This window comes from Carcharodon carcharias, chromosome 6 (assembly GCF_017639515.1).
Source record: "Carcharodon carcharias isolate sCarCar2 chromosome 6, sCarCar2.pri, whole genome shotgun sequence".
In the NCBI taxonomy this organism is placed as follows: domain Eukaryota; kingdom Metazoa; phylum Chordata; class Chondrichthyes; order Lamniformes; family Lamnidae; genus Carcharodon; species Carcharodon carcharias.
In genome coordinates, this window is record NC_054472.1 from 114,010,544 (window position 1) to 114,154,722 (window position 144,179).

Genomic DNA, 144,179 nt, shown 5'->3' on the forward strand with positions numbered 1-144,179 from the left:
CCATCTATCTGCTGCCCTTGTCTTTCTATGTGGTAGTGGTCGTAGATTTGGAAGGTGCTGTCAAAGGAGCTTTGGTGAGTTCCTGCAGTGCATCTTGTGGATGGTACACACTGCTGCTACTGTACATCGGTGGTGGAGGGAGTGAATGTTTGTGGGTGTGGCGCCAGTCAAGCGGACTGGTTTGTCCTGGACGGTGTCCAGCTTCTTCAGTGTTGTAGAAGCTGCACCCATCCAGGCAAGTGGGGAGTATTCCATTACACTCCTGGCTTGTGCCTTGTAGTTGGTGGACAGGCTTTGGAGAGTCAGGAGGGGAGTTACTCGTCGCACAATTCCTAGCCTCTGACCTGCTCTTGTAGCCACAGTATTTACATGGCTAATCTAGTTCATTGTCTGGCCAATGGTAACCCCCCAGGATGTTGATAGTGGGGGATTCAGAGATGGTAATGCCATTACACATCAAGGGGCGATGGTTGGATTCACTCGTGTTGGAGATGGGCATTGCCTGACACTTATGTGGTGCAAATATCACTTGCCACTTGTCAGACCAAGCCTGGATATTGTCCAGGTCTTGCTGCATTTGGACATGGACTGCTTCAGTATCTGAGGAGTCACGAATGGTGCTGAACATTGCGCAATCATCAGCGAACATCCCCACTTCTGACCTTATGATGGAAGGAAGGTCATTGATGAAGCAGCTGAAGATGGCTTGGCTCAGGACATTACCCTGAGGAACTCCTGCAGTGATGTCCTGGAGCTGAGCTGACTGACCTCCAACAACCACAACCATCTTCCTTTGTGCTAGGTATGACTCCAACCAGTGGAGAGTTTTCCCCTGTTTCCCATTTACTCCAGTTTTGCTAGGGCTCCTTGATGCCACACTCGGTCAAATGTTACCTTGATGTCAAGGGCATTCACTTTCACCTCACCTCAGGAGTTCAGCTCTTTTATCCATGTTTGAACCAAGGCTGTAACGAGGTCAGGAGCTGAGTGGCCCTGGCGGAACCCAAACTGGGCATCAGTGAGCAGGTTATTGCTGAGCATATGCCGCTTGATAGCACTGTTGATGACCCCTTCCATTACTTTACTGATGATTGAAAGTAGACTGATGGGGTGGTATTTGGCCGGATTGGATTTGTCCTGCTTTTTGTGTACAGGACATACTTGGGCAATTTTCCACATAGCCTGGTAGATGCCAGTGTTTTACCTCTGCTGGAACAGCTTGGCTAGGGACACGGCAAGTTCTGGAGCACAAGTCTTCAGTAGTATTGCTGCAATGTTGAGAGGGCCCATTGTCTTTGTAGTATCCAGTGCCTTCAGCCGTTTCTTGATATCACGTGGAGTGAATTGAATTAGCTGAAGACTAGCATCTCTGATGCTGGGGACCTCCAGGGCAGGCCAAGGTTGATCATGTACTTGGCACTTCTGGCTGAGGATTGTTGCAAATGCTTCAGCCTTATCTTTTGCACTCCACAGGCTCCTCCAACATTAAGGATGAGCTGTTTAATTGTCCACCGCCATTCACAACTGGATGTGGCAGGACTGCAGAGCTTCAACCTGATCCGTTGTTTGTGGAATCACTTTTCTCTGTCTATCACTTGCTGCTTATGCTGTTTGGCACGCAAGTAGTCCTGTTTTATAGCTTCACCAGGTTGACCCCTCATTTTTAGATATGCCTGGTGCTTCTCCTGGCATGCCCTCCTGCACTCTTCATTGAACCAGGGTTGATCCCCTGGCTTGATGGTAATAGTCGAGTGGGGGATATACCAGGCCATGAGATTATAGATTGTGTTTGAGTACAGTTCTGCTGCTCCTGATGGCCCGCAGCACCTCATGGATGCCCAGTCTTGAGTTGCTAGATCTTTTCAAAATCTATCCCATTTGGCATGGTGGTGGCGCCACACAACACGATGGAGGATATCCTCAATGTGAAGGCGGGACTTCTTCTCCACAATGACTGTGCAGTGGTCACTCCTACCAATACTGTCATGGACAAATGCATCTGCAGCAAGCAGATTGGTGAGAACGAGCTTTTTCCCTTTTGTTGGTTCCCTCACCACCTGCTGCAGACCCAGTCTAGTCATTAAGGACTCGGCCAGCTCGGTCAGTAATGATGCAAAGAAGCACTCTTGCTGATGGACATTGAAGCACTGTTGATGACCCCTTCCATTACTTTACTGATAGATGGTATTTGGCTGGGTTGGATTTGTCCTGCCTCTTATGTACAGAACATACCTGGGCAATGCTGTGCACATTCTGTGCCCTTGCCACCCTCCAAGTTGTGGAGTATTGATTCATCAGCTGAGGGAGGGTTGCCATGTTTGACCTGTTGCCATGAGACTTCATGATGTCCGGAGTTGATGTTGAGGACTCTCAGGGAGCTCCCTCCTGACTATATACCACTGTGCCGGCACCTCTGCTGGTGGGACAGGACATACCCAGGGATGGTGATGGTGGAGTCCGGGACATTATCTGTAAGGTATGATTCCGTGAGGATGACGGTGTCAGGCTGTTGCTTAACTAGTCTGTGAGACAGCTCTCACTAGCACCTGGATGTTAGTAAGGAGGAAAGGCTGCGATTGCTGGTGTTGATGCCGGGTGGTCTGTTTTTGTGATAATGTGTAACTTGCGTTTGACCACATTAGTGAACCAGATGGATAACAATCGACGTTGGCAATCGGCAACTGGATTCTAATGAGCTCCAATAATTCCAGATTTTTATTGAATTGAAATTCCACCATCTGCCGTGACAGGATTCAAACCCGGGTCTCTGGATTACTAGTCCAGTGACAATACCACTACGCCATCACCTTCCCTGTTTTGTACTCTTGCTTTTGAGTCTCAAAGTTCTGGGTTCAAGTCCCACTTGATTTTTATTGGGTACAAGTTTCGCCATCTGCCATGGTAGGATTTGAAACCAGGTCGACAGAGCATTACCATGGGTCTGTTGAATACTAGTTCACTGACAATACCATTATGTCACAGTACCTCCTTAAACCCCTCTTTACTGTCCCTTCCACCTTTCCCTTCAATAAGTTTAAGGAGCTCATGGATTTTTCTTGCCACTAAGTAGCCATCTATTCAGCTGCCAATCCTGCTTTCTGCCCCACCTACCCCATGCTCATAAAGCCAAACCTTCTTTCAGGATCACTCCATGCTTTGGCAGTGAACTTGAGCCCCTTTTCTAGTTCGTCTCCCATCCATCCTTGTGTCTACTGAGTTCATCTCTGGGACTCAATATTCTCACTAAACTGTCGATCTTAATTTCTGATCTGACATTGTAAATGTTTCTCCCTTTTCAGTTACTACCCCTGTCCCTTTTAACCCACCATCAGCACTTCTCACAAAATCCACCTTCAACCCTTCAGTCCTTGTTCTCCATTTCCTACCTCCTTTTCCTCTTTGAAACCACTGGGAAGTGTTGTTGCCTACCAAATCCATGCTCAAGTTCCAACAACTTTTTTTCTGAATCTCTCCTCTGTCACCACTGAACAACCAGCCCTAACTAACTCTCAAGACATTCTTTGGCTGTGATGCATTACCCCTCCTTTTCTGCAGCCTCCAATAATGCCTCTATTCTGTTGTCCAGCTGAATGGTCTTTCCTCCTCCAACTTTAAAACCCTTCCCACCTGTGCAAATTTTTCACTGTCAGCTGTAGGTCATGTGGTAGCATTCTTGCCTTTGAGTCAGAAAGTTGTGGGTTCAAATCCCACTCCAGGAATCTAGGCTGATGCTCAGTGCAATACTGAAGGAATGTTGCACTGCTGTCAATGCCATCTTTTGGATGAGCTGTTAAACCAAGACCCCACCTGCCTTCGAGTGGATCCCATGACACTATTTTGAATAAGAGCTGGAGAGATATCCTTGGTGTTCTGGCCAATATTTATCCCTTAATCAACATATTCTGGTCATTATCACATTGCTGTTTGTGGGAGTTCCCTGTGTGCAAATTGACTGTCACCTTTCCTATATTACAACAATGACTAGATTTCAGAAAGCACTTCATTGGCTGTAAAGTGCTTTGGGTCATCCTGTGGTTGTGAAAGATGCTGAATGTTTTTTTTTCTCATTATTCTGGTCTCTTGTGCATTCCCCCAAGTTGACCTCATCATTGGTGGCCGAGTGCTTAGGTCAGGGTTCACATTCTGATTATGCCTCTCTGGGGCACTTCAGGACTCTTTTTTACAGTACAGGCGTAATATAAATAATTTCCTGGATGTCGGTGCGTTCATTAGGTTCTGGTACTTCATTGTTATTTTAGAAAATGTAAAAATAAATTATTTATAATAAAGCATAAAGTTCTAATGTTAGATCAGTGCTTTGGAAATACTACCATTCCACAATGTATAGAATCTCACAAAAGATACTTAATTGGGCATTCAAAGCTTTTAATTATCAGAAGGAAAAGGCCCTCAATGAAATGATGCACCATAATTAGACACCCAATTTGTGCACATCACAGTTCAGGCTACTGCAGCAAATTTTCAGCTTCGTCTATACAGAGAACAAAAATGTGCTGGAAATTTTTAGCTGGTCAGGCAGCATTTATGAAGAGAACAGATGATTGATTACCCTTCATTTATCTGTCCTATAGGGACCGAGCTACTTTCTGTGTTTCATGTACAAGGATACCCAGATCCCTCTGAATGTCAACATTTCCCAGCTTCTTAGCATTTAAAAAAAAAAGTCTGCTGAGGCCCACTTTATGGCATCTTTTTGCATGCTACCTCTTTTCGCATTATGTCTCAATGACTACGCCTGGATTCATTACATTCTGTCCCTTTATGTGTCACAGAATTGTTGTAGTGCAAAAGACGAAATTGGCCCATCGTATCTGTACTAACTCTGAATAAGCAATTCAATTCTCCCACCTTCTCCCGTTAATCCTGCATATTCATTCTTTTTCCAATAACCATCTAATTCCATTTTTGAATGCTTCAACTTGTATAAGACACTAGTTCAGCCTCAGTTGGAGTGTTGCATCCAGTTCTGGGTACTGCACTTTAGGAAGGATGTGAAGGCATTAGAGAATGCGCAGAAAAGATTCACGAGAATGGTTCCAGGGATGAGGAAGTTTGGTTATGAAAATAAATTGGAGAAATTGGGACTGTTTTCCTTTGAGAAAAGAAGGCCAAGAGAGATTTGATTAAAGGTATTCAAAATTGTGAGGGGTCTGGACAGAGTAGATATGGAGAAACTGTTCCCACTCATGAAAGGGTTGCCATCATTGAATGTATTAAGGCTGAGGTAGACAGATTTGTGTCATCTCAGGGAATCCAGGCATATGGAGAGCAGCAGGAAAGTGGAGTTGAAGCCCAAAATCAGCCATGATCATGTTGAATGGCGGAACAGGCTCGATGGGCCATGTGGCCTTTTCCTGCTCCTGTTTCTCATGTTCTTATATTTGGTCATCCTTTGCTAGTTTTTAAAACTCTTCCAACTCTCAGCTCACTATTCTTCACAGCATTATGAGACTTTTCTCTTAATCTAATACTATTCTTAATCTCTAGTCAGCAATGGATGGATCCTTTTTCCCATGGAGAATTTTTTTCTCAATGGAACGTATATTTAGTGAGGAAAGAGTCAATACAGGTGTCATGGGCCAAATGGCCGTGTTCTGTGTTATATCATTTTGTGATTCCATGGACATATCTTGGCACAGTTCTCCAAACTAAGGGAAAATTGAACCCTGAATACAGGTAATATAATCATCACATTCCAACCAACCAGAATAACCTGCCTTTAGTCAGACTCGCCTGCTTACTATTCACATTCATGGTATAATTCTAGGAAAGTTTAAGGGATAAGTTTGTTCCCAGATACATTAACCAGTTGCATTTCTTCATTCAAAGTTATTTCTTTCCCTGTTGAGTCTGCACATGCATTTTATAACCAACCAGGTGAGCTGCTTGCTCTCAGTTCATTCCCATGCTTACAAACAAGCTACTGAAGTTAGAATAAGTTAGTTGATCTTCCCCTCTCTGGGATGGGGAAGGGGTGAAGAAAATACTGCTTTACTTGTGCTTACTTTTAGCTGACATTGGGAACTTAGTGCAGGAAATCATACCGGCAAAGCTATATTTTATCACTTCATGCTCCAGTTCAATCAACAACTGTAATGATTCTTTGGTTTAGATTGCTGCAGTAGCTTAAAGGCATCAAGTATACAAAAATTCAAGTATTCACCATGTTAAACTGATGCAATATATTACAGCTCTTTTGGCAAGTATAAAATTTAAGCTTGATTTATGATAAAGTGTGTCCTCTATTCAATGCAAATTGCATCCATTATCGTTTTTTTTGAATGCTGACAATTGAATTAAGATGGTTTACAACTCTAAACCATACAGATTTAACCTGGTTCTAAGATGTTAAAGCTTCTGAAAGCTCCTTTCTGCAAATTTATTAGTGTTTATTCAGTATAGAATTGTTTCCACTGGCAGGTAAAAGAAGAATGCAGACTTCTGAATGCTCCACCAGTCCCACCACGGAATGCCAAGCCATCATCACAGAGCCCATCAATTCCTCCTCGGCAAATACGCCAACAGACACGTTCTCCCAGCCCTACGCTATCTTACTATTCTTCTGGATTGCATAACATGTAAGACATTAATACCAAGTATTATGTTAGGTGGCAGCTTGATGGTCTGACTTCAGCTTTAAGCATTGGATTTGGAAAAACTGAAAAATGTACTGGTACTTGTGAACTTATTGTGATTGTGGATCGTATAATGAAATATGGCAATCTCCCTGTTAGTGATTGTCCTGTTTGAAAGCTTTAAACTTTACAAGATAAGTAAAAGAAATCTGGAATCTTATATATTATGATCATGCAAATTTAACCATTTCCTGGCATCATTTTATTAGAAGTAGGTAATGTCCAGCATAACATACTACTGTGCAAGTTGCAGGTTTGTTTTTATGAAGACAGTGCAAATCCTCATTTTGATTCAAATATTGTCCATAATCGTGATTATATACTGTGGCCCCCTTGTTAGCCCTTTCGAAAATCCAGTGAAACATCTTGCCATCAAACTGAATTTTGAAATTGTAATTGGAGAGTTAATTATTGTCTACTCAAATTTGCATTTTATTCTTGATGCCTTGTTCCTTTTCATTTTAGCAGGACTTAATATAGAATTGCTTCCTTTAAAAGAATTTAATACAATTTTCTCTTTTTTGGTGGGGGGGGCGGAGAAATTACCACACACTATCAGTGGTTGAGTGAGTGACCTGTTCCCTCAGCTTCTCTAGTGAACACCTTCCAGTGTCACAGTGAGGTTGAGAATTTAATGTTTGGAAAATTGTTAACACAATCCTACATCCATTAAGGGTCCAGCACTGCCAAAATGCCAGCCAACCAATTGCTAATATTACGAAGCTGAAAGCCCATTTGGAAGAAATTAAGTTACAAATTGTAATTAGTATTTCCTTTTTTCAGTATATATTTGAGTATGCTAATGAAAGGACATCCCTTTATAAATATCAATTGCAATTCTAGTACAAATAAAAGCTTTTTTTGCAAATATCTACTAATGTGACTGTTACATTTTTCGAGGATTTTTTTTTAGATACTTTGGGGGTTTCCAATTCACCAACCTCTTCTAAGTGAGTCTCTACTCTGTGCCCCAGAGAGTGCTTTCCCTTGTCTAGGAATGTAGGTAACTTTGTAGCATGCCCAAGCGAAAAAGAGCCTGCTTCACTTTGTTTCAGCTGACTGGTTTATCACATACCCTTGCATTATCTATCTTGTCCTTTGAAGGCAACAGAATAATGCTGTTCTAGTCTGTGACTTAACAATGACTTAATAAATTTTTTTGGCAGCTAAAGCCTAAGTGAGCAGCGATATCAAATTCTAGATTTTGCAATAGCTTTTATGCTCAACTAGAATAAGAAGGAAATAGCACAGTTGCCACAAATGCACTAGCCTATAAGAATATTCTAGTTTTTATTCTCGCTGAATGTGAAATCTACCTAGCCAGACTATCTTTGAAGACTCCAATTTGAACCAGACAGGCCAAGAAGTACTTTCCAAAAAATGACTAGGGAAATAATTTATCTACGTTTCCCTTAAAAGATGCTTTGGTCCCTGCCTCATGTCACAAGACTTTCCAGGCTCTAATTTTGCGATTCTCCCAATCTTTCTCACACTTGATCAGTTTAAAATGATGATCCCTTGTCCTAACTGCAAACCAGAGGAAATGGGTTAGTCACTCTTTCATAATTTCTCCTTTTAAATTTCTCTGAGCCAGTGGAAATAATCCCAGTAACCTTTATCATACTGTGTAACTTTCCATCTCCAGTATTCATGTGGGCACTATGCACCCTAGCCTCAATTTCTTTCTATAATTGGACACCCAAGACCACGAACAGCATTCTAACTGTGCCAATATCATTGCTTTACACAGATTTATTACTATCTCTTTACTCTTATACATTATGCCCCTACTTTAAAAAAAATGCAAGTGCTATTGAACATTTTTATCGTTTTATCTTCCTTTATATGGTTTCAAGGAATTATGCATTTGAAACTCTAACTAATTATTTCAGTACGTTTTTGATTTTCCTTTGAGTTCATGCTTCCAATCATTGTTTTTCTGCACCAAATGCATTATTATATATTTCTCTGCATTAAATTGCTCTGCTACCGGTTTACTTATTCAGCTAATCTGTCTATCCTTCAGTCTACTACAGAGTCGTCTTTTTTGCCAATACCTTAATTTTGTATTATCAGGTGACTTTGACATTTTACACACCAAGCCCGAATCCAAGAATCTCTATTTTTCTGTCTCCTTCTCTCAGCACCTTGTCCCCTATTCCCTGTCCTGTCTCCCTCATCTGACCTGACACATTCACTTGTTCTGGCCCTCCCTCCGTATATATAAAAATGTGGGCCCTTGAGTACATCATTTTCATCCACCTCCAATCTATGCAACATAACTCATCCTTTGTTTTCTGTCTATGAAGCAATCCTTTCTATCCATGCAAAAATAAAAAAGCAGGATGCTGGAAATCTGAAATAAAACATAAAGTCGTGGAAACACAGCATGTCACTGTAAACAACAATTTTGGTCGATGACCTTTCATCAGAAGAGTTAGATATGCTAACACTACAAATTAATGTGGATAGACTGGAGAAGCTGGAGTTATTCAGTGGAACAGAGTAGGCAAAAAGTAGATTTGATAGAGGTGTTTAAAATCATGATGAGTTTAGAGTAAATGGCTGATTAAATGGGATTGGCAAAACAACCAGAAGCAGCATGAGGAAACAGGTTTTTTAATGCAATGAGTGGTTAGGATTTGGAATGCATTCTCTGACAGGGTAGTGGGTTTCAATACTAGTCTTGAAAAGGGAGTTTGGTAAAGCTTGAAGGTGAAAAACATTCAAGAAATATGTGGAAAGAATGGGGGGAGGGGGAAGTGAGTTTAACCAGATTACATTTTAATAGAGCCAGTGCAGATTTGATGGGCCTAGTTCTCCTCCTGTGCCTTACTTTTATGTGATTATATAAGGCATATAAATAGTAAAAGGGTGGTAAAAGGAAGATTAGACCTGATTAGGGATTCAAAAGGGGAGGCATGGCTGAGGTATCAAATACTTTGCATCTGCCTTTACCAAGGAAGAAGATACTACCCAAGCCATAATAAAATAGGAGGTAATTCAGACACTAGAAGGGCTTAAAATTGGAGGTGGTATTGACTGGGCTATCTGCACTTAATGTGGACAAGACACCAGGACTGGATGAGATGCATCCAAGGATACTAAGTAAAGTGAGAGTGAAAATTGCAGAGGCATTGGCCATAATTTTTCTGTCTTCTTTAGACTCAGATGGTGCCGGAGGACTGGAGAATTGCACACATCACGCCCTTGTTCAAAAAAGGATGTAAGGATAAGTCCAGCTACTACAGACCAGTCAGTTTAACTTTGATTCTGGGGAAGCTTCTAGAAACTATAATTTGGGACAGAATTAAGAGTCACATGGACAAAAGCGGGTTAATTAAGAAGAGCCAGCATGGATTTCTTAAGGGAAAATAATGTTTAACTAACTTACTGGAGTTCTTTGAAGAGATAACAGAGGGTAGATGAGAGCAGTGCTGCTGATGTGATATACTTGGACTTCCAAAAGACATCTGATACTGTGCCGTCCAATAGAATTGTGAGAAAAATTATAGCTCATGGAATAAAAGGGACAGTAGCAACATGGATACAAAATTGGCTGAATGACAGGAAGCAGAGAGTAATGGTTAATTGATGTTTTTCGGGCTGGATGAAGGTTTGTAGTGGAGTTCCACATGGGGTCTGTATTGGGACCCTTGCTTTGTCTGATATATGTTAATGATCTAGACCTTTGTGTACAGGGGACAATTTCAAAAATTGCAGACGATACAAAAATTGGAAGCATTATAAACTGAGGAGGAAAATGTAGAACTTCAAAAGGACATAGACAAGTTGGTGGAATGGGCGGATAAGTGGCAGATGAAGTTCGATGTGGAGAAGTGTGAGGTGACACGTTTTGGTGGGAAGAACATAGAGAGATAGCATAAAATAAAGGGGGGTACTATGCAGGAGCAGAGGGACCTGGGTATATATGTGCATAAGTCCTTAAAGCCGGCAGGACAGGTTGAGAGAGCATTAATAAAGCATACAGTATTCTAGGCTTTGTTAATAGGAACATGGAGTAAAGAGCAAGGAGCTTATGTTGAACTTGTATAAAACATCAGTTAGACCTCAGCTGGAGTTTTGTGTATCATTCTGGGTGATGCGTTTTAGGAAAGATCTGAAAGCATTGGAGAGAGTGTAGAAGGGGTTTATGAGAATGGTTTCACAGATAAGGAACTTTAGTTATTAAGTAAGGTTGGAGAGTTGGGACTGTTTTCCTTGGAGCAAAGAAAGCTGAAAGGAGATTTGATAGAGGTATTTAAAATCATGAAACTTGTGAAAGGTTCAAGAACAAGAGGACACAGATTTAAAGTAATTGGCAAAAGAAGCAAAATTGATATGACAACTCTTTCAAGCAGTAACTGGTTAGGGTCTGGAATGCACTGTCTGAGTGTGTGATGAAGGCAGGTTCAATTGAGGCATTCAAGAGGGAATTAGATGATTATTTGAAAATAAACAATGTGCAGGGTTATGGGGGAAGATAGGAAAATGGCATTAGATGAAGTGCTCATTCGGAGAGCTGGTGCAGATGATGAGCCAAATGGCCGCCTCCTGCATTGTTATGATTCTGTGATTATATTCCAGTGGCTGAGTTACATAGAAACATAGAAAATAAAAGCAGGAGTAGGTCGTTCGTCTCTTTGAGTCTGCTGCGCCATTCAATATGATCATGGCTGATCCTCTATCTCAACACCATACTCCCACTCTCTCCCCTTACCCTTTGATGCCTTTAGAGTCTAGAAATCTATCTATTTCCTTCTTAAATATATTCAGTGACTTGGCTTCCGCAGCCTTCAGTGGTAGAGAATTCCACAGGTTCAGCACCCTCTGAGTGAAGAAGTTCCTCCTCTCTCAGTTCTAAATGGATTACCCTATATCCTGAGATTGTGACCCCTTGTTTTAGAACCCTAGCCAGAGGAAACATCATCTCTGCATCCAGTCTGTCCAGCCCTGTCAGAGTTTTATACGTTTCAATTAGATTCCCCCTCATTCTTCTAAACTCCAGTGAATACAGGCCTACCCGGCTCAATCTCTCCTCCTACAGCAATCCTGCCATCCCAGGAATCAGTCTGGTGAACCTTTGCTGAGTTCCCTCTATGGCAAGTATATCGTTTCTTAAGTAAGGAGACCAAAACTGAACACAGTGCTCCAGGTGTGGTCTCACCAAGTACAGCGCAATAAGACATCCTTGCTCCTGTACTCGAGTCCTCTTGCAATGAAGGCCAACATACCATTTGCTGTCTTAACTGCTTGCTGCGCCTGCATATTCGCTTTCAGTGATTGGTGTACAAGGACACCCAGGTTCCTTTTGTACATCAACATTTCCCAATCTATCACCATTTAAATAATACTCTGCCATTCTGATTTTCCTACCAAAATGGATAACTTCACGTTTATTCACGTTATACTGCCATGTATTTGCCCACTCAACTTGTCTAAATCACCTTGAAGTTTCTTAACATCCTCCTAACCACTCACATTCCCACCTAGTTTTGTGTCGTCAGAAAACTTGGAAATATTACACTTTGTTCCCTCATTCAAATCATTGATATATATCGTGAATAGCTGGGACCCAAGCACTGATCCTGTGGTACCCCACTAGTCACCGCCTGCCACTCTGAAAAAGACCCATTTGTTCCTACTCTGTTTCCTGTCTGCTAACCAATTCTCAATCCATGTCAATATATTACCAGTTAGTAAAGCCAGTGTGTAAGTGAACCAGTCTGACTATACCAGACAATTTAACTTGCCTCATCAGTAAAGCTGAATTTTTAGACATTGTTTTCCCTGCATTTGTTTCATTGAACAAAATATGTCTTAGTCACCAGTATGTTTGAATTTAGGGACGTCTACTGGTTTTTTTTGTTTTTAAAATGAAATTTTACTATTACTCCTGGAGTGCTTCATTCTTATTTGCCTGCCCATTAAACTGGTAAAATTGCCTAACATTGCATTTGAACCCGAATGTTAATATTTTTCAATTTGTACATTGCTTGAATTTGCTAATTTGAAATTGGTTGTCACCTGCTTAACTTCAGTTTAGGGGAAGGGGTCTACTACAGGAGGATGATATTGGATTTTCAAGTGCCTAAAATGATTTACTTTGTTTACAGTGGTGCCACAGAGAATGATGCACCTCCATCCAGTGAGAAGCATTCCTCAGCTTCCTGTTACCCGTGTAACTGGATCAACTCTAATGCTTTGGACAGTGGAACAAAATCCCCCCTCAGAAGCCCCATATTGGACTGCCCTTCAAATCGGTCATCGTGGCCAAACCAACATTTTGGGGATGTTGACCAAGATAGTTATAATTTTGGATCTGAACACAGAAGTTATTACAGTTATCCTCGTCACAAGATACCAAGTACACCAAAGAGCATAGTGTCCGTACACTTTCAATATGGTAGCATTGAGTGTGCTGGGGGCTGTGAAGCGTTTCCAGTTAATAACTTCGCTAAACAGCAGCAATCCAAGGATGGAGGATTCCACTTTGTTCCTTCTGGATGTCCAAGATCTACCAGTTATTCCTCAGACGGCTATAGAGAAAAATATTTAGCAGGTAACACACGGCAAAGTCAGTCATGCCCCATCTTACCACCACGTGCACTAAAATTCAATGATGAGGAACTAGTTGACCTAGAAGCACTGTTTCTGTCTTCAGCTATAGATGGGGCTGAGGATGAACCTCAGATTTGTTCAACAGATCTACCTGAAGACAATTTTGGTAACAAAGATGCACCGGATACATTTTCTATTCCTTCTCCTCCTCCTCCGTTGCATCTGCAGTTATTACCACGTTCAAGTGGTGATGGGTCACCCTGGCAGCCACCATCTGACCTTTGTGGACTTTCAATAGAAGAGGTGTCAAAGTGCCTGCAATTTATTGGTCTCCCTGAAGAGATTATGTCACTATTTGCGACTGAAAAAATAGATGGAAATTTACTTGTACAACTGACAGAAGAGATCCTGTCTGAAGACTTTAAGCTTAGCAAACTTCAAATTAAGAAGCTCTTGCAGTTCATTGGTGGCTGGCGACCTAAGATGTAGTGCTAAGATTCAAATGGCGTCGAAGCAGAGTATCTGACCTCAACATCTATTGTTTTGCACTAAATAGTCATAATTTTTTTGGACTGTATCAAATCAGTGCTATGGCTATGAATGGTTTGCTTGTAAAGATACAAAATAATGTTTTTGTATGTTGATAAAACTGACATCCTGTGGAGAAAAATTATTGCTGGGAGAGTGTACCTTGTGCTCTACTCAGCTATCATCAACTGCTTGAATTATCAAAAGAATGATAGTAATTTGGTTGTTCCTCAAGTTTCTTAAATTGCAAGTGATTTGCAAGACACGATGATCCTCTGTACAAAGTGCTGGATTCCTGATCAAAAAGTCTGCTAGGTTTGTTTCAGATTGTTGACATACAGAATTGTGGTTTAACTACTGTTTTGGGTCTAGCCTACTGCTTAGCCACTGTAGTCATTTTCTTGATAATTAATGTATAAATTGATGGTGACACTTGTTTTTATTATAGAACTTTGGTGTTTTTGCTGGGCCGCATGCAGGTGCAGATTTATAATACCTAAGTTTTTTGAAGTTGATCTTGGAATGAGTACACTGAACAAGTTGAATTTACATCAGATGCAACCATTTAATATAATAAACCCATTTGAGACTAATTTAAAAGGCCTGAAGGGAGTCTTAAAGTTTACTGTTTTTGTCTGAAATTCTCTCTCTTTTTAAGCTTTTTTCTATTTCAATTCTGACTAATTTGAGTGTAGAAATCTCCTGATATTAAGTTGATGAACAGACTTGTTGAAAATGTTTTCCCAACAAAAGGATGTAAAGAGCTTTTTGCGCTACCATTCATCCCTCAATGTGGCAATATTTATTAACTAAATCCATGTTCAGTTTTACGCTCTAAAATTGATAATCCATAGTAGTCTGGAAATATTTTGTTGAGTTATCTCTGGAAATAATGTTATTCAAGTGGACTGTGAGTTGCATTCTTTGGGAATTACATAAAGTCAGTGTATCCTTACTATGCAATATGCGGAGCAAGACCCATAAGTTGTCAGTTCATGATGTTGATGAAGAAATTTGAGTTTCTTCGCTACCTTGTGCTCTTACCAGCAATTCTTAAAACCATAAAATAGCAGGATAATAACTGTAGCAATAAGAAAAGAAAGACTTGCAATTATACAGCTCCTGTCAATTGTTCAGGATGTCCCAAAGCACTTATCAATCAATGAACTACTTTTGAAATGTAGTTATTATTGTCATGTAGGTAACTTGCTTTCCTACAAGCATACCTTATTGAATGGCAGAGCAGGCTTGAGGGCCGAATGGCCTACTGCTATTTCTTATGAACTTATGATCTTATTAGTAGTGAGATAATAATGAACAATAATATAAAAAGATACTGTGGATGCTGGAAAACTGAAGTAAAAACAGAAAATGCTGGAAATGCTTAGATCTGCTCTCTCCGCAGATGCTGCTAAACCTGTTGGGCATTCCAGCATTTTCTGTTACTAGTGAACACAATCAATTTTTTATGGTTTTGGTTGTGGTCCAAATCTAGGATAGGATACTGGGAGAACTGTTGTATTCTTCTCAAATAGTGCAATGGGATCTTTTATTTCCACTTGAGAGGGCAGATGGGGCATTGGTTTATCATCTTATCTGAAAGATGTAACATCCAACCAGTGCAGCACTCCCTCAGTACTGCACTGGAATGTCAGCCTAGTTTTTTTGTGTTCAGGTCTGAAGAGTGGGGCTTGAATCCACACCTCACTAGAGCTGTGTGTGTTTACCAATTGAGCCACAGCTGGCAGAACCTTTAAACACAATGCATGGAGAGCCAGATTTCACCCATTTGTAATGAATAATGGAGATTATAGCCTGATGTTGAGGCTCCTTGAGTGATCCTCTGCCAGTCAAGGCTTTCACTTGATCTCAACGTTCTACCTCCGTAAGAATGGCTGCCTTTTAAAGTGATTGTGAAGTGGTTTGAAATGTTTGAGAGATGTGGTAAGGCATTATATAAATACAAATCTCCACAAAAATTACATGTACTTCTTTCATGTCAAGTTGACTGTCTTTGTTTTTGAAGGTTATATTTGAAATTGAAGTTTTTCAGGTAGACTCATCTTATGTTCTCTCGCTCTCTCTCTGACAAGTGATCACAAACAGCAGACATGTAAAAACATTGTGTTTAGATATCTTCATAAGCAGATGTCAAGAAACCAGATGAATCCTTAACCACTTCACTTTATCAAACTCAACATTGCCCAGTTTGGATTAAATATGAATTCCCATTTCCAGCTTGCAGTTAGGATGTGCACAAGTTATTGAGTAAATTAAACACTTTTTCGCCAAATCATCAAAGCCTGACAGCAAGTCCAGAACTAACAATCATTTACTAACTTAAATCATAACTATCCCTACATAAACATTAAGTATGCAATTAATAGAAATAAATAGTTGCAAACAGGGTTACCCAACCATTTGAATAACTGATAATGAGCAAGAGCTATTTAATATAATAAATAACATTGTAAAGGCTATTCGGTGGTATCAGCACAAGTCAGCATTAACTGAGTTTCTGTTTATCAAATTATAGTTGAGATTTGTTTCTGAGACTGAAATAAATTGATGACATTCATTTAGAATTAAACTCATTAGGTAGTTGACAAATTAACAGAATTGTATAATCTGTTGAGAAGAGTCTGTATGCAGTTGGTTTGCATTTCCAGAGCTTATAAGAATGTGTCCTCATGAACAACATGGTTGGGCTGGTCAACTTATTCCCCTTCGGACAATCTCATTAGCTTCTGTTGTACTTAATTTTTGGCAGTAGGGTTAGTAAGGAAGATTAGAAAGGACAAAAGAGATTCTTCTAACTAAAAGCAAATCTAAGGAAATATGAGTAAATGAATCTATTTAAGTGTGTCAAGCAATCTCTTAAATATCTAATTTTCAAAGAAAAAACCCTTTGTCAAACTGTCTAACATCCATCAACTGTTTCTTTCAAACATACAAGGGTTTTTGATCTCAAGTTGCAGGTATGGATACCTTGACATGTCAAACTATACTGCACCCTCTGCCTCCCAAAATTTTTCCTTTAATCGAGGGCCATATGCACAACCTGATGAGGCATGACATATTATATCCCACCATTAAACTATTTCTGAGCATGATACTTATTAAACTCTGCACTGGTAAAGAATATTCTATTTACACAAACCTGTTCAGTTTTAGTTTAGTTTTGATTTCCTGGCATTCTGTTTAACTACTGACTCTCTTTTTGATATGTTTATACTAAAACTCCCTTCTTGAAGGCAAATAGGAATGAATAATAAATGCTGGCCTTGGCACTGACCTTCAAGTATGTCGAATAGAATTCCATTATGTTAAAACAGTGTAATCCAACATACAATCAGGCCCACCATGCCTCTATATCTGGCCCATGGAATCACTATTCAAAATACAGGTAAGTAGAAGTGACAGATCTGCAAGGAGCTGCGCCTCCAATCAGACTGTTTCTCTCCTGCCTTTCCTGCTGATAAGTCTATCAGCACAAATGCAGGAGAGAAAGTCTGAGATTGAAGGTAAGTGTCCGTGGTGCATTCTCTCCTCGCCTTTGGCCATGCTTTCTCTCTCTCACTTATCCTCCCATGCAGGCGCCAACGCCTTAAAGGTGCACAGGAGTCAAGATGGCGGAGCGGGCCAGAGAGGCCACAAAAAACAGCAGTCAGAGGAACAGTGCCTGCCTGCCCCTCCCCCCACTTGGGACAGCTGGAGTGTCAGGCAGGATGGAGTGAGGAAGCACATCTTGGAACCTTCACAGCTGTCCTGAATTCCTCCTCAGTGGTAAAATGCCCAAGCTCGCGACCCCAGGTGGGGAGTGAGTCTTTGTGCAAGAGAACGAGAACGCTGAGACTGGGAGTGAACTGGACATGGGTGCACACACCCTTCCCCTCCTCCCTCCCCAAAAGCCTATCCACAAATCAGGCCGGGAGAGGAGGAAAAACTAGGCTGAAAGGCAGCCTGCTTCCAACCCCACTTTCATATGAATTCCTCTGAGGCCAGCACTGAGTGTGTGCCACCAAAGGCAAACATGAGGTCAGTGTTTGTTAAATCCAACTCCTTAGCTTGGCCCCAGTCCCCTTCCCTGGTGACTAGGACTTGGGGGCCTAGCCCCTCTCTCTAGCTCTGCTTGGCACTTTTTAATGGTTATTTTTATTAATTACTCTCTTTCAAACTATTAAAGTATTGCTTTGACATTGATTTTTAAAAAAAATTCATGTTTAATGTTGTGCCAAACATTTCCGAAATTTGCTCATCAGCCCCTTAAGTGAGAAAAAAATTGAAATGTGGCCCCTCTCATGTAAAGGTTGGATGCTCCTGTGTTAAAATGAATGCTGTTTTCAATTGCAGCTCAGCAGCACTCTTTTGGTCAAAACCTTAACACAAGTACATAAGTTGGCTGAGGAAATACTGGGATGCACTTGTTTTCAAAGACGTGGTTACTTCTCACTATACCTGCCATCTTTGAGACTAACTACCAAGGCATTGAGCACATAGAGAATTATGGAACATGGTACCTACAAAAGCCTTTGGTGAATATTTTAATACATTCCCTCTTACCAGTTGAGTTTTCAAAGATTCTGTTTGGAAATCTACCTATTTGTGTAAGAGTAATACAGATAAAAGTGTCTGTGCTGGTTATGAAAGGAGAGCAAGTATTTGATAAATTAGCACTGTAGCTCTAGTTGAGGGATTTCAACTGAGTTGCGTGGCTAGTGATGAATGGATACAGTTTCATTTTTAGGTTTTCCCAGATACTACTTTCATGTGCATTGTCAGAGGGCCTGAAGGTGTTGCTATGGGTATCCGTATGGGTTCTGGTTGTGTCTGCCTTTTTGTGGAATACGTAAAATAATCTTTGTTCCAGTCCTACTCTGGATTCCTCCCTCACGTTTTTTTCCAGTACATTGATGACTCTATCAGTGCTTCTTCTTGGTTTTGCTCTTAACAGGAAAATTTGATCAACTTTCTTTCAAATTTCCACCCATCTATCACCTCTATAGGTCTGTCTTCAGTTGTTCCCTCCCTTCCTTCAAGTTGTCTATCTCCATTTTTGGGAATAGACTGTAAATCAATATTAATTATAAGCCCAATGACTCCTACAGTTACCTTGATTATGCTTCCTCCCATCCCATTACATTGAGTGACTCTCTTCTACCTATCATGTTTCACACCAGTGTTCCCGATATGCCTTCCTTTTTCTTAAACCAACGATTCCCCCTACTGTGCCCATTGCATTTCCTGTACTTAACCTTTGCCCTTTCTGCTCCCCCTCAGAACTACAATAAGGTTTCCCTTATCCTCACCTAACGTCTTGCCAGGCTTCACATTGAATGGATGATTTTCAGCCACCACCACCAAACTCAGCATTCCAATCCCAGCATTTCAAAGGAGTTCTTACCTCCACAACACCCTGGTCCACTCTCGCATCCCCTTCCCATGCAAGCGCAAGAGATGCAACACCTGCCCTTTTACCTCCTCTCCCATTGCCCCAGACACTCTTTTCAGGTGAACTGGCAATTTACCTGTACTTTTTCTGTTTAATATACTGTATTCTCTGCTCATGATGCAGTCAGTTGCTATCCACAGTTCCTCTTTGCATGTTCCTGTTTGCCTTACACTATTATCCCTAATGTCATATCATGTTTCCTACTTTCCACTTTATCACAGACATTCCCTTTTGCTCCTTTCTCTCCAGTATGAGAGAGAGAGTGCATACAAACATAAGAATTAGGAGCAGGAGTGTAGGCCATTCAGCCCCTTGAGCCTGCTCCACCATTCAAGAAGATCATGGCTAATTTGATTGTGGCCTCAACTCCACATTTCCACCTACCCCTGATATCCTTAGATTCTTGGCTAACAAAGGAGTCATTCTACCTCTGCCTTAAAAATATTCAATGATCCCTTCCTCCACTGCTCTCTGGGAAAGAGAGTTCCAAAGACTCATGACCTTCTGATAGAAAAACTTCTCATCTCGGTTTTAAATGGAGATATGGAACCTTTATTTTTAAACTGTGTCCTTAGCTCTAGTTTCTCCCACAAGGGGAAACACTCTTTCTGCATTCATTCAATCAAGTCCCCTCAGGATCTTACATATTTCAATAAGATCACCTCTCATTCTTCTAAACTCCAATGAATACAGGCCCAGCCAGTCCAACCTTTCCTCATTAGATAACCTCCCCCACCCCATCCCAAGAATTAGTCAAGTGGACCTTCTCTGAACTATTAACACATTCATATCCTTTCTTAAATAAGAAGACCAAAACCGTACACGCTACTTCAGATGTGGTCTCATCAATGCCTTGTAAAACTGTAGTAAAACGTACCCACTTTTATATTCTATTCCCCTTGTAATAAACAACAACATTCTATTTGCCTTCCTAATCATTTGCTGTACCTGCATAGTAATCACATAATCACATTTTTGTGATTCGTGGACCACAACACCCAGATCGCTTTATACCTCAAGAGTTCTGCAATCTCTCTCCATTTAAATAATATCCTGCTTTGTTATTCTTCCTGCCAGAAGGACAAGTTCACATTTACCCTCATTTTACTCCATCTGTCCAATTTTTGTCCACTTACTTTATCTATATCCCTTTGCAGGGTCCTTATGTCCTCTTCACAACTTACTTTCCTAATTATCTTTGTGTCAACAGCAAATTTAGCGACCATACATTCGTGCCTTCATCTAGGTCATTGATATAAATTGTTAATAGTTGAGGCCCCAGCATCGATTGCTGTGGCACTCCACTCGTCACATCTTGTTAACCTGAAAATGACCCATCTATGCCTACTCTGTTTCCTGTTAGCTAACTAATCCTTTATCTATGCTAATATGATACCCCTATACCCTGAGCTCCTGTGTACAGTTCTGGGCACCACATTATAGGAAGGATATGAACACATTGGAGAGAGTGCAGAAGAGGTTTACAAGAATGGTCCTGGGGATGAGAAAGTTCAGCTTTGAGGATATATTGGAGAAGTTGGGACTGTTCTCCTTGGAGAGAAGGCGGCTAAGAGGAGGTTTGGTAGCGATGTTCAAAATCATGAGGGGGCTGGACAGAGCAGATAGGGAGAAGCTGTTGCCACTTGTAAGAGGACACATTTAAATTGATTTGCAAAAGAAGCAAATGTGACATGAGAAAAAGCTTTCACACAACAAATAGTTAGGGTCTGGAATATACTGCCTGGAAGTGTGGTGGAGACAGGTTCAATCAAGGCATTCAAGAGGGCATTACATGATTATTTGAATGTGCAGGGGTACAGGGAAAAGGCAGGGCAATAGCGCAAGGTCATAATGCTCGTTTGGAGAGCCAGAACAGGCACAATGGGTCGAATTGCCGTTAAAATTCTGTGACTTATTTTGTGTAGTAACCTTTGATGTGGCATTTTGTCAGATACCTTCTGGAAATCTAAGTACAGCACATGCACAGATTCCCCTTTATCCACATTGCTTGTTACATCCTCAAAGAACTTCTTTCACAAAACCATGTTGACTCTGCCTGATTGCATTGAGGTTTTTCTTAATAATATATTCCAGCATTTTCATTATGACAGATGTTAAGCTTGCTGGCCTGTAGTTTCCTGCTTTCTGTCTCCCTCCTTTCTTGAATAGAGAAGTGACTTACATTATTTTCCAATCCAATGTGACCTTCACAGAATTTAGGGAATTTTGGAAAGTTAAAACCAATGCATCTACTATTTCAGCAGCCACTTCTTTTAAGACCTGAGGATGAAGTCCATCAGCACCTGGGGATATGTCAGCATTTAGTTCTAATAATTTTCTTAGCACCCTTTCCCTTGTAATTGTTTTAAGTTCCTCCCTCTCTTTCAGCTCTTGATTCAGACTTATTTCTGGGATGTTATTTGTATCCTCTGCAGTGGAAACAGATGCAAAAATCTGTTCAGTTTGTCCGCCATTTCCTAGTTTTCCATTGTTAATTCCCCATTCTTGCTCTCTATAGGACCAATGCTTACTTTATTTTTTTTTCCTTTTTATATACCTGTAGAAACGTACTATCTATTATATTTCTCTCTAGCTTTCTCTTGTATCTAATTTCTCCCTCCTTATTAATTTATTGCTATGCTTTATATTCTGCCCAATCTTCAAGCTGCCACTCAACCTTTGCTGTATTATACGCTTTTTCTTTCAATTTGATACTATCTTTAACTTCCTTGGTTAGCTACAGATGGTGAGTCCTTCCCTTAGTCCTTTCTCACTGGAATATATTTTTTGAGTATTCTGAAATACCTCCTTAAAAGTCTGCCACTGCATCTCTACTGACCTATCCATAATTTTACAGTTCACTTTAGCCAGCTCTCTCTCCATGCCGTCATAATTGTCCTATTAAAGTTTAAAACTCTAGTATTAGATTCACTCTTCTCTCCCTCAAACTGAATGTGAAATTCTATCATATTATGATCACTGCCACCTAGGAGTTGTCTTTGCTATGAGGTCATTAATCTTGTCTCATCGCACATGACCAGATCTTGTATAGCCTGCTCTCTGGTCTAGAACATGCTGTGTAAGAAACTGTCCTGAAAACACTCTATGAACTCATCATCCAGCTATCTTTGCCAATGTGATTTGTCCAATGTCTTTGTAGATTGAAATCACCCATGATTATCACTGTACATTTCTCACAAACTCCTTTTATTTCTTCCTGTATACCACATCCTACAGTGTGGTTACTTTTGGGGCCCTATAAACCACTTCCACAAGTGATTTATTATCTTTACTATTTCTCATCAGTTGCAATCCCAGCAGTAGCTATCGTTCTCTGTGGTACTGCTCTGATTGAACATCTGCCTGCCCTCTGGTATTCTTTTGGGGTGGGCAAGCAGCCAGAGGTTGTGGTCCACATTGGGACCAATGACATAAGCAGGAAAAGGGATGAGGTCTTGAAAGCAAATTTTAGAGAGTTTGGAAGAAAATTGAAAAGCAGGACCTCAAGATCAGTAATCTCAGGATTACTCCCAATGCCACATGCCAGGAGCATAAGAATAGGAAGATTGAGCAGTTCAATTTGTGGCTGTGGAAATGAAGTAAGAGGGAGGGCTTTAGATTTCTGAGGCATTCAGACTGGTTCTGGGGCAGGTGGGACGGTACAAGAAGGACGAGTTACACTTTAACAGGACTGGGTTCTCGCAGGGAGGTTTGCTAGTGCTGTTGGGCAGGGTTTAAACTAGATTGGCAGGAGGATGGGAACCGGAGAGGAGAAAAATTGGCAATGGAAGTAGAGAAGTATTAATTGATGATATATCAAAGTGTAGTATCAAGGTTAATAGAATACTTAGAGCATTTATGGGACAGTGACCACTGTATTAAAAGGTTTAGGTTGGCCATGGAGAAGGACAAGGAGCAATCCAAAGCAGGGATAATTAATTGGGGGAAAGCCAACTTCGATGGGATGGGAATGCATCTGAGTCAAGTGAGTTGGAATCAAATGTTGGCGGAAGAGACAGTGGCTGAATAATGGGCTACCTTCAAAGAGACAGTATTGAAAACAATGTGAAGGTATATTCCCTTGACGGAGGAAGGCAGGACAAATAAATCTAGAACACCCTGGATGACGAGAGAAAATAGAGGTGAAGATGAAAAGGAAGATGTACGCATTTAGAATCAGGCTGAGTTTAGAAGGACCAGAGGGGAAGTGAAAAAACTAATCAGAGAAGCAAGGAGGAAGCATGAAAAGAGACTACAGCTAATGTAAAAGGGAATCCCAAGGTTTTCTATAAGCATGTAAATAATAAAAGGGTGGTAAAAGAAAGAGTAGGGCCAATTAGGGATAAAACAGGAGACTTGCATGTGGAGGCAGGAGAAGTAGCAGAGTATTAAATTAGTACTTTGCATTTGTCTTTAAAAAGGAAGAGGATGCTACCCAGGCTGAGATGAGAAAAGGTACCTGGTACACTCGAGGAATTTACAATTGAGAAAGAGGTATTGGAAAAGCTATCTTAATTTAAAATTGATAAGGTACCAGGCCCAGATGATTTGCATCCGAGGATACTGAGGGAGGTGAGAGTGGAAATTTCAGAGGCACTGGTGATAATCTTCCAGTCTTCCTTTGACACAAGGGTGGTGCTGGAGGACTGCAGAATTGTGAATGTTACACCCTTGTTCAAAAAGGGGTGCAAGGATAATGCCAGCAACTATAGACCAATCAGTTTGATCTCAATGGTAGGGAAGCTTCTGGAAACTATTTTTTGGGGCAAAATCAATAGTTGCTTAGAAAGGTGCAGGATAATTAACGAAAGCCAGCGTTGTTCATCAAGGAAAAATCATGTTTAACCAACTTTATGGAGTTTTTTGAGGAGGTAACAGGGAAGGTTGATAAGGGCAATGCTGCTCATGTGTATATGGATTTTCAAAAGGCATTTAATACAGTGCCATGTAATAGACTTGTGAGCAAAATTCTAGCTCATGAAATAAAAAATAAAGTAGGCACTTGGATAAGAAATTGGCTGAGTGACAGGAAACAAAGTAGTGATAAATGACTTTTTCAGATTGGAGGGAGATTTGTAGCAGAGATCCCCAAGGGTCAGTGTTGGAACCCTTGCTCTTCCTGGTATATATTAATGACCTAGACTGTTGTGCAGGGCATGATTTAAAAATTTATGGATGATATGAAGATTGTAAGCTATTGTCAACTGTGATGAGGATAGTCTTGAAGTTCAAAAGACATAAATACATTAGTGGATTGGGCAGACAAATGGCAGATGAGGTTTAATGCAGAAAAGTATGAGGTGATTCATTTTGGCTGGAAGGATGTGGAGAGACAGTATAAAATAAAGGGAGAAACTCTAAAGGGGGTGCAGGAACAAAGGGACCTTAGTGTATATGTACCTAAGTCATTGAAGGTGGCAGGGCATGTTGAGAGAGATCAGTTAATAAAGCATATGGTATCCTAGGTTTTATTAATAGGGGCATTGAGTACAAGAGTAAGGAGGTCATGTTAAACTTCTATAAGACACTAGTTGGCCCTCATCTGGAGTACTGTGTCCAGTTCTGGACATCATACTTGCAGAAGGATGTGAAGGCATTGGAGAGAGTACAGAGGAGATTCACAAGAATGATTCCAAGGATAAACAACTTTAGCTATGAGGATAGTTTGGAGAGGTTGGGTCTGTTTTCCTTGGAGACAAGAAGGCTGAGGGGAGAGTTGATAGAGGTATTCAAGATCCTGAGCTGTATGGACAGGATAAATAGTGGGAAACTGTTCCCACTCAAGAGTACATCAAGAACTAGAGGGCACAGATTCAAAATAATGGGCAAAAGGAGTAGAAGTGATGTGAGAAAAAATGTTTTCACCTAGAGGGTGGTTGGAGTTTGGAATGAGCTTCCTGAAAGGAAGGTGGAGACAGGTTCGATTGAGGTATTCAAGAGGGAATTAGATTGCTATCTGAAAAGAGAGAATGTGCAAGGTTACAGCGAAAAGACGGGAGTGGGACTAGGTGGAATGCTCTTGCACGAGCCAGTGCAGACTTGATGGGTCGAATGGCCTCCTGCACTGTAAAGATCCTGTCATTCTGTTCTGGTTATGTTTCCTCCTTGCTAGGTTGCCCTGTTTTGAATTTCATGGAACTTGAAATTTGGAGAGACTTGCTTTTAGCACAGTTGTCTAATTGAAAGACAATTGCCAAATCCATTCATATATGCACCTTGACATATATTTATATTTGGGACTTGAGGTTCCAGTGGTATGCAAAAAGAAGCTCATGAAAATAAAAACCTTGGACACTCCTAATTTAAACAATCACTCTGCATGGTATGGTTGTGAAACTGTCAAAATATTGGAAATCCACAGGATATTTGTCAGCATCTGGAAAAATAAAAGCTCGGTTGGTGTGTTGGGTGGAAATCATGTTGTAGATATCCTACCAACTTGTAGAATTATAGAATGACACTGGATGGAAAGAGGTCATTTGGCTCAAAAATGCCTGTGCCAGCTCATTGGTTGGACTATCCACTTAATTCCACTCCTCTGCTCTTTCCCCATTGCCCTGTAAATGTTTTCCCCTCAAGTGTTTATGCTGCAGCGGGAGGGGGTGGTCAGATGGCCTTCTTTCATGTTTTTTTTACACACCAGTCAGTCTAAACTCAGTGGTGCATAAATTATTGCAAAACATTCATCATTTAGAAAGGCAGAGATTGATCAAGACAGCGTGAATTTGTGAAAGTGAAAGTAGGCGAACGCATTATCCATGAAAAGCATTGCATTAGGTAACTCTTCCAGATTTACAGTGTAAATTTGCAGCAGCAAGGTGAGGCTTGTGGGTCTGTGGTTACAGCAGCAGGGCGAGACTGGTGGTTTCCATGGTTACAGCAGCAGGGTGTCGCTAGTGGTTTCCGTGGTTACGGCAGCAAGGTGAAGCTGGTAGTTTCCATAATTACAGCAGCAGGGGGTGGCTGATGGTTTCCATGGCTCTGAAGAAGTCAGAATGACTCAAAATGTTAACTCTGCTTCTCTCTTCACAAATGCTGTCAGATCTGCTGAGTTTCATAGTCACAGAGGTCTACAGCACAGAAAAAGGCCCTTCGGTCCAACGTGTCTGCGCCGGTCAAACAAGTACCTAACTATTCTAGGTCCATTTTCAGCACTAGGCCCATAGCCTTGTTTGCCATGGCATCGCAAGTGCACATTTTCATACTCCTTAAATGTTATGAGGGTTTCTGCCTCTACCACCCTTTCAGGCAGTGAGTTCCAGATTCCCACCACCCTCTGGCTAAAAAACTTCTTCACATCCCCTCTAAACCTCCTGCCCCTTACTTTAAAGCTATGCCCCCTAGTTATTGATCCCTCCACCAAGGGGAAAGGTCCCTTTATGTCTAGCCTATCTATGCCCCTCATAATTTTATATACCTTAATCATGTCTCCCCTCAATCTCCTCGGCTGCAAGGAAAATAAACCCAGTCCATCCAATCTCTCCTCATAACTAAAACTCTCCAGCCCAGGCAACATCCTGGTAAATCTCCCCTGTACTCTCTCTAGTGCAATCACATCCTTCCTATAATGCGGATTTCAGAACTGCACGCAACACTCTAGCTGTGGCCTAACCAGCGTTTTATACAGTTCCAGCATAACCTCCCTGCTCTTATATTCCATGCCTCGGCTAATAAAGGCAAGTATCCCATATGCCTTCTTAACTACCTTATCTACCTGTCCCACAACCTTAGGGGACCGGTGGACATACACACCCAGGTCCCTCTGATCCTCGGTACTTCCCAGGATCCTATAATTTATCGTGTATTACCGTGCCTTGTTTGTCCTGGCCAATTGCATCACCTCACACTTATCTGGATTAAATTCCATTTGCCACTGACCAGCCCGTCTATATCCTCCTGTAATCTAAGGCTATCCTCCTCACTATCACCACCCAACCAATTTTCGTGTCATCCACGAACTTACTGATCAACCCATCTACATTCAAGTCTAAATCGTTTATATATACCATAAACAGCAAGGAACCCAACACCGATCCCTGTGGAACCCCACTGGACACAGGCATCCAGTCACAAAAACACCCTCTGCCTCCTGCCACTCAGCCATTTCTGGATCCAATTTGCCTTGGATCCCATGGGGTCTTACAGTGGTTACCAGTCTCCCATGCGGGACCTTACCAAAAGCCTTGCTGAAGTCCAAGTAGACTACGTCAAATCCATTGTCCTCCTCTATACACCTGGTTACCTCTACGGAAAATTGAATCAAATTGGTCAGACATGACCTCCCATTAACAAAACCATACTGACTGTCCTTGATTAATCCCTGCCTCTCCAAGTATGGATTAATTCGGTCCCTCAGAATTGTTTCCAATAGTTTCCCCACCACTGAGGTTAGACTGTCAGGCCTGTAGTTCCCTGGTTTATCTCTTCCTCCTTTCTTCAATAACAGTATCACATTGGCTGTCTTCCAGTCCTCTGCCACCTCTCCTGTGGCGAGAGAGGTATTAAGAATTATTGCCAGCATCCCTGCTATCTCCCCCCTTGCCTCATTCAACAACCTGGGATACATTTCATCCGGGACTGGAGATTTATCTACTTTTAAGCCTGCCAGATCACTTGTTCCCCCCTACACATTCTATACTCCTCTCAGGCCTCCTCTATTTTGAGCCCTTGGTAACTGCCATAAGCCTCCCTTTTTCTCTTTATCCAATCCTGAATATCCCTCAACATCCAGCATTCCCTGGATTTGTTGGTCCCACCCTTTGTCTTTACTGGAATATGCTGGCCCTGTGCTCTCCCTATTCCCTTCTTGAATAAGTCCCACTGCTCAGATGCAGATTTACTTAAAAGTAGCTGCTCCCAGTCCACTCTGGCCAAATCATACCTGATCTTATTAAAATTGGCCTTCCCCCAATTTAGAACTCTGATTTCTGGCCCAATCTTGTCCTTTTCCATAACAACCTTGAGTCTAACGGAGTTATGATCACTATCTGCAAAATGCTCACCTACTGATACCGCTACCACTTGCCTGGCTTCATTCCCTAAAATTAAGACCAGGACCGTCCCCCTCTCTTGTAGGACCTTCTATGTACTGCCTTAAAATGCTTTTCTGGATACATTTTAAGAATTCCGCTCCCTCTAAACCTATCACAATGACTAACCCAGTTAATGTTGGGGAAATTGAAATCCTCCACTATTACTACCCTATTATTTTTACACTTCTCTGAAATTTGCCTACGTATCTGCTCTTCTATTTCTCTCTGACTGGGGGTCTATAGTACACTCCCAGCAATATGATTGCTCTTTGTTTAAGTTCTACCCAAATGGCTTCATTTGAGGAGCCTTCTAAGATGTCATCCCTCCTTACCGCTGTAATTGATTCCTTGATCAATATTGCGATACCCTCTCCTCTTTTCCCTCCTTCACTGTCTCACCTGAAGCCCCTATATCCTGGAGTATTGAGCTGGCAATCCTGCCCCTTTCTCAGCCATGTCTCTGTGACAGCAATGACATCATACTTCCATGTGGTAATTTACAACCTCAACTCATGTGCCTTATTCAGTTTTTCAAGCATTGTCTGTTTTTATTTTAGTTTCCATGGTTACATTGGTAGGTTAGGGCTGGCAGTTTCTATGATCATGTGTGAGGCTGACAGTTTCATGATTACTGGGCTGGCTCTTTCCATGGTGACTGTGGGGTGAAGATGGTTGTTTCTATGGATACAGGGGCGGGGCGCGCGGTCTGGCTGTTTCTATGGATACAGGGGAGGGGCGGGCGGACGGACTGGCTGTTTCCAGGGTTACAGGGGCGGGCTGGCTGTTTCCAGGGCTACAGGGGCGGGCGGGTTGGCTGTTTCTATGGATACAGGGACGGGGCGGGCTAGCTGTTTCCAGGGTTACAGGGGCGGGCGGGCTGGCTGTTTCCAGGGTTACAGGGACGGGGCGGGCTAGCTGTTTCCAGGGTTACAACGGCGTTTCCAGCTCCAAACCGCCATACTTCAGTGAGAATCCGTGATGGTGCGAAGTAAGTGGCGCCAGATACAGGGCTGCGGTAGCTCGGCCTCGGACCCGGTGTCCAGCGAGCGAAAGAGCAGCAGCTTATCATTTAACAAGTAAATTCTGGCGGCCTGGCTGAGCTCCAGCTGGCCTGCTCCCCACCTCCCAGGAGTACGGGCCCGGGCCAGCATCTCCCCTCCTGGGGTAAAGCGATTGGATGACCTTCGGTGATGAACTCGGCCGCCCAGTTGTCGGTGAGGCGCTCGGTTCGGGGAATCGGCAGGAGGGTTCGGGAGAATCCCTTTCAAGCCTCTGCACAGCCAATTCCCTTGAGAGTTCGGCGAGTTAGTAGGCGGCTGAGTGCTGTCTGGGTTGGAGCAGATAGAAGAGAATGAAATCTATTATAATTGATCAATGCTCCTTCTAAGGGCAGTAAATTCATTGCTAAGTTCACAATCTCAATGTCCAGTGATACAAAACACACAGCATTAGAATACAGTTACCTCACGACACCTTCTGGCAAACAACAACTTCTGAGCTGAAGATGACCTCACAAAGTTCCTTATATTCTTAAGTGATATCAAGTGAAATCTCCTCATCATTCAGATGATAATGGTGAAATGCTCCTAAACTTTTTTTTTCTCAGTTGAGTGTCATCTAAACCAGATTTAGTTTTCTTTAGTGAAATACTAAATATTAAAAAAATCCGTTCCATGCAGCCCACTTACCTCATTGATTTTGTTGTCTGACAGTTACTGAAACTTTGATAAGGCAACGAGCAGAACATAATAACTGTGAGATATTTTCACTCGAAGAAATTTCATTACATCAGCAAGAAATAGAGAGAATTGAACACATTGACAAATGGTGTAGAGATCTGAAAATTGTCTACTTTCAAAACAATTTGATTCCTAAGATTGGTAAGTTTAATCAAATTCGATTAAAATGTATAATAGTGAATTGTAAATGTATAAACGACGTTTTATTTTTCAAAGTTAAGTAAACTTGTTACATTTTGGGAGGAAGCATGAGGAGGGCAATATAAATTAAGGGCACATTTCTAAAGGGGGTACAAGAACAGAGACCTGGGATATATATGCACAAATTGTTGAAGGTGGCAGGGCAGGTTGAGAAAGTGGTTAAAAAGGCATATGGGATTCTGGACTTTATAAATAAAGATATAGAGTTCAGAAGCAAGAAAGTTATGATGAACTTTTGTAAAACTTAAGTTTGATCTCAACTGGAATATTGTGTCCAATTCTGGTACTACACTTTAAAAAATGAAGGCTTTAGAGAAGGTGCATTAAAGATTTACGAGAACGATTCCAGGGATGAAAGGCTTCAGTTATATAGATTGGAGAAGTGGGGGTTGTTGTCTTTATAGAAAGAAGATCGAGAGGAGATTTGATCAAGGTGGATAGAGAAACTGTTCCCATTTGTAGAAGGGTCAAAAACTAAAGACTTATTTAAAGTGATTGGCAAAAGAACCAAAGTTGGCATTAAGAAATTTTTTTTTACATAGTGATGGTTTGGATCTGGAGGCAGATTCAATATTGACCTTCAGAAGAGAATAGATAAATTCGCTAAGAGACTAGCTGGGTTGCTCTTGCGTAGAGTAGGCACAGACACGACAAGCCAAATTGCCGCCTCCTGTGCTGTAGTCATTATATAGCTCTATAAACCTCTTTGAATCTCTACCTTTCTCCTTTAAGATTGTTATTAGAATTGACCTCTGACTAAGCTTTTCACTAACTGCTTTAGTATCGCCTCATGTGGCCCAATGTTTAAGTTTGGGATGTTTTATTATGCTAAAGGTGCTATCTAAATATACGTTTTTATTATTGTACAACCACAATATCTTGAATACGTCTGAACTTAGAAGATTATCAAGCCAGGTCTGGTTAGTATTTAGCTACAATTCTACCTGGCAACAGAAAATGCTGTAAGTTTTTCTTGCCACCAGAGGGTGAACATTTATGTGCAAATTTACAATTTATTTTGAGCAATTTATAATTGGTTTGAAGGAATTTAGGGAAAGCTTGCTGACTTGAGTCAATTTTTCTTTTGGTTTCTACTCTAGTTTGTCATTTTTTTTTCTATTAGTTTGTTGATTTTATTTTATCCACCAACTATGGTTATAACGCTAATGTGTAGGTATAGGATTTTGTTGATGGCCAAGACTTTCCTGCTTGTTTCATGCCAATGAAACATTCAAATTGAATTCTAAATCTTTGGATTTTGCGGCATCAAACTGAGGGAATTTTACTTAATCATTTCATTTTTCAACAAAATCAATTTTTTGCTAATGTATGTTCTACTATTTATTCATTTTTTGCCACTAGAGGGTGATCATATCTTTTATACAACACTTTCTACTAGGTTCTATTGTATGCCTACAACCTGCTTGAATCTGTGATCGGTTATAAGTAACGGCCTTGGTTATAAATTAAGTAACATTTTAATTGTGGACTAGCATTGCTAAAATTATGATGATACAGCCATTGGGCATATCTTCACAATCTTCCTTCCCCTTGGCAAATGGTGTGGAATGTCGGAAGGATAGCAGGCTGAATAACAACCCGTTGAACTGTGTTTTGAATGCTTCTTCTGTTATCAACAAGTCCTAGAGTGGGGCTTTCCAGGTCAGAGGCAGGAATACTACCGACTGAGCCACAAGATGCCATCTGACATTAAAAATATGTAATTTAAATGTTATAATTTAAAATAATAAATATTGTTCTACTCCAGTCACCATTTAAAATGTGGACTACAACTGGGCACTACTTGTCAAATAACCCAGCCTTCTAACTTGTTCCAGGGAAAGAAGAAGTTGGCCCATTAATGTGTTTGTTCACCTTATTTGAAAGGAGGCAGAATCACTGGATTAACGGAAAAATAGTAGGGTATACTTTTCCCTTACTATTGAGGTTTCATACAATACCAGCCAAAAGGTTTTTGATAAGGTGTCACACAAAAGATTAATATACAAGATAAGGCTCCTTGAATTGGGATAATATATTAGCATGTTAGAGGATTGGTTACAGGACGGGAAGGAAAGAGTAGGGATAAATGGACTGTTTTCAAGTTGGCGAACAGTGCCTAGTGGAGTGCTGCAAGGATCATTGTTTGGACCTCAGTATTTACAAGTTATATTAATGGCTTGGATGAAGAGACAGAATGTATTTAAGTTTTCTGATGATTCAAAGCTAGGTGGGAATGTAAGCTGTGAGTGTGGCATCAAGGAGCTAGAGCAAAACTGGAGTCAATGGGGAACAGGGGAAAAGCTCTCCACTAGCTAGAGCCATACCTAGCACAAAGAAAAATAAAGAAGCTGCAAAGAGATATAGACAGGTTAAGTGAGTGGGCAACAAGATGTCAAATAGACTATGATGTGGAGAAGTGTGAAGTTATTCACTTTGGTGATAAGAATAGAAAAGCAGAATATTTTTAAAAGAAATAAAACTTGTACTTAAATATTGATGTTTAGAGGCACTTGGATGTACTTGTACAAGAACCACGGAAAATTAGCATGCACCTGCAGCAAGCAGTTAGGAAAGCAAATGGCATGTTGTTCCTTATCGCAAAGGGATTGGAGGACAAAAAATAAGAAGCCTGCCTACTGTTGGACAGGGCTTTGGTGACACCACACCTGGAGTACTGTGAGCAGTTTTCGTCTCCATATCTAAGGAAAGATATGCTCGCATTGCCTATGCTAAGTAGCCAACTAATATAAATACTGTAAATGAAGCATTTTCAGACCAAGAAGGTGCTACTTAGACTTCCATACGTGTCACTGGCTGCATTTACCTTGGGGAGATGAGCAGCATGCTGACTGCCCTGCAACACTCTCCTACCATGAGACCAGTACATTACAATGAATGGGACTTGACAGAATAGACACTAGTAAGTTGTTTCCCTGGCCGGGTAATCTGGAACACAAGAGCCCAGTCTCAGGATAAGGGGTGAATTATTTGATATCGATCATCCACTTGGCACTTCTAGCTGAAGATTGTTGCAAATGCTTTAGCCTAATTTTTTGTGCTGATGTGCTGGGGTCCCCCATGATTGAGGATGGGAATATTTGTGGGGCCTCCTCCTTTAGTGGGCTGTTTAATTGTCCACCACCATTCACGACATGATATGGCAGGACTGCAGAGCTCAGACCTGATCCATTGATTGTGGAATCACTTAGCTCTGACTATCATTTGCTGCTGATACTGTTTAGCATGCAAGTATTCTTAAATTGTTGCTTCACCTGGTTAACATCTAATTTTTAGGTATGCTTGGTGCTGTTCCTGGCATGTACTCTGTTAGGAAATAGAGATAGTTTAAGTAATTTATTTTGGTATTTGTAGGTGTTAGGAATGAATTTTAGCTTTAAAGTTTAAGTTTGATTTATATTTCTGTATTTGTGTGTTAAAGGTCAAATTGAGTTTTAGTTTCACTTTAAAAAGGGGCTTGCATTTCTAATGAGGCTTTTACGACTGTTGCAGCTAAAGGTAAACAAGCAAGGGTAGGAGAATGAGCTGTTGCATGGCAACATGGGTCTATAGAGGCTGGTCCTTCTCACAGACACGCACACAAAAGCTAGAAACAGCGGTTTGTTTTGGAAGCTGTTGGAGTTCAGCTGGTTTTGAAGTAGCTGCCAGAGAAGCAGGCTAAAAGGAGCAGATAGCCAGCTCCAAGTGAAAGTTGGTTGAAAGTTGCTGCTAGAGAGAGACTGGAGCAAGAGGGGCCGATAGCCAGTCTCAAGCTCAGGAGAAAGCCCAAAAGTCCAGGGGAGTGGAAGAGGGGAATGTCCAAAGAAGATCTTCTAGTCAAAAGAAGGACAGGAGCCTGATAAAGGTCCTGTTAAGTGAAGCTAAGAGTGAGGGGCAGAGCAAGGCTCCAAGCTTCAACTTTAAACTTCAAGCTTAAAGAGATAAAAGCTTGAGAAGAGGCAAGAGGGTCCAAAGAGACAACTTGTTGCTATGGGCATGTGAAGCAGTGGTACTGCTGATGGCCGAGTCGTTGAGAGAGAGTGCGTGGAAGACAGCTTTAATGCATGTGCTGATCCAGAGGAGAGGAACATCAGAAGAAGAGTTTGAAACCCTGGAGGTGAACTCTTATGGAAGGCATCTGAGATAAGGCGTCGGTTTGGGAGAAGATTCCAAAGTGAGTTCTTGGAAAGTGGAGATTGGAAACCCTTGTGTGAAAGATGGAGTTCAGTGAGACCGATCGGCTCGTGGTGGGCCTAGCGTCTGGGGAGAATTAATGAGAGATCCATAGCATCTGATTGAGGTGGCGTCTGTCAGTTGGTTTCAGAGTGTGGTTTCTGACCTTAGGATGCCTATTGGCTTACATGGACTGTGTACTTACTGTGAACATTAGAATATACGATAGTTTTTATAACTTGTGTTATCCTTACAAACCTGTATATATCTGTAAAGGTATAGTTGTGAGTGAAGGAATATTGTAATATAGTTCATCTTTTCTTATTTAATAAATGTTTTATTCTTTTGGTAAAAGTACATCAGCTGACTTTTGGGCTTCTGTTCAGTAGCCACTCCACGTATCTAAACAAACAAATAAAAGATTAGATCTATCAAGCTGGGTTCCACCCTGGGGTCAGGCTTGTCCAGGGATACTTTCAGCTGGGATCATAACACCTCCTGCACTCTTCATTGAACCAGGGTTGACTCCCTGGCTTGATGGTAGTGGTAAAGTGAGGTATTTCTGAGCCATGAGGTTATAGATTGTGTTCGAGTATAATTCTGCTGCTGCTGATGGCTCACAGCGCCTCATGGTTGCCCAGACTTGAGTTGCTAGATATGTTTGAAATTTAACCAATTTAGCACGTGGATAGTGCCATACAACATGATGGCGGGTATCGTCAGTGTGAAGACAGGACTTCGTCTCCACAGGACTGTGCAGTGGTCACTTCTACCATATTGTCATGGACAGATGCATTTGCAGCAAGCATGTTGGTGAGGATGAGGCCAAGTATATTTTTCCTTCTTGTTGGTTCCCTCATCACCTGTTACAGACCCAGTCTAGCAGCTATGCCCTTTAGGACTCAGCCAGCTCGGTCAGTAGTGGTGCTACCGAGCCAGTCTTGGTGATGAACATTGAAGCCCCCCACTCAGAGTACATTCTGCACCCTTGCCACCCTCAGCGCTTCCCCCATGTTGCTCAACATGGAAGAGTACTGATTGATTAGCTGAGGGGGCACAGTATGAGGTAATCAGCAAGAGGCTTCATTGCCCATGTTTGACTTGATGCCATGAGACTTCATGGGGGCCAGAATCAATGTTGAGTACTCCCAGGGAACTCCCTCCTGACTGTATAGCACTGTGCCATCACCTCTGCTGCGTCTGTCCTGCTGGTGGGACAGGACATATCCAGGGGTGGTGATGGGTGGTGCCTGGGACATTGTCTGTAAGGTGTGATTCCGTGAGTATGACTATGTCAGGCTGTTGCTTGACTAGCCTGTGAGACAACTCTCCTAATCTTGAAACAAGCCCCCAGATGTTAGTAAGGAGGACTTTGCAGTGTCGACAGGGCTGAGTTTGCTGTTGTCGTTTCCGGTGCTTAGGCCAATGCTGGGTGGTCCGTTCGATTTCATTCCTTATTGACTTGTTTTTCATGGTTTGACTGAGTGGCTTACTAGCCCATTTCAGAGGGCATTGGAAGAGTCAACCACATTGCAGTGGTGCCTGGAGTCACGTGTAAGTCAGACCAGGTGAGGACAGATTTCCTTCCCTCAAGGACATTAGTGAACTAGATGGGTTTTTACAACAATCGAAAATGGTTTAATGGCCATCATTAGACTCTTAATCCAGATATCTTATTGAATTCAAATTTCACCATCTGCCATGGTGGGATTCAAACGCGGGTTCCCAGAGCATTACCCTGGGTCTCTAGATTACCAGTCCAATGACAATACCACTACGCCATTGCTATTGGAAATATATCGCCATATTCCTTCACTGTTACTCGGTCAAAATCCTGGAACTCCCTCCCTAACAACACTGTTTGTATACCTACATCACAGGGACTGCAATGGGTTCAAGAAGGCAGTTCACCACCATCTCCTCTAGGCAAATAGGTATGAGCAACAAATGCAGGACAAGCCAGCGATGCACACATCCCATGAATGGGAAAGAAAACTCATAACACAATAAAGATTATTTGTAATTCTCTCCTGCATTTAGTGTAAATAGATTATTTGTTAAATATTTACAATTTGGAATTATATTTGTATATTATGGATTTCACCAAGGCTCCTTCGATAGCACCTTCCAAACCCACAACCTCTACCCATCTAGAAGGACAAGGGCAGCAGAAAGATGGGAACACCACCACCTGGAAGTTCCCCTCCAAGTCACTCACCATCCTGACTTGGAAATATATCGTCGTTCCTTTACTGTCACTGGGGCAAAATCCTGGAAATCCCTAACAACACTGTGGGTATACCTATATTGCAGCAGTTCAAAAAGACAGTTCACCACCACCCTTTTAAGGGCAATTAGGGATGGGCAATAAATGCTGGCCCAGCCAGCGAAGCCCACACCCCATGATTGAATAAAAGAATTCCCCAAAATATGCTTTATTTATAAAATTAATAAAAGTACATTACATGATAGTTCAAAGTTGACTTTACATAAAGCGCAAGTAAGATCTGTCTTTTCCAATACAGTATGTGGCACTCTGGGGTACCTCACTGCACTATATTTACAATATTCATTCCATGCCAAACATACAGTCTGAGGGCATTACACAGTTTCCATCCCTTCAGTGTAGTATGTTGGGAGGGGCTTAGACAGTGGCCTTTCCACATTGTGTCTTTGCGGCAGCTACCCCAACCTTTTGTAGGTCCCTTACCACGTAGTTCGGACCTTGGAATGTGTTAGTCTGCAACACTCTGTCATTGACAACTCTTTCCAGTGGAAGATCAAGTTTCAGGCAGACTAAAGAGTGCCTTTCATTGAATTGATGATCCTCCAGCAGCAATTGATATTTATGTCGGTGTATATCTCTGGGAACAGTCCATAGAGCACAGAGTCCTGCATTACACAGCTGCTCAGGGTACATCGTTTTCCGGACCTGCTTTGTAAAGGCACATTCCAACAGGAGATCGGCAACGGTTGCTTCCCCACCACAGCTGCTTCAAGAACAACATGCGGAGCAGATGAAGCTCTGGGCATGCATGAAGGGAAGGCCCTTCTTACCAACAGCCAAGCTACATCTTAGCACTTGTTTGAAAGTTCTGGCAATGAAGACATCTGCAAAATAACTTTGACAGTCTGCTCAGGGAACCACCCAACAAGATCACCATCTTCCTTTCTCTCAGGGCCTGGAGGATGTTAAAATTGTTGAAATTGGATGCATATTGCCTTGGGTCATCATGCAGATGATGCCTTCTCTCTCATATGCACTCTTCGTTGTGAAAGTGATGGCTACTTAGAACACTGCTGTATTTAGATAAAAAAATTGAAGTAATAAAGGTATGGACTAAAAAGTCCAAAGGAGCAATATCCAACGATATTTGTATCACAACAGTAGGAGGAGCGCTTCCTGCACATGCTCAGATGCAGTGTAAGTACCAGTGATTCTCTAAAGCAGGGGTGGGCAATCTACGGCCTGTGGGCCGCATCTGGCTCATTGCTCAATTTCATATGGCCCGCAGCAAGATTTCTAAAAATTTAGACCTATGTCAGTAACGCCTTCAAAATAGCATTTATCATCAAAGTTACATATTCACTTTGGATAAAAGCATCAGTTAAATTTAACAATAATAATATTTAACAATATAATATTCAAATTTAGCCATTGCATTAAAACAGCAGGTGAGTTGAGCGTTTCTGTATTCTCTCTGAAAAAAAACTAAATTAAGTTGATTTTTATGCGTGTGTGGCCCACAACTGATTTTGCCTCTGTGAATGAGCCGTGATAAGAAAAAGATTCCCTACCCCTGCTTTAAAGTGAGAAATGCTTTTAAGTGTCACTCTGCTTTCTGCCACTGATATCTTAGAACTGTTTCCTTTGCAACAAAAATTAGTGGATGGCAAAACTATTCAGAGAGCAACCATTTTAATGTTTGTTCAAATATTTTTAAATAGTTATTCATGGACTGTATGTGAGATGCCTGGAAGAGACAGGCACTGTAGGTACATTTTTCTCCAGCAATTAATTAGTGACCTTAACTGTGTAGTTTCATCATTCGTATAAATCAATAAAATAAATATTTAAGAAATAAAACCATCACCCAATGTGGGGCTTGAAACCATGATTCTGGGATTAAGCCTCCCATTATCTGCCAATTGAGCTGGCCAAGCTGTGTAGGAACTCCCTGCTCTAAACCTTTCCAATTTGTTCTCTTTTTCAAGTATTCCATATTTATTTAAAAATATATCATATAGTGGTTAAAGTTGTTATTTGTAAAATCCTGATAGCATACAAACATTCAATCCTTGAGCCTGTTCCATCATTCAGCTAGGTCATGGCTGATCTGTATCTTAACTTCATTCATCCATCTGAGCTCCATATCCTTTAATATGCTTTTTAGCAAAAATCTATCAATCTCAGATTTAAAATTATTAATTAAGCTAGCATCTAGTGCTTTTTGTAGTTTCACACTTCTACTATCCTTTTTGTGAAGAAATGTTTCCTAATTTCTCTGCTGATTGATCTGGCCTAACCAGGGCTTTGCATCACTGTTGCAAAAATAACCCCCATTTATATTCCAGCCCTCTAGGTATTGACCTGGATTTTGTAGGTGTTACCGAACGAATGACCCTAGCTGTTCAATATGCTTAACCCTTGCCCACAGACTTCCTTTGGGCTTTTGCACTGTGACTTGCCGTAATTAGAGAGTGAAATTGGGGTGGTGTCCTCTACATGGAAAAAGGGCCCTGTGTAAACAGGGCAAACAATGTTGTGTGTCCTCAATTAATTAGATTGATTAATCCTTACTGAGACAAGTAGGGCAGGATTTTCGTTCTCGAGCCCAGATCCCAACGTTGGGATGAAATAAGGGTCGAGAATCCAGAAATGCTGATGGTGGGACCACAAAGGGATTTGGAGGAGGCTGCCAAATAAGTGGCCGTCTGCAGGAACCCTGTCCAATTAAGGGCAGGTGCAGGCTTCTGATCCTGGAGGCCATTCAGCACTGAAAAGATTGTCAATTCCTCCATCAGTATATAGGAGATACCAGGACACCTCCATCCCCGGTTTCTGGCTACAAATGGGGGGGACATGCAATGGGCCAAAAGGGTTAGGGCCATCAGACAGAAGGGGGAAAGCCCCCCATGGTGCAGGGCACTGCCTTGGTTGCAGACATTTATTAGCATTTGCCTTACCCATTGAGTGGAGCATCTAGCTCCATTGGCTGCCCAGCCTGCTGTGGGAGCCTGCCACCATTTCACAGCCTCCTGGCTCAACAGATACCCTGTAAGCCAGCTGGAAAACCCTGATGACGACCTCAAGGGGCTTGGCTACCTGTTGCAACTGATTGCGTAACCAGTCCTGCCATCGCACTGCTTTCTGCAGAATCCCACAGAGTGCGGGAAAGTGTCACTGAGCCATCCTCCCATTTTTGGGCTTTCCCCATCCTTGCCTGGCTTTGGACCAGCCTTTATGGATCCTTGAAAATTTTGTATCCAGCATTTCACACTTTTAAAAACAGATTTCCAATGTCAGAGAGGTTGTTTGGCATCAATTAGAACCTAACTGGTCATTAAAAACATACTTACACTTTAATGGGCAAGCCCCAACTTTTTCTGGTGTATTTAGTGGTTATCCAGTGGGTAAGAACCACACATTCAAGGCCTTTATGGATTTGAATGCTGAGTCTCTCAGCAAGATACTATTAGAGTGAAATTTCTGGAGGAGCAGAGCAATACATACAATAGCTTTCTGATTTCCATCTTCAACTGTGTAACTCTTATTGAGTTAAAACAATTAAACTAAATTAACAAAATTGGGATAAATCAGGCACAGCCCCTAATTTAGGTCAGCTTTAAAACCAAGAGCAAAATTTAAAGGAAACTCTTCAACTGTGTATGTGCACACGTAGAAATTGGTGCCCAATTTACTCCTTAATAACAATGAGTGCTGATAGCTTTACCTTTCTTCTATTGCAAAATCTGGGCTACAATACTATCATTCCATTAGCCTGTTGATGTATGTTTCAGTTTGAAATTTGATTGTTGGCTCAGTTGACTGTCTTTATTTTTTGAGGAGGTTTTATTTGTCTTACAGAAAATGTTGGCAGACTGAAAAAACTGGAATACCTTAATTTGGCTTTGAACAACATTGAACGAATAGAAAATTTAGACGGTAAGTTGATCCTAAACTGTATTCACATACTTATCATTTAATGAATTGCATACCTGAATATCTTAAAAAAACAATTAAAATTGGTCCCTTTTTTTGCTGATCATATTAAATCTACATCGTCTGTTTACTGATCCTCCTGCAACTGGAAACAGCTTTTTATTTATTCTTATCAAAACCTTTCAAGATTTTGAACACCACTATCAAATTTATCCTTAACTTTTTCTGTTCTAAGTGTTATGATCTCAGCTGATGACAAGCCAAATCCCAGAATGGATCCCCGCTTGGTAGATCCTAACTTTTATTTGTTTTAGATATGTGGAGAGTGGCTGCTGAACAGAGTCTCAGTAGTTAGCTGATGAACTTTTAACAAAAAAAAAATTTATTAAACAAGAAAAGATGAACTATATTACAATACTCCTTCACCTATAAAAGCTACCTTATACTCTAATGTTCACAGTAAGTACACAGACCATGTAAATCAATAGGCAACCTGTGGTCAGCTACACCACAGTCTGAAACCAAATGACAGATGCCAGCCCAAACACATACTATGGATTTCTCATCAACTCCCCCCAAATACTTGTTACACTGTGAGTCAACCGGTCTCACTGAACTGTCTTTCATACGAGGGCTTCCAATTTCCATTCTCAAAGGACTCGCTCTGGAATCTTCTCCCAAACAACACTTTCTTTCAGATGCCTTCCAAAAGGGTCCACCTTCAGGGTTTCAAACTCTCCTTCTGATATTCTTCTCCCCTGGATTGCCATGTGCATTCAAGCTTTCTTCCACATACTTTCTCTCACTGACTCAGCTGTCAACAAAACAACACTGCTTCACATGCCCACAGTAATGAATTACAGACCTTCAGCTGTCCCCTTGGATTTTCTGGCTTCTTGCTTTAAAACTGCTCCCTGCAGCTTTCTTCTCTTTAAGCTTGAAACTTGGAGCTTTCCTCTCTGCTCCTTGCTTTCACTTCCATAGAACAGAACCTTTTCCAGATCCCTGTCCTTACTGTCCTTTGACTAGAATGTCCTCTTGAGACCTTTCCTTTCTGTCTCATTCCTTGGCCTTGAGACCTTTTGGTTTTTTTTGGGAAATCTACTCTCTCTACAGTTCCCCCTCCCAGTAGACTGCTTGGTATCTCCCTTGAGATCCAGAACTCACTTGACATTCACTGTTACTTTAACTATAGAGCAACTCATTGAAGATTCTCAGACTTATTTCCCTCAGCAGCCTGCTAGTATGTCAGGTAGAGAGACTTAAACTACTCCCTTCAACTTACAGCATAATGACCAACTGAACTCAAACTGTTTTCAGTTCAACAACTTCAGATAATGAACTCTCTCCCCCATCCTCACTCCTTTTTGATCCCCCTTTTTTTCAAATATTTATTTTTAAATTTATATGTATATATTTTTTCCACACCTATTTCTATTATTATTTTTTTTTAAATGTATTTCCATTTAATGTTTTATCCCCACCTTCTAGCCTATTTTGATCTTTTCTCCCACACCATACCCACCCCACCCCCACTAGAATCATCTGTCACTTGCTCATTCTGCTTTCTACTCTTAATGTCAACATTAGCACCTCCTTTAGCCAGTATCACCACCATCAATACCCCTTCAACCTTTTGTTTATGACATCTTTTGCAATCTCTCCTTTGCCTCCGACTGTCACTGGCCTTCTAACCAGCTTCACCTGTTCCACCCCCCCTTAAACAGTATATATTTCACCACATTTTTACTTTTCTTTAGTTCTGAAGAAGAGACATATGGACTTGAAATGTTAACTGTGTCTTTCTCTCCACAGATGCTGTCAGACCTGCTGAGTTCTTCCAGCAATTTTTGTTTTTGTTTCAGATTTCCAGCATCCGCAGTATTTTGTTTTTATTTCAGCTTCTATGTGTCTGTGTGGGTGGGGCCTCCCTTTCTGGACCCCTGTGGCTAGGCAGCAGTACAGTTTTTCTGCTCTTGTTTGCCTTAACTCTCCTTCAAGTCGTAAAAATCTCACTGGAAGTGCAGGTATATAAATACAAATAGAGCTTTAAACTTGCTGTCTCCACTCAAAAATGAAACTAGATCTCAGGTTTCATTTTTTAACCCATAAATAGAAAAAAAAATTAACTTAAAGATATATCTTGTTCTTAACACACCCAAATACAAATATAATTTAAACTATCCCTATTTCCTAACATAAGGAGAACAAACTGAATTTATCTAATCTCTCCATACAACTAAAGTCTAACATTCCAGTCAATCTAGTTAAAAAAAAATGTTTTTTTTTTTATTTTCCCTCCTGATCTGTGCCAAATCAGGGACCTGACCCATTAAGACCTGAATGTGGTGGTCCTAAATTCCATTCTGCCCACTTTTTTCTGATGCACAGTAGACTTGGCTCTTCCACTCTTTGGGCATATTTACCTCTTCTCATCCCTGTAACCATCTTAGTGACAGATAAACATCAGAAAAAATAGCGGAAATAAATGTTGTAAATGTAAACAGCAGGGAGATAGAAATAGAAGATGAAGTAAAAATAAAATTGAAAAATTAAGAGAACTTAATAAAAAAAGTTGGGGGAAAGAGAAATAGAATTGGAAGAGAAGAGTGAAGGAGAAACAAGTGAGGGAGGAAAGAGTTTTTTTTTGCAGACTTATGAATACCAGTATCCAAATCTAAAAGAATGCAAGAGTCTTTGAGAATTATTTTTGATGCTTGCCCAAAGAAAATTGAGAGTGGTCAGAAAACATATGAACAGTACTGATTGAACCAATAACTGTACATGCATGTATAATTGAATATCGGTCTCAATATAATTTTAATGTTATTTCAGTAGAATTGTGGCTGCTTGGTAGAGATGGATGACAAAAGTGCAAGATGGAGCTAGTTGAGCATGGGATAGAGAGATTCTCTGTTTTAGAAGTAGGTGGTTCTTAGAATCATACAAGCAGAGAAGGAAACCTTTTGGCCCATCATGTTGGTACTAGCTCTTCAGAGGAGTTATTCTGGTCCCCTACAATGACACAAAAGCAAAATACTGTGGGACACTGGAAATCTGAAAAACAGAGAATACTGGGAATATTCAGGAGATCTAGCAGCATCTGTGGAGAGAGAAACAGAGTTAACGCCTCAGGTCTGTGACCTTTCTTTGGAACTGGGATATCAGAAATGGAATAGGTTTTGAACAAGTGAAAGTGGGGAGGGTGGGGAAAAACATAAGGGAAGGTCTGTGAAGGATAACAGAGATTAAATAACAAATGGTTTCACGCCGCAAGGCCAAAAGGAGTGGTAATGGGACAAGTAAAGAAACAAAAGATGTGCCTAGAGGAGGTTTGAATGGCAGGATCATAAATAGCTGCTGCTGCAAAGAGAAACAAGAGAAGAAAAAACCTCAGCTCTGAACAGGAGACAATGAAGTTGTGATCTAAAATTGTTGATGTTGAGTCCACAAAGCTATCATGTGCCCAGTTGAAAGATAACATGCTGCTCCTTGAGCTTACAATGAGTTTCATTGGAACACTGCAGTAGGCCGAAGATAGAAAGGTCAGAGTGGAAACAAGGTGGAGTATTAAAATGTCACAACCACCTCAAGGACAATTAGGGATGGGCAATAAATGCTGGCCTTGTCTGCAAAGCCCTAGTTCCATGAATGAATTAAAAAAAACACTCTTCTGGCTTATTTATATCAGTAGTACATTTTACTTTTAGTACATTTATTCTATTTAATACTTTTACCAGAAGCCTCAATTTTTAAAAAATGAAAACTTCTTGAATAAGTCTCTCATGTTCTCCAAATGTGATACTATTTCCCCTTCCTTGACAGGTTGTGAGTTTTTGAAGAAACTTGACCTCACAGTTAACTTTGTGGGCGAACTGACTAGTGTGGAGTCACTCAAACATAATGTTCACCTGCATGAGCTTTTTCTGGTTGGAAACCCCTGCTGTGAGTTTGATGGTTACAGGAAGTTTGTGATTGCCACACTACCACAGCTGAAGGTTAGGAGTTCATTGTCTAACAGCAAAGGCTGGTATTCTAAATTTCCGAATGTAGTAACATTTTGATAGCCATTTATGGTCTATGTGAAGGATTAGGATTCTTTAATGTGCATCAGGGCTGGAAGTGAGAAGTTTTAAAAGTGAATATATATGGTAATAGGTGGTTTATCATTTGTGAAAATGTGTTTCATTAAAGCAGTTAAACTGTCTGTGAAACATGAGAGGGTTATAGATATCCACAGAACAATGAGATCGAATTATTTTGTTTAAGCTGTTTAACTGACGTGTTAGATAACCTATATGATATTTTGGTTTTATTATCAACATTGTTCAACAGTACTATGCAAGCATGGAATCATACAGTTTGGAAGGATGCCATTCAGCATCCAGCCTGTACCAGCCCTTTCAAAGAGCGAGCTAATCAAGTCCACACCACTGTTCTCTCCCTGTAGCTCTTCAAATTTCACTTATCATAAAGGGTTGGCCGTTATAGGGAACTTTCTTCTGGTCAATTTTCCTTTGGGTTGGGGGGGATGTGGGTGTAGACAAGTGATTTTTGTTTTCCCCCTGTTTAAAAGGCTCAACATCAGATTATGGGCCCAGTTCTTCCCCCATTACCTCATATTGGTCTCCTGCTGCAGAGGTATTCTTAAAACTGACTTTTGTTATAAATTTTAGGTACCTTCTGGGCTCAAAGAGATCTACACTTGGAGAGGCAGGGATTAATCAAGGACAGTCAGTATGCTTTTGTTAAGGGGAGGTCATGTCTGACCAATTTGATTGAATTTTTTGAAGAGGTGACCAGGTGTGTAGATGAGGACAATGCATTTGACGTAGTCTACTTGAACTTCAGCAAGGCTTTTGATAAGGCCCCACATGGGAGACTGATAACCAATGTAAGAGCCCATGGGAATCCAAGGCAATTTGCTAAATTGGCATGAAGTGGCATGAAGTAGAGGGTGATGGTCGAGGGGTGTTTTAATGACTGGATGCCTGTGTCTAGTGGGGTTCTACAGGGATTGGTAAAAGACTTGAATGGAGGAGGGTTGATCAGTAAGTTCGCAGATGACACGAAAATTGGTTGGGTGGTAAATAGTGAGGAGGATAGCCGTAGATTACAGGAGGATATAGACAGGCTGGTCAGTGGCAAATGTGCATGTCCACCGGTCCCTTAAGGTAGTGGGACTGGTAGATAAGGTGGTTAAGAAGGCATATGGGACACTTGCCTTTATTAGCCGAGGTATGGAATATAAGAGCAGGGAGGTTATGCTGGAACTGTATAAAACACTGGTTAGGCCACAGCTAGTGTATTGCATGCGGTTCTGAAATCTGCATTATAGGAAGCTTGTGATTGCATCAGAGTGCAGAGGAGATTTACCAGGATGTTGCCTGGGCTGGAGAGTTTTAGTTATGAGGAGAGATTGGATAGACTGGTTATTTTCTTTGGAGCAGAGGAGATTGAGGGGGGACATGATTGAGGTGTATAAAGTTATGAGGGGCATAGATAGGGTAGACAGGAAGGAACTTTTCCCCTTGGTGGAGGGATCAGTCACTAGGGGGCATAGATTTAAAGTAAGGGGCAGGAGGTTTAGAGGGGATGTGAGGAAGAATTTTTTCACCCAGAGGGTGGTGTGCATCTGGAACTCTCTGCCTGAAAGGGTGGTAGAGGCAGAAACCCTCAGAACATTTAAGAAGTATTTGGATGTGCACTTGCGATGCTATAGCATAGAAGGCTATGGGCCTAGTGCTGGAAAATGGGATTTGAATAGTTAATACTTGTTTGACCGGCGCAGACACGATGGGCCAAAGGGCCTTTTCCTGTGCTGTAGACCTCTGTGACCTTGGTGTGGTCACACATTCAAGGAGTGGAAGGTTTTCCTGTTTGAGGTTTCAGGTTGATGACTAGGTGTTCTTATAGTGATGTGGTTACAGTCGATAGCCATCTGGTACTTGAAGGAAGCCTGCTAATTCGACGAACCCCTTGGCCCTCTGTATTTCCGCTGCCACTTCAAAAGGGAAGTTAATGTGTTCCCCCATTTAAGCAAAGAGGGCATTTGTGACGGCCTTGGTGCAACTGATGTGAGATACTGCAGATGTCTATGGCTGACCCCTGGAAAAGGGCTGGCTGCATAAAAATTGTGACCTTTAGTACCACTGGCAGGCTGTGCAGATCAGCAGACTTGTTAGACCATGGCACTTCTGTCGCTGACCAATTCTTGGGTTATCCATAGGTTCTCACTCATATCCAGATATGACCTCCACAATCAGTAGACCCTTACCCCAGGGTAAAACCTGGTTTCTTCTCCTCCTCCTCCTCCAGCCTGGTGCAAGCTCCGCTGCCTCTATCTAACTCCTGGCCTTGTCCCCTCTCTCTGGCCGCACATTGCTCACGCTCGCATGCCTTTATGGCATGAATGTGTGAAAGTTCCATCCTCATTTTGCTGCAGCTTTGCCACGATGCAAACTCTTCCCTCTCACCTGGGTGCCTGAATCATGAGGGGCAAAAATATCTTCCCTTCCAAGGCCACAGGCCCTGCCCTCCACACACCTGTGATATAATTTGTAGAAGTTCGGTAGCACTTGATTACATTTTATAAAGCGATCCAAAAGGGTACCTGATCCCTCTAAAGATCTTTTCCTCAAATGCGTAAATCCCACGAGTCGTTTCAGAAATCTGGCTGACAAAGATTTCTTCTAACTGAAGGCAGCTGCATTTTTAAATGTGCCGTTGCCTCAGTGAACTCCGCATGTACAAAATAAGTTGCACCTGCACTTTCCATCCCCCGCCCCCACCGACCACCCAAAAAAAATGTGGCGAAAATGGTGCATACCAGGTTCAGGCTGGGAATTCCATTCCAGAATGTGGCTCCAGAGCCATTATGGTTAAGGTGTGAAGCCCTTCTGTCATTGCAAAGAAGATACTTGCCAAATGCTGATAATGTAGCTTTTCCTCTGACACAATTTGATTGCTGTTGCTGGGTTTTACACATTTACAGAAACGATAATCATGACTTAAGTTTTGGGGTTTATGACCACTCTTGTTACTTCTTGGTCTGCAGTCGTTAGATGGAAAAGAAATCACTCGTTCTGAGCAGATCCAGGCACTGCAGGATTATCCAGTAGTACAACAACGAGTTGTAGAGCAACAGCAGGCTTACATCTTGAAACGAGCAAAGGAAAAACATGTATTGCAGAAGAATTTAGAAGAGAAAGAGAATAATAAGTAAGTTGGAAAAAAAGCAAAATCCTCGTTTTGATGCACAGTGCTGTACTGAAACCAATAGCACCATGTGTGTGAAACAATATTAGCATTTTTATGAAAGAAGTTTGCTTTTTTGTTTGATTGAATTAATGTACTATTTAATACCATATCATAGGACAGAATTTTGCCCTTGATGGGTTGGCGGGCCCCACCGGCTCGGCAGCGGGCAGGCAGCCAATTGCCGCCACCAAAACAGGCCCCGCTGCCATTTTAAGTGGGCAGGCCAATTAAGGTCCACCAGCGGGCCGCCCGACAGGAAATGCTATGCGCTTGCTGTGCCGGGGTGGGGGCGGATTCCCCAACTATCGGAGTGCACTCTTTTGCGCATGCGCACGAAAGAGCACACATCGATCGCTAAAAGGCTGGCAAATATAAAAAATAGAACAATAAAAAATTAATTAGCATGTCCCCCTCATGTGAAAATGTCACACGAGATGGGACATGTTTATGAAATAAACAAAAACTTTATTAAACTTTTTTAAAACCGCTGTCAAACCTCATCCCACCAGTGGACGAGGTTTGTAAAAAAATCACCTACCTGCCTGCCTGTTGGGCCCATGCGCCGAGCCGACGTTCGCACGGGCCCCTCAAAATCGTCGATGATTGGCAAGTTAAGGGCCTTAACGAAGCCTTTAATTAATAACTGACGCGCGTCCCACTGCATTGCGCGCCCGCCGACCGAAATATCGTGATGCCGCACGCTGACGTCGGGCCTCTGGCACCCACATGCCAGCCTGAAGATTCTGCCCATAGAATCATACAGCACAAAGGGAAGCCATCCGTGCCTGTGCTGGCCCTCGGAAGGGACTATACAATTGGTCACACTCAGTTGCTCTTCTTCCAAAGGCCTGCAAAATTTCCCCTTTCAAGTATTTATCCAATTTTCTTTTGAACATTATTATACTTGCTTCCACCATGGTTTTGGCAGCGTAGACCATAACAACTTTCCCCTCATGTCGTCTCTGGTTCTTTTGCCAGTTACCATTTATCTTTGTCACCTAGTTACCGAACTGTCTGGAAACAGTTTCTCCTTATTTACGTCTTCAAAAACTTTCATGATTTTGAGTACCTCTATCAAATTTCCCCTAAACCTATCTGATCTAAGGAGAAAAACCCCAGTTTCGCTAGTGTCTCCACGTAACTGGCCATTCTTACCCTTGTACCATTCTCATAATTCACCCAAGCGCCTTCTCTGAGACTTTCTCTCCTTCCTAAAGTGTGGTGCCCAGAATTGGCCACAATACTCCAGCTTGGACCTAACTTGTGTTTTATAAACATTTAGCATCAAGTCCTCCTCTATTTATACATCCAAGAATCCCTTATGTCTTTTTAAAAGCCTTCTTAACTTGTCCTGTCACCTTCAAGAATTTGCGTACGTGCACTCTCAAGTGTCTCTGTCCTTGCACCCTTTGAAAATTATACCATTTTGATTTTATCGCCTGTCCTCACTTCTTGTACTGTCATATTTCTGCCCATTTCACCAGTATGTTTATGTTCTCCTGAAGTCTGTTCCTGTTCCCTTCATTATTTACTACATTTGAGTTTCATGTTATCTGCAAACTTTGAAATTATGCCTGGTATACTCAAGGTTAGGCCAAAAATATAATGAAAATAATTCTCACCAGCTATTTTTCTCGAGTTTTAAATCTGCTCATGCATCTTCGATCTTTTACCTGACAGCTTACACAATGAAGTGGTCCCAATACTGACCACTGGCGGCTACCAGTGTACACTTCCCTCCAGTCTATAAACAATCATTCACCATAACTTGCTGCTTAATGTCCCTTAGTTAATTATTTATACATGCGGTCACTATTGTTTAATCCCATGAGCTTCAATTTTGCTAACAAGTCTATCTAGTGGTACTTTATATAAAAGACCATTTACACAACATTAATTGCACTACCTTCAGCAATCCTCTTAGTTATTTCACCGTAGAACTCAATCTAGTTAGCCTTTAATAAATCTGTACTGGCTTTTATTTATCAATCATATTTTTCCAAGTGCTATTTAATTTTGACCTGGATTATTGTCTCTAAGAATTGCCCTACAATAGACCAGTCTTTAGTTACTGAGTTTAGGGTTGTAATATTTGCAATGCTCCAGTCATCTGGCATCACCCCATATCTAAGGAGAATTTGATGGTTGGTCCACAAACCTCCACAACTTCCACCCTTACGTCTCATAGTCACCTAGGGTGCTTGAAATCTGGACCAGCTGACTTGCCTACTTTGAACATTGCCAACCTTTTAAGTAACTCCTCTTTGTCTATTTGTATACTATCCAATTTCTCTTCTACCTCCTTTACTGTGATATTGGCGGCATCCTCTTCTTAAAACACTCTTAGTATTTCTGTCATGCCCTCTGTCTCTACAACATCTAATTTTTGGTAGCTACTGGGCCCAGCTTTCCTTTGATTATCTTTTTATTATTTATGTGTTTGGGTTCTCTTTTATGTTATCTAATAATCTTTCTCATACACTTTTTTTGCTCCATTCTACTTCCTTTTTCATTTTAAGATATGTCCTCTACGAAGGCCTCACATTGCTCATTGACTGTTTTACTTGCAAATATTTGATTGCAGTTCACCTGGGCCAGATCCCTTTTCCACTCTGAACTTGACTCTCCTCCAGTTAAGTAGTTTTACATTTGATTGTTTATCTTTTCCTTTTCCATTTTAAAAATAGGCTTTAATGAGAAATGGCACTTTTTTGTACAAATTCAAGAACAAAGTAATAGATTTATAATCTAGCGTTGTAAACAATCCCTCTGAGCTGCACAGCCGCATGATAATCCAACAGTCTGCACAGGCTATGCACAAGTCAGTTCTTTTAAATCATCAAAGGGGCCATAGCACTTAAATTACCTGTGTGCTTCAAAAAATATTAGAAGGAACAATTGGTATGAGTCTGCATTATGGACTGGATAAGAGAATTTTTCTTGCCTTTGTTGGACTTCTTCCAGATCTTAGTTGACTTGTATTAGTGAATCTTTTCCTTTCAGAAGTGTTGTGAGAATGGCAGAAGAGATGGTATTCAATGCACATTAGGAGACATTCTGATGACACACTAATTGTCAAACGATATTGAAAGAGGAAGTGTGAAGTGAAAGTAATTGGAAAGGGTAGAAAGGTGGAAATCCCCAACTGGTTTATTCATTGGGTAAATATAACCTGTTGTCTGACACTGAAATAGACATTTTGAGAAGAGATTAATATTGATTCTTGGCCTATGGTTTAAGTCCCGCTTCATGCTTGAGCACAAAGATTAAGATTGTCACTCCAGTGCATTACTGATGCTAAACTGAGGCCACATCTGCCTGCTTGGGTAAATGTAAAAGATTCTATGGCATTATTTTGTACAAGAGCAGGGGAGTTATCCCTGGTATCCTGGTCAATATTTATTCCTCAAACGGCATCACAAAAAATAGATTATCTGGTCATTATCCCATTGCTGTTTTTGGAGTTTGCTGAGTGCAAATTGGCTGCCTTATTTCCTCCAATACAGCAGTAACTACACTTCAAAGTATTGACTATAAATGTAAAGGCACCTATGCCTGATTGCTACCCAATAGCTTTTATAGGAAGTATATTTTTGTGAACACCCAGTGAGTATGAATTCAGATTTGATTATGGTAACTAATAGCTTGCTTGTATTTATTGTTGCACAAGGGAAGTGGCCTCTTGGGGAGGTACCAGAAGCCAACTTCCACCTATTGGAAGGTAATGGACTAAAATTGGAGAAGGAAGTATTTTATATCTACAAAAAAGCATGGTTCTTACCACTGATAAAATCTTCAATATATCAAAAAGCCTGTCTGTGCTGCAGTATAACAAAGAGCCCATGTCTACACATTGATGGCCAATTTAGTAGGCTACAGAGTATAAATTTCTTGGGATGCTAGGGCCAGCACTTCCCTAATTGCCCATCCCTAATTGCCCTTGTGAAGGTGCTGGTGAGCTGCCTTCCTGAACCACTGCATACTGTTGTGCGGGTACACCCACAGTGGTGTCAGGGAGTGAGTTACAGGATTTTGACCCAGTGACATTGTAGGGATAATGATATATTTCCAAGTTAGGATGATGTGTGACTTGGAGGGGAACTTGAAGGTGATGATGTTCCCATGCACTTGTTGACTTTGTTCTTCTTGATGGCATAGGAATGTGGGTTTGGAAGGTGCTGTTGAAGGAGACTTGGTTAGTATATAGTACATGATGTTGCCACAATACGCTGGTGGTGGAGACGGTGAATGGGGAGGCAGTTAAGCGGGCTGTTTTGTCCTGAACTTATGACTTGTAGTTGATGGACAGGCTAAGGGGGTCAGGAGGCATGTTACTTGCTGCAGAATTCCCAGCCTCTGACCTGCACTTGTAGCCACAACACTGTCTGGTCCACATAAGTTTCTGGTTAATGACAACCCCCAGGTTGGTGGGGATTCAAGGATGGTAATGTCATCGAATGCCAGGGGAAGATGGTTAGATTCCTTCTTGGAGATGGCGATTGCTATATATTATATAAAGGTCACTTTGCACAGTGTCACACCTACTGGCCCTATGTTAATTAGATGCCCTCCCTTCACCCCACATATTCTGACAAGATCAGTGCTGGAGGGCACTTTCAGCTAAGGATTTCCCTTCCTTGTGGTGGCTTGGCCTTGGACTGCATTCCTTTTCAGCACTTCATTTCTTATCCCTTCTGGAATCATTATAGTATCTTCCTTTACTTGCATTCTATTCTGGCAGCCTCAACATTCTCTAGCCCATTCCTTCATCATTTCCACCACCTATAACACGATCCTATTACCAAACATCTCTGCCACTTCTACCTTTTAGTATCCTGAATGGATTCCTCCCATGTGATATTCTGGTTCCATTTCTCCATCATCCCTAATACCTGTTCTCAATTCCCATGCAAGTGGAGAAGATGTGACATTTAACTTTTCACTTTTTCCTGTACCACCATACCTGGCCAAACATTCCTTTCGGATGAGACAGTGGTTTACTTCAATTTCTTCCAAGCTAGTGTGTCCACTGCTCAAAATGCAGTCTCCTCCACAGCAGGAAGAGAAAATGTCGACTCTAATTGCTTTGCTAAACATCTCCCACCCGCCAGTGTGACCCTGATCTTCCAGATACTTGCCACGTTATTTTTCCATCCCACTTGTGCCCTCACCTTGGCCTTCTACACTATGCCAGTGAAGCTCAAGGAACAGCACCTTGTCTTCTAGTAGCAACCTTACAGCCCTCTGACATTAAGAACTTTAGACCATGACCATCGTTCTCAATTTCTCTTAAGCAGCGATGCTGGTAATGTATGCACAAATGCTTTCAAGAATGGGAGGTTGTGGGCTGATGCTTGAGAGGGGGCAACCTTTCAGTGCATGGCCAGTGTGGCAGTCTTCATCTTGGTATTCTTCTGCCTTTTTCTTCCACCACCCTCCCAGACCACTGCATCTTTCTCTGCTTTGCCAGTTTATCCTTGCTTCTTTCTCCTCTGCTGTAACCATTAGCATGTCCTTTGGGTCTTGGATATATTATTTACTTCATTAATTTCTCTCACTTTTCACTCCTTTTGTCATGCACCATTGTCACATATCATTTAATTATTTTCAATCCTCCACCTAATCATTAACTTATATTATAATGCACCTTTAAAGTAATAAAATGTCCTTAGGTGCTTCATAGGAGTAAAAGCAAAATACTGTGGATGCTGGCAATCTGAAATAAAAACAGAAAATGCTGGAAAAACTCAGTAGGTCTGGCAGCATCTATGGAGAGAGAAACAGTCATACGGACTCGAAATGTTATCTCTGTTTCTGACTCCATAGATGCTGCCAGACCTGTTGAGCTTTTACAGATTTTCTGTTTTTATTTTGCTTCACATGAGTATTATAAAACAAAGTTCGACACTGAGCCCTGTAAAGCAATATTAGAGCAGATGGTCAAAAGCTTAGCCTAATTTCTGTGTGTTAAGGAGCATCTTAGAAGGAAAGAGAGGTAGAGAGGTTTAGGAAGGGAATTCCAGTGCTTAGGCCCAGGCAGCTGAGGGCACAGTCACCAATGGTAGGGCAATTAATATCATTGATGCCTATGAGGCCAGAATTAGATGAGTGCAGGTATCGCTGAGGATTGTGGGGTTAGAGAAGATTACAAACATGGCGAGGGGCGATGCCAAGGAGGAATTTGAAAACTATGAGGAGAATTTTAAAATCAAGGTAATGTTTGACTGGAAGTCAATGTAGGCTGGCAACGACAGGAATAATGATGAACGGGGTTTGGTGCAAGTACAGACATGGGCAGCAGAGTTTTGAAAGACCTCATGTTTACGGAGAGTGGAATATGGAAGGTCAGTCAGAAGCATGTTGGAATATTCCAGTCCAGAAGTTACAAAGGCATGAATGAGGGTTTGGGCAGTGGATGAGATAAGACAGGGGCAGAGTCAGGCAATGTTGCAGAGGTGGAAATAGGTGGTCTTGGTGATGGCAAGGATATGTGGTTGGAAGCTCATCTCATGATTCATCAGATATGACACCAAAGTTGCAAACAATCACGGACCATCCTTTATGTCTTTTCCCACCTGCTTTTCCCCGGCTTTGTAACATCTTACGGTTCTAATTAAGTGTTATGGACATGAAAATGTTAACCCAGGTATTTCTTTCCACACTGCTTGACCTGCTGTGCTTTTCCCAAAATTTTCTTGTTTTATTTCAGTCAAGGACAGGATTAGCCTCAGCTGTACGGCTCTTACCTTCCTTTCCCCATCTACCCCACCAGACCCATGAGGAAATTACCACTTGGACAAGGCAGTGGAGGGATGGCTTGCACCTGCATAATTAAACCCCAGCAGGGAATAATGTTTTCAGAAGGGGAGGAAATTGGGGAAAAACATAAATTTACTTTTTTTTTCTCTTTATGTAGCATCCTTCAAGATCTAGGACATCCCAAAATACTTCACAGCCAACAATGTATTTTGAAATGTAGCCACTTACTACATAGGGAAATATAAACAATTTGTACAGAGTGAGGTTCCATAAACAGCAGTAAGATAAGTGACCAGATAACTTTTTTTTAGAGTGGCGCTAGTTGAGGAATAAATATTGGCTAGGGTACAAGGAGAACTCACTGCTCTTTGAAAGCTGCCAAAAGACAGCACCTCTGGCAGTGCAACATTCCCTCAGTATTATACTGAAATGTCAGTCTAGTTCAATAAGTCAAGTGCTACTTGGCCTTTGCAAATTCACACTGTTAGTCGTTAGCCCTTTCCTTTCCAAGCATTCTATTAACTTCATTCCATACTGTAGATTTAACATTTCCTTACAATGGAGATGATTAATTAGCTTAGAGTTTTCCTTTCCCTCTTTCCTGAACAAGAGTAAAATAGTTTTCACTCTCCAGTCCTTTGGGACATTTTGTTTTGAATGTGTTTGTGTTTGCAATATCTCCTCTGCAATGTCCAGTTTTCTAGGAGGAATACCAACTGTGCATGGTGATTTTTCTACTTTTAGGCTCGTTATTTTTGAATGCATAATTCCAGAAATAGCTGTTCCACATCCTCCTCGGAATCTGCTAGTCCCCATATTCACTTTCTTAATTTAATTATTTGCTTCCTTCTGTACTTTTTTTGCTGTACAGCTGTATATTTGTCAGATACTTAACTTCAAAATGTATTTATTTAACCTGTACCTTATCCAGCTTGTATTTAAATATCTCCTACTGCTAGCCCACTGTTTGATCTTCTGTTTCTTCCAACTAATTAATCTATTCTTGGTTACCTTTCTATTATTGAAATATTTGAGTGAATTCTATACCAGTTACTTTATCTTGAATTCCTTTGTTTATTTTCAATGTGAGACTAATTAAGTTTGGTCATTATTTCCTCACTGTTTGATTACTTTCAGGTCACTTACTTGTCCTGCTTTGTTACTTGGAACATAAATCTATTGCATCCTTCCTTGTTAACATGTATGAATAGTTTAAACCTGAATACAAAATGTTAGCAATACACCCGGTTTGTAGTGACTCTTATTTCAAGAAGAAAATGATTTTCGAAACCAAACCATGGCTGCAGGTTATCAACAGAATAACTCTTGGTGCAGTGCTTTAAATTTCTGGTTGACTTTGAAGAACCTTTTATCTTAATCTAATGCTTTTTCCATTAAAATGCCAAGTTATCAGATTGTAGATCTGTCAATCATCCATATTTTATGAACAACAGGATTAGAAAATTGACAGTTTTTTTTTGGTTTTGAAGACTCTTTTCTGTTGATTTATTTCTCCCATTTTCTCTTTTATTTAGACTTGACCATGGACAGAATACAGAAAATAAGCAAAGCAACAGCAATGGGGAAGACGATAAAGACCAAAAGAATGTAGATGAAGATGAAATGAACAGGAAATTCTGGGAGGAGCCTACACAGTACACTCCAGAATCCAGACTGGAGGTCCATAGACACATTGAGAAGATTCGGAAATTTAAAGACAAAGACAAGTAAAGTTATAATTAAGTAAAAAGATTGTTATTTCAAATAGCTGTTTAAATCCTTAATTAATTTGAAATGCTTTGTCTAAGATTCCAGAAATAAGCTGTATTATATTTGTTGATGAAACCTAATGTTGTCTGAAAAATATCTACCAGGTATATTTATAATTTCCAAATGTCTACCTGATCTGAGGATTTTGAGTAAAATGGCTTTTGATTAACTGGAATAAATTCAACTCAGTAGGGCACAGGGAGATGTAGAGATTGGAAAGTTTGTTTGGGTATTGTGTTTTTGGTTTTCTGTGAAGGAATTCAAGTACCTGTATCATTTCCTTTTCACTTTCTGTCAATTCACCTTTCGACTGACTAAGGTTCCATTGGTACCAGTTGCCCTCCAGCTCCTTACCTAAAAAGCAATTTTTCATGCAAGTGAAGACACAAAATACTGGCAGATTGTTTTATCACGGGGAAAACTGCAGATGAGCCCAATATGATCTTAACTCAATGTCAACACACACGCTTCTGACAAGGATTACTGGCTGCAGACTAGAACTGAAGACTGTCCAATTTTCATTTTTACTTCTTTCCTTCATAACTCACTGGTATTGAGATCTCAAGCAGCACCACTTGTGCCATCCTAACTATGCTTCTTGAAACATATTTTATTTTCGTGAACATTCCCTAAAAGAACATGCTGGATCTCTTTATTGGGAGTGGGGCTGTTAACTTACACATGTTTTCCTGGCTTATTTTAATGTCAAAGAAAACTTCTACTTATTCAAAAATACATTTGTAACTGAAATGTGTATTTGTATCTTTTTGTACTGTATCTTTTACCTCATTGCATTTGTACTTCTGGAATACTTTTCAACAAACTTCACTTATCATGTTTTTGGGGGGAAGTTTCAGTCATTGCCTTTCCTGGGTATTTTTCTGTATCTTTATGCCTGTTTAAGATGACTTATTTCCTTCTCAGAATCAAATAAATTCAGCCTTCTCCAAAGATTGATCAAATTGCATAAAATATTTTTAGAAGTAGGCAGCCGGTCATTAAACAATACTGCATTGTGGTGGCTTTATAATGCTATTGTATGGATGTTACATGAATAGTTTAATACTGAAAGTGTGTCTGTTGTTATAATACTTAGAAACTCTTTGTGGTAAACATAGTAACTTCAGATATTGAACATTGATAAAGCAGACTTTATAAATTCATTTGTCCATTTATCTTACTTAATATTGCATTTTAAATCATTTGAATTTTCACTGTGCACTATAGGAACTGACTTTGAGAATACACGCTTGGGCATTCCCTGATGGTTCAGTAAGCAAGTGTATCACATGATATAGTGAGCCCCTCAGACCTGTGATTTCCCATGTTGCAAACTCTGATCAGTGTTGCATTAGCAACTGACAATGGAGACACTATTATTGGTCTCATGTTTGTTTTTAGATAAAAGATCAGCCAGGGTCCACGTTACTAATTCCTGTCTGGTCATTGTCTACTAGGAAGAGCCTGTTTGTAAATGTTGGATATTGATAGAATTGGTTAAATAGTTCACCACACATGCTGGGTATGCTTGCTAGAAGAGAATGGGTATTTTGGTGAGTTTTGAGGTGCTGTTGGTGTCTGTGAAATAGTTCATATGAGTCTTCACTTGCCAAAGAGAAGACAAGGAACCAGTAGATAAAATCAATGTTCTGGGATTTTTAACATATATTTGGAACAACTGGATACAAACAGATACAAACACTTGTATTGAATTTGTCCATTTCTTTTCAGAAATTGGAATAAACAAAAACCACGACGAACATTGATCACCTCTGAGGGACGTGTACTGAATGTTAATGAACCTAAGTATGTGACATAATTATTCTCCTGTCAAAATAGAGATTTTATATTTGACATAATTGAAAGTAATTTTAAGATTTCGTATGTTAAAAATTCATCCTTTAGTTGTACTGTACTTAACTGCTGCTGTAATTCAGATTAGCCATCAACCCACTGATAAACTAGTTTGAACCCTAAGGGAGCAATTCATTTGTTGGCAACACTATGCAGACTTGCATTGATTCCCTGAAGTAGGCAGCGCCATGGACAAGAACAAATTTCTCCCCTTTAGTTTGTGCAAGGAAAGTATTGAATAGGTTCCAGATTAAAAAAAGCGAGGTTTTTTCTTACATAAACCTTAATAATCGATAGAATTTTTGGATCAAACAGTTGTTAGCAGTTCTTCATAATATGATGGTGCATGCAAAAGACAGTTTGTCAGCAAAATTGAAGCTAATGGGATAAAAGGGACAGTAGCAGCATAGCTACAAAGTTGGCTGAGAGACAGAAAATAGGGTTGTGGTGATGTCTGTTTTTCAGACTTGAGGGAGGTATACAGTGAAGTTCTTCAAGGTTCAGTATTAGGCCTGCTGGTCTGATATATATTAATCACTTGGACTTGTGGGCACAATTTTGTAATTTGCAGGTAACACAAAATTTGAAAGTACAGGAAACACTGAGGAAGGTAGTAATAGCTTTCAAGAGGAGATAGACAGGCTGGTTGAATGAACGGACACATGAAGATGAAATTCAACATAAAAGTGTAAGGTAATACATTTTGGTAGGAAAAATGAGAGGAGACAAGATATGCTAAATGGTACAATTTTAAGGGGATCGTGATGGGAGAGAGACCTGGTGGAGTCCATGCAAAGATTTTTGAAGGTGGGCCAGGACAGATTAACAAAGAAGTTCCTTAACTAGAGCATTGCTGAAAAAAGAGACATGCTGTCGAAGCTTTTCATCTTACACTCATCGGGACAAATGCAAGAATACCAAATTTCAAAGGGAGCAACAATTTATACTGTATGAGAAAAGGGGTACTGAGAAGTTAATTAAGCATATGGGATTTTGGGCTTTATAAATAGAGGTATGGAGTATAAAATCCAGGAAGTTAAGCTAAATTTATAAAACACTAGTTTGGCCTCAACTGGAGTATTATGTCAGTTCTGGGCAACACACTTTAGGAAGGATGTGAAGGCTTTGAAGAAGGTAGAATAGAGATTTACTAGAATGGTTCCAGAGATGAGGGATTACTGTTATGTGGATGAAGTGAAAAAGCTGAGGTTGTTCTCCTTGGAACAAAGAAGGCTAAAACATTTGTTAGAGGTGGTTAAATTCATGAAGGGTTTAGATAGAGTAAATAGATAATGGTTTTCAAAGGTTAAAAAGTCAGCAACCAGATGGCACTGATTTAGGGTGATTGGTCGAAGAACTAGAGGTGACATGAAGAAATATATTGTTACATGATGAGTAATTAAGATTTGGAATGAAATGCCTAAAACGTCGGTGGATACCTATTTAATAATTGCCTTCAAAAGGCTGGATAAGTACTTGAAGGATAAATAATCTCAGGGATATGAGGAAAGAGAGGGGATAACTAGATTGCATTTCAAAAAACAAACACAAACATGATGGAGTGAACGGCCTCTCCTGTGTGATTGTTCTTTGATTCAATGTGAAAGATGCAGCTCCTATCAAATGTATAGAGTTCAAAGCTCCCAGCAAACCCGTGAGCAAACTGTGTCTTGATTCATATTCTGCAAAATCCTACATTATAGCCAGACCTTGGAAGCCAGCATTGATAACTGTGTGTTAGGCTGTTCATAACTAAGGATTGCAGTATTCTTGCAATATTTGGCTTTGATTGAAGTTCTGACTTGGTCTTGCAGAAAAGCTTTTTAAAGTTGGCTGTAAAGGAGGGTGTGTATTTCTGATTGTGAAATAAGACGTAATTCAGAATCCAAGAGAAGCTATTGAGCAATAGGAGGAAGTTGAGACCATTTGGATGCAGCAAGATCATGTTCTCCAGGGAAACAGATAGAAGAGGACAGGAAACTTTGTGAACAGATTAGAATACCAATAGTAAAGTGTAGCATTATCAAGACAATTTCAGTTAGTAGACTAGTTAGTAGGCCACTGTCATGAAAATATAGGGCAACATTTTCTCTGGGTCGGGGGGATGTGCAGGAGCGGGTGCGAGCGGGTGGGTTCCCGAGAGCGCGCTGCCATTTTATGTGGGTGTGCCAATTAAGGCCTGTCCAGCATGATGTCCACTTGGAAGTGCTGTGCGCTCCCTGTGCGGGCAGGAGGGGATTCCCTGAGCCGGGAGTGCACTCTTTTGCACATGTGCATGAAAGAGCGCACAGATCTCCATGAGGCAAAGTGCCGCCTCAGGGAGATTGGTGGAAGTTATAAAAATTTTTGGAAGTGTTCAAAAAAAAATTCCTGACATGTCCCCTCATGTGGCACTGTCACATGAGCTGGGACATGTCAATTTCTTTTATTTCAACATTTTAAAAACATTTTAAATCCTCATGAAACCTAATCCCACCCGTGGATGAGGTTTCATGTTTTTTCTGAAGGCCGCCTGGGCTCTTCACCTGCCTGCCAACCTTAAAGTTGGATGGGCAGGTCCATTAATTGGCCTAATTACTTTTTTAAAGGCCTTAAGTGGCTGTTGACAGTTCAACGAGCACATAGCCAAAATCTAAATGACGCGGGGTGACATCAGGATGCACGCCCAACGTCACCCTGCATCATTTTACGCGTTGGCGAGTGGGCCCCGCCCCCCGCTCGCCAACCAGAAGATGCAGCCCATAATAATTTTCATAATATTATTGTGATTTATTGTAAAAGGTAGGTTAATAGTGGGGTTGGATAGTCTGTGTGTGTGTGTGGGATTTAATTGAACTGGAGACAGCTGGACTGGAGGCTTTTGAGTTATCAAAAAATGCTAAATAAGTAAACGTAGCTGAAGTTTTAGAATATGAGGCATAAAGAACATTTGCGTTTTTAGGTAAATTAGGTTAGTTTGAATTTCAAAGAGATGGTAAGATGTTACAACTAGCCAGAAGAAGCCAAGCCTAGCAGTGTGTTTATTTTTTCCAAAGGTTACTGATAAAATTAGTATTATGAAAAGATTTGCATTATGAGAGAGGTAAAGTTCCAAAGGCATATAGGAATGATTGAATTTGCATTGAAAAGGGAGAAACATGTATAAAGGAGATGAGGCTATGTGTAAGAGGATAAGGCATTTTAAGATCTAACACAAGTGTGAAAAGCCTCCAGCCTCTGTGCATCAAGTTGCTGTCTGCAGGAACTGAAGTTGAGAAAACTCACTTTGAGTATCATTGGCCAGGGTATTGTGTTACTTTGCTTGGGTCTGTTTAAACGTATTTGTTTTTACTCTTGCCTTAATGGAGGTGTAACTGGGAGCCAAATTAATTAGGGTTGTTAGGAATTATTATATTAGTAATTTGTAGATTTATATATGCGCTTGAAATCTTTTCTTTTGTTAATAGATGCTTAATTTAGTTTCCTAAAAATCTCAAGTCGTGGTAGTCTCATTACTTCTAGATTCAAGGCATACATCTTGAAATAAAATACAAATTGCAAAACAGTTGTGACCGCATGATCAAGTTTCCCTCGTTGATTTGATCCGCCTGGCACACATCATCTGCCACGTCATAACATCACCCAAATGAAGAGGGAGTTGAGACTGATTTTGTTGTTCATTATTCTTTTATTATCAACATATTAGACATCGTCAGATAGAAAGGGAGAGAGATAAACCAGAAAGCTACAGGTCAGCAAGCTGAACATCAGTGGCAGCAAAGTTATCAGAAACCATTATCGTGGATAAAATAATTTGAAAAGACGTGGGTTAATCAGCAGAGCCAGCATAGAATTGTTAAAGGCAATTCATGCCTGACTAACCTGAGTGAACTCTTTGATGAGCAAACAGAGAAAGCTGATCATGTTATTGCAGTAGATGTTATATTTGTGGGTTTTTGGAAGGCATTCAATAATTTGCCACAAAGGAGGCTTATTAAGTGTTGCAGAAAAACGGAGTGAACACTCAGAGCCTGGAGGCTTGTCTATGAAGTCTTTATTAAAATCGTGATATCACGGAGAGCCTAGTCACATACAACGGAGCGAACCAGTCTCTGACTAACACCTCTTTACCCACATAGATATAGCAAAAGGTTCGTGACAGAAACTTGGGCAATTACAATAGTTTCAAATGGCTTCAAAGGATAACGATCAGTGTTAATGATTTAACGATTAGACACAATGTCAATGGTTTAGCAAATAGATAGTGTTAATGGCTACATATCTTGGGCAATGCACACACAATAGTTTTTTCTCTCTTAGATTTTGCAACCGTATCTGACATCTGGAGCCCCTTAGTCTGGGAAGATCAGCCGTTGAATTAGCCACTTTTTCAAGCGCAGCTGCCAGGTTGATAATTTCACGTGAATTATGAGCCTATCCATAAGGGGGCAAAGCAATCATCCAGAATTGTTCAGATTCCGAGATGCCACAGCGATGTAGGCGCTGATGTGGGTGCATATCTGATTTACCAATATGGCGAGTATAGGGATTTAAGTATGCTAGGTAGCAACAGCCACTCCAGATGGGAGTGGTTTCGTTCTTTTCCGAATTTCCTACAGGCACATTAGAGAAAAGGGATAGTTGAGGCATCCCAGGCAACCAGGAGTAAGCTTTATCTCCACAAACCCAGTATGTACCATTAAGAGATGTTCAATACCGGCGGGCTTTCGGACAGATAGGTCAAAGATGTAAGATACTGTAGTATGACAGGAGCTTCGTCCCAGATCATAAGTGCTGAGTGTAAGGATGGAACACCAACAGGTGGCGTTTACCGGCTCTAGTGGGGGTCTAATTCTAATCCCATGTTCTGTATAGTTCCACCCATTGGCAAGTGGAGAGCGACGGAACCAACCCCTAAACATATTGTGCTGCGGTGTTACGATATTAAAAGTTCGAACGTCAGCATACTCAGTGTCATTTAGAGGAACAGCACACCAATTACCCATCTCTCCCCCCATGTTGGGGAGTCTGGGTGCATATCCAACAGGCACCCCTGTCCTACTTCTCTAGCATAGGTGCGACATAGAGACAAAACGGTGTTTGGGTGAGGGTCCCTTGGGTATACCCCCCGGAATATAACAAAGGACAGTATCCAATACATAATACAAGTTAGTTCACTAATAATGACGATTATAGGACTGCTGGACAATGTTTTTTACAACTAGTGGCGTGGACCCAGTCTTCCTTCCCTTTAATCTTCAGGGCTGTTTGAGTTGTTAGCAGCACAAGGTAGGGTCCTTTCCACCCTCTCATGCAATTCAGCTGCTGTTTTACATAGAGGAAAATGAGTACAAATCCAACATTTAGTCCGATTAACTTGCAAGGCTACGGCCTGCATTCGCTGAACCGCAGAATTGGTAGTCCATGCCCCTCAAGGACCACGCAGGACAGGATCCAAATCAGAGTCAGCATCCTGATGGCTCAGTTAAAGTTCTTGCACAAGCACTTCCGTCCGAGGTCAGCGTCCGCTTGACGTGCAATGCGTGGATCCACAAGGGTGTCCTTCAACCTTTACGGCCATTTGGGTGGTGAGCAGGACTTGGAAAGGCCCTTCCCATCAAGGTTCCGAACAGTTCTTTCTCATGAATGTCTTTACTAGCACTAGGTCCCCAGGCTGGTATTGATGGCAGTCTTCAATGGTGGGCTTTTTCTGAGCTTCTACTACCTGTATATGTAAGCTCTTGAGACAGTTAGGGTGAGAACGCATAGTCATGAGCACCAAGGGTAGAGCTTCAGGCCCTTTCAAACTGGTTTCTTCACATAATTTAGCTTGTTTGTTTTTCAGAATACCATTTTGTCTTTCCATCGCTCCAGTAGACGGGGGGTGATATGGGCAGGAAAGGTGATGGTTGCATTTTAAGGCCTTCAACAGTTCCTTTATCACTTTCACAGTAAAATGAACAACAATTTTACAACAATAACAGCATCATTTCGTCAGGTGGGATACGCCTCCACCCATCACGAGAACAAACATACTAGAACTAAAACATAATTATATTCCATACATTTAGGCATTTGTATAAAGTCCATTTGTAGGTGTACAAATGGGCCCCATGGCTGGGGTCCCGTACCAGCAGTCACTGTGGGCGTCTTGCCTGGGTTACGTCATTGACATAGGTATGACAGGTATTACTAATACAATGCCTATTAGTATATTACTATTCACTATACATTCAACATACACGTGTTAAACCCCAGAGCTGGCAACCAGTCAAGTCATGATTCCTGTGTTGTGAGAGATTCAATAAATGCTCATTAGTTACCCATAAAGGGACTATCCCTTCTTTAGTCTGTCTTAAATTTTCTCGGGCTTGTTTCAGTGCCCAAGATCCATAGGTGTTGCGTACATCATTTTTGCTCGCTTCGTCTGAAATATTTTTCCCTATTTCAATTAATTTTTTGATAGTCCCCGCATGACTTTCGAGCATGATAGCCAGGCTTTGGATTAACTAATGATGTCTCTATATTGAATATTGTAGCGGCATCATTTATCTGGCTGCGCTTAACGCGGTTCCCTCCCAAGCCTGATCGCATCTCGCCACTGAACTGAACTGCTTCGGTCATCAACTGGCACATCAGAGCTGTATAGAGTGCTTGGGTATGGATTGAGTACCATTGGGGCAGGACTACACTGGATACATTCAAGACTACGGGTACCAGCTCGTGGTGTACATTACCATACAAAACTTCGGATTAACCAGTACCAAACCATTCGTCGGTCCTGGATGCCTAGTCGGACAAGATGGATCAGTCGGTGTGGTTTGAGGGGCTTCAATTATCTCTACTCAGACTGTGAAAGTAAAGGTGGGAGGTGGCTGGGTAGTGGTGGACCCCCCATGCTCGATCTGAAGCAAACCTTTACTACAATTTGAAAGCACTTGTTCTCCTACTGTTACATTTATCATTCCCCGTTGCGTGTCGCATTCGGCACTGTCCATGCTGTACCAAAGTTCCTCCTGTGGTGCGGGATGAGCACTGATGATCCCCGACTTTGTTGCCAGTACTGATAGGCCCATGACCAGGATCGTAGATCTGTGGAGATATTAACATCGGCTCCCATTCTCTGGGTTACTTAAGTCTCTTTGGTCAGTAGCTACCCTTTTTCAAGCACTTCCCCTTTCAGCTAGGATGCTTTACGTCCCCCTTTCACCTCTCCAATTTAAGAGGCCACCTCTCCAACTTAAGAGGTAGCTGGGACACTATTTAACCGCACTCCCCCGTTCAGCTAGGATGCAGTTCGTACTCTCCCCAACTTAGGAGAGTCTCTCCCTTTCTCCGCAAGGGTTCTTTTTCAGAGATCCGACGGTCCAGGTGTTCAATTACCTCTCCAACTTAAGAGGTTACCTCTCTAACTTAAGAGGCCACAGGACTTCAGTCGGATCCCACCTTCGTCGCCAATTTGTTGCGGAAATCGGAGTGAATGCTCAGACCCAGGAGGTTTGTCTCGGAAGCCTTTTATTAAAATCGTGATATCACGGTGAGTGTCAGCTAGCTCCACTGTAAGCTGCTGGGCTCTCCGTGATATCACGATTTTAATAAAAGGCTTCCGAGACAAACCTCCTGGGTCTGAGTGTTCACTCCAATTTCCGCGATATTAAGATAATGGAAGATGAAAGTATGGATAAGGAATTGTTGCTATGACAGGAAACAAAGGGTGGTGGTAGATGAATGTTTTTCCGACTGGTTTGTGGTTTGTAGTGTGTTTTCCAAATGTCAGTTTTGGGCCCATTGCTACTGCAAATTTTTAATCAACATAGACTTGGGTGTAGGGAACAGCATTGTAAAGTTTGCAGATGATATGAAACTTAGCAAAGTAGTAGTTAGTGATGAGGATATAGGTTTCAGAATGACACAGGATAGTGAAATGGGAAGAGCGTTCAATGCAAAGATGTATGAAGTAATGCACTTTTGGAGTACTAAGACCTACTATGAAAGCCACAATTTTGAGAGATCTTGGTGTCCATATACACAAATCCTTAAAGTTGGCAGAGTAAGTTGATAAAGTGGTTACAAAAAGCATATGAGGCATTTGGCGTTATAGAGAAATGGAATCTAAACTTTATAAATCACTGGCCTGAAGAAGAGTCACTCGGACTTGAAACGTTAACTCTGTCTTTCTCTCCACAGATGCTGTTAGACCTGTTGAGTTTTTCCAGCATTTTTTGTTTTTGTTTATAAATCACTGGTTAGGCTTCAGCTGGAATATTGTGGACAAATTTGGGCACAGGAAGGGTACAGAGGAGTTTCATCGGGATGTTGCCAGGGATGAAGGATGTAAATTATGAGGAGAGTTTGGAAAAGTTAGGATCTTTCACCTTGAATAGAGAAGGTTAAGAGGTGAACCTTATAGAGGTTTTTAAGATAATAGATTTCAGTAGAGTAGATAGAGAAAAACTGTTCCCTCTGGCAAGGCTTCAATAACCAAAGGTCTGACAGGGCCAATAACCAGAGGTTGTAGTTTTAAAATCATTGGCAAAAGATGCTTTTTCTTTGTGGGAACATATATGTTCTGAACTCTCACTATTTCCTCCTTGAGTGCCTCTCACAGCTCAGCTATTAATCGACCTTCAAGTAGCCGTTTCTAGTCCACTTTTGCTAAACAGTTTAGTAAAATTGATCTTTCCCAAGTTGAGAACTTCTACTCCTGGTCTATCTTTGCCCTTTTCCATAACTACATTAAATCTAACTGAACTATGATCACTAGTACCAAAATGTTTTCCCAACGATACCCCTTCCAACTGCCCAGTTTCATTCCCTAAAACTAAATCCAGAACTGCTCCTTCTGTTTAGGGGTTTGTTATGTACTGTAAGAGTTTGGGATCTGATTCAATTAATCTTTTCCTAAGTTCCAAAATTATATATATCTGTATTGGTGATTGTGTTTAATTTTATGCAGTATAAGCAAGACTTGAAGCATGCTAACGGCTGAGCAGTGGTATCAAAATGCAGCAGTTGCATTACCTGTTATGCCCTGGTTAGAAGTGTGATCTTCATGTGACCACCACCGATGGCTATGCCCCTTGCCATCACAGGTGGTCCTGCGCCAGCCAGCCTTTCAGTGTGGGTTCATTTGCGGGAAGGCCCCAAACCCCTGGCCAAGTATTTCCACACCTTAAGCCCTGAGAGAATCCTTTATTACACTCTCTGAAAATGACAAAGCCTATGGAGTCCGGTTTAACTGAATTATTGACTTATAATGATTTAACCTGTCCAATTAAAATAGATGCAACATACTCATCTGCCTGCCCACGTCAGGTCAGTATCTCATGGCCCCTAACTTTATTTTTTCCCCACTCCTGGATCCCTATTAACTTGTTAACATTTCACTACTAGCGTCTGGATAAATGGAGTCATGTGGTTGAATTTTGTCGGCAGAGTGGGGGCCTGATAACAGGCCGGAAAACCAAGACAGCCCCAGCTGCATTTTTCGACGCTCAGACAATCGACTTGCCTGGCACTAGGGCTCCCATTCCTTTAAAAGATGGAAGCCCCCTACCCCCAAGCCAGACAGTCAGAGAGCTGACAGCTCTTTAGTCCCAGTAGCACCACTGGGAGCAGTGGCCACAACTGTCAAAAATGGTGGCTGACCTTCCACAAGATAAATATGGTTGGGGGCTGTTGGGACCAACCTGGCAGGCCCCGGTGGGGGTTTGGTGAGGACAGTGGGGTTTCTATAGATGCAGCCTTTGGCCCGTGGGCCACAAAGTGCCTGATCAACAGGGAGGCTGCCAGGTTTTACTTAGCATTCTTTCCATGTGGCAAGGGCCCACCAGCCACTGGTAAAATGCCAAGTGCAGTGGGAAGTGGCCCTTAATTGGTCTCTGAGTGGGAAGGCTGTCCTCCACGATGCCCGCTGCTGAGAAAGTTCCATACCGTTTGAAAGATGACTGGCCCTCCGCCCTCCCCCTTCCTTGCAGTTCCTCACCATTTTGCGGACCGCCTGCCTACATGTCCCTAGAGAGCTGGTAAAATTCAACCCATGGGGCTGAATCCATGTTAACTCATGGTCCTCCTTGTCTGTCTGGAGGTCACCCATTCCCTCTCAGTCTCACAATCTTAAGCTGCAGGATGGTCATGTTCTGAAATACGCCACCATGTAGCTCTCAGTCTCTCAAATGCACTGCAGTGATGTCAACTGTTGCCCAAGCTCCAAAACTCAGAGCTCGAGCTCCTCCAGCTGATATCACTTCCTGCACATGTGATTGTTCAGGACATGAGAAGTGCCCTAGAGTTCTCAAATGGAACAAAGTAAACTTGATGGGACTATAGTATTCTGTCAAGCCTCTATTTATTAGACTACTATCTAAACTTTCCAGAAATAAAATTTGAGACTTTTCCTGATCTGGACAAAAAGAAAATACTCTGACAGCTCACGAATCAACTCCTTCCCCTGTGTGATACCACTTTAGGTGTTTTTTCACCTCACTATCTGACTCCTATGCTCCCTTCCACCTTCGTCAATATTTATTGTAGCTCTTCTTTAGTTTTAAGGTTATTTAACTATTAACTAACACCAAAATATGAATACTCTTGTGGGCTGTTTAAATCTGCTGGTTAGTTTGTGATGGCTGCTGTTGCTTCCATAGCTTGACTGCTATTTAAATCTACTATTCTGTTCCTGATAGCCTTTGCACTTGTGGAACCTCTTTCTGCTAGGTATCAGTGGGGCCAATTAGTGCTTGGTGTAGGGGGAACACTCTGCAAAGCAAATTGTCTTACATTTGGGCACAATAAAATTTTGTGTCCAAGGTGTAAAGAAAAGCACCTCAGGATATGAACTTAACTAAATTACACAGAACATTTCCAGCTTCAAATCTTATATTTAAGAAAATACTTTTCTGTAATTATCTTTCTATGTGTCTTAACATAATTTAGTCAAACTAATATAATTAAAAATCCAGGCCATGCATTCATTGGCCTGGATTTTGTGGTCAGCAGTGGATGTGTGGCGCTTGCTTTGTATTATGCTTAATCTTGCCGACAAACCTTTCTTCCCTGGGACTTCTGGGGCCTGGGACATGTGCGAACAGGACAAGCAAGCAAGCATCTCCTTAATCAGTCAGTTTGAAGAATCTTTACTGAGTCTCAATGTGGTTGTGTAAGCTAAAATAGTTATTTCAGTATCAAATCATATACAAAAAGTGTAATAAATAGAGAGAAAGAGATGGGGTTAAGAGAGAGAGACGAAGAATAGATTTTTGTTAAATTATTTAATTTTTAATTAAAAAGAAAATCTAACAAGTGAAATCTGAAGGCATGCAACTCCACACTTATATAATTTTCAGTGCCAGAGAGGTTATTTGGCCATAATTTAGATTTGCCACATTGTTAAAGAAATTACTTACACTGGAATGGACAATCCCTAACTTTATCTGGCAAGTTTAGTGGATATCACATAAATAATGCAACAACACAGTTTTCCTTGTGTTTCAATATCAAATGTCTTGGTGAGTTATTGAAACTTCTGGAGGAGCAGGGCAACTCAGATAGTGATTACTTCATTCTGTGTTTAACTGCATGTGTATGATGACTGGAAGTTGTTGTCTAATTTACTCTTCAAATAGTGGTACTGATAGCTTTACTGTTATTTTTACTGCAAAATCTAGGCCATTGTGATAATTAGAATTATAAATTGTTGGAGTAAACTGCAGTCTGTCTCATTGCTAAAGTATTGCTATGTAACATGGTTGAAAAAGAAATAAGCTAAGAACCTGAAGGGTGAACTTTTATTTTCCTTTAAAGGATTGATTTCACATTGACCGATGATGAAGAAAATTACCAATTCGTCTTAGATCTTGCTGTTTACAGGTTAGCTTTGAAACATAATACAACAATTGAATAAGCAATGTCAGAATCTAATCACCTGAAATGAAATTTGTGGTATTTCAGAATGTACAATTTTGAGGTGCAAGATGATATTTTCTAATATCAGTTACCTGAAGTTTGAGTGTTAACCAGGTGGTGGAAGTACAGAATGGGATAGGTATCCATCATTTTGGATCACCACCTGTTTAGCACCTAGTCTATTTGCACTGCAAAAAGGTGGAAATGACAACACGAGGTCATGTGCCTTCTTGCCATCATTTTCACCATATTTGCAGTGAATCATATCACATTCATACCCATATAAAACTAGCATTTAGGGTTGCTAGGCACCCTGGTCAGGGCTAGATATCAATATTTGCCATTGTAGTAAATGCCTATTCTTTTATCATTTTCATTGCTTTTTATATTTTTTGGCAATTCTGTTGTCATCTGCTTTTTATGTCCTTTGCTGAAGGCTGCCATTTCACTTATTCCCATATTTTCAGACAGGGTTGAGTGCTCAATGGCCAATTTTCCCATTATTTTTGCTTTTAGAGGAAGAAGTGGAGGGCAAACCAAGGAATGCCAGACTGATGAGGCTGCACTGTTACCTACTTAGTAGTATCATACCAAGATTTATAGGTACAGGTATATCTACCTGCAATTGAATGAAGGGCAAAGAAAATATGAGCTACACCTAAATGCACCAAAGGCACTATCCTGCCACTGTCCTTTAACATCCATACTTTAGGGTTATTGTCGGTTTCCACAGGTGCATCTGTAACATTTGCCAAATAAAGATGTATAGATGCCTTAAGCTAGACACAGATTATTTGGAGGGTAATTTTCAATTTCACACTCACTATTTTACTTAGTTACATGTGCAAGAAATGTATCACAACTAAAAGCACACCAATGCAAATTCAGGGTTTACATATGTTGATGGCAATGCACTCTGCTTAGCTCAGCTCAGCTCATTGTCTATACAGTGTACTAGGAAAAATTCTAGAAGTTATAAATAAGACAAGGTTAATGTGTCACATGCTTTGACAGCATGCTTGGATCATTGGGTCACAGGTGTAATTGAAGTATATCACAAAGTTATTCACTGAACTTTGGAAGAACAATGATACAAATATTAAGAGGTTAGTGCTCTCCTCTAGAAAGTGTTCTGTTTTACTTGTGCGTGAGAAGTATTTATCTTTATTCCTTCCAAAACTAATATAGTGCATAGCACTCAACAAGATAGCCACCAGGGGAATCCTCTTCTGTGGACAATGTTACAACAGTGGGATTCAATATTTTAGTGCAAATGCTGATCTAGTTTTCAAAATTAACTCCCAGGCATATGGACACATCTCTACTTGATATCGACGTTCAGCCAACGTATGTTCGTGTAATGGTTAAAAGAAAGGTCAGTATTGGATAAAAGTATAGACTTAAGTTGGAACATCTTCCTGTGCCGATAAGGACTGCATGTGAGTAGACAAGATGGCTGGCATGTATGTAAGGGTGAAGTGCTGCAATGTGATGGGCACCTGAACCTGCATCTTTGGCGGGGTGGGGGGAAGCTGGTATGTTCAACCTCAACAAGGAACAGTATGTCAAACATCTCTACTTCATTAAGGAAACACCTGCTGAAATATGCCACCTGCTACAGCACAACTGCAGCCTTAGAGCATGCCTGATACTTTCTGGCATGTAGAGGGGGGAACTAATGAAAGCAGTATTGTCCTTACAGTAGAAAAGGAGTCACAATGCACAGGAGCGAGGACAACCGGGTGGTGGTGTCCCTAATCTGTTGTTATTAAGTCAGGCAGAGGAGCAGATCCTTGAGATGGGTTGTGAACCTGGATCCTGGTCCACTGTTTGCGGGAGACGCAAGAGTTTCAGAGGAGGGTAAGAGTCCAGCGGTCAAAGAAGATATTGGGGAGGGCATGAGAGATGTAGGGCAGCGGTTGCGAGACTGACAGGTGCAATCCACTAATCCCCGTTGCTCTTCCATTCAGAAATCTTCGGTCAACTAGATGCCCATTCTGAGAAGCTACCAGAAATGCATGCACTCTGAGTTCTTAATGCTGCTCGAGATTTACATATGATTTCCCTTCCTCAGATGGAACATCCTCTGGCCCACAGAAGGACCCCCCATTGACACCAGAGGATGACCTGCAGCCAGATGCACCCATGTCATATCCTCCCTCTGTATCATGCACCAGTGCAGATACAGTTATGTTGGTGGGCATGAGCATTCCAGTAGTGCACACTGTGGAAGGCATGTCACACTCACCTGAGGAGCTGGCAGGGGCAGAGAACCCCCAGGGCTCCGCCATTCGGAGGATGGCTGGAGACCAGGATGATGCTGAGCCTGACCCATGATAGAAACATAGAAAATAGGAGCAGGAGTAGGTTATTCAGCCCTTTGAACCTGCTCCTCCATTTAACATGATCATGGCTGATCCTCTATCTCAACACCATACTCCCACTCTCTCCCCATACTCCTTGGTGCCTTTAGTGCCTAGAAATCTATTTCCTTCTTAAATACATTCAGTGACTTGGCCTCTACAGTCAACTGTGGTAGAGAATTCCACAGTTCCTCTGAGTGAAGAAATTTCTCTGCATCTCAGCCCTGAATGGCCTAGCCCATATCCTGAGACTGTGACCCCTTGTTCTAGACCCCATAGTCAGGGGAAACATCCCCCCGACATTCAGTCTATCCCACTCTCAGAATTCTATACATTTCAATGAGATTGCCTCTCAGCTCTCCTCAGTAGGTATCCTTGAGTGTCTTGAGCAGTGTCAACAACCACCTTTTTAGCTGATAGTCTTTGCTCCCCCAGTGGCCAGCCATCCAATCGTGCTGGTGCAATGAAGAGCCTTGATACCTGGGCGTGACATAGGATGTAGGCATCTTGGTAGCTTCTAGGATACTTGGCGCAAACCTGCAGTATCTTATGCTTGTGGCCACATACAGTCTGCACGTTCAGAGAGTCTTATGGCATCAGGTCAAATATGGGCAAGGAAACTTCCAGTTAATTACCACATACCGCCCTCCCTCAGCTGATGAATCAGTGCTCCTCCATGTTGAACACCACTTGGAGGAAGCACTGCGGGTGGCAAGGACACAGAATGTACTCTGGGTGGGGGACTTCAATTTCCATCACCAAGAGTGTCTTGGTAGCATGACTACTGACCGAGCTGGCCAAGTCCTAAAGGACATAGCTGCTAGCTGGGTCTGCGGCAGGTGGTGAGGGAACCAACAAGAGGGAACAACATACTTGACCTCACCTCACCAACCTGCCTGCCGCAGATGCATCTGTCCATAACATTATTGCTAGGAGTGACCACTGCACAGTATTTGTGGAGATGAAGTTCCGTCTTCACATTGAGGATACCCTCCATCGTGTTGTGTGGCACTACCACCGTACTAAATGGGATAGATTTCGAACAGATCTAGCAACTCAATACTGGGCATCCATGAGGCACTGTGGGTCATCAGCAACAGCAGAATTGTACTCGAACACAATATGTAACCTCATGGCCTGGCATATCCCTCACTGTACCATTACCATGAAGCCAGGGGATCAACCCTGATCCAATGAAGAGTGCAGGGGGGCATACCAGGAGCATCACCAGGAATACCTAAAAATGAGGTGTCAACCTGGCGAAGCCACAACACTGGACTACTTGCATGCCAAACAGCACATGCAGCAATTGATAGACAGCTAAGTGATCCCAACGGATTAGATCTAAGGTCTGCAGTCCGACCCCATCCTAGTAGTGAATGGCGGTGGACAGTTAAACAACTTAATGGAGGAGGAGGCTCCACAAATATTCCCATCCTCAGTGATGAGGGAGACCAGCACATCAGTGCCAAAGATAAGGCTGAAGCATTTGCTACAATCTTGAGTCAGAAGTGCTGAGTGGATGATCCATCTCGGCCTCCTCCAGAGGTCCCCAGCATCACAGGTGCCAGTCTTCAGCCAAATCGATTCAATCTATGTGACATTAAGAAACGGCTGAAGGCTGGATACTGCAAAGGCTATGGGCCCTGACAATATTCTAGCAATAGTACTGAAGCCTTGTGCTCCAGAATTTGCCACGCCCCTAGCCAAGCTGTTCCAGTAGAGGTAAAACACTGGCATCTACTCGGCCATTTTGCCCAGGAAAATTGCCCAGGTATGTCCTGTACGCAAAAAACAGGACAAATCCTACCCGGCCAATTACTGCCCCATCAATCTATTCTCGATCATGAGTAAAGTATTTGGAAGTGGTCATCAACAGTGCTATCAAACAGCACTTGCTTATCAATAACCTGCTCACTGACACCCACTTTGGGTCCCAGTAGGGCCACTCAGCTCCTGACCTTATTACAGCCTTGGTTCAAACATGGACAAAAGAGCTGAACTCCCGAGGTGAGGTGAGAGTGACTCCCATGACATCAAGGCTATATTTGACTGAGTGTAGCATCAAGGAGCCCTAGCAAAATTGAATTCAATGGCAATCAGGAGGAAAACCCTCCACTGGTTAGGGTCATACCTACCACAAAGGAAGATGAGTGTGGTTGTTGGAGGTCAGTCATCTCAGCTGCAGGATATCACTGCAGGAGTTCCTCAGGGTAGTGTCCTAGGTCCAACCATCTTCAGCGGCTTCATCAATGACCTGCCTTCCATCATAAGGTCAGAAGTGGGGATGTCCGCTGATGATTGCACAACGTTCAGCACCATTTGCAACTCCTCAGTTAATGAAGCAGTCCATCTCCAAATGCAGCAAGACCTGGACAATATCCAGGCTTGGGCTGACAAGTGGCAATGACCATCTCCAACAAGAGAGAATCCAACCGTCGCCCCTTGACGTTCAATGGGTCCCTGAATTCTTGGAGGTCCTCTTATTACAGCGAAACTTCTGGCTTGCTCTGCCTGGCTGGCCTTGCCTGTCTTGAGCTGAATTAAGATATTCACCCTTCCGAACAGTGCATCTGCAACCAACTTGATGCAGCTGTCCGCAGCACATTGCAACCCTCTGCAGAGATATACCACTGACTCTTGGAACAATCCTGAGGCACAAAAGTTCAGAGCTTCTGTCACCTTCAGAGCCAGTGGCATTGGGTGGGTCATCTACACAGTTTGAGGCTATCTTGGGGCTGATTGTGTCACAAATATAGGTGACTGTTTCTTTGGAGAGGCGGAGCCTTCTTCGGCTCAGAGCCTCTGTCATGGCCAGGTAGCTGGATTGCTGCCTGTATACTCTACCAGCTGTGTATTGGTGCCTTCTCCTGACCTTTCTCCCTTGCAAAGCTTGCTGGCTGAGCCTTTGGTCCTGAGGGCATACTCTAGGGTGGTGTCTGCGGGCAACTGGCCTGCTCTCCCTTCTTGCTCTCTCCTCCTCTTCTGAGGAGGTCTCTCCAGCTGAGTACACAATCAAACCTAATGCTTACACAGGTTTCAGTAAAGATGGGGCCTGTCTGCAGAAAATTGCTACAAAGATTTAATCCTCCTAGAATTACCCAAATAAACAAAAATATTCCAAAAACGACATATAATTCACACCCTCCCAGCTCACTTCAATACTCTTAATTCTTCACCTCTCCAAAATCGTCTGGGCCTTTTATCTCATCCTGGGTCTAGAATTATTGAAAACTGTGAAGGCCGCCTGGCTGATTGGCCTGTGCGCCAAGCATAAAAGCGCATGGGCCACTCAAAATCATGATGAATTGGTGTTTAATGGCCTTAATTGTCCTTTTAGTTGCCAGCGTGTGCTTTCGATTTCCACTCATGCCTGCCAACCGAAAAATTGTGAGACAGTGTGATGATGCTGGGAAGCCCTCCCAATATCATCATGCCCCATTTCACGATGAGAGCACAACTCTTGCCACCAAATATGCAATGATCAGCTGAGGAGGAGGAAGAGACACTGGAACCAGCGTTTCCCCTTTCTGGCTGCAATTGACTCATTCAACTTCAGTGCCAGTGAATGCAACCCCAATTCCTAATTTATCAATAGTCCCATCCTTACCTTCCCTCTGATACTGACTATCACTGTATCTTCTTGGCCCCAAAACTAAAATAAAAGCCACCACAAGATAAGTATGCCAAACTAAATTTATAAATCAAACCATCCAATATTTGATAAAAAAAAGTCAGCTAATCACCCTTGTGCATTCCCTAAGTACCTGCCCTCATGCTCCTGTGCAGTGCAACCCTATTGCTGCAGCATGGCTGGTGGAGGGTTGCTGACATCCAGTTACGGGGGCAGCAAATGACCTTGCGCAAAGCTCTCAGGCTGGCTTGTTTCAGACTGCACCGTCTCCACATGGGCGGCAGCAGTCTGGACTGGCTGGCCGACAAGCAACAGCAAGGACACTACTAGAGTGGCAGTTGTAGGAGGATGAATGCTGTCCATAAGACCATAAGACGTAGGAGCAGGAGTAGTCCATTCACGTCATTGAGTCTGCTCCGCCATTCAATGAGATCATGGCTGATCTGATAATCGTTAACTCCACTTTCCTGCCTTTTCCCCATAACCCTTGATCCCTGACCAGACATGTCAAACAATAACAGCCCATTGAGGGAGCAAGGCTGTAGATGAGATCTAACAAAGCAGCAAGTATTGTAAGGATGACCAACAGCAGTGAGTCAAACATTTATTGAGCGGCACCATAGAAGCCAGTGTCCTGCCAAGGTGGCATGCAGAAGAAGAAAATGTCTAAAAGAAATTTGTTTCTTTTCAGTATTTAAATTCTGATTTTTTAAATGGAAAAATGGCTGGACTGATAAATTGGCTGCTGCTCACCACAAGATGATAGTTCTGGAAGTTTCTGAGTAGCTTAAAAATGGACGAAGGCTAACACATCAAACCCCTGGAATGTAACACTCTTTGCGTTGCATAAATATTCCAGCCAAGCCATCACAAAGGATAGTAGACAAGATGTCAGCACCAGCAAGCTATGGACAAATGCAGAGCTATTTGTGACTTCTTCTCCAACACTGTGTTAATGGTTCTACAGTTACCTGTTCAAAACACAATGGGTTTTAATAAGGGGCCCTGTTAGCTGAATAGCTCAACCTGAAATCACCCTGTCACATGACTGAGACTTGAGCTGTTTGAATTGCTTTAATTATACAACTTTTTCATTTTATTGCCTGTCGCTGTTTAACCTCAGAAGAGAACCAGGACTCCAGGCCAGCAGCCTGTCTCAGTCTACCAGTTACCACCTAACAGGTAGCAGCAGAAAGAGCTCTGTCCAGGTAGAATGCCTGGCTCTTATCTACACTGTTTTTCTAGTGAAACATCTGAATTGCCGTATCAGTGCCTACTACTAGACTAACTCACCTCTACGTGCTTCTCCCATCATAGAAGTCATCTTTTCTAGAAAAACGGATCAGTCTGCAACAGCTTCAGCCTGCTAACTTCTCTGAAGGAACACACCATTGGACTTTTGATTCTGGACTCTGGACTCATGTGAAACCATAATTCTTATTTTTGCCTGTGGTCATGGCCCTGAATCCCTTTCTTTCCCTTATCCCTCTTTTATTCTTTGTATGCAAAGGGGGGATGTTGCCAACCTACTTCCTGTGTTTTTGAGTGTGTGTAAAATAAACTAATCCTCTGATTTTACCCTATCTCAAGTTTGCTGTGGGGTTATTAATAGAATATTGGATCACTCCAAAACTGAAGGGTTGGGGGAAAATACACCACCACTTATAAAGGGGGAAATCAAAAAAAACACCTTTCTGTTTACAGATGGGTAGTAAGTGTTTTAAATTAAATCCCCTCCTGTCACACAAGCCTTCACTTGTACAAAACCTAAACATTGGTGAACCCCCAAGTGCACCTGTGTGCTCTTCTTAACTCTCTTACGTGTGCTCCTACATGCACATGTGCCTACAGGTGCTCCCCTGTGTCTGTAGCTGGTGGTTTGGGATGACCTTGGCAGTTGTTCTCTGGCTGCCTGAGGTCTGGAGGGCATCAGCAAGCTAAGGGGCTTCTTACACAAATGCAGGACACTCCTCCGTTGCCAAAGCCACTGGAGGTGCAGGTGTCACTGGCAGAGAGGCTGAGGAGCCACTGTCAGATGAATTGGTCTGATAAGAGCCCCAACAAGCAGAAGGCAGCCACTTCCCCCCCTTTGCATGGCACACTTGTACCTCCCTGCTGACCTGAGAAGCATCTGATGTTGACTCCAGCCACCTTGTCCCCACCTTGATCTCGCTTTGCCACTGCTGCATGGAGCTTATGAATGAGGCAATGATATACAGGTCAGAATACATCTCCTGCATCCATTGAGTGGTCTGCTGGAGCTCCTCTCTCCATGGAGGAAGCCAAGTGTGCACACATTAGAGAGGGACAGCAATCACGGCCAGGTTAGACTCCTCCATCATCTGCAAATGGGTGCACATAGCTTCTGGAAACTTCATCAGATTTTCCCTCACCTCTCACTGCAGCAGGTGCTAGGTTGTTGACAGCTCCAGAGGCATGTCATCAACCAGGGCTCAGCATTGGTCTTGCCTCCCCACTGTCCTTTGACTGTCAGTGGCCTCGGCTGTTAAAGCCATTGTCAGCTGCTTGGGTGCGACTGTGATGTACTCAGCAGCTTGCAACCCTGAATCTAATTGCGAATGCATACCTACTGGTGTGAGAGTATCTGTACTAATGGAGGGTGCAGGGGAATGATCTGGTGCAGCACCCTTTGAGGATTCCTTCTCTTTGTCTCTCTCTCTCTCTTCCCCAGAGTTGGTTGGATGGCGCCCAGTCTCTCGAAGTCCTTGTCCAATGGGAAGACCTTGACCTGCATAAGAGAATACAAACATTGAAGGGTTAAAGGCTTTCGATTTCCTCATTTCAACTATGCCTGATATGAAACTCCATATATCTAATAGTGGACAAATGAGCATTATGACATGTATGGGCCAGATGCACCCTTGTACTCCTGCACTTTGATGACAATCCTGTTTTGCCATCAGCAATCGTGTGACTATACTAAGACCCAGCCAGTTCCAAAGCTGCCACCTCTATCAGGATTAGGATATGCAGGTCCAGAACCCTTCCACTGGTCTTAGCCCATTCATTATTGTGTGTCCATTTCTCCTGCAAGCACAGTGAGGAACATGTTAATTTCTCCACAAAGACGAGCATAATGCCTATGCTGGTGGCAGCCCATTGGTCCATTATGGGGGCACACGAGTGCCTCCTCCATACCACCACTCTTGAGAGACCTTGTCAGTGTCACCAATGACAGACCAGCGTGTTTCACCGGGATGCAGCCATGCCTCTGGAGGGATATACAGCTTTCTGACCCCCCTCGCCACTGAATGGGCAGTCACTCCCTCCCTACCAAGCGCATTCTCTTGCATTGTCCACATGTAAGCCTCAGATGAAAGTTTGGAGGGTGACCCCCACAATTCTCTGCAATTTCCATCAAGACTTGCTTGGTGAGATGGGCCAGTTTCTTCTTCCTATCCTTTGGGAAGTGGGTGACCTGTCTTGCCCTTGCAGCCTATAGAAGAACCTGCAGGGAGGCAATCGCTAAACTGCGGGGCCACCTGGCATCTTCCTCTGCCATGGTCACTGCAAGCTCCAGTTCAGCCCTGATGCAGGCTGCTGTTAGGCAGGAAGAAGGGTCTTGAAGCTAGACAGGCAGCAAGAGGGCTTCATACCAGCCAGGGCAGCACTCTTTCAAACCAGGCAGCAGTAAATGCAGGGCTTGGCAGCCTTTTAAATATGGTGTCATCATCTGCTGTGGAGTCAGTCACTGCTGCCATTAGTGCTTCATTTCCTGCCTCTTTAATTGGACTTGCCCTTCGCCACTCCTGAGTTAATTGGCTGGCCACCATGTGATTGCCGTTTGCCAGCCACTGGACGCCAGAGTGGAAGCAGCACTTGCTTCTGTTATTGACAGGGTCTGCAGCTTTGCAATAAAATTCAGCACAAGGTGCATTGTAGTGAGGGGAGGGTTGGGAAGCAAGAAGTACATTTTATACCATCTGAAGCTTGTAAATTTGAAAAGATTATGAGATGAGGGGGCAATGGGATGTGAAAAGAAGGATTAGACATGAGCACAAGGGATTAAGGATGTGCATTCATTGTCCCCTGCCGGTTAGGTGCTTCTGCATCACCTTATGCAACACCTTGTCCTACAAGAGAAAGGGAAGTCTGTTGATTAATATGATGCAATCTCTTTGGGTATTTTGTTGGCATGGTTGAATAATTGACAATGTTCAAGGTGTGAGATGTGAAGTGAAGCTATGAATGTAAGATGTGATTGATAGAGATTGTTGGTAGGTAAATGAGGGGATGTGTTGAGTTGAGCATTTTCTGAGTTTAGTGATTCAGTTGGTAGGGTATGGCCTTTGAAAATGATTCACCTTGACCAATTACCTGAGGTCATTAAACTTTTTACGGAGCTGCACCCAGGTCCTTAAGGTTGCACTGTTCACATTGACCTCTGTGTCCCACTATTAGCCACTGGGCAAAACTAAGTTTTTTTTCATTTGTTCTTGGGATGTGGATGCATTGACAAGACCAGTATTTAACCATGAAACCATTATCGATTGCCGTAAAAGCCCATCTGATTCACTAATGTTCTTTAGGGAAGGAAATCTGCTGTCTTTACCTGGCCTGGCCTACATGTGACTCCAGATCCACAATAATGTGGTTAACTCTTAAATTCCCTCTGAAAAAGGGCAATTAGGGATGGGCAATAAATTCTGAGCTAGCCAGTGATGCCCACATCCCGTGAAAGAATAAAAGAAAATATTGCCCATCCCTAATTGCCCTTGAGAAGTAATGGTGAGCCACCACCTTGGACCATTGCAGTTCATGTTGTGTAGGTATACCCACAGTGCTGTTAGGGAGGGAGTTTCTAGATTTTAACCCAACAACATGGAAGGAATGGTGATATCGTTCAAGTCAGGATGGTGTGGAGTGCACTCAACCATCACATTCCTGACTGGTGCCTTGTAGATGGTGAACAGGCTTTGTCATATCAGGAGACGAGTTACCTCTTGCAGAATTCTCAGCTTCTGACCAGCTCTTCAATTTTATTTGGGCTCCTTGATGCCGTACTGGATCCAATGCAGCCTTGATGACAAGGGCAGCCACTCTCACCTCACCTCTGGACTTTAGCACTTTTGTCCATGTTTGCACCAAGGCTGTAATGAGTCTGGAGCTGAGTGGTCCTGGCAGAACCTGAACTGAGCATTGGCAAGCAGGTTATTGGTGAATACGTGCCACTTGGTGGCACAGTTGATAACTGCTATGTGAAGATGGATTTTTAAAAAAAATAATTTTGGGAATATGGTGGTACTCTGTAAAGAAGGCTGTGTGTGTGTGTGTCCATGATTAATTCAACGGGGGAAAGGTTAGTAAAGCCAGCTTGTCTGTGAGAATTGAGAGATAAAAGGGTAAACACACTAGATACATGTATTTGTAATGAAAGGCTATGGTGAAGTTGGAATTACAAGTAAATAGGTTGCGTTTTAAAATTTGCTTTATGAGATAAGTAGGGATTTGACTTTTTAGCTGTTAAATTTCAAAGAGGAGTTTGGAAGTGTCAAGGGACTTTTACAACTTACAAAGCTTTCATAAGTAAGCAAGGAAGCTTATTACATTTTATTTGACCAGAAAATGGAGGCAATAGGAAAACATGAAAGAAATTTATTTATTTTTGGAAAAGTTGAGATCAAAGAGGTGTTTGAGAACAATGGAATCTAAGATGAAAGGGGGGAAAGATAGTTAAGGAAAGATGTTTAGTTGAGTTGTGTGGCTGTGTGGGGGAGATGTCCTGAGACCAGATCTGTGGTGGGAGAAGGTGTGAAAGTTGTGAATTTGAAGCAGCCATCGAGTTTTCAAGCCAGAGAAGTCTTTGTTTACAGAAAACAGTCTGTTCCTGAACCTTTCTTTTGGATTTCTATAGCAGAGTGGAAGAGAATGAGAAGTCGCTTAGAATACCTTTACCAAAGTGACAGCAGTTTTTGACCTGGGTAATATCACTGGATTTTTATGGTTAAAAATCCATAAAGGAGCTGTTGCCAAGTAGGTTTTTTTTGGGGGGGTGGGGGGGGGATTTTTTTTTAGGACTGTTTTAACCATGTAGCTTTAATCTTGTGAGCTTAAGTTTCTTTCCTCCTTGTTAAATCTTTTAATTTTAAAATCCTAAAAGTGTAACTGGGACTCTATGCTTCTGGGATCAATAGTTTTTCCCTCATTTTCAAATTTCAAAAAAAAAGTTATGATCAGTTAGACAAGCTTCCCTCTGTGATTTGGCTTACTCAGCAAATAACATCAGCTGTGGTTGTAACAGCTATCATTTTGCTGATGATTGAGAGTAGACGATGGGGCAATAATTGACCAGATTGGATTTGTCCTGTTGTATGTCCTGGACAAGACATACCTTGACAATTTTCCCACTTTTAGGTGGTTGTCAGTGTTGCAGCTGTGCTGGAACAGGTTGGCTAAGGGTACAGGCTAATTCTGGTGCATTTCTTTAGCACCACAAGCCTAAATGTTGTCAGGGCCCATAGCCTTTACTTAACCCCACGCTCAGGTGTTTCTTAATTTCACATTGAATAAATCAATTTGGTTGAAGACTGACATCTATGATGGTGGGGACCTCAGGAGGAGACTGAGATGAACCATCCACTCGTCATTTCTCGCTGAAAATGATTGCAGATGCTTCAGCCTTGTCTTTTACGTGGACGTGCTGGGCTCTCCCATCATTGAGGATGGGAATGGTTATGGAACCTCTTCTTCCTGTTAGTTGTTTAATTGTCCATTACCATTCACGATTTGATGTGACAGGACTGCAAAACTTTGATCTGACCTGCTAATTTTGGGATCACTTAGCTCTGTCTATCGCACGTTGCTTCCACTGTTTAACATGCATGCAGTCCTGTTTTATGAGTTCACCAGGATGGTACTTCATTTTTAGGTATGCCTGGTGCTGCTCCTAGCATGTGCTGCTACTCTCCTCATTGAACCAGGGTTGGTACCCTTGCTTGATGGTAATGGTAGTGAGAGGAATATACTAGGCCATGAGGTTACAGATTGTGGTTGAATACAATTTTGCTGCTGTCCACAGTGCTTCATGGATGCCTAGTTTTGAACTGTTAGATGTGTTCTGAATCAATCCTATTTAGCACAGTGGTAATGCCGCACAACACAATGGAGAGTGGCTTCAGCGTGAAAATGGAACTTCATCTCCACCAGGACCCTGCAGTGGTCACTCCTATCAATGCTGTCAAGGGCAGATGCATCTCCAACAGGTGGATTTGTGGGAATGAGGTCAAGTTGGCTATTCTCTTTTATTGTGTTCTCAGCTGCAGGTTCAAACTGGCAGATATTTATTTTTTATTTTTTTAATTTATTCATGGAATGAACATCGCTGGCAAGGCCAGCATTTATTGTCCATTCTTAACTGCCCTTGAGATATGGCGTTCAGTACTCAACCAGCTCTGTCAGTAATGGTGCTAATAAACCACCCATGCTGCTGGACATTGAAGTCCCAGACCCAGAGTACGTACTGTGCTCTTGCTACCATCATGCTTCTTCCAAGCAGCACTCAACATGGAGGAGTACTGATTCATCAGATAAGGGAGGGTGGTAGCGGTAATTAGCAGAACGTTTTTTTTCCCCATGTCTGATCTGATGCCATGAGACTTCATGGGGTCCAGAGTCAATAGGACTCCAGGGTCACTCCCTCTGCTGCTACCTCTGATGGGCCTGTACTGCCGGAGGAACAGGACATACCCAGGGATGGTGAAGGAAGAGTCTAGAACTTTGGCTGTAAGATATAATTTTGTATGTATGACTATGTCAGGCTGTTGCTTGACTAATCTGTGGGACAGCTCTCCTAATTTTGGCACAAGCCCCTTGATGTTTGTGAGGAGAACTTTGCAGGTCAGTTGGGCAACATGCGACATTGTTATATCTGGTGCTTAAGTCAGTACTGGTTTGTCTAGTTTTACTTGACTTTTCTGCAGTGGTTTAATACAAGTAAGTGGCTTACTAAGCCACTTTTTAAAAATTTGTTCATGGGATGTGGTTAGGCCAGCATTTATTGCCAATCCCTAATTGCCCTTGAGAAGGTGGTGGTGTGCTGACTTTTTGAACCACTGCAGTCCGCCTCAGAGGGCAGTTAAGAGTTAACCACATTGCTGTGGGCCTGGAGTCACATGTTGGCAGACCAGGGAAGGATATGAGTGAATGTGGGACCACATGGATTTTTATGACAATCTGGTAGTTCCATGATTATCGTTATTGAGATAGGCTTTTTTATTCCAGATTTATTTCAATTAATCAAATTTTAAATGTCCCCAGCTGCCGTGGTGGGATTTGGTTACCTGTTTCCGGAACATTAGTTTGGGCCTTTGTAGGCCAATAACATTACCACTGTGCTAACCTTTGGTATGCAAGATTCTTCTTGTATCAAATTACATAATAGTGTCCTTCATCTCTGTGACAAAAATGAAGTCCGCTTTCCTTCAAAGCAAAAGTGTACCATACTCATTTAACTGCTTTGTTCATGAACAAGTCATACATTGTAAAATGAGGCAACTTAATTTGTAATTTATTTTAGTAAAAATAATGACAGTAAGTAAACAGTAATAATTTTACTGGTGTGACATTGTTTTGTCATTGATTTTAGGTATTTCAGCTGGTGCTTCCAGAAGAAGTAAAACCTGACAGCAGCTCTGCTAAGAGATCCCAAACCACAGGACATTTGCTTGTCACAATGCCGAAGGTGCAGAGTCGTAGCAAGTCCAATGGCTTTTATCTCTAAATGCTTCACTTTTATGTCAACTTTAAATGACTTAATTGTGTTGGGTTGAAAACATGAGCTGGCAAATTGGTCTCATTTTGGAATGTTTATCTGGGGAGTAACAAAACTAAGCCTGCAGCAGCACAACATCTGGTATTGGATGGACAGAAATTAGCTCTAATTAAATATTGGGAAAGCCAAAGTCAACTGTCTTCAGTGCCTATTACAAACTCTGTTCACTAGCTACTGACTCCATCCCTCTCCCTGTCTAAGGCTGAGTGAGACTGCTCGAAACCTTGGTCTCATATTTGACCCGAGATGAGCTTCCCACCAGATATCTGCACAATCACTGAGGCTGCCTATTTTCACTTCTGTAACATTGAATGTCTCAGTTCATCTGTGGCTAAACACTCATTTATGCACCCCACCCCCCCCCCCCCCCCCCCCCCCCTCCCCACCCCACACACACCTTAAACCAGCTTATATTTCACCCCTTCCTTGGATTCACCTAGTTCTGTTGAATGGTCATGAGGACTCGAAACGTCAACTCTGTTCTTCTCCGCCAATGCTGCCAGACCTGCTGAGTTTTTCTAGGTAATTCTGTTTTTGTTTTACTCACTTATGCCTTTGTTTTCTCTATTCCAATGCACACCTGGCCAGCCTCCAACATTCTACCTTCTGTAAACTTGAGGTCATCCAAAAATCTGCTGCCAGTGTCTTTACTTGAGCAAGGTACCATTCACCCATTAGCCCTATGCTTACTAACCTGCATTGGCTCCTGGTTAAGCAATGCCTCAATTTTAAAATTCTCATCCTTGTCTTCAAACCCCTTCATGGTCCTACCCCTTCCTTTCTCTGTAATCTCCTCCAGTCCCACAGCCCTCAGAGTTCTGTGCGCCTCTAATTCTGGATTCCTGAACATCCCCAATTTTAATTGCTCCACCACTGGTCGCTGTGCCTTCAGCTGCCAAGACCCTAAGCTCTGGGATTCTCTCTCTAAATTTCTCCTCCTCTCTACTCCTCCTTTATAATGCTCAAAACCTATCCTTTTGACTAAATTTTTGACTAACTGCCTTAATATCTTGCTTTATAACACTCATGTGAAACACCTTTGATTGGTTTGTTACTTTAATAGTGCAATATAACTGCAAGTTGTTGTTGTCCCCATTGCTGAGAAGAACTTGTTATTCCTGTTAACATTTCTGCTAATATGTAAATATGACAGCGAATCCCCTAATACCACTTTCTACCCTTTCCTCTGAAAAATGTGAATAGTCAAAAATAATTAGTTCCTACATTGCTGCAGCAGGCTCATATGCAGAATCATTTTTAATGGGGCATATCAAGCACTAATGAAGATGTATTAAAACTTTTCCTAGCAACAGGTTGACCTCAGCTTAGTGGCAACAGTAATTGCACCCAGGCTGTGTGACATAGGTTTGGCATCAATGCTAGTGTTTTCTCGGTAGCTAGTGGTTAAACAGCAGCGAATGAACCATAGAATCCCTTTACGGCCCTGCGCTTTCCTTTCTTTGTAATCTTCTCCAGCCCCACAGCCCTCACAGTTCTGTGCTCCTCTCATTCAGCCTTCCTGACTGGTAAAGATGGAGGAGGCAGTCAGTAAAACTACGAAATCAAGGGGATAAGATTACACTACATCCCTGCCCTCTGGAACTCCCTCCCGAATCTCTCAGCCCTGCAACCCTTTGCTTCCAGAAGCCTTCTAAAGATCTTTCTTTCCTCCTAGCCATTTCACTTTCTGCCCAGTGCTCCATTTTCTCTCATTTCATAATGCCTTTTTGAAGTCTTTCTGCATGTGAGGAAACTATAGAAATGTCAATTCTTACTGCTTTAAAATTGCAATATTGTGTTAGTTAGACTTGTTAAAATCAGTGATCTTGAACATAGTTCTAAGAAAAAGTACATAATGTGGATGAAATTGGGTACAGGTGGGAACACAAAATGGGCAGAATCTCTTTTGCCTCTTATAATAGGACATGCCCCATGTTCAGCTCTGTTGAAGTGAATGGAATTGAATACAGTAAGTTCTCGATGAGTCAAATCCCAGGGGAGCCACATTCAAATTTGGGTTAAGCAGAACTTCATGATAACCAAGGAGGCCCAATTTGCCACATGAATGCGCTTTATGTGACTCAATATGCCTACAAATACAATCTATACTACTGTTTTTGAAATGCTACACATCAAGTCATTCTAACACTCATTACTTTCTGTTTTCAGATTCAAATGCTGAATAAAAAACATATAGTAAAAAAACTTTATTCCATTTGTTCACAATTTACCATTGTTTCCAAAGGTTGGCCTTGAAAAAGGCTGGGGGTTGGCCTTGAAAAAGCCCAAGATTTAGCATGGGAAAAACTCTGTAATCCTTTTCTGCTTAGCATGTTGTTTTCAGACGTGCACTATACAGTCTGCCCTGTTTGCCAATATAGTCAAACATGTTTTTGCTGCATTGTGAAATCCTGGAGCATCTCTATAGCCTTCGCGGCATGTTGTGTCTTGTCTTGAATGGTCCAGCTATCTGTCACTGCAGGTGAGCTCCACAGGTGCCAGCTTCTTTGCTATGGTGACATGCCTTTCCTGCGCAATTGGGCTGGAGATCGGCTGCCTCATTAGCAGAGCTTCTTCAACGTTGGGATAGGCAGCCGTTGTCATCCTCTTCCTTGCTGAAGTGAATGTCCGTTTATTGAACTGTTCCGAGATGCTCTCTTTAGATTTCAGAATGATGGACAAACTTGATGATGGAATCTCCCACTCTTTAGCAATGCCTGCTTTCCACATATGCTACGGTTTCCCACTTGCTCTATTAATTTCATCTTTTGATTAACAACACTTTTAACTTTCTCATAGATTTCGCCAAACTCACACACTTTGCCCATCGCTTTAAGAGAACTTTAAGCGCTTAGGTCTAACCACTCCACTCTGGTCAACACAGTTACATGGTCCCTGAAGGAACAGATTGGCTTGCTCTCTCTACGGATGCATCTCTTTTGCAAGTGATTTTGGCATTACTTTTCCTGTTGGCACTGAACAAAAGTTCGGCTAACCCAGATCCACGACTTTGGAATTTCGGCTAATCACAGGCATTGTCTATAACAGTTGCTATTATGTCAGCTGGAATGGTTGGTAACTTTGACACTAGTGGAATTTCATGTCACCTGAGTTTGACTCATCGAGATTTCACTGTATTTGGGCAGGTTGTATAACAAGCGACTGATGTGATATCCTACACCTAGATAAAAGCAAAATACTGCAGATGCTGGAAATCTGAAAGACAAAGGGAAAATGCTGAAAAATCTCAACAGGTCTGACAGCATCTGTGGAGAGAAAAACAGGAGTTGAAGTTTCTAGTCTCTATGTCCCTTCTTCACTGAAGAAGGGTCATACGGACTCAAAGCATCAACTCTGTTTTTCTCTCCACAGATGCTGTCAGACCTCCTGAGTTTTTCCAGCATTTTCTGTGATACCTTACACCTGTCCGGTTTCATGCTCAATGTAACTTACTGTAACCAAAGTAATTCTGATTCCCAATCTTATTTTCCCAGCATTATCATTGTCACTTTTTTCCAATATTAATTGTCAGGTTGTCTTTGCTTTCAGTAACATGTAACTTTTATTCTTTGTGTATGTGTAGTAAATATATTTAAGCACTTCCAATTTGAAATATTTCTTTCAGACACAAGAGATGGTGAAGGCAAAGCCTAAAAGCACATCTAGAACTCGATCTGCAACAAGCACAAAGCCGCACCCCCATGTAACAAGGTATTCATTGTATACTAACAAGCAAAATGTTTCCTCTTTTTCAGTAACAACAGCTTGTATTTATATGGTGCCTTGGGCCAACTGTTGGGCAAAAAGGGTAGGGGTGCACAAGAGACTAGAGGCAGAGGAACGGTGAATTCAGGAAGGGTTGGAGAAAGTTACAGAAAGGGAGCGGCGAGCCCATGTAGAATTTCAATGAGAATTTTAAATTTGAGTCTTGAGTGACTTGGACCCAATGGTGAGGACAGGAATGACCTGGATTCAGTATGGGATGGAATACACCATAGTTTTACTTGGGCTAAGGTTTATGCAGGGTAGATGATGTGATGCCAGTCAAAAGACCATTGGAATAATCATGTATGGAGGGGCCAAATGCATAGATATCAGCAGCAGACAGGGCAGGAGTCTTCGATCACAGAGGTTTTTTTTCAGAGGGTGGTGCTAATGGTAGTTTTGGAAAGGAGGGAGAAAGTACACAAAGGGAGGAAACCGTTTCCAATGTCAGCTAGTAGAGATGCCCAGCAAGGAAGCTAGGTGGTCAGCAGTTTAATAGGAAGCAGGTAAAGGGAACAGGGAATGAATCTTATTGATGACATAAACTCAGAGAGGACATGAGGAAAGATGGGAAAGGATATGGGAATATGGTTTAGGATTAGCACAGAGGAAGCCTGGAATGAGGTTAGATGGAGAAAGGCAACTGAATTTGTCATCCCAACCTAAGTGAGAAAGAAGCCCAGGGTTTGAAGAGATTGTTGGCAGTGCTAAAACAGAAGGCAACAGTTATCTTTGCTCTTCATGATGATCCTGGAGTCCTGGAGTAGTTAGTGATTTTGGGAGAGAAAGATAAGGCCCATAGTATTTTGTCATCCAGCCTGTTATGCTAAAATGTACCGGTTGAGTACTAAATGCAGTCAACTTTGCACCCCTTATGCATGAGGGAATGTAGATGGGGACCATCTGGGGATTGGGAGTGTGGATGAACGCAGGGGAAGAGCATGACATTTTTGCTGTAGATAAAGGCATCAAAGCTGTGGAAGTATTGAGGTGAATGAATAGCCAAAGGCTAGGCAACTTGGAATTTGAAATTGCAGTTACAAAAGCTTCTTCAATAGCAAACAACAATCTTAATTCTGTTTGCGCTATTCAAAAATTACAGCAGCCACTGAATGTATGCCAAGCAAATCAGAGATAATTACATTAATTTCTTTTAAAGCAGGTTTGTCCAACCCATGGCCCGGGGGCCTCTTTGTGGTCCCCGGATTGATTAGTCAAAATGCTGGTAAGACGGGTCAGTGAGTTTGAAGATTTCTGCAGGGTATTGCTTCTCCAATCACAGCATTTTCTCTCCCGCATTTGCTGCTGTTAGGCTCACTACAAAGTAACAAACATGGGAGAGAATAGGTGTATTTGGAGGAGCAGCGAACACCGGGTATTGCGAATATGTAAAGATAGCCACACGGAGCATGAGGGCCCTCCGCTCAGAAAGCTTTCCTGTGGTTCTGGCTGCTTTCTTGCAGCTTCCAGAGCTCTTGCCCGGCTCTGACTGCATCCGTCCCAGATCCGGCCGCTTTTTCCCAGCGCTGTCTACTTTCCCCTGACTCCGGCCGCATTCCTTCAGGCTCTCCCCGCAACCCTCCCGCTTTTGGTAGGCACCCAGGTTCAGGTGCTGCTAGGCCTTAGGCCTCGCTCCAGGTCTCTTTCGCTCTCAATGCATCTACCTCTCCACCCCCAGCCGATTTAGTGTGAGGGTGGCTGAGTGTGTGCGAGGGTGGTTGAGTGTGTGCGAGGGTGGTTGAGTGTAGGCGAGGGTGGTTGTGTGTGGGCGAGTGTGTGTGGGCGAGTGTGTGTGGGCGAGTGTGTGTGGGCGAGTGTGTGTGGGCGAGTGTGTGTGGGCGAGTGTGTGTGGGCGAGTGAGTGTGGGCAAGAGAGTGTGGGCAAGAGTGGGTAAGTGTGTGAGTGAGTGTGAGGGTGGGTGAGTGAGGAGTGAGTGTGTGTGAGAGAAAAAGGGGGTGAGAGGGAGGGGAGAGTGTGTGGCTGGCTTACTCCAGGGCTGAGGGTTCTCATTCACCTTCACCCCCACACACCAACAGACACTCTCACCCATTCTCACAAGGAGTGAGGGTGAGTGAGTGAGCACCCCGAGACACACACTCACCCTTTCACACTCTAATGGTCATCTTTACTTATTACTTATTTTAAAAAATTATCAATTTATAATTGTGATTGTTTTTTTTTGCTCAGCAAGTTGTTTATTTTGATACGTCAGCTTTTTTTAAAATTCATGTTTAATGTTATGCCAAATGTTATCTTTCTGAAATTTGCTCATGGGCCTCCTGAGTGTGAGAAAAATTGAAATGTGCCGTCCCCCTCCACTGCCCCCTACAACGCGAAGAGGTTAGACAAGCTTGTTTTGAAGCTTTTCTGCCTCACCACATGGAACAGTTGAAACTATAGTGATATGGAGGAATATGACATTTGATTTTGCAAGAGAGCCAGGCTGAATATAGAAAGTTCAGAGGGAGATGAAAAAGTAAATAAAGGAAACAGAGAGTATGAGAAGAGACCAGCAGCTAAAAAATCCAAGTCTTCTGTGGGCATATAAATGGTAAAAGGATGATAAAAGAAGAGGAGTAGGGCCAGCTTCAACCATAACGGTGGGGAGACATCGGTGGCCTGCATTTCAGTGATACCTCCCTGCAGGTTCTCCTCCAGGCTGCAAGGACAATGATAAAGATCCTCTTTCTGAGGGTCAGGAAGAAAAGACTATCCCACCTGACCAAGCAAGCCTGGATGGAGATTGCAGAGGAGGCCAGCAGCTGTGGGGTCACCCCCCCCACCCCCACAACTCACCCTCCTGAATACGAATGCTTTGTCATAAATGCATTAATGACCTCCTTTGCTCTGCCAAGATGCGTTTTCCATATTGCTTTGAGGCTTACGTGTGACAATGCAAGAGGAGGCACGTTCTGAGGAAGGAATGAGCACTCGGTTGGTGACAAGGGCTTCAGGCAAGAGCAAATCCTGTCAGATGCATCTTGATGAAAAGCAGCCAGCTCTCTCTGACCCCCACAAACCCTCTGGAGAATGGGTGTATGAAGGTAGCATTCCTGAGCCCCCATCATGGACCAAAGGGTTGCCATCAGCATAAGTGTTCTGTTTGTCTTTGTGGGCAGAGGAACAGTGTTCCTCCTTCTGCTTGCATATCAATGAAGGGTGGGGGCCAAGACCAGTGGAATTGGCTGAGTCTCAGGGCAACCACGTGCTTGCGGATGGCGGTGAAGCAAGAGTGTCATCACAAGAGAATGAGTGAACAAGTGCAGGGGGACAAGATTGCACTGGACCCACACAAGGTGCTCATGCATCCACCACTGTTTCTCTCATACAGGTCTCAGTAATCCCAAAGGACATGTACTGGAGAGGAGCCATCCACAATTTTCCTGAGGAGTTGGAGGTTGAGAGGTGTTGCACACAGAACAGTGTTAGTTTTCATACATTCCTGAAGTCACCCAGTTCTACCTCACAGTTGTTGCCAGTGTCCCTTGATTCGATGATGCTGCCCACTCGGGGTTGCAAGTTTATACCATGTATCTTCATGTGCCTGAACAGGCCAATTCTCAACCTGCAGATCTTTGGCACATGGGGCAGGGCATCCCATGAGTTACGAGGAGCCAGAGTGCAGGATTTGCTTCCATTTCATTCCTTCTCTGCCACCGCTCTGTCTCACCATTAAGGTGTTTGGATTCGAAGCATGATGTAGCTTGATGGACAAATTGTCACCATTTTGAAAATTGGTAGCAAGATCCTCCCAGTAATGTCAATGCTGCTGCACTTCAAGGAGAGTTTCAGTGTCTTTGAAACATTTTCTTGGTCCTCCTCGGTCCGCTAGCTATACCACCTCTCTAGACTCCTCCACTGTTGCAAAATTATTAAACTGCTTATCCGACATCCAGTATTGGAAAGACACAAATGCTGCTGTGAAGCACCTTGGGATGTTTTATTACATTAAAATTGCTAGATAAATACAAGTTATGGTTCTTGTGTTCAAAATCATTCATCCACTTTCTGAGAGGAGGAAGTATCATTAAAAAGTAGCTCTGTCATACCTCGCACCCTCCACCAGCATAGATTTTCTCATATTGGTAATTGTGTGCTCTTGATTAGATTCAGGGTCACATGCTGGTGAGCACGTAGCGGAAGTGCACAAGCAGCTGGTGGAGGCTGTGACAACTGAGTCCACTGACAATTGTAGGACTATGGGAGACCAGGCCTATGCTGAGCCTTAGATCGACAACATGGCACTTGATTGGAGGTACAGTGAGAGGTAGGGGAACATCTGGTGGAGCTGCCACAGGCTATGTACACCCATGTGAGCTGATGGAGGAGTCCATCCAGGCCGTGAGTACTGTCATGTCTCAGGTGTGTGTGCGCATGGCTTCCTGCATTGAGGGGTTGGTGACCCTCATGGAGAGCCAACTCCAGCTGACCACTCAGTGGATGTCAGAGGTGCACATAATTCTACATACCATCGCCTTGTCCATGAGCTCTATGCAACAGTGGCAAAACAAGAGGGGGTCCAGGTGCCTGGAGTTTGAACCAGGTCCTTGTCCATCTCAGCTGAGCAGGAAGGTGCTTGTGTGCCATACCTTCTGCATCAGGGGCCATCTCAGGGTGCTCTGAATGTGGACAGTGACTCCTCAGCCCCTCTACCAGAGACCCAATGCCTCCAGTAGCTGCGATGACAGAGCAGGGTCCTCCACCTGTTCAGGAGCCCCTCTGCATGTCAGCACTCTCCAGACCTCAAACAGCCAGAGGACGGTTGCCAAGGTCATGCCATGATATGGGGCAGCTCTATCAGCTGCCTGCTTCCACCTCAGCTGCAAGCACAGGGTGGCACCTCATTGGAGAACTTGTACTTGCATTAAGAAGTGCACCTGGATGCTCTTGGGGTTCATGGATGCTTAGACTTTTTATATGTTAAGGCTTTATTTTGTTGTGCCACTCAGTAAATTTTAGAGTCACTGCTCTTGGTCATTTGCCTGGGATGAAACATTTAAGTTATGAAGAGAAGTTGGATAGACTTGGGTTGTTTTTGTTGGAGCAGAGAAGACTGAGGGGCGACCTGACCGAGGTGTACAAGATTGAGGGACATGGGCAGGGTGGATGGGGAGCAGCTGTTCCCCTTAGTTGAAGGGTCAGTCACGAGGGGACATAAGTTCAAGCTGAGGGGCAAGAGGTTTAGGGAGGGTGTGAGGAAAAACCTTTTTACCCAGAAGGTGGTGACGGTCTGGAATGCGCTGTCTGGGAGGGTGGTGGAGATGAGTTGCCTCACATCCTTTAAAAAGTACCTGAATGAGCACTTGGTACGCCACAACATGGGCTAAGTGCTGGTAAATGGGATTTGATAGGTAGGTCAGGTGTTTCTCACGTGTTGGTGCAGACTTGATGGGCTGAAGGGCCTCTTCTGCACTGTGTGATTCTGTGATTTATTTCCATTCTTGCTTGTTTGTTAGATATCATCTGTAACCTTGCTCCCTCAATGGACTGCTAGTGTCTGGTCAACTTTTCAGCTTTGTCAGTGACTGCTGTGAACCTGGGTGATGGAGTCTAAAATGAAGGAGGCAGACTCCAGCAAGTTCACGTAAAGGTTAGTCTTTATTGCACTGATTTTGAAAGAGCATCAGTGCCACAAGAAACAGGTAATAATGAGATGTCTTAAGCCTCCCTTGCACACTTCTCAGTTCCCCTTGTATCTGGTGCAAGGGACTCCTTCGCTGCCAGCTCAGCAACCTCTTCCCCACCCTTCTTGTCAGATTAGAAGTGACGATTGATGATGTCCTCAGTATGCAGGGCATCTTACGTTTTGCAGAACACAGCAGACCACCTCAATCTGCAAGACCCTCACTGGGGCATATTAAAGAGCTCACCGGATTGATCTAGGTACTTGAACCTTATCTTAAGCTTCCCAATCGCCTGTTTGATCATCACTTCGGTGGACTTGTGGCAGGTATTGTACCTTCTGTTGCAATCTGTGGGTTCCTCATAGGTGTGAGTAGCTATTTCTTCAACGGGTAGCTTTTGTACCCAAGAAGCCATCCCTGAAGGTGCATGGGGCTGCAACTGCTCTGGTATTGACATTGCCAATGTGTAGTGTTGTGGCTGCTTCCGGGGAACTATGCATACACCTGAAGAATATGCTTGTGATGGTCACAGATCAGTTGTACATTGATGAAATGAAAGCCCTTCCTGTTGATGAAAGCTGGTCCGTGGGAGCCTTGATGGCCGCATGAGTGCAGTGAATGACACTTGCACATTCTTTCTTACAGAAAGTGCAAGGTTACAGGGATAAGGCAGGTGAGTGGGACTAGGTAGAATGCTCTTTAAGAGAGTCAGTGAAGACTTGATGGGCTGAATGGCCTCCTTCTGCACTAAAGATTCTGTGGGGGAATTGTAGCTGTAGCCCTGAAGTCATTGGACCTCTCCACCTGACTGTCTGGATGAGTTTGATAGTGCGCATAGTCACTGGCCATCTTGAACAGGGCATTGGTCACCTTCCCAATGCAACAATGGGCCGCAACCTGTGAGATCCCACAGATGTCTCTAGTGGACCCCTGGAAAGATCTCAAGGTGCAGAAGTTGAGAACCATGGTGATCTTAAGGACCACTGGCATTAATGGGTGTCCACCAAACCCCCAGCATCTCAGCTCATCCTGAAATATGGCGCATAAATTGATGACTGCCTCCCTGAAGAGCCTCAGTCTACACAGACAGTGCAACTCACACATCTGGAGTTAGTTGACCCGTGTATAGGAGATTCTTTCCCAGGTAGACCCTTCTACGTAGGCTGGTACACTTGCTGCCCCTGACGATCCTGCAGTGCTCCGCTGGTGCTTTGGTTTCTCTCCCTCGCACTACCACTCCTCTGAGAGGCCCATGAAGACTGGTGTATCAGTTCCATGGCAGCTGACTCTCTCTTAGTTCTGTGTTTTCTTTGCAAACCACCTCATTCTAAAGCACTGTAAAATTTGAGTTAATTGCCACTTAAATTATTCTAATTGCTGTCCAGTTGCAGCAAAGTGAGAATCTATCTTTCAAGGTACATGTCACAATTAAAATTTGGAAGTGACATCGCAATGTTGGACTTCTAGGCAAACACATCCTGATCGCATTTTACGACCACCACCACCACCACTGCCTCACTCCAAAGCTGACTCTACTGTCGGTAAACTTCCAGCCACAGTGAAGGAACAGGTAGTTGAGACACTGGATGGTCTAAAAACTGATACAGAGGAGGTTTAGAAAGACTGGCTGTAGTAATTAAAAGTTGATAAGTCACCTGGATCAGACAGTATGCATCCGAGGATGCTGAGGGAAGTTAGGATATAAGTTGCAGAGGCACTAGCCATAATCTTCCAGTCCTCTTCAGAGGACTGGGGAGGTGCATATTTGTTTTTTTCTATTCATTCATGGGATGTGGGTGTTGCTGGCTAGGCCAGCATTTATTGTCAATCCCTAATTGCCCTTGAGAGGGTGGCAATGAGCTGCCTTCTTGAACACTTGTGGTGTAGGTACACCAAAGTGCTGTTAGGGAGGGACTCCCAGGATTTTGACCCAGTGACAGTGAAGGAATGATGATATAATTCCAAGTCAGGATGATGAGTGGTTTGTAGGGGAACTGGCAGGTGGTGGTGTTCCCATGCATCTGCTGTCCTTGTCCTTCCAGAGGGTAGCAGTCATGGGTTTGGAAGGTGCTGTCTAAGACTTGGTGAGTTCCTGCAGAGCATCTTGTAGACGGTACACACTGCTGCCACAGTGCATCGGTGATGGAGGGAGTGAATGTTTGTGGGTGCCATCAAGCAGGCTGCTTTTCCTAGATGGTGTTGAGATTCTTGCGTGTTGTTGGAGCTGCACTTATCACACTCCTGACTTACGCCTTGTAGATGATGGAGTCAGGAGGTGAGTTACTCGCCACAAGATTCCTAGCCTCTGACCTGCTCTTGGAGCTACAGTATTTACATGGCTAATCCAGTTCTATTTCTGGTCAATGGGTAACCCCAAGGATGTTGATAGTGGGGATTCAGTGATGGTAATGCAATTGAATGTAAAGGGGTGATGAATAGATTCTCATTTGTTGAAATGGTCATTGCCTGGCACTTGTGTGGTGCAAATGTTATTTGCCACTCGTCAGCCCAAGCCTGGATATTGTCCAGGTCTTGCTGCATTTGGACATGGACTGCTTCAATATCTGAGAAGTCACGAATGATGCTGAACATTGTGCAATCATCACTGAATATCCCCACTTCTGACCTTATGATGGAAGTAAGGTCATTGATGAAACAGCTAAAGATGGTTGAACCATGGACTCTATGCTGAAGAACTCCTACAGTAATGCCTTGGAATTGAGATTATTGACCTCCAACCATAACCATCTTCCTTTGTGCTAGGTATGACTCCAACCAGCAGAGAGTTTTCTCCTGATTCCCATTGACTCCAGTTTTGCGAGGGCTCATTCATGCCACACTCAGTCAAATGCTGCCTTGATGTCAAGTTCAGACACTCTCACCTCGCCTTTGGAGATCAGCTCTTTTGTCCATGTTTGAACCAAGGCTGTAATGATGTCAGGAGCTGAATGGCCCTGGCGGAACCCAAACTGAGCATCAGTGAGCAGATTATTTCTAAGCAAGTGCTCCTTGATGACTCCTTCCATCACTTTACTGATGATCGAGGGTAGACTAATGGGATGGTAATTAGCCGAGTTAGATTTGTCCTGCTTTTTGTGGTCAGGATGTACCTGGGCAATTTTCCACAAAGCCATCTGGATGCCAGTATTGTAGTTGTACTGGAACAACTTGGCTAGGGGCAAGCCAAGTTCTGGAGCACAAGTCCTCAGTACTATTGCTGAATATTTTCAGGGCCCATAGCCTTTGCAGTATCCAGTGCCTTCAATCATTTCTTGATATCACGTGAATTGAACTGGCTGAGGACTGGCATCCGTGATGCTGGGGACCTCCGGAGGAGTCCAAAATGGGCCAAAAAGCCTCCTTCTGTGCTGTAGTCATTCTATAATTCTATGATTTAAACAATTAATCCCCTCAATGTTATAAATAGGATAGATTTAGAGCCCCTGAATGTCAAAATTGGATTATATAAGACCAGATGCAAAGAAATCTTCACATCCGCGATGATTTGGTGGAAGTTAACGTGATGGCTTCATCCTCAGGAATTCTGCTGTCCTTGAGCTCTTCAAGGAAGATAGTCAAATAACTAGATGGCTTGTGGGCAATCAGGTGTATCCCTTGCATAATGACCTCTATGAAAATGACAAGAATGGCAGCTTAGGATAACTACAACAAAGCATATACCTCTGCTAGAGTCTGATGGGAAAGAAACTTCTTCAACTTTTCAGCACCTTTGCTGACTTAATGGATTAGGAAGGGTTCTGCAATATTTTAGCAAACATATATCTTGCTTTTTTGTAGCTTGCTGGACCCTGCACAGTTTTGTTATCTATAAAGCTCTGGACATGGAATTACCTGGGAAGTGACACCAGCTACTTTGGAGGTAGATGACTATGGAATAGCTCAGTATAAGGGCTGCCACTCAGAGGGTCTCCTTGGTGTCAGCTGCAAGGGGCTTTAGAAATTAACTTTACCATGAAGTGCTCTCCCCTATTTAGTGTTCCTTCACCATAATTGCTATTAATCCATTTCTCCTATTTCTGAGAAATCAAAATTCCCTCAATACTATAAATACTGTTGAATCTCACAGCACTTCAGATCTCAGGCTGGATCTTATGTTCCCTCACTAGGCGTGTTTTCGGTGAGGGGGGGCGTGTAAAATAGGGTGTATGAACTCACCATCTTCCCACCCACCCCAGAGGTCAATTGAGCTTGTTAACAAGCTAATTGGCCTGACAATACACTGCCCATGCCATAACACAGTTGGCAAGCTTGGCCTAAATAGCCAAGTGGTTATGGTACTGGGTTTGTAACCCCAAGATCAAGAGTTCAAATCTCACAATGGCAAACTATGAAATAACACAGTTGGCGTAGGAACTCAGGCAGGAGTGGGCAGGCTGCTTTTTGAAAAAACTTTTAAAAAGGCGGGGAAGAAAGGGGGGATTCTATCTTCCTTGGGTGTCCTTTACGCATCGGGGGACAGCCCGCCTAAGATAGTACCCCCCCATTTCTTCCTACTTCCTGCTCTATAAAACACACCACCCCCGCTCCCTAAACTGCCCAAACCCTCCGTGCCCAAGACCACAGACTTGCCTTGCCCCGGGATCCATGGGCCCCCTTTTTGGAACTGGTTGCAGTCCTGGTAACACTCAATAATGTGCTCTTGGCATTGCCAGGACTGCTGGAGCTGCCGGCCAATCTCCCGAGGATGGGACTTTCTCCCAACTGAGGGGCGCAAGTCTCACTGGCAGCCAATTTACATGCTGGCGTGGAGCAAGTCGGCTCCATGCTGACATTGCTTCTGGGGGTGGGAGTTGGGGAGCAGGGAGGGTGCCATTTGCCCTTGTCATACCGTCCACGAATATATGCTGCCCCTCTTTGCCTCCATATAAGCATGCAATATTTGTAAACTCCATTGGGTCAAATTTATTTCCCAGACTAGACGAGAAGCATGGAGGTAGCTAAAATAGAGGCAGCTTCAATTCCTTGCCATAATCCAGCGCTGGACATTTTTACAGGCAAATTTGTAGCAATGCGAGTCCCTCACTGCAGGCAAATAAGGGCATGAAAGTATTCAAAAGTCAAAGTCCAATGAATTAAACAGGTGAACAGTTAACTGTTTGCCATGCTCACCCTGCTCCTGCCCACAGGTCCATGTCATTCCTGTCAGATTTGGACAGGAATTGAGCCTAAACTATGTTAATGAGGCCCATGAGTTAAAATGACCCAGACTTGAGGTCAGCAATTCAGGGCAAGCCCACCACCCAACTCTTGTCTCTCGTCCCAGGTTAAAATCAGAACTCATAAGAGAGTGTAAAATGAATGCCCCTTGTATGACAACAACTTAATAAATATTTGAGCACTGGGTAATTCCACTGTTTCATTTATTACAAACATTTCACCAGTGAAGACGAGCCATCTGATTTTTTTCTTCACACCTCTGTAACTTTTATTACCTTTCCTTTAAGACAAATTTTAGAAAGATTCCGATTACCAGTGTAAACTCCAAGCTTTTAAATCATTTCCACTAATACTTGGATTCTGAAACTATGATAATTAGTATTACTTCAAGCTATTATGATACAGATATTTTAATAAGCCGTGTTTTAGGGTACACAGTCAGATGCTGACTATTGGGCAGCAGGCAGCCCACTCCTCCAAGTAATCATGGGAGATGGGAAATGGTGTGCTGTGGAAGAGCTGCCAATTTGAAAGACAGCATAAGACCATAAGACATCAGCATCAGCCATCGACACTTATGGTTGGTTTCTACCGTAAGCCTCCATGTTGTTGTACACTGATTCACGCCTGTCCATTTGGGTGCATGGCAGCTATCTGAATTGTCTTAACAGCCTCAGTCACAAGAGTCTCCTCTACAAGTGGCTGTGGAATTGCCACTGCTTTCAAGACTGACAGAATATTTTGAATTTTGTCCCTCAGTAACCCAGAAAATCGGGTTGCGGACTCCTCAACACTTGCTGTTTGGCAGAAGCTTCTGGAGTGATTTCCCCATGACCCCCAAAACCCTCTTGTGCTCAGAAAGCATATTTCTCTTAAGGAGGTCTAAATTGCTATCCTCGCTACCTGGAGAGGAATCACCATTGCTCTCCAGTGAATTTTTTTCTTCATCCACATGCTCTCGGTATTGTCCACCCATTTTTAGTACATATCCCGTGTCTTGCTGGTCCAGCTTACTGTCTAAACCCCCAGAATGTCTTGTTGCTGGGATTGGCTATTTGAGATGCAGTGACGGGACACTGTAAAAAAAGCTCTTGGGCGTTGCTAGCTTTTGGATCTTGAGAGGTGCCAGTAAAGATGATAAAATTGCAATTATATGGAACTGAGAAGTTGATTGTCTTGGTTGCCCTAGGCAAGTACATGTCATAGTGTGGCACCTCTTTGTCAGCTTTTGTGGCAATGATTTTGAGAGGATACTAGAATGCAGTCTGTGAAGAGAGAAATGTGGTGCATTAAAAGCTTTGCAGCATGTATATGAAGGTGGCAGTGAAGAAGGGAATGCTGTGAAAATGTGGTAGTGAATGGCAATCCTTGGAGAATATGGTGACAAGGAGAAATTATGAGGGAAGACATGCGTTGTACTGCTGAAATCCAGGAAGGTGAGCATACACAAGTTGCACACCATTGCAGGGTTCACAGCAGTGAAGAACTCCATTTACTAAGGGATTAATTGCAAGTATAGTTTCAGCAACAAACATCCTGACCATTGGTCTGCAATTTAGTGTCGTCTCATGTCTAGATTCAGTACTCTTGGCCATCAGATTGAGATTCTTCTGTACGCTGCCTAAAGGAAGGCAATATAAAATCTGTTATGATGTGGCAAGTGATGTGTGCCAGGTGGACCAAATCCACAAGGGAAACTTGGTCATGCTATCACAATTGTTTTTCAATTTGTATTTATTACAAGAAGATTTGTGCACTGAATTCAGAAATAATTAGTCCAATAACACCTTTAGAGATTTAAAAAAAAACAAATTAAAATATTTTTTAAAAAAGAAAAGATTTCAACCACATACATAAGATTATAGTTACTTAATACTATAACAAATCCCAAAATTCCTAATTAAACTGACTCCCAACTACACACCCCCTTTAAGGCAACAGTCCAAAATAGATCTTAAGTTTAAATAGCAAGCCAGCAAATTTACCACAACACCCAGTCGACAATAGAATTCCAGAGGCTTTTCTCCAACTTTAGTTCTGGACACCGCAGACTTCTGTAAAAATAGCTGGAGGTTTCCCCAAGGCTATTTTACAAGCTCCTTTTAAATCTTACATGGCCCCACAGCATCGCCTTCCTTCCTTCTTTATATATGTTTCCCTGTTTTTAATCTGTAAATTCCATTGTTCCATATGCCTTTGGAAATGTACTTTTTCCATAATATAAACATCTTTCATGTTGCCTATATGGTCAGTGCCTTTAGGGAAAAATAAACATATTGGGCGGGATTTTCCATACCTGCCCGCCGCTGGGATCTTCTTGTCCCACCACAAGTCAATGGACTTCTGGCTGACACGCCGCCTCACCCCCGCCAGGTCCCGCCCACAACGGGGCCGGAAAATCCCGGCCAATATCTTTGCCCTATTTATCTTGTTAGTTGTAAACATCCTACCATCCCTTTGAAACCCAAATAACTTCTCCATTTATCGAAAAATGCAAATTTCCTTCACACCCTACATGTTAAGACCTCGTCCATGTTTACTCATTAGCATTACAAATGCCTTTTACCCCTAACTTCTTTTGATAATTTCAAGCTTGCAGCCTATTTGACTCTAATTTAGTTAAATCACACACAGTACCATCTACACTTAACCCCTTAAACCTTCTTTACAATAAACCACAATAATATTATGAAACCTATTATAGTTTTGTGACAAATGGAAGTTAACCTATCTTTTCAACAAGATTATCATTCATGTGGTGTCAATGTAGGATATTGTCTGATAGGGAAATTAAAGAACCAGGCGTAACCAACTTGCCTTTTCCGGATATAGCACAGGCAGTAAGTTATCATTTGCTAGAACTATTCCATGTTCATTCTACAGTTCATTTACTTTACTCAGTATTTGAACTAGAGTAACTTTTTAAAGAAATTGTAGGAATGAGAAATGTGCTTTCACTTTTATTTTGCTTCTACCAGCAAAATTATACTATGTCTACAATTACTGACATTAATCATTGATCTATTAATGGTTACTCTATCATCCATAAAATATTTTAGAAAACTTCAGTCTGTGCAGTTTTCATTTTCCATCTTATAATATTCCTAGTTTGGGTGGAATATTGATATCCAATGTGGAAAGATATACTTCAATATCTATTCCTGTTTAAAATTATCATTTTATTATATCCCCGATTTTGTTGTTTCTGACCTAGGATTCAGTTTTATTCCTTGATTTACTGCATTGCAATTTGGTTGAGAACGTTAAGTGGAAAGGCAATGCAATATAGTTCCTTTGCCACCCAAATAATAAATAGCGCTTGAGTGTTTTTGTGACATATTTGCTGATACATCTGTGGAAGTTGTGCATTATTTCTATATTGGCCAACATATAATGTACATCCTTCTCAACTTATGGTGATTAGATATTTTTTCACATTTAAAGCATTTTTTTTAGAAGTGAAATGTACCTTCACTCCTAAAGAGGCTATTTTACTTCTATCAGTAATTATTGGAGTGCATTCTTCACCCCACCTCCTTAGTATCCTTCTGTGAAAGGAAGCAATGTATGTCCCCAAAATTACAACAAAGCCACACCGTAAAAAAAAACCTAAATCAGATTAAGAAATATTTTTACAGGCTTAAAAATATTTTTTTAGTAGAACAGAAATAGGTATTAATCTCAACTAAAGGTATGAAAAGCTGTTGTCTCAGAACCGCCAGAGGTATATTGGAAAAGAAATAAAAACAGAAAACGCTGGAAATACTCAATCCATCAGGCAACATCTCTGAAAGAAAACAAATGTTCACATTTCAGGTTGAAGATGTAATGACAGAACTTCCATCAAATTTCCAGATCCACAGTACTTTGCTTTTTTATATTGGAGAAGAAGATAGCTATGGTAGTAACAGGAATTTTTTTTATTTTTAAGTTGTACTTGGAGTCAGAGGCTTTAACTTCTAGAGAGCCATTGAAAGTTGTAAAGAACATATCTTTATATTTCCGTTGGACTGTTGATTAAAATGACAATGGTTGCCGCTTAAAGGACATGTCTACTGGAAGAGTGTGAGGGATGTATACAATGTTGCTGTCCTGGAACAGAGTGTGCCATGAAAGACAGGATGGTGCTGAGGAGGAGTCTGGTGTAATGGGGAACTGCCTGGCAACAATGTTTTAATTGGCTCCTGACCAGGTGACTGGGGTTTGTGTGAAAACAGTACAGCAGAACAGCTCCTAGCCTGAAAGGAAAAATACCTAAAACCTCTCCTGTGTGTGTAAGATTCCAGTAATTCTACAAAAATACCTAGCTGGCTTTTTCTCCTTATATCTCTTTAACCTGCTCTCTCTCTGAATTGGTGCTATTGAACTGTTTTATCCCACCCTTAAAATCCATATTTTTGTGTGTCTTATGTATCTTGTATGTGTATGTATAGGGATTTGAGAAGGGGTAGAGTTTAGGTTATAGGGTGAGAAGTTAGCAGTTCATAGCTCTTTCTTTTGCCACTGGTTAAAGACAATTTGTTCAATAAAGTTAATTACTTATTAACACAATCCTGGTGCTCGTATTCTGTTAACCTAAATTAAACAATTAGGTGGGTTGATCAAACTTTTTCACATTTGTCGTGGCTTAGGAGCAGTAAGGGCTTGATAGTGCAGCACAATATCCCCAGTGAGCCATGACAAGGTCTCCTCGAGGAAGATTCAGGTAGACTTCCAGGATGTGGCAGAGATTTTAAGTAGCTATTTTGGGTCAGCATGCTAGAGAAAATAATGATCAGTTACCACTATAATGCAATGTAGGGTGGATGTGAAAGTGGATATAAGCATAGTCCTGGCTAGAATAAGGGATCTTAAAGCAGCTCTGACTGCTGGCCCTGACATCTTTTACCCAACAGTGCTCAAAGTAATGGCAGATGTGTTCTGTCAGCCACTTACTAACATATTTATCAACTCACTGTTGTCTGGGAATGTTTCCTTGGACTGGAGGGAGATCCATGTGGTGCCAATATTTCAAAAGGACCATAGATCAGAACTAGGAAATTACATCCTATTAACTTGACTTTGATTATAGGCAGCTCATTGAAGAGTACCTTGGAGATGCACTGAGATGGAGTAACCAGGGAAACTCAGCAAACCTTCTGCAAAAGGAGGACTTACAACTGCACTTAAACTCCCTGAGGCACCAAGCTGCCTCAGGAAGATTTCTGCGCTCTTTTGTGTGCATGCGCAAAAGAGTGCAGGCCCTGACTATCCCTCCTCCCCCCACCTGCACATGTAGCCTTAATTGGCCCGCCCAGGAAAAATGGTGGCACGCAGCTGATTGCGAGTGGCGAACGGCTCTGCGCCCACCTGTGCTCTCTCCCGACCAGCCCACCCAATGGGGAGAAAATTCTCCCCTATGTTCCTATAGTTCAGAAGAAAAATACTTAGAAGCATTGCAGATCTGGGGTTCCACAGGATATATGGTGCTGAAACAGGCCATTCAGCCCATACAATCCATGCTCTACTTGAGCCACCTCTTATCTTTCCTCCTCTAAATGTATCATCATAATCCTCTGTTCTCTCCTTCCTGCTGTGTTTGTCTATCTTCCCCTTAAATGCATCTATACTGTTTACTTCAACAACTCCCTGTGGTAACAAGTTCCACATTTTCACCACTCTCTGGGTAAAGAAGTTTCTTCTGAATTACCTATTGGATTCTTGGTAACTTTCTTATATTGGTGGCCTCTAATCATGCTTTTCCCCACAAGAGGAAATATCCTCTCTGTATCCATTCTATCAAAAGCTTTCATAATTTTAAAGATCTCTATTAGGTCACCCCAAGTCACCTTTTTTCCTAATTTGTATACACACATATTCCTGGTGTCATCCGTGTAAATCTCCTCTGCACCCATTCCAGTTCCTCTATTTTCTTTTTAAAATATGGTGACCAGAACTGCACACAAAGTGATCTAGCTAAGGTCCAATACAGGTTTAACATAACTTACCTACTTTTCAATTCTATCCATCTGGAAATATAGTTTAATCCTTGATTTGTCTTTTTTTTATGGTGTTGCTAACTTGTGGTGCAACTTTTAGTGATGGGTGTATTTGTACTCCAAGATCTCTTTGTTCCTCCACCAAGACTGTTATAAACCTAGCTGATGTCTCTACAGGGCAAGCCAGATCTCAGGATACAACCCAGCTTGACAGATCCTAACTTTCATTTGTTTGTTTAGATACATGGAGAGTGGCGACTGACCAGAGCCACAGGCGTCAGCTGATGAACTTTTAACAAAAGAGTAAAACATTTATTAAACAAGAAAAGATGAACTATATTACAATACAATAATTATAAGCTACCTTATACTCTAATGCTCACAGTAAGTGCACAGTCCATGTAAACCAATAGGTGACCTGTGGTTAGGCACACGACACTCTGAAGCCAAGTGACAGATGCCACCCCAAAGAGATGTTATTGATCTCTCCTCAACTCTCCCAACCCCCCCCGCACCCCACCCCCCCCTCCCCCGACCCATGCAACCACCGACGCTTGTCACACCGTGAGCCAACCGGTCTCACTGAACTCCATCTTTCACACTAGGGTTTTCAAGTTCCACTCTCGAAGAACCTGCTGTGGAATCTTCTCCCAAACAATGCTTTCCCTCAGATGCCTTCCACAAGGGTCACATCTAGGGTTTCAAACTCTCCTTCCGATGTTCCGCTCCCCTGGATCACCATGTGCATTCAAGCTTTCTTCCGTGTGCACTCTCTCTCATATGTTCAGCCATGCCAACAGAACACCAGTGCTTCACATGCCCATCGTAAAGACCTCCAGGTACCTCCGTGGATCTTCTGGCTTCTCACAAGCCTATATTGCTTTAAATCTGCCTTATGCAGCTTCTCCCTTTAAGCTTGGAGCCTTTCTCTGCTCCTCACTCTTAATTTCACTAAACAGAACCTTTTCCAGATCCCTGTTCGTTCCCTTTGACTAGAAGGTCTTCTTGGGACCCCTCTTCCGTTCTTTGGGGGAAACCTACTTCCTGCAGCTCGCTTCTGTCCTGCTTCTCCTGGCAGCTGGTTTCAACTTTTGTTTGGGACTTACTATCTGTCCCTCTTCTATGCTGCTTCTGGCAACTCCTTTCAACTTTAGAGCACACTGACCAACTGAACTGAAATTGCTTTCAGTTTCTCTGTCTGTGTGTGTGTGGGGCCCCTCTCTCTTGATCCCTGTTGCTAGGCAACAGCCCAGTTTTTTTTTCTACCTTGTTTGTTTTAACTCCCCTTCAAGATTCATAAAATCTCATTAAAGTGCAAGTATCTTTTAACGTGAAACTAAAACTCAGGTTTCATCCTTTTAACCCACAAATGCAGAAAAACAAATTAAACTTAAACTTAATGATATAGCTTATCCCTAACACACTCAAATACACATGTAACTTATTTAAACTATCTCTATTTCCTAACAAGACTCACACCTTCTAAATTGTGAATATCAGTGGTCGCAGCACTGATTCCTTGTAGAACACCATTTCCCACCTTCTCCCTTCCTGAATAATTACCCTTTACTCCCAATCTTTGCTTTCTGTCTTGAAGCCAGTTTGCAAGCCATTCTGCCACTGTCCCCTGACTCCACATTCTCTGAGCTTAATCATTAGCCTATTATGAGGGACCTTATCAAAGACCTTTTGAAAATCCAAATAAATTACATCTACTTTTTTACCGTAATTTTTCTTGGTTACCTCCTCAAAAAATTCAATGAGATTGGTCAAGCAAGATTTTTCCCTTTTGAAATCCATGCTAACTGTTCATCATATGTTGTTTTTTGTCTCTTAAAGTTCTTCTATTCGCTCCTTTAGTAGGGATTCCATTATCTTTCCTGCCACCACTGTTAGGCTGACTGGTCTATAATTCCCTGGGGCAGAATATTGCCATTGGCATGCGAGAGCGGGCACGACATGCCGACACGTAAAATGACATTAGATGACGTCAGGTGTGCATCCTGACGTCATCGTGCATCATTTTAATATGGTGTTCAGCAGACGCACGCCGGAGGCGGCTGTGCGCCTGCTGAACTGTCAACAGCCTATTAAGGCCATTAAGAAAGCAATTTACCCTATTAAAAATGCTGCCCGTCCAACCTTAAGGTTGGCGGGCAGGCAAAGAGCCCAAGCAGCCTTCGCGTTTTCTAGGAAACCTCATCCATGGACGATATGAGGTTTCCTGAAGGTTTTATAAAATTAATAAATAAATTTTGTCAACTTCACAGACATGTTCCGGCTCACTGTCACATGAGTGGACATATTTAAATAATTTTTTACTTCATTTTTAAAATACTTTTATTATGCACTTAATCTCCCTGAAGCAGCTCCATGCCTCAGGGAAATTGCTGAACTCAAGAGCACAGGCCCTGACTCTCCCTCCTCCCCCCACCTGCACAGGTAGCGCACCTGCGTAAAATGGCGGGGCGCAGCTGATCGCAAGCAGCGATTGGCTCCACGCCTGCCCGCCACCACCTACTGCTACCCAACCCACCCACCTGCCATAGGTAACACTTTCTGTTCCTCTTCTTAAATATAGGAACTACATGGGCTATCTGCCAACCTTCTGACATTATACCTTCTTCTAAAGAATTTTTAAATATGTGTAATAGTGTCTCTGCTATCTCTTTTGATTCTTTTTAAATATGTGGATGCAATCCATCAGAACCAGTGTCCTTTATCCTCTTTGAGTTTGATTACTTTATTCAATACATCCTCTTTTTTATTTTAAAAGCGCTTATCTCATTGCTTATGTCGTCATCAGTATTATGTGTATCTGTTCTATCTCTCTGATAAATACTGAAGTAAAATTATTTAGTATTGTTACAAATATGAGGTTTTATAAAATGATTATGATTTGGATTGTCCCTAATTTAAGATAAAATCGAGTAATGAAGAAAGTCATATGATCTGCTATGAGTTCTGCCTGGCAACAAGCCTGCGTGGCTTGGTTACTATGGGGACTGGGAGCCCAGGCCAGATGTTATTGAAATGCACATGTCAGGTTTAATACCTGAAAACAAAAGCAGAAGCAGATGTATTTGTTTATTGCAGACTTTCAGTCTCGGAGATTTTGACCAGTAACACACAGGAAGGGAGAGAGAAGGATCAGCTGTTGCTGTTATTTGCAGAGGGAAAAGGCTGTTTTCCCAGTTAGCTACCAGATAGAATGCTGTGGAAAACTTCTCCACTGTTTGAAGAGAAGGAACCCTCAGTGATTCAAGGACACTGGAAGATTTGTGAAGCCTGGAGAAGAAATCACGGGAGTGGGCTTTACTGCTGAGAGTTGCTTTGAGAGTTCTCAGAAGACTGAGGGAGAGAACCTTTGATGGTTAGTGGACATTATGATTCTGTGAAATGGGGAGAAGTGAACCTGTTGGAAGATGGGATTGAGTATAGACTGTTTCCTGAAAAGACTGCAATTCTGTGGAAAGTGTGCTGTAAAGTATATATATGGCATGTGGTTATTGGTTTCATTAAAACATTAGTAAGGGTTATCTTTTCTATAGTTTAGAGTATTAGTTGACCACTAAGTAATGTTTAGTCGATGTTGCTTTTAGTTTGTTAGTTAAAGTAAAAGTTTTAAAACTTGAAACCTGGCCATGCAAATCTTTGAGTCAGTCACTGAGAATTAAAATTTCTTTTTTAAAAGTTTTCAGTCTCTGAAGGGATCATAACAAACTGGAGGTTTATGCAGGATATGAATCCAGAAGCTGGGAACAAGTACACTGGGATTAACCAGAGTTTAAATGAATAAGATTTCACAGTTACTTATGCTGTATTCAATGAAACATTAACATGGCTAGTTTTATTGCTCAAGCATTTCTCAAAAGAGAGAACCTGTTTGTGAATGCCTTGCAACAGTTAGCAAGAGTTAATTTGAAGGCTGTAGCAGAAAAAAATAGAAATAGATTTAAAAATAGGTGGTAAAAAGACAGAGATTGGCAAAGTATGGATAGCAGAGGGACTGAGTTGGCTGGAATTCAGTTACAAATGAAACAACTGGAATTAGAAAAAGAAATGAAAAGCTTGAATTGGAAAGAGGGAAAAAAGAGAAAGAAAAAGAGATGCAAAACTTTGTGTTAGAATTTCAAAGATCAAAAGGACAGGAAAACCTTGAATTTCAAAGAGTAAAAGAAGAGAAAAGCCTTGAACTGCAAAGACAAAAGCCAGAAAATTTGAGCTTGAGAGCAAAGCTCTGAAACACAAACAGGGACTGACAGGAAAACTTGATGATGATTCAGGTTTAACTCCTGGTTTTGATTTGGTAAGGAATATTTGCCTAAATTCAGGGAGGAAGGAATTGAAATGTATTTTGTGTTGTTTGAGAAAATTGCTACAAAGTTGCAATGGCAACCAGAAAGTTGGACGGTTTTATTACAAAGTATGTTCGTGGGGAAAGTGTTAGAAATGTATTCACCACATTCGGATATATAATCTAGTGATTATGATACAGTGAAGAATGCTGTTTCAGTGCATATGAGTTGGTGCCTGAAGCTTACAGACAAAAGTTTAGAAATTGAAGGAAGAAACAGAATCAGACTACTGTTGGAATTTGCTAGAGAAAAGAGAATGCATATTAGTTACCTACTAAGTAATGTTTAGTTGTTGTTGCTCTTTGTTTGTCACAGTAAATTTCTTCAAACTTGAAATCATGTGTGATTCCTTTATGTCGGTTGTTGGGAAATTTATTTTTCTTTTTAAAAGTTATTGGTCTCTACAGGGATCATAACAATATTTATAATATTAACTGGCTATCCTTTAATGGTCCCATCTTCGCCTTCCTTTTTTAAAATTGATGTGCCTGTAAAATATTCTACTATTTTGTTTTATCTTCCTTAATAATTTAATTTCATAGATTCTCTTTGCCTCCCTAACTTTTTTTTTTACTTTTGTCCTAATCTCTTTGTATTCTCTCTTATCATACACTTCCCTACGGTCTAAGTACTTAATATATACCTCTTTCCTAACCCTCAATTGTTCCCTGTGTCTTTATTCATCCATGGAGTTTCACAAGTACAGTTCGCTTTCTTTTAGCAGAATATTTTTTTCTTACACTGTTGTTCTACTTTTGTTCTTTGGCAATATTGTTGCCCATTTTATTCTTCAAAGCTCTATGCTCAGCCTCACAAAATCAGTTTTTCTCCAATCTATTAACCTGGTTTGCATCATACTTTTGTTCTTCACTATTATCTTCTTATAGTGTATGATCACTATTGACTAGTTCTTCCACTTTTACTTCTCTTCTCTGCCCTAGTTCATTCCTCATTGCTAGTTCCAATAGTGAATTTACCCTTGTTGGACTTTTTACTCATGGGGTTTGAAAGAAGACCTGTACACATTGTAGGAACTCCATTCCTTATCCCCTGTGCTTATCCCTTCTGTCCGATTAATATCAGGACAGTTGAAATCCCCTGTGATTATTAATATATATTTTTATCTCAATTCCCTGCATATTTTTTCCTCCACCTCCCTTCCACAAATGAGACACAACAATTAGTGTGATTGATCCTTTATTATGTTTTATCTCTCCTTTTGGATTTTTTATTGTCTTTCCAATGGCTGTATCCCTTCTTTCTACTGCCATTATGTTATCCTTAATAAATACGGCTACCTTACCTCCCCTTTTCCCTATCTATTTTCCCAAATATGTTATACCCTGCTATATTTACTTCACAGTCCTGATTTTTCTGTAGCCATTTTTTAGTAATCCCCAGTGTGTCTGATTACTTTCAATGAATGATTGCCTGCAGCTCTCCTACTTTATTGTGGCTTCTGTGCGCAATGCTGTACAGATATTTTAACTCATTTTAATAGGATTTTCCCTCACTACTTTTTTATTTTTTTAATTTCTGTTCTATAACTTTATTTACAACTATTTACAATTTATTATCAATGACTTGGATGAAGGGATCGAATTCAAGGTTGCTAAGTTTGCTGATAACACAAATATAGGTAGGAAAGTAAGTTGTGAAGAGGACATAAGGATTCTGCAAAGCGACATAGATAGGTTAGCAAGTGGACAAAAACCTGGCAGATGGAGTATCATGTGGGAAAATGTGAACTTGTCCACTTTGGCAGGAAGAATGGAAAAGCAGCATATTGTTTAAATGGAGAGAGATTGCAAAACTGTGAGGTACAGAGGGATCTTGGAATCCGGAAAAGTTAGTATGCAGGTACAGCAAGTAATTAGGAAGGCAAATGGAGTGTTGTCATTTATTGCAAGGGAAATGGAATATAGGGATGTTTTGCTACAGTTGTACAGGGTGTTGATGAGACCAGATCTAGATACTTTGTACAGTTTTGGTCTCCTTATTTAAGAAAGGATATAAATGCGTTGGAAGCAGTTTAGAGATGGTTCACTCAACTGATACCTGGGATTGGGGGGTGTTATCTTATGAGGAAAAGTTGGACAGGCTGGGCTTGTATCCATTGGAATTCAGAAGATTGAGAGGTGACCTTATTGAAACATATAAGATCCTGAGGGGACTTGACAGCGTGGATGCTGAAAGAATGTTTACCTTGTGGAAGAGACTGGAACTACAGGACACAGTTTAACAATAAGGGGCCTTTCATTTAAGTTAGAGTTGCAAAGAAATTTTTTGTCAGAGGGTCATGAAACTTTGGAACTATCTTCTCCAGAGAGTGGTGGAGGCAGGGTCATTGAATATTTTTAAGGCAGAGGTAGATGGGTTCTTGACTAACAAGGGAGTCAAAGGTTATTGAGGTAGGTGGAATATGGAGTTGAGGCCACAATCAGATCAATCATGATATTATTGAATGGGGCCCAATGGCCTAATCTTGCTCCTAATTCATATGTTCGTATTTATTCCCTTGCCATTATTGTCGTCACTTACTTTATTCCTTCTTATGCTCTCCTTCCTTGTTTTGTTTACATTCATGCTGCTTATTTTGCAGGTGGTTCCCTTCTCCCCCACCCTGCTTTATTACTTTAAAACTTTTGTCACCTCTCTATTTACCTGTTTGGCTTGGTCACAGGTCCCATCTTGATTCAAGTGGAGCCCATCCCATCAGTACAGCTCTTTCCTATCCCGGAACTTGTGCCAGATACACAGCAGCCCTAAAGTAGCAAAACAAGTCAATAAATTCATTAAAAAAAAAGAAAACAGTGATTTGTGGTCTGTTTCTAGAGGCATAGAGCTGATTTGCAGAGAAGTTATGTTACATTTGAACTGAACTTTGGTTAGAGCACTTTTGGAGTACTGTGAACAGTTATGATTTCCATAATATGAAAAGGATATAGAGGCCTGATGAAGGTGCAGTAAAAGACTTACTAGAATGATGCCAGAAATGAGAGGTTATATATGTTGGGAAAGACTGAACAGGCTAGGGCACCTTTCTCAAAAGAGAAGATTGTGAGGGAGACCTGATAGAGGTCTTCAAAATTATCAGAGGGTTTGATTGGGTAAATATAGAGGCAATAAATAGCAGAACAAGAGTCAGTGCTCTCTGAAAGCAAATCATAAGAACAAGTTACAGACTGGCCCTGTGGAGAAGGGGGTTGGGAGAAAAAAATCAAAATGGAGTGATGCCCAACGCAAACTGGTGGAACAGCACCTTATCTTCCAATTAGGCACTTTACAGTCTTCTGGGTTTAACATTGAGTTCAACAACTTCAGACCATGAACCATGTCCTCAATTTTGAATTTTGTTTTTCAAATCCCCTCTCCCCACAGGGACAGTCTGTAACTAGCTCTTATGTTTTGCTTTCACAGAGCGTCGACCCTTTTCTGTTCTTAACACATTCTGCTATCTGACCTTTATGCCACTATTAGCACCTGCCTTAGTCTTTAATACTATCATTACCACTCCCTTTGCCTTGTGTCCATGACATCTTTGTCAAATCTCTCCTGAGCTTTCACCTATCCCTGACCTCCTATTTTGCTCCACCTGCTCCATCCCTTCCTTCAACAGTATAAAACTCATCACATTTCTACCTCTCTTCAGCTCTGAAGAAGGGTCATACAAACTCGGAACATTAACCCTGTTTCTTTCTCCACAGATGCTGCTGGGCCTGCTGAGTTTTTCCAGCATTTTCTGTTTTTATTTCTTAGAGCACATACATTTCCTGAAATCTGTTAACTTATGACATTTTTCTGTTCCTAATGCATAAGATATGTTTAGGGCTGCTATTTATGCGTTTTGAACTAAACACAAATGTTTGTCCCGGTATATATCTGATATAAAGAAAAATTAGGGAACTGAATTTGTGAAGTTGAGTGCATTAAATTAGAATAATAATAACTGTGTTCAGTAGCATCAGAAACAATTCGAACAGCATATTTTTGGTTTGAATGCTCTAGAGACGATCTTGGTTGCTGCCTAAACCAGGTGTTAATGAAACCAGTTGACAGAAATTGGAAACGTGTGAGCAAAAGGACAGGTTAGGATGTGTGATGAAAATAAGCATTCTTTATACAATTGCATGTTGTACAGTATAAGGAATAAATTGAATGAATTGCAGGTGCAAATTCAATTTCTTGCAAAGGGTGGCAGAAGTTTGGAAGTCTTGTTCTGTTAATAGCAATAGTTGCCAAATCAATTGTTAGTTTTAAAAAGAGATTGATAGAGTTGATAACCCAAAGTATTAAGGAAAATGGGGCAAAGAAGAGTTTATGGCGTTAGGTTACTGATTAGCCATAATCTCATAGAATAGCAGAAGAGGTTCTAGGATTAAGTGGCCTACTCCTGTTCCTATGTTTGGCTTCTTGAATGTTATATTTACGACATATAGCTAGAAAACAATTAAATTAGTTGTCTAATGCTCAGTATAGTTTTTTTAAATTCATTTACAGGATGTGGGCTTCGCTGGTTAGGCCAGCATTTATTTCCCATCCCTAGTTGCCCTTGAGAAGGTAATAGTGAGCTGCCCTCTTGTACTGCTGCAGACCATGTGGTGTAGGTACACCCTCAGTGCTGTTAGGAAGGGAGCTCCAGGATTTTGACCCAGCAACAGTGAAGGAACGGCGATATATTTCCAAGTCAGGGTGGTGAGGGGAACTTCCAGGTGGTAGTGTTCCCATCTACCTGCTACCCTTGTCCTTCTAGATTGGAGTGGTTGTGGGTTTGGAAGGTGCTGTTGAAGGAGCCTTGGTGAATTCCTGCAGTGCATCTTGCAAATGGTACACACTGCTGCCACTGTGCGTCGGGGGTGGAGAGAGTGAATGTTTGTGGGTGTGGTGCCAATCAAGCGTACTGTTTTGTTCGGTACAGCGTCAAGCTTCTTGAGTGTTGTGGGAGCTGCACTCATCCAGGCAAGTGGGGAGTATTCCATCACACTCCTGATGTGTGCCTTGTATATGGTCTGACTTGTATATGGTGGACAGGCTTTGGGGAGTCTGGAGGTGGGTTACTCATTGCACAATTCCTAGCCTCTGACTTGCTGTTGTAGCCACAGTATTTATATGGCTAGGCCAGTTCAGTTTCTGGTCAATTGTAACTCCTAGGATGTTGATAGTGGGGGGAATTCAGTGATGGTAATGCCATTAAACATCAAGGAGCGATAGTTGGATTCTCTCTTGTTGGAGATGGTCATTGCCTGACACTTGTGTGGTGCAAATGTTACTTGCCACTTGTCAGCCCAAGCCTGGATATTGTCCAGGTCTTGCTGCATTTGGAGATGGATTGCTTCAGTATCTGATGAGTCGCAAATGGTGCTGAACATTGTGCAATCATTAGCAAACATCCCCACTTCTGACCTTATGATGGAAGAAAGGTCATTGATGAAGCAACTGAAGATGGTTGGGCCCTGTGTTTCATGGATTAGATTATGGAAGGATTATTTGTGATATGAAAAAGCAACAGAAACATTGTTATCAATGTCGTAGAGAACTGAAACTTATTCCAAGAGCTTTGCAAAACATGAAGATGTTTTAAAAAGATGGGAGCTGTGAACTGTCTCCTATAATACCAACATTCATTCCACCACAGCGCCTAACTGAAAGCTCGGAGGAGGGCTAGTGGGCCTAGTGTGAACTTCACGCATGTGCGTAAAAGAGCACTCCAATCTCCCTGAGGCACGGAGTTGCCACAGGGAAATGAAGCACTGTTTTAAAAAAAATAAAGAAAATAAAACGTCTCCTCCTGTGACTGTCACATGAGCAGGGACATGTTTTTAATTCAAGTGTTAAATTTTTATTTTATTTTTATTTGCTTTAGGAAACCTCATCCTGCCCATGAATGAGGTTTCCTAAAAAATGCAAAGGCCGATTGGCCTTTTCGCCTGCCCGTCACTGTAGGTTGAATGGACAGTGAAAAATTCAGGACAATTGTTTATTTAATGGCCTTAATAGGCCTTTCAATTGTCGACGGGCGCGCGTCCCGCTCCGGTGCACGTCCGCCAACCTAACTATCATGAGCGTGTGCATTGACATGGGCACGTTCGGCTGACGTCAGCACGCTTTATTTCACGCTCAGGCATGTCGGGAGTGCGCCTGCGTGCCAAGCATAATTTTCTGCCCCTAGTCTAGCATAGGGATCATCTGCACAATCAGCTAATGCTCTGGTAATAAAACTATGTAATAAATTATTGATATGTTAGTCTGCATTGTCAAGTAGTCCATCTTCTATCCTAACAACTATCAACTGGAGCATTGCAGTGTTGCTCTACTCACCACCTTATTGTGTTTCTTAAAGTATTGGGACTCACCCAGTATTATCTCAGATTCACAAACTGCAGCCTGCAAGTCGGTAATTTGATGTGCTGGTGTTTGCAACTAATAGTGAGGGAAGCAGTTTTCTGTAAGGGATTGGTGTCCTGACTCATTGGCGCTCTTGACAGGTTGCTGACAATGTCAAAAAAAGATGATAAATGTTGCACCGCTCTTCCCAACTGACACCTTATGTTGCAAGATAATAAGTATGTGGGATTGGTTTGCATGTACGGGACTTAGTGAGAAGGCGGGTAGGAGTTAAAACCTGGATGGGCACTAGCCCATCGTCTTGGATTAGTCTTGTGGGTTATTCCCTTTCCCAATGCTCAGGCAAGGATTTCAGAGACCTTCTTAAAAGGAGTCTGTGGCATCAACTCCTCCACTTCAGGTCTGCTTCCATGTAATATGTACAATGTTGCCTTGGAAGCAGAGTACACTTGACCGATTGTAAGTTGAAAGAGCACATGCACAGAGAATGTGCACAAACTGCAACTAATCTGTTGTAGCTAATCAGTTGACTCTGACTGTCTCTCTCTCTCCTGGTTTTTCCCATGTTACACGGGGTCACCACAAAGCTCGTTCATTACCCTTTATATCAATCATCATGTTTGGGTTTGGCAGGAGTTTTTACAGCTGGATGCCATTCAAGCCGCTAACCCTCCCCATTTATCTGGACCGGGAAGCAGCACCGATCCATGCTGTCTTGCCTGCAATAGTGGCTGGGTCCTTTTGTGCCCAGCAAGTCCTGGACTAGGACTCAAACCCTCCAGCTCAGAGACAGGAGTGTTGCCAACTCCACTCGGGCTCCCCTGTAGCTAATCCCTTACAGCACTTTTATGTGTGACATTTTTGAAAATGTGAGTATGCCAAAGCTTTAAATTCACTTGCAGCTGTAATGTGTCCAAAGGATTAACACAATCACCAATGAAAGAGTTTGGCACAGTCCAGCAGTAAATGTGTAAATGCAGTCGATTGGTGGAGATATTTAAATAGTACAGTAATCTTATTGAATGTCTTGTCTATTTACTCCATAGGACAATTCAAGACAATGAGAAGTTAGAAGTGGATCCAAGCAAGCATTTGTCGATTGACTTGTCCAATATAGTGACAGAGAGGAAATCGGTTGCTCAAGGCCCCCTCAAATTTCAACAACAGAAGATGCGAGAAAGGAACAGTGCTGACTTCCAGGATAACCCTGAGGTTCCACCGTTGATGGATTAAAAATAGATATGAATCAGCACCATTTATCTAGATATCTGGCATAGTATCATTCTTCTACTCATTTAATTAATTTGTAAACTTAAACTTGAATTAGAAAAATTGTATCATGATTAAGCAGTAATGAACATAAAGGTATTCATTACTAGAACTATCTGGCTACATTGTTGTTTCTTATTAACTCTGGTTGTCCTATATTAATTACAAAGGAGCAGATTGAGTTCATTTGCTTTTCGTTAGCTGGTTGTATTTCATATCTTAGTCAAAGCAGGAGTAGAACATTCGGCTCATTGAGCCTGCTCCACTATTCAGTAAGATCATGGCTGATCTGATTGTGTCCTTAACTCCACTTTCCTGGCTGCCCCCCACCCCCCATAATCTTTGACTCCGTTGCACATCAAAAATCTGTCTAACTCAGCCTTAACTTCCATGTTCTCTGTGGAAGAGAACCCCAAAGACCAACAACCCTTTTAGAGGAAAGGATTTGAGTACAGAAATAAAGATGTATTATGTCAATTGTATAGAACCTTGGTTAGACTGCACCTGGAGTATTATATACAGTTTTGGTCTCCTTAACTAAGGAAGGATATCCTTGCCATAGAGGGAGTGCAGCTGAGGTTCACCTGGGATGGTAAAACTGTCCTATGAGGAGAGATTGAGGAGGTTGGGCCTGTATTCTCTAGAGTTTAGAAGAATGAGAGCTGATCCATTGAAATTTACAAAATTCTTAAGGAGCTAGAATGGTAGTTGCAGGAAGGACATTTCACTACTTGGGGGGTGGGATAGGTTGTGGGGAGTGGTCTAGAACAGGGGGACACAAGCCAGAATTTTCCAGTCTCCCCCCGACATGGCGGGGCTCAATTCATTGAAATCTCCATTCACATTGGTGAGACCAGAGCACCCTGTCAGTGTGAGGGGCTAGCAAATCCTGGCCACAGATTCAGAATAAGGGGCAATGCACTTAGGACTGAGATGACGAGGAATTTCTTCACTCAGAGGGCAGTGAATCTTCGGAATTCTCTACTCCAGAGGGCCATGGAATCTCAGTCATTTACAAGAAAGTCTTCCTCATCTCTGTTTTAAATGGGAGACCTTATTTTTAAATTGTGCTCCCTAGTTCTAGATTCCCCCACAAGTGGAAACTCCCTCTCAGCATCTACCCTGTCAAGCCTGCTCAAAATCTTATTTGTTTCAATAAGATCATCTCCCATTCTTCTAAATGCCAATGAATATAGGCCCAACTTGTTTGTAGCAAGACTTCACTATTTTTATACTCCACCACTCTGCAATAAAGGCCAACATTCCATTTGCCTTCCTAATTACTTGCTGTACCTGCATACTAACATTTTGTGACTGATGTACAAGGACACCCCGATCCCTCTGTACTTCAGAATTCTGTAGTCTCTCTCCATTTAAATAATATTCTACTTTTCTTTTCTATGGCTAGAATTTTTTCTTCAAGCTGCAGGGGCAGACCCCGCATACCGACGCATAAAATGACACGTGGTGACGTTGGGTGAGCGTCCTGATGTCACAGTGCGCCTTCACGATATTTTGGTGGGTGGGCACACGATGATCTCCAATGCATGCCCGCCATTAATTAACGGGCCCCTTGAGGCAGCAATTGTTGCCGATTTTCCGGGGCCCATGAGATCTTCAGGTTGTCGCACAGGCGCAGCAGGCAGGCAGATAGGCGACATTTGTATAAACCTCATCCATGGGTGGGATAAGAGGGTTGCGAGCGTTATTTGTCAGACGTTTAATGCTTAAAGTTACTGATACTTGCCTGTGTGAGCAGGAATACTTCAAAACTCTTCACAGCTGCTTAGACAAGAGTAAGAGCCTTCAGGTCAGGACTCTGAGTAAACATCATTTCTGGGGCCTTGCTGGTTTCAGGAAGCCTTCCCTTAACCTGGGAATGGGAGTTGTGCTACTCATTTGAGGCACCTCCTCTGAGGAGGAAGGGAGGGCGAGAGGCAGGAAGAGGCCAGGAGTCCACATTCAGCCTCCAGGGGAGCCACCCTTGGGAGCAGAGGCACAGGCACAAGGGGCTCAGGGCCAACAGGAAGTCCATGGCGGAAGGGGCCGCAGAAGACGCCAATATCATGATGCCATGGTATACAGACGGTGAAGCAGCTTCCTCAACATGTCTGAGGTGCAGTGCCGAAGGAGACTCCGTCTCTCAAGGAAGACGGTCACCTCCATCTGTCAGATGATAGGCCCTAGATCTGCGCCAACTATAAGGGTGGGCATCCCAGGCCAATGGCGTTGAAAGTTATGGCTGCCCTCAACTTCTATACCTCCGGCTCTTTCCAAGGATAGGTGGGTGATCTTTGTGGAGTCTCCCAATCAGCTGTCCACATTTGTGTCAAGTAGGTGACAGATGCTCTGTTCAGGTGTGCATTGACTTTTGTCCACTACCGCTGGGACAAGGCCAGGCAGACAGAGTGAGCCAGAGGCTTTGCAGTAATTGCTGGATTCTCCTGTGTCCAGGGTGCAATCAACTGCACACATGTGGCCATCAAGGCACCAGTGGGTGAGCCGGGTGCCTTCGTCAACAAAAAGGGATTCTACCCCTTAAATGTGCAGATAGTGTGTGATCACAAGATGCAGATTCTGCAAGTCTGTGCAAAGTACCCAGGCAGCTGCCCTGATGCTTACATCCTCAGGCATTCCCAGGTGCCGAGGCTCTTCAGTGTTGCAGCCTGGCTGGATGAATGGCTGCTGGATGACAAGAGCTATCCCCTCAAAAGGTGGCTCATGACACCCCTCTGCTATCTAAGGACAGAGGCTAAGCAGTGTACAATAGGAGCCACGCCTCCACAAGGGCTGTGGTAGAAAGAGAACCATCGGTCTTCTCAAGATGTGCTTCTGATGCCTGGACCATTCGGGGGCGCACTCCAATACCCCCCAGATCGTGTGTCGCTGATAGTGGTTGCATTTTGCACTCTCCACAATCTGGCGCTGGAAAGGGGCAACGCCATGGAGGAAGAAGATGTAGACTCAGTTGCTCCGGCTGCACACGATGAGTTCAGTGGTGAGTCCGAGGATGAGCACACACAAGAGAATGCTGAGGGGGTAGATGCTGACCCCGGCATCCTCCAGGAAGGCAGGGACACCCAGGAGGCTTTAATACAATGAACCTTCAGCTAGCCCACCACAAATGGACCTCCATAACAAGTCAGGGCTGCAAGCTCCATACTCGATACCTGAGACCAAAATCTGTCTGGGCAGGAACGTTAACTAAGGGCCTTGTCAATAAAGCTCAATGTCAAACAAGTCACCCATAACATCATGGGTTCCGTCCACCTGCAGAAGTAGCGAATCACCCTGAGCCATGCTCACGCATCAAAATTTTATGATTTAACAAAATGAAGCATCACAACAAGTGGTCACCTACTAATAGTGGGGCAACATAAAACCACCAGTGAAAAATCTGTGGTGTGCTTTAACTTTACGTTTGCAGATGCTACTTCTAGCTGGCACTGGCATCTGAGACAGCCTGCTCACTGTGCTGTCCTGTTGGCCTCGATGACCTTGGCAGCCTTCCTCTGGCCCGTGGAGCCTTTGATGGCCCCACCTGGGAGGGAGGGGCCAGTTCCACAGCTGGCATCTCCCCAGTCACTGCAGTCTCATTGGATCCTACGGTCACTGGCAGAGAGGCAGAGGATCTGCTGCCCTCATCCGGAGTGCCCTGAGAGGAGCCCACAGAGACAACAGGCAGCTCCTGCGTTGACGTGAGGTCGCTTCGGACCTCCCTGCTCACCATTGATGGATGGGCACCGAGCTGGGATACTTGGTGCCCAAACCATCTCCCACACTGGCACTGACCAGCTGAGGTCAATGCCGCTGTGAAGGCTTGCAGGTCCGAGAGCAACTCCAGGAGGCCCTGACTGTTCTGTTGGAGGAGCTTCTTCACGAGAGTCGCCACTGACCGAGCATGTGCCTGGTCCCCAGCAGTCCTCCTACTGCCGGACCCATGGGCACTCTCTGTCTCCGCCCACACCTCAAGCGAGTGTGAAGTGCCCTCACCGCTGTGACCCGGGACAGAAAACGATGATCTAATTCCTACCGAGGTGCTAGTATCTGCGCTGGTGCCTGCCTGGCATAGATGGTATGATGCTGGTGAGTCCAATTGTTCAGGGCTCTCAGGTGTCAGAGGTGGCCCCTCTGCCTCCTCCTCCTGGCCCTGCTCCGGTGATGCTGAAAGGAAGAACAAGGACATTTGATTAGTTAAAGTGGGGACAATGTCAATGTGCATGCCTGATCCCCGGATCATTATGCACTCATCCTTCCATAATCAAGGGTCAACCCATGTTGCAAGCTTCAATCACTGAACATTCAGCAGCTCCCTGGCTGCTGGGACACACATGGTGACCTCAGTGCTCAGCAATCTTACCTCCCCAGCCACTCTGCCACCGGTGGACCTGGGCACATGGCACCTCTCCAGATCCATTGTCTCCTGCTCGTATCTGGTGACAATGGCCAACTGGGCCTGGCCTCCGCCAGTCCGCATCCGCTCGGCGGCATTGCGTGCAGTCTTCTCCTGAAAAGGAGAGAGGAGCATTGATTAGCCCACCCTGTACCTGGATTCCCATCGCATCCCTGCCACCACAACTAGAGTGGGACATTGCAGGGCTCCAGTGCTTTGTCACCCTGCAACTGCTGTACACTCACACCAAGAAGCCAGGGCTGACCACCCCCCTTGCCCACAAGCTGCCTTCGTCACATTTGGCACCACATGGCCTAACCTTGCAAAGCAAGGAGACACAAGCATGTGGAATGCCAAGGGCAGCAAATGGATTGGTGCCCCGCCACCTGGAAGCTCTCCTCCCAGCATGCCCCCAAAACAGTACTCTGGGTGTTGGTGTCACACATGCTGCGGGTGCAGAACCCAGCTCAGCACTACCCTCTCAGGGTGAACTAGGTATGGGCAATATCTGCTGGCCCACCCAGCAAGGGAAGCATGCCGTGAAGGATTCAATGCTATAACTGCACTCAGAGTTGATGGGGGGGTGGGGGGGTACGATGCTTTGGGGGGAAAGCCTACCTGCTGTGTTGAGTGATCTTGCCAACATGGTACTCACCCTTTCCGAGCGCAATGCGTCATTGAATTGCTTGCATGTGTCACATGTGTCACGCCACATCATGGGAGCTGACTATCTCTGCCACCTCCTCCCAGGCTAATTTGGTCAGGTGGGGGGGCCTCCACCTCCCATCCCTCGGAATGAGGACCTCCCACCGCGCTGCCACCCCCTCCAGGAGGGCAGCTCAGCACTCATCAGAAAATCTAGGGGCACACTGCCCCGCTGCCCTACCCTCCTGCCTGGCCTGCTCTCCAGCTGCGTTCTGGGGAGCCCCTCTACTAGCCATGATGAACAGTCTTTGCAAGGCTGCCAGGGCTCTATTTGAACAGGCTGCCGGGTCACCATTGGACCCAGTAGTCATTGCACTCCCCCTGCCGCCCATCCACTCCCACTAACCTCGGGAGCTGCGCTTCACGCTGGGCGAGTCTTAATTGGCCCGCCCATGTAAAATGGTGGCGTGGAGCCTATGGCAGGCGGCGATCAGCTGTGCGCCCGCCCACGCCCACTCCCAAACGGCCCACCCGACGGGGAGAAAATTCTCCCCTATAGTTGAGAGTATAATAGCAAAGGACCAGCTAAATCAGTTTTTGATAACTTTTGAAGCTAATTTGTTGGAACCAAGCCAGCCTTCAAACAGAAACCAACCCCGTTTTTATCCAAGAACTTTACTAATTGCCAGATCCTGGCTAAGTAACCTGGAAACAGCCACAGATTTGAATCCAATATCCTGTCTTAACCTTGTTGCAGCCTGTGCAGGCATGTAATTTTGGGGAAGGCATGTTAATTTTTTTTAGCGGCTAATTATTTGTGTCTTGGGCAAAACAAGTTGCTAGAATGGTACATGCAAAATCATGATATTTTAAATCCCAATTCCCTATTCTCTGAAGGCAGTGTATCATGTTAGAGATACAGTTGTATTGGTACTGCAGTCCTTTGGTGGCTTTGACCTAAGGGTTGTTCATCATTTGTGAGCATAGATAAGTGTCTGCAAGTTCTTAACTATGTAGGGCATGAAAGCTAAGCCCAATCCTGTTCTTAACTCACATCCATATAAGTGAACTTTGCAGCAAGAGTGTCATAAGACAACAATCAGAAATGGGAGTTACTCTATCATGAGAAGTTTGCTCAAGTACCCTTATTTTCTTAAGGGTATTTGTTTTGTTACGATTTTGGAATTCATCCATTTCCTTTTCTATCAGGCCAGGTTTGTCAGTACTGTATATTTTATTTAAATTTGAAAGCTCTTGTTTAAAAATAGATATACGGAAATAGTATTCTGTTGTATTTTTCAATAATTTTTGATGTGGTTTTGATTCTCTGTCACTTTAATCTCTCATACACTAGATGTGGTTGTGCATGAACTGGAGCAAATTCCTGACAATATTTTCTAACCTAATTGCGATTTGGTTGTACATATGGGAAACATTATTGAGTTGACTTGCACTCATGCATCAAATTTTCTGCCAATGAACCAAAAGGGAGATGTTAATCTTAGAGCTTTTCTAGAGAGAGGCTGGAATCTTCCATTCTGGTCCAGCAGAACGCACAGGGGCTGCCGGATACGCACTCAGACCTGCACTCCTTTGCTCTAGCCTTGGGTGAAGTGCAGCAGTGGCTAGGCGAGAGGGGAATGCAGCACCTCAATCTCCCTGCAGGTGTCCCTTCTCCTCAAGGAGTCAGGGAGGTGCCAACAGGCAGCCACAGTGAGGAGGAGTGCCAGCCAGGCACTCCAAAGATGCCTAGCTATTCTACCTCTATTCTGCCAGTGACCGCACCACCTCCATCAGGTCAGGCCGAGGAGGGTGCACTTACATCTGAGCAGGAGACCCTTAGTAGGCCAGGGCCATCTAGGCTGGAGGCCACCAGAGGATGCCCGCCAAAGACCTCACAGTCACAGCGCATATGTTAGGAAATAGAGATAGGTTAAGTAAGTTATATTGGTATTTTTGGGTGTTAGGAATGAGTTTTAGCTTTAAAGTTTAGGTATTGTATTTCTGTATTAAGATTTGTATTTCTGTATGTGTGTGTTAAGAAAAGCTTTTAGTTTTAATTTTAAATGTGCCTGCATTTCTAACGAGAGTTTATACTGTAAGAGAGGTTAAGCAAGCACAAGACTAGAAAAGCTGGGCTGTTGCCTAGCACCAGGGGTCCAGAGAGGTAGGACAAACACACACACACACACACACACACACACACAGATGAAACTAGAAACAGCAGTTTGATTTGGAAGCTGTTTGAGTTCAGTTGTCTTTGAAGACAGCTGCAAAGTAGAAGCAACCTAGAAGGGGCAGATAGCCAACTCCAAGCTAAAGTTGGTTGAAAGTAGCTGCAACGGAGAGACTGGAGCAAATGGGACAGATAGCCAATCTCAAGCTAAAAAGAAAGTCCCCAAGAATCCAAGGGTGTGTAACAGGAAAAAGTCCCAAGCAGACCTTCTAATCAAAGGAAGGACAGGAAGAGGTCCTGTTCTGTGGAAGTGAATGCAAGGAGCGGTGAAAGGCTTCAAGCTTAAAGAGATAAAAGCTGCCAGAAGCCGAGTCAAAGTGATATAAAGGCTTGTGAGAAGTCAGAAGGTCCAAAGAGACAACTGAAGGTCTGTAACTCTTTGCTATGGGCATGTGAAGTAGTGGTGTACTATTGACAACTGAGTCAGTGAGAGAAAGTGCATGAAGGAAAGCTTGAATGAGTATGGTAACCCAGGGGAGTGAAACATCGGGAGCAGAGTTTGAAACCCTGGAGGTGAACCCTTGCAGAAGGCATCTGAGAGAATGCGTTAGTTTGGGAGAAAATTCCAAAGCCAGATCCTTGGAGAGTGGAGATTGAAAACCCTTGTGTGAAAGACGGAGTTCAATGAGACTAGTTGGCTCATAGTGTGACAAGTGTCTGGTGGGGCGTTGGAGAGAGATCCATAGCATCTGTCTAGGGTGGCATCTGTCACTTGGTTTCAGATTGTGGTGTGTCAGATCACTTGCCAATTAGTTTATATAGACTGTACTTAGGCCACAGCTAGAGTATTGCGTGCAGTTCTGGAATCCACATTATAGGAAGGATGTGATGATACTAGAGAGAGTGCAGAGGAGATTTACCAGGATGTTACCTGGCCTGGAGAGTTTTAGTTATGAGGAGAGATTGGATAGACTGGAGTTATTTTCCTTTGTGCAGAGGCGATTGAGGGGAGACATGATTGAGGTGTATAAAATTATGAGGGGCATGGATAGGGTGGACAGGAGGAAAGTTTCCCCTTGGTGGAGGGTTCAATAACCAGGGGACAGAGATTTAAGGTAAGTGGCAGGAGGTTTAGAGGGGACATGAGGAAGAATTTTTTCACCCAGAGGGTGGTGGGAACCTGAAACTTACTGTTTGAAAGGGTGGTAGAGGCAGAAACCCTCATAACATTTAAGAAGTATTTGGATGTGCACTTGCGATGCCATGGCATGCAAGGCTATGGGCCTAGTGCTGGAAAATGGGATTAGAATAGTTAGGCACTTGTTCGACTGGCACAGACTCGATAGGCTGAAAGGCCTTATTCTGTGCTGTAGACCTCTATGACTGTACTTACTGTGAACATTAGGGTATAAGATAACTTTTGTTACCCGTGTTATCCTTACAAATCTGTATACAAAGATCAAATCAAGCACTGGCCATCATCTGTGAGTATTATAATATAGTTAATCTTATCTTGTTTAATAACTGTTTCATGCTTTTGTTAAAAGTTCATTAGTTGACTCCGTTGACTCTGTTCAGTAGCCACTCTCCACATATCTAAACTGCTATGACATAGCCGTTGGTGAAGCTGAGTTATTTAAAAATCCCAGAGGGAAATTTTAAACAACTGTCATAACCTATATTTTTAAGTGGTATGTTTGAGATGTAGCTCTAAATTCAGGAATCAGACCTCCAGTTCTTGAGAGGTTTTTATATTAAACTATATGAGACATTTATTAATTTACACAAGTTAAATATATGGCTACAAATTACAACTATCATAACTTTTAACAAATTCCCAAACTAATCTCCATGAAAGCAACAGCAACCCATAGACTTTAAGCAGACACCAGGCAAAGTATTTTTACCTTGCAAATTCAAAATGAGGTTCCTTTCACTTTGGTTCCTTTGCAGACAGTGGTCGGCTTACAGGCTTTGATGTTACATTCCTCTGCCCTGCACACACAAAACTGCTATCGGTTATACTTAGCATATCTCATTGAATATAAATTCTCATTGTATCACCAGCCCCTTTTAACTCCACCTCTTCTAACAATAAAATCCCTTTCATAGTACCAATTTTATTAGTAATGTAAACATTACTTGGTCTCTGCCAGATAGGTGCCAGATTTCACTCCCCCTCTTGAATGCTATATTCGACAAAATGCAAATACTCTACTTCTGTTACATCTCAAAACTAGTATACATCAAAGCACCCAGACTAGCTGGCTTTAATCTAATTAAGACACACCCACAGACTAAACCTCTATTTAAAAAAAATTCCAAATAATATTATATACATTAATAGCTTCATGACAAAAAAATATCAAGCCAGGTTCTGCCCTGGGAGCAGGCTTGTCCAGTTGCAACATTAGCTGGGATCATTACACATAGCAGTCAGCAGTCTGCCTCCACCTCAGCTGAGGATATTGGGGCTGCACCTAGATGTAGCGGTAGGCAACAAAAGATTAAGAAGTATTGAAGGCACACAGGTGTACAACTATTGTATATAGTTTTGGCACTCGCACATATGTGTTCACTTGCACAGTTTGGAGGTTTCCTCGATTCCGTCTTGCTGCTAGTTGCTTCAATGGTTGTGGGCATTTAATGGTGTTGAATTTGATCTGCCAGAGTCTGATAAGTGAATCTATAAGATTTCATTCTCTCGCATTATCAACATAATGATTATTCAATAATCCCAGGTGTGCATGATTAAGCATTGGCCATGATTTGAGAGTGTGCAGCCTGTCCACAAATTGTGCAAGCCATTACATGCAGCTTACCATGTTCTGAAAATGTGTTCAGTGAGATATTTGCATTTCTTGCTGCTGTTGCCCTGATATGAAATGTAGGTGGATGTCATAAGAATTTAAGGTGAATTAAATCTGCTATGTGACTGGCAAGGAACACTAGATGCAGCTTCAGGGTTGAGAAAGTGAAGCTCTACACTGACTTCTAGAGTAGAAAGCCAGAGGCTGCCCTACATATCTGGGGGAAGCTGTGGTGGGCATATCCAATTGTTAATGTCCTTCCTCGGTGATCAGTCATTTTGAGCTAACATGCAGATGAAGGCTTTAAGTAAGGATGCAATGGGCAAGTTAACCTTGACTGCAAGAGGGATTGAGAGTAGGATTTAAGAACCGTGTGTGCAGTTGACTGAAACCTTTGTCAGACCTCACATGGAGATTTGTTGGCCTTGTCTCCATATCAAGGGAGGCAGTAGAACTCAAAGGTTTTGCAACCAAAGTGCATCAGACATCATTGAAGGACCAGGGTCCTCGTGCATGATGTGAGAGAGAATAGAATGAGCATGTGTGCTGGACCATGCCAAGGACTGTGAGGCTATCCATGTGAAGCATCAGCAGCTCTAACAGGCCTCTGCAGGCCCCATGCAGGGAAAATGTTTATCTTGGCTGGAGTGTCCACAATGATGAATCATAGTCTCTCACTATTGCTAAGGCCATCTAGGACTGAGATTTGTAGGAGACTCTGAGATTGGAGGATCCGGAGTGGTTACAACTCAGGAACCCATAGTGCAGGCGAGGCACTCTCAGTGAGTGGATTCCAAAGTAATCTCGAAACTTCCCGGCATGGTAAAGATGTTAAGGGATATGGGTTTGCTATGAGTGCATGGTGATCAGGGGGCAGGAATACTATCTTCCTTGATCAATTGCATGGAGGAGTGATTTCGAGGTACGAATTGGTGTTCCCATGCTGTTCCTCCCTGCGGATCCCTCTATCTGGTTGTGCCTGAACAAGCTCTTTGCCAGGTGGCACCCCCCCCCACCCCCACCCCCTGCACACAGCCTCTAACTTTGGGACCAGGTGTCAGGGTGACATGAGTGCATCCCTGCCCAGGTTAGATTTGCATTGCACACAGATTTTGTGTGGGCATGGGCAAAATCACAATTCTACTTGGAGAACAGAGTAATGTGCAGGTTCTAATGTCTACATTTAGCGCCAGGGTTTTGCATATAAGCATAGTTTGGTACATGCAAAGGATCAAGCCAGCAGCAGGGCAGACAATTCAGCTATTATAATTTCAAGGTACATTAGAGAAAAGCATAACATCTGTAACTGAAAAGGAACTTTGGCCTGCCAGCCAGCATAAGATAGAAAACAAAAAAGTTAAGGAAATGTGTCAGCAGTTGATGCCTCTGCATGTGGCTCGGCAACATTCTGGCCCTCAACAGCTCCATCTGTTTCATCATCCTTATCGTCGGAGGAGACATTTTGGTCCTCCATGTATCCTTCAGCCGAAGCACCCCCCCTTTGTGGCGCTAGGTTGTGCAGGGCGCAGCAGATGATGATCCGGGATGCAGTGTGCTGAGCATTGGACAACTTCACCAGAACCATCTAAGCATCTGGACCTCATCTTTAGGAGGCCTATCGTCTACTCACTCATGGGCCTGGTAGAGGCATATGTGGCATTGTAATCCTCATCAGCAACACTCTGCGGATGCAAATTGGCATCATCAGCCACATCTTCTGGGGGTATTCCCTGTCCCCAAGGAGGCAGCCCAGCAATCCCTGAGGTCCTTCAAAAATCTGTGGCACACATACATAGAAACATACATAGAAAATAGGAGCAAGAGTGGACCATTCGGCCCTTTGAGCCTTCTCCACCATTCATTATGATCATGGTTGATCATCCAACTCAATGGCCTGCTCCCGCTTTCTTCTGGGAGTGGGTCAGAGTGTCTGCGTCATGAGCTCCCTGGGAAACGAGCATAAATGTGCAGGATTTGCCTTCTGTGATCACATATGAGCTACACGTTCAAAGAATGACTATTGTCAAGGCCACATGTGTGCAGTCAACAGTGCCCTGCATTTGCAAGAAACCTGAGATTGTTACAAACCCCAACGCCCTTGCAGCCTGGCTTTCCAGATCCACATGGAATTGGACAAATTGGTGCGTGCATGCATCTGTCACGTGCTGGATGCACTCGTGTGTTGCTGCACAGGTCTGTGGTGGAGCCTAGGAAGGAGCCACTGGCAAAGACAATTAAGGTAGCAGTGACCTTCGATGCATAAGACCATAAGACATAGGAGCAGAAATTAGGCCTTTCGGCCCGTCGAGTCTGCTCCGCCATTCAATCGTGGCTGATAAGTTTCTCAACCCCATTCTCCCGCCTTCTCCCCGTAACCTTTGATTCCCTTACCAATCAAGAACCTATCTATCTGGGTCTTAAATACACTCAATGACCTGGCCTCCACAGCCTTCTGTGGCAATGAATTCCATTGATTCACCACTCTCTGGCTAAAGAAGTTTCTCCTCATCTCTGTTCTAAAAGGTCTTCCTTTCACTCTGAGGCTGTGCCCTCAGGTCCTAGTCTCTCCTACTAATGGAAACATCTTCCCCATGTCCATTCTATCCAGGCCTTTCAGTATTCTGTAAGTTTCAATCAGATCCCCCTCATCCTTCTAAACTCCATCGAGTATAGACCCAGAGTCCTCAAACATTCCTCATATGTTAAGCCTTTCATTCCTGGGATCATTTTCATGAACCTCCTCTGGACCCTCTCCAGGGTCAGCGTATCCTTCCTGAGATACGGGGCCCAAAATTGCTCACAATAGTCTAAATGTGGTCTTACCAGAGCCTTATAAAGCCTCAGCAGCACATCCCTGTTTTTATATTCTAGTCCTCTCGAAATAAATGCCAACATTGCATTTGCCTTCCTAACTACCGACTCAACCTGCAAGTTTACCTTAAGAGAATCCTGGACGAGGACTCCCAAGTCCCTTTGCACTCCAGATTTCTGAATTCTCTCCCCATTTAGAAAATAGTCTATGCCTCTATTCTTCCTACCAAAGTGCATGACCTCACACTTCCCCACGTCGTATTCCATCTGCCACTTCTTTGCCCATTCTCCTAACCTGTCCAAATCCTTCTGCCGCCTCCCCGCTTCCTCAATACTACCTGTCCCTCCACCTATCTTTGTATCATTTGCAAACTTAGCCAGAATGCCCTCAGTTCCTTCATCTAGATCATTAATGTATAAAGTGAAAAGTTGTGGTCCCAACACTGACCCCTGCGGAACCCCACTAGTCACCGGCCGCCATCCTGAGAAGGACCTCCTTATCCCCACTCTCTGCCTCCTACCAGACAGCCAATCTTCTATCCATGCTAGTACCTTGCCTCTAACACTATGGGCTCTTATCTTACTGAGCAGCCTCCTGTGCAGCACTTTGTCAAAGGCCTTCTGGAAGTCCAAGTAGATAACATCCATTGGCTCTTCTTTGTCTAACCTGCTCATTACCTCCTCAAAGAATTCTAACAGATTTGTCAGGCATGACCTCCCCTTGATGAAACCATGCTGACTTTGCCCTATTTTACCATGCACTTCCAAATAATCTGAAATCTCATCCTTAATAATGGACTCTAAAATCTTACCAACGACCGAGGTCAGGCTAATCGGCCTGTAATTATCTGCCTTTTGCCTCACTCCCTTCTTAAACAGGGAGGTTACATTAGCAATTTCCGAGTCCTCTGGGACCCTCCCTGACTCCAGTGATTCCTGAAAGATCACCACTAACGCCTCCACTATCTCTTCAGTTATCTCCTTCAGAACTCTGAGGTGTAATCCATCTGGTCCAGGTGAGTTATCCACCTTCAGACCTTTCAGTTTTCCTAGCACCTTCTCCTTGGTAATGGCCACCATACTCACCTCTGCCCCCCTTGAATTTTAGGGATGTTACTCTTGTCTTCCTCCATGAAGACTGACACAAAATACCTATTCAGTTCCTCTGCCATTTCTTTGTTCCCCATTATTACTTCTCCAGCATCATTTTCCAGCAGCCCAATGTCCACTTTTGCCTCTCTCTTACCTTTATATATCTAAAAAAAGCTCTTGCAATCTTCTTTTATATTACTGGCTAGTTTACCCTCATATTTAATCTTCTCCTCCTTATTTCTTTTTTACTTGTCCTCTGTTGGTCTTTGTAGGCTTCCCAATCTCCTGGCTTCCCACTGCTCTTCGCCACATTGTATGCTATCTCTTTAGCTTTTATGCTGTCCCTGACTTCCCTTGTCAGCCATGGTTGCCTCATCCTCCCTTTATTATGCTTCTTCTTCCTAGGGCCCTAGGGATGAATTTTTGCTGTGTCTCCCAAATTACTCCCAGAAAATCCTGCCATTGCTGTCTTTCCTGCTAGGCTCATCTCCCAGTCAATTCTGGCCAGCTCCTCCCTCATGCCTCTGTAGTTATCTTTATTCAACTGTAAGACCGTTACATCTGATTCCAGCTTTTTCCTCTCAAATTGTAGGGTAAATTCTATCATATTATGGTCACTTCCTCCTAAGGGTTCCTTCACCTTAAGCTCCTTTATCAAATCTGCCTCATTACACATCACTAAATCTAGAATTGCCTGTTCCCTCGTGGGCTCCACCACAAGCTGCTCCAAAAAGCCATCTCGTAGACATTCCAAAAATTCCTTTTCTTGGAATCCACTACCAACCTGATTTTTCCAGTCTACCTGCATATTGAAATCCCCCATGATCACTGTAACCTTGCCTTTCTTACACGCCTTTTCTATCTCCTGGTGTATCTTGTGCCCCACATCCTGACTACTGTTCGGAGGCCTGTACATAACTTCCATTATGGTTTTTATACCTTTGCGGTTCCTCAACTCTACCCACAGATTTTATATCATCTGACCCTACGTTGTTTCTTGCTACAATTTAATTTTATTCCTTACTAAAAAAGCAACCCCACCCCCTCTACCAACCTGCTTATCTTTTCAATAGGATGTATATCCTTGGATATTTAGCTCCCAGTCCTGATCCCCCTGCAGCCACGTCTCTGCGATGCCCACCACATCATACCTGCCAATTTCAATCTGCGCCACAAGTTCAATTACCTTATTTCGTACACTGCGTGCATTCAGATACACCTTCAGTCCTATATGTCCCATCCACCTTCTCATTGTTGTCCCTTTATCTGATGTGCTTGAAGTTAGATTCCTAGCCCTTTCCAAACTCTCTGTCCTATTTTGTGTTCTAGAGACTTTAATAGCTTCTCCTGGGCTCTCCTTTCTTTTCAGTTTTTTTCATAATTTTCCATGAAGTTGGATCCACCCCCCTACATGCTAACCTGCCGCTTTGTTTCCCACTAGTCATACTTCTTGGAGTTTTACCCTTCCCTTCCCGCCCCCACTTTCTAGTTTAAAGTCCTGTTGACCACCCTATTAACCCTTTTCACTAGAACATTGGTCCCAGATCGGTTCAGGTGGAGACCATCCCAACGGTACAGATACCTCCTGTTCCAATAGTGATGCCAGTGCCCCATGAAATGGAACCCCTCATTCCCGCACCACTCCTTTAGCCACATGTTTACTTCCCTTATTCTTGCATCCCTATGCCACCGGCATAGGATTCCCTCCAAGTCCTTGGGCCGCAGGTTATTGTAAAGAAGCTGGGAGATGTGTGCAGCCATATTCTGTGACATCCTAAGGCACCTTTGGCATTGCCTTTTGCTCATTTGTAGATAGCTTCACTGCCTGCAACATAACCATGTTCAGCCAACGCTTGCTGTTGCAGTGGATCCTGTTAGCATCTTGACCTTTTTGAGGCCCCACTGTCTCTTGCTGCTCAGGCCTTTGCTCCTGTTGACCTTGTGCCAACATGCGATGGACCTTCCCGCTCTTCTGGATGAGAGCCAGTAGAAAGGCAAGGCTGTCTGGAGCCTGCATCATGGAGGCCTCAGTGGATCTGCGCACAAATTGAAGTAATAAACGTAGTAAGCATACTCTTTCCAAGTTTGCCTCCATCTCAGAGCCACCAAGCCAGGGTTAGGCCATGCACCTGGCTTCTGTCTAAACATGGAATTCCCACCCCACCCCTTCCAGCTGAAGGACATCCTGGAGGACCAGGGATGGGTATTCCTCTCGTTCATAAATGACTGCGCATGGAAACATTGCTCTTTGACCAGGGTAATGAGTGCCAAAGGTGAGAACCCTCCCTCTGACTATTCAGTTGGCCTCCACAACTATCAAGAATCTATAGTGAGACCATTGCCTTGGCAGCATAGAAAGACTAACTACACGAACCCTTGTCAGCCATGATCATTCACCTGGGAGGATGGAGTTTTGGAGTCTGGAATTTGCTGCTGTCCACCAGCCGTGCCCTTGGAGGCATCCACCTCCCTCCTTCCCTTCATCCCTGTCTCTGATTGCAGCAGATGGCAAATTACACAGAATAAATGGCAGCTCCTGACCTTGATGGGATCTCAATGTTATGAGACCCACAAGTCAGAAACAAACAAGCTATTGTGTGGGGTTCACTATAGAGAGGAGAACACAGCTGAGCATGGTTGTTGCCTCATGATTATTAGGATGCTTCTTTAGTCGTCCAGTGCTGACCTTGAACTCCACCTACCCAAAAAACCTACCTTCCACTTAGAGGTATTGCAGTTTTATATTGACTGCGTTGCATTGTTGAGAATTGAAAAATGGTCGTGTCACCTTTGAGACTGGCTCTACAACCTTCTACAGTCCCCTGTCACCTATCAACATCCCCCCCATCACCCTCGATCCACCCAATATAACCATTCCTCTTCCCTCTGTCACCCTTGAACGTTCGCTGGTTACACTTGCACCAATTACCATTCAATTGCACATGCATTCCCTCCCCTCTGAGACTTATCCCGTTATTGTCCCCATGTCCACTCTGACCCTTCCATTATCTGGGTCATCTGTTTTGTCTGCTTTTGTGAGTACTCCCACACCCTACCCCACCAGGAAAGCTTCAGCTACCTGACTATCACCCTGGACTTGCCACCCTATCACATCCCACTCCCCCTCTCACTGACACTATTCCCTCTGCCCAGTACCCCAGGGCCCAATTCCACCCACAGGACCCCACCATCGACAGCACCGACCACCAGTAGCACCATCTCTCTCCCATCATCCTTGCTGGGAAACACCCCATCCTTCACCCAGCCACAAGATCCTAGACCCATCCCACATCACTGCACCCTCACATTCCCTTGCTACCTCCCTCCTTGCCCCAGTCTCTTCCTTCCCTGGTCAGCCCTCCTCGCTTCCCCTAACTCCCATGTCCAGCCTCCACTCCATCTAATCTCTCCTCACCTGCCTCCCATATCCAGCCTCCACTTTTCACTCTACCCTACTCCCACTTCCATCCTTAGCCTGACTCCTGTGTCCAGCCTTCACTCCACTCTACCCCCTTCCCACCTTCCTCCCACCAACTCCACCCTCCACCCCCCTCCTCCCGTGTGCAGTCTTCACCCAGCTTGTCCTATTGTTACCTGATATGAATCAAGTTGTGAGCAGTTCCCAAGGCGGCCAAAGCAGCATCTATTCACCTCAAAGTCATGGAAGAAGTCAAGCTTACTAGGTGCATGCCATTTGCATAGTTGAGAGAAGTGAATGTTCTAATTTAGGAATGGTGGCAACTTAATTTGCAGGAGGGACTTAATTCCGACAAGATAGACTTTTCTTGAATATGCGTGACATACTAATGCATGCAAAAGGGCTTCCTGACATTGTTCGTTGGGAAGTTTGGCCTGTCTTTAAAGTACCAAGAGCAAAATTCCTGAAGTTCATCCTGATGTCAGGAAACTGATTTTTGGTCCCATGCCAAACTAAGTTCCCCTAAGCTTCCTGCTGCTGGTGGGTCCAGAAGATTCCATCCAATGTATGGAGCTTTTTTCCTAAAGTAAATTTGAAACAATATGATGTGAATGCTCTCAGCTTTCACTTTACCTGGTGCTTTTTAGCTACATGGATGGATTAGTAAAGTTCCAGTTTAATATAAATCATTTCAAGATTTGAGCACAATGCTGAAATATTCAGTCTATTATCAGCAATTCTATCAGGAGACCCTACCTTGCCCTGGAAAATCAATACTGGAGGAAGATGACTTTGTTTTAACAACTCATCCAAATAGCAGTGTTGGCTGAATGTGGCAGCCTCAATATCCACATTAGAAGTATGGGTATGTGAACTGAGGAACCATGACTCTGTTACATATATGAGTGAATATTTCATTTTGCCCATAATTTTACAAAATCCTACAATTATAAATCAACACACTGGGGAAGATTTCCTCTGGGAGCCGATGGAGTAAATTTTCTTCGTCAACCCCTAAGGTGCAGAGCATTGTGCACCAGGAGTGCCTAACAAGAATTTGAGAACATGTTACATGGTTACTGTTCATTGAAAGTAATGTGTAACTAAATTGTAAAGCTGTGTACAAAAATAATTTTGAAAAAATCTTTTCCCCTGCAATTTGAAGAGTTCGATTTCAGGGAAATGTGACTTGATGTAGATTAGGCCAATTGAAGCCTATTTACTAGGCTTTGTTCATTCTGTTTTGGGTAGCCTACAGGATTTTCATTATGCCATGTCTTTATTTCAGCTTTCCAAAATTTGAGGTCTTTATATCTCAAGCATTTTTTGGAAAGGCAATGTTGCTCCTTAAATACAAAAATGAAGATTTTCACATGTCAATTGTCCTAATTAAAAACAGAAGAGTAGATAATGGCAACCTTCAGTGTAATCTACTGACTTTAAAAGGGAAAAGAGCTATGCTTAGAGAAAGCACAAATTTATTTTAAAAAGGCAACTTCCAGAACTGTTCAATCAATTATCACTCAGCTAACATTGCTGAAGTACAGTATTAATACAAAAGTAAAAAAAATGTGGTTGCTGGAAATCTGAAATAAAAGCAGAAAATGCTGGAAATACTCTGCAGTTCTGGCAGCATCTGTGAAGAAAGAAACAGAATACATTAGTGGAATTTAATGCTTCCCGCTCCCCCTCCCCATCGACACCAAGGGTCGGTTCAGAGGCGGGGGGTGGATGTGATTGAGTGAGAGGGTGTGGCTGGAGATCCCACTGCCTTCCCCCCTCCTTCCAATTAAGTCTGGAGTGGGAAGGGTGACCTTACCGCTCAGAGGCCAATTCCCACTGTCACGGGTATTCAAACAGCAGTGGGTGAGGGTACTTGCCATTCAGGGAGGCCACCCAGCAGAACCTATTGGGCTTGCCAGCGGCCTACAGGAAGGGGAAGGTGTCCCTCATTCATGGGCACTTGGTGCCTGATTGTGGGACCTGGCATCAGGGATGGGGCAGTCCCACAGGAATCCAAACCCCTTGCGTCTGAAACCCCTCTTCTCCCATCCTGACAACCATCCCCCTGCAACCCCCATCATACCCACCACATCCAGGGATCCATCGCCAATTCCTCCTGTAGGCTCTACTGTATTAGCAACAGTGGCCACTGCTCCTTCAGGTGCTCTGGCAGTGCAGAGCTGCTGACCCCAGATTGGCTGGCAGCTCCTGAGGGTGGAATTTCAATCCTACTGGGTGTTTAATTGGACTGGAGACCCGACATTGCCCAGGTGAGTGCCTGATCAGAAGTAAGTATAGTTGGGCCTCCCTGGGAAAAGAGACCTGGGGCTTTCATCAGTTTTCCAAATGTTGGATGAGATCCCAGTCACCTGTATTAAATCCCAGCCAGTGTTTCTGATGAAAGGTCATTGACCTGATATTCTGTTTTTCTGCAAATGCTACCAGACCTGCTGAGCATTTTTAGCATTTTCGTTTTTTTCTTTAGAAGTACTTCATTATCTCAAAAACACTTTGGGACATACTGAAACTGTGAAAGACATTATATGAATGCAATCTTAAATGCCAAGCTGGAAATGCTCAATAGAAAATTGACTTGCACAGCTGCTTAAATTAGTGATTACGCTCGCACGTAGAAAATACTTGCTGTAATGCTTCTGACTTATTACTAGAAGAAAATGGCAATGTTAAATCTTGCTCCCAGCTAAACTTCCACATGTACTTCAATCCTCACAGGGCTTTCTTCATGCACATTACAGCATGTGAAATCTGTTCTGACTATTTCAAAACTTTGATTTTATTAAATAATAAGTGACATTTCAAAGTTATTAACTATCACCATGTGTTGCAGTTTTCAACTACGCCTGAGTGTAAAGTTTGGAATAGTAAGCCTAATTTTTATTTTAGTTTTAATGGCTTTAATATATTTTTAATTTCTAGTAGATCTCCCATGGCTATGATAAATTAACCGTTGTGCTGTTGCATTGGGATTGTATGAGGTTTGCTATTGAATTATATTCTACCAAGCAACTCAGGCTATATCTATTTTGGCATACATTGTAATGACAAAGTTGTTCCTTCTCTCTTGGGTGACTTAGACATAACGCCAGGTTTTGCAATAGGAAAGGTGCACCTTATAGTGTCACTGATGAAAAGCATGAGGGTGGTAATTACAAAACTTCATTATTGTAGCTAACACAAAATTAGTTACAGTCTCATTATTATTCTTTAATGCAGGCAGTGCTTGTTGTGAAGGAATATGGAAAGGTATAAAGTGTCAGAAAGGGATCAAAAGATGGCAACTTCTGTAGAGTAATTTGCTGCACGTTCTTTAGGAGTTAGGTCGCAGATCAGCCATAATCTCACTGAATGGCAGAACATGGTTGACGGGCTAAACGGTTAACTGCTGTTCCTATGAAGGGCAATGGGATTAAATTGAGTATGAACTCTAAACTGGAACTGGGATCGCAGAGGTTGATTAACTGGTGCCAATTCATCGCATTGCAGGCAGCATGGTGAATTTCTGATGTTGTTTTACATTATTGCTGCATGCAGCCAGCACTGATCGCTGCATGCATCAGCAGGGAGCCCAATATGATCAGTGCCTAGTGCTGCTTAAAGTAGTTCTTAAAAGGGCTGGAATAAGAGGTGAGACCCCTTTGTGAACTGAATGGCTGAATATGTGAAAGAGCATGTAAAAGATAATGCACTGGAGGGTTGGTAGAAGATATAGAAAGGAGAAGAGAAATTTATGTCCACAGGGGATCAGGAGGTCCTCCAGACATATGCTCATGAATCAGTGGAAACAAGTAGCAATGGAGGTCAATAGCAGGACTGTTGTTCCTAAAACCTGGATGCAGTTTAATGATCTCACACGAATAGTCAGGTAGGTTCATTTTCAAATGGCACATCCAAGCAACTGCACCACCTCTTGCACTGTTGAATCCACCAAAAACCTCTATTAATCAGGAGTCTACCATTCATATGCTTTACTTCACCCTCACACTTAGCACTGATGGAAGCTTAGCACTCAGTTCACAAACACAGCTATTCAACCATGACTAACACATCTCCTAAATTTATTGCAAAACACTCACTGACAACTTATCTCTTTCTTGCAGGTGAAGGTGGTGCCCAACAGGAGGTAGTGGCAATGATCTGGAGGAGGACAAGTGCATCTTCATGTTGAACATCCATGGAGGAGTCAGTGCTGGCCATCATGGGAAGGGCATCACGGAGGGTATGCTGCCTAGTGTATAAGTAGACATTGCTTACTTTCTTCTTTTCCCTCACCACAACCTAATCCTTGTCGCAGTTTTCATTTCAGATACCCAAGGACAAAAACTTACCTATTCAGTGTGGCACCAAAGAGCCCTAGTAAAATTGAAGTCAATTGGAATCAGAGGGAATACTTTCCACTGGCTAGTGTCATATCCAACACAACGGAAGATGGTTGTGGTCTTGGAGGCCAATCAACTTTGCAATTAAGTGATATCAAGCCTAAGTCTTAGAAGCCAGAGGATTGTAAGAGGAATGAAAAAAAAGGTAAACAAAGAACTCCACAGTCTTGAAGTCCAGATAAGATCAATTTAGATAAGACTGACTTGTAATTCAACACTGAAAATATGGGGAAGAGGGAAATATATAGGAATTTGTATATACAACTTAAAATAAACAAGCAAGGGATACTCAGAGCATGGTTATGTCAATAAAATCAAAAGAGATAAGAAAAACCCAGTGTTAATTGCCACAATCATTAATTGCCTCATCTCCTCCTTCAGAAGCACTGCTCCCATCCTGAAAACTTCAAGCATATTGTTGGCTGAGTATCTCATTATCAATGAAGAAGAGTCATATGGACTTGAAACGTTAACTCTGTTTTTCTCTCCACAGATGCTGTTAGACCTGCTGAGTTTTTCCAGCGTTTTTGTTTCAGATCTCCAGCATCCGCAGTATTTTGCTTTTATCTCATTATCAACCTAGTTTTAAAGCTGTATAGCGGTTAGTTGATATAGTCATGTGGTCAGTTAACTACATTCTCTTAAAAGTACATAGCACTCCACTTTATTTTCAAGTAAAGGGGGAGGGATGTGGTAAAGTTGACAAGCTTCACAACATCCCAATTATTTACATGAATAACTATTTACAAGTCAAGTCTCTCAGGAGGCTTCCTCAGACATGTCAAGCATCATAGCTCAATGGCCTTGGCTAGTTTTTCCGAGACCCCCTCCTCATGGGTCAACTGTTCACCAGGCTCTTCAGTGGATCTCTTAGGTCCAATGGGCCCCACTGGTACTTCCAAATCGTGTGTGACTTTGCTTCCACGTGAGGTGCAGACTCAAATGCAAGTGATGACTGCATTTCTTCTTGTGGGACTGTCTCTCTTCTCCGGAGAAGATCCATATGTCGCCTAATTATTCAGCCATTTATCAATACATTACAGGAGAGAGGTCCTGTCATGGTACTCACTTCGCCTAATAATCAATTGGGCCCATCTCCAAAGTTCTTCACAAGAGCTGTGTCTCCCATGGTAAAATTATTTTCACGATTATGGCCATCATGTCTGGTCTTCTGGGCCTCTTGGCTTCCTTCTACTCTGCATTTGGCCTGATAAGAGTTAGACAGTGCAGAGCTGTCTCTTCATTAGTAACTCAGCGGGGGCAATACCTGTGGTCGTGTGTGGTGTCGTCCGGTATGCGAACAGGAACAATGACAATCTGGTGCTGATGGAATCCCCTTTCAGCTTTTTCATCCCCCACTTAAATGTGTGGACTGCCCGCTCCGCTAAACCATTAGAGGCAGGGTGGTAAGGCAAGGTTTTGATATGAGTTATTCCACTGAGGGTTGTAAACCTGTGGAACTCCCTGCTGTACAGTCTTGTTATCTGACATGAGCACATCTGGTAACCTATACACTACAAAGCTCTGTTGCAAATGGCCTATGGTGGCAGCAGAGGTGGGTGACCGGACTTTGTAGACATCCATCCACATGGAGTGGATGTCTTTTTTTACCATTCATGCGACGTGGTCATCACTAGCTAGGCCAGCATCTATTACCCATCCCTAAATGCCCTTGTTCAGGGATATGAGAGTCACCACCTTGCTGTGGGCCTGGAGTCACATGTAGGCTAGACCAGGTCAGGACAGCAGATTTCCTCCCCTAAAGGGGATTAATGAACCAGATAGGTTTCATGGTCATTAGACTTAATTCCAAATGTAATTTTTTTTTTAAATCAAATTGAAATTCCACCATGGCAGGATTTGAACCCAAATCTCCAGAACATTACCCTGGGTCTCTGGATTACTAGTCCAACAATACTACTATGCCATTGCCTCCCCACCTATTAGTAAAAGGAATGTCTTGCCCCAGAAGGGCCCCATGTAGTTGACGTGGGGGCACAGCCATGGCTGCCCCAGCCATTCCCAGGGGTACAATGGAGCTAAGGGGGGTAGCTTTTGTACCTCCTGGCATTGAAGATGGTTTGATGTCCACATCCAGCCCTGGCCTCCACAAGTAGCTGCATGCAAGCATAGTCATCCTACTAATGCCAGGGTGAGCGCTATGTAAATTGGCAAGTAATGGCCTTTGCCCTCTTGGGGGCATGATAACCCTTGCTCCCCAGAGCAATATGCTGTCCTGGCAGGTGAGCTCATATCTGCGATTGAAATAGGGCTTCACGCCAACAGACATTGGCTCTCCTGACCATCCATTCAAGACTTGCTCCCAGACGCGAGATAAAAGTGAATCTTGGTTGCCCACTCAAATTTGTTTGGCCTGGACAGGGGAGGAATCAAAAAAATTCAATATTAAGACAAGTTCCTGGGGAATTGGAACCTTTACATTATCTGGCAGGGGGAGGCAGCTCTGTGTTAGCATGTGTGATCTGGCTTCCCAGTGAATAAAAGTGTATTAGTCAGCAGCCAATATCAGTGCACTGGATGTGAACAGATACGACAGGGGGTATCGTCTTATCCTCTCCAAACAATCCCGACAGAGGCTTGTGGTTGGATATAATGTGAAAATGGTGACCGTGAAGTTATTGATGGAATTTATGAACAGAAACACAGGCAAGCCCCCTTCTCAATTTGAGAATATTGATGCTCTGCAGCACTGAGCACGCAAGATGTATAACTAATGGGTGGAATTTTCTGTGCCCTCTGGCAGCAGACATGATAGGTGGTGGACGAGGACTGGTTCATGACGGCAGGAAGGAAGATTGCGATCTTCTGCTCAGCCTGCCTAAGTTGGGCCATGTTTCCCACCAACGGTTGGCGGGGAGCTCATTGTAAATTATCAGCACCCCATTAAAAGGCCATCCTACCAGGCTCTGGACCCCTGCTGGATTGTCCGTCCACGTTAGTGGGAAAGCTCATCGATGTGCTTCACAGCAGCACACAAGCGATGTGCACTTGGCTGCTTTCACTTTGGGGGAAACTGAGGTGAGTGAACAGCATCATTTTCCACAGCTCTGGCGTTGGATCCCACACACAAGCAAATCGAGGTGGGGGCAGGGTAGGCGAGGGAAGTAACCATACATTAGGGACATCTGTATAACTGACCATCCCTCTGCAACCGAGGCAGTTCAGGCATAGCCACAGTGATATGATTGGGGTCGGGCTTCTAGACTGCCCGCCTATGCAACAATGGGGAGGCACCAATGTGCCACCAGCGCTTCAGACCTCACCCCCAACCATCCTGGCACAGACTGAGTCTGCAACCACTTCACTGGATCGCGGAGCAGTTGGACTGCACATGTTGTACAATCTCCTCGCCAGTGCTGGCCATGTAGCAGTCATTGCTGGAGGCGCTCACAGCCCCTTGCAATGTCAGCATCTTGGTTTGGACCAGTGTCCCCCACGTTGCAGGCTGACAGGGCAGCCATGCAGCACAATCATCTCTGGCCATCCGAGGGATGGCCAGCACTTCCCAGGAAGCATTAAGGGGTGGTCACACGGGGCCAGGAAAGGATGCTAAGTACACCCATGCTAACCACGTCTTTCATGATGCAGGAGGACTGTGTCTGTATCATGGATCCTGGTGACTTAGCTATATGCTTGATGGCCTACAAACTGAAGATGGAAGAGAGAGTGACTGAGGCTTCTAGCTGCACAGAGGTAGGCGCAGTAACCTCATGAAGAAGGGGTTGCTGGGGCTCCCGCACACATTGCCCAGTAGCGACAGCAAGCTGTGGCTGGTCGGCGCCTAGTGACACCCAGGGTCTAGAGATGCCACCTGTCATTCCTGCAGATGACTGAGAGCCAGTGTCACTGATGACTATGCACGTCAAGGGACCTAGCCGCTCATATCTGCCACTTACTGCTGAACTTGGCACCAAGGGGACATGGAGGGCATCCACTGCCAGTGGCTCCAAAAGTGACTGTGGTGCTCAATTTCTATGCCAATGGCTCCTTTCATGGCTCCACAGGTGACCTCTGTGGGATCTCCAAGCTGCTACTTAAAAATGCACCCACATCTTCGAAGGCACACAACTTTGTGCATTTGGCCCAGGACCGGGACAGTCAGGACTCAAGGGCCATTGGATTTACCCTGATCTCTGGATTCCGACAGGTGTAGCTTGTGATCGACTGCACCCATGTGACACTCAGGTCTCCATCGCTACACACTCTGGACTACATCAACCACAAGGGCTTCCTCTCACTGAACGTATAGCTGGTATGTGACCACCAGAAATATCCTGCAGGTGTGTACAGTTTCCAGGAGGTGTGCATGATGCCTAAATGCTCACTCACTCGCAGATCCCAGCAGGTCTTCCAGGATCCAGAGACTGCAGGGATGGCTCCTCAGCGATATGGGCTACCTGCAGAGGCTGTGGCTGGTGACACCAGTGTGGCGGCCTCAGACTGCAGCAGAGTAACGGTATAATGAAACTCATGCTGCAACTTGCAACTTGGTGGAGCGACCATTGGGATGCTGAAGATGTGGTTCCGGTGCCTGGACTGGTTTGGCAGTGCCCTGCAATATAGTCCACAGAGGGTGTCACGCATCATTGTTATCTGCTGTGCCCTTTACAACCTGGTGCTCCAATGGGGAGACAAGCTGGCTGAGGAGGACCTGGAGGAGCTGGAGGTCTCCTCGGATGAAGACGATGGCAGCAGGGACGAAGTGGTGATGACGGCTTGAGGCTGTCACACTGGCTAGACGAAGCAGGCGCACTTGGAAGACCCTCATAGCTGCCAGATTTGTGGAGGATGACGACGATGACATGAAGTGAGGTGTTCCCATAGATCCTCACATCATGGTTGTGAACGTTTGACTCCAGTCTGGTTATGGCAGTGACAAAAACTTGTGATAATGCTCCTGTCATGGAGATGCAATGGAGGCCCTAATAGTCACTCGATGGCAGGAGGATGATGATGATGATGATGATGATGACGACGACAACAACATGCAGTGAGGACATGACATGAATCTTCACATAGCCTCTGAATTTCTGGCTCCTGTCTGGCCGAGGGCAGCTTGCTTGCATTCCATGATCAG

The 144,179-nt window shown here is 42.9% G+C and overlaps 2 protein-coding genes across 16 annotated transcripts in view; both read left to right on the top strand.

The window, feature by feature from the left end:
* The window catches only part of garem (GRB2 associated, regulator of MAPK1), a 134,510-nt gene extending 120,165 nt beyond the window's left edge, over window positions 1–14,345 (top strand). For all 4 annotated transcript variants that reach the window (XM_041190375.1, XM_041190378.1, XM_041190376.1 and 1 more), the window contains 2 exons: window positions 6,442–6,599; window positions 12,773–14,345. In XM_041190375.1, the coding sequence (XP_041046309.1) occupies window positions 6,442–6,599; window positions 12,773–13,706 (1,092 nt within the window). In that variant the 3' untranslated portion in view covers window positions 13,707–14,345. The remainder of the gene's footprint in view (window positions 1–6,441; window positions 6,600–12,772) is intronic.
* A 14,788-nt stretch (window positions 14,346–29,133) lies between these two features.
* dnaaf11 (dynein axonemal assembly factor 11) lies at window positions 29,134–117,448 on the top strand. Of its 12 annotated transcripts, none has more exons than XM_041190518.1 (12): window positions 29,134–29,217; window positions 29,942–30,109; window positions 40,410–40,508; window positions 44,331–44,503; window positions 47,563–47,726; window positions 56,060–56,251; window positions 58,026–58,100; window positions 69,930–69,995; window positions 71,337–71,406; window positions 84,634–84,729; window positions 88,445–88,530; window positions 117,114–117,448. In XM_041190518.1, the coding sequence occupies exons 1-12, from the start codon at window positions 29,208–29,210 to the stop codon at window positions 117,298–117,300; spliced, it is 1,386 nt and encodes a 461-aa protein (XP_041046452.1). In that variant the 5' UTR covers window positions 29,134–29,207; the 3' UTR covers window positions 117,301–117,448. The 12 variants fall into 12 exon arrangements, with proteins under 12 accessions (XP_041046452.1, XP_041046454.1, XP_041046459.1 ...); XM_041190520.1 differs by having other exon boundaries at window positions 40,431–40,508; XM_041190516.1 differs by lacking the exon at window positions 29,134–29,217 and adding an exon at window positions 29,224–29,834.
* Window positions 117,449–144,179: the final 26,731 nt, after the last annotated feature.

Coding starts and splice junctions, on each gene's coding strand:
- dnaaf11 (XM_041190516.1), top strand. CDS start 29,810: ATGCTCCTAAACTTTTTTTTTCTCA. Junction 84,730..88,444: donor TGCTTGTCACAATGCCGAAG/GTGCAGAGTCGT, acceptor TATTTCTTTCAG/ACACAAGAGATGGTGAAGGC. Junction 88,531..117,113: donor CCGCACCCCCATGTAACAAG/GTATTCATTGTA, acceptor TTTACTCCATAG/GACAATTCAAGACAATGAGA.